Source organism: Rhinatrema bivittatum, chromosome 2 (genome assembly GCF_901001135.1).
Source record: "Rhinatrema bivittatum chromosome 2, aRhiBiv1.1, whole genome shotgun sequence".
Lineage (NCBI taxonomy): Eukaryota > Metazoa > Chordata > Amphibia > Gymnophiona > Rhinatrematidae > Rhinatrema > Rhinatrema bivittatum.
In genome coordinates, this window is record NC_042616.1 from 233302887 (window position 1) to 233447065 (window position 144179).

A 144179-nucleotide genomic window follows, 5' to 3' on the forward strand; every position below is an offset into this window, starting at 1 on the left:
GAAGTAACAGTTTTTCTTTTCCCCTGCTGTTGAAGCAGAGAACTATGCTGGATATGCATTGAAGTGAAGTATAAGAATGGAGTGATCAAGCTAGTTGAAAGGCATCAGGAATAGAGGAAGGTGGAGGTAGTAATTTGGATATTTGGTTTGGGGTAGTAACCGCCGTAACAAGCCAGCTACTCCCGTCTTTGTGAGTGCAAATCCTTTTTTCCACATTTCCTCTTGCTGTTGAAGCTTAGAGTGATGTTGGAGTCACAGTAACCATGTGTATGTTTATTGAATAAGGGTATTGTCTCCAGGCAGTAGCCATCATTCTGGCGAGTCACCCACTCTTCATTGGCGGCCTCTTGACTTTATGGATCCACAGTGTTTATCCCACGCCCCTTTGAAGTCCTTCACAGTTCTGGTCTTCACCACTTCCTCCGGAAGGGCATTCCAGGCATCCACCACCCTCTCCGTGAAGAAATACTTCCTGACATTGGTTCTGAATCTTCCTCCCTGGAGCTTCAAATCGTGACCCCTGGTTCTGCTGATTTTTTTCTTATGGTAAAGGTTTGTCGTTGCCTTTGGATCATTAAAACCTTTCAAGTATCTGAAAGTCTGTATCATATCACCTCTGCTCCTCCTTTCCTATCCATTCTGTGTCTGCTATCTGTGTCAGCCGATCGCAGTGGTTCCCCATGGGGCTCCTCCCCATGGGCGGAGTCATCTCCATTGCGACCAAGGGTCCACAATGCCTCAAACACAACAGATTGCTAACTCCAGCGGATTACAGAACTCCAGCGGATTACAGAACAACAAACGTCTTTGGAGAGCCTAGCTACTGCCTTCAATCAGTTACATGCTCAACTGAACTCTTCAGCTCCTCCTAGGAAGGAATTGCTGTTTCCAGTGGTAACCCTTAAGACCACTGTACCTTTATCCACACCTACCCGCTTCACGGGTGAAGCCAAGATGTGCAGAGGGTTCATTAATCACTGCAGCATGCATTTTGCATTACAGCCTACCCTCTTTCCCACTGAAGCTTCAAAGACCACCTACATCCTTTTATTCCTTGAAGGACGAGCCCTGGCCTGGGCTTCACCATTATGGGAATGTAAAGATCCTATCCTGAATGACCTCCCAGGATTTCTACAACTTTTAAGTCTGTGTTTGATGACCTGGCTCTCCAGACCATCGCTGGATCTGCCTTGCTTAACCTTCAGCAAGGTAACAAGCCACTTACAGACTTTGCTATTGAATTTAAGACTCTAGCATCCGAACTACATTGGGACACTGGATGCTTATGTACCATATTCATGGAGGGTCTCAACTCTCGCATAAAGGAAGAATTAGTGGCTCGCGACTTACCTGATTCCCTTGAGTCCCTGATGGAACTAGCAGGGAGAATTGACCACCATATCCGTGATCGTACTCAAGAGGCTAAGAGTCCACGAAAGTCTACAGTGGGGGCTAACGATCCTAAACCTGTGCCTATTGCTTCCAGTTTACCGTCTGCACCCCTAGAGGAGGAAGAGCCTATGCAACTAGGCCGAAGCCACTTGACCTCTAAGGAGAAACGTTATCGTAAGTGCATGGGGTTGTTCATTTACTGTGGCCAATCGGGTCATGCAGTCCAAACCTGTCCCATTTGTCCGGGAAACTGACGGGCCTGGGATCTGCAGGAGGACTTCTCCTGGGCCTCACCTCTCCTACTCCTCCATTATCATTACCAGTATCTCTGCTTTGTGGAGGTTTCGAGTTTCAGACTCTCGCTCTCATTGACTCTGGTGCCGAAGGTAATTTTATCCTGAAGCGCTTGGTCGAACATCTACAGATTCCTACCACACCAATAGCTAAGCCTCTGCTATTGTCATCCATCCATGGAGAACCACTTCCTGGAGAAGTTTCATTGACCACCTAGGCCATCGGCCTGCGCACTGGAGCTCTACACTCAGAATCAATTTATTTTCTAGTGTTGGAAAAAGCCATGCATCTGGTGGTATTGGGCCTGCCATGGCTTCAAGAGCATATGCCACAATTTAATTGGGCTACCTTGGAACTGTCCTGGTGGGGACCAGAATGTCATGGTCAGTGTCTTGCTGAAGTTTCACCGCTCATCTGCATGCCTACTACTCCATCATTACCTGGTTTACCTCCACAATACGCCTCCTTTCAGGATGTTTTCTCTAAGCAAGCAGCTGATGTTCTTCCGCCACATAGAGAGTTCGATTGTGCCATAAATCTGAAGCCAAATTCAGAACCTTCCAAAGGAAGAGTTTATCCTCTTTCAGTAGCTGAGACCAAAGCTATGTCTACCTACATTCAAGAAAATCTACAAAAGGGATTTATCAGACCTTCTAAATCTTATGTCTGATGCAGGCTTCTTTTTTTGTAGGAAAGAAGGATGGCACCTTATGCCCCTGCATTGACTACAGGGGTCTGAATGAGATTACCATCAAGGACAGGTACCCCCTGCCCTTAATATCTGAATTGTTTGATAGACTCCAAGGGGCCAAAATATTTTCCAAATTGGACCTAAAAGGAGCTTACAACTTGGTGCGTATTCGAGAAGGAGACGAATGGAAGACTGCTTTTAACACCTGTGATGGACACTTTGAATACCTAGTCATGCCCTTCGGTTTCAAAATATGATGATTGACATCTTAAGGGACTTACTGTGTCAATGTGTAGTAGTATATCTTGATGATATACTGATCTTTTCTCAGGATCTGCAAAGTCATCAGGAGGATGTTAAGAAAGTCCTAAGATGCCTGCGTGAGTACCACCTTTACGCAAAGCTTGAGAAGTGCGAATTTCACAAAGAAGCTGTACCCTTCCTGGGATACATTGTTTCTAAGAATGGTTTTCAAATGGACCCCAAGAAACTTGAGAGTATCTGGGACTGGCCTCAACCCACAGGCCTGAAGGCATTGTGTTGCTTCTTAGGATTCACCAATTACAACCGATCCTTTCTTAAAAACTACTCATCATTGACAGTCCCTCTAACCGCTATGACCAAGAAGGGAGCCAACCCTGCCAATTGGTCTCCAGAAGCCATCTCAGCCTTCATGATGCTCAAAGAGGCTTTTCAAAAGAAGTCGTGTCTCCGCCACCCTGACCCACACCGTCCTTTCATCATGGAGGTCGACGCATCAGACGTTGGTGTGGGGGCGGTTCTAAGTCAGTACAGCGAATCCAATGTGCTCCATCCTTGCTCCTTCTTTTCTAGGTGATTCTCGCCTGCTGAGAGAAACTATGGGATAGGAGACAAGGAGCTCCCCGTGATCAAGCTGGCTTTTGAAGAGTGGCGTCCCTGGCTAGAAGGTGCACAACACCAAATAGTAGTATACACCGATCACAAGAATCTAGAGTACCTTTGACATGCTCAACGACTCAACCACCGTCAAGCAAGATGGCCTCTGTTTTTCAACAGGTTTGACTTCCTTCTGAAATACCATCCAGGAGAGAAGAACACCTGGGCTGATCCCTATCACACTCCTTCTCACCACAGGATGTGCCAGATGAACCCCGTTATATCATCGATCCCGAAAGAGTGGTTCTCGCAGCCACCCACATGTTACCTGCCAGGAAGACGGTGGTGGCCAGAGGGTTAAGAAAAAGACTGTTGAAATGGGCACATGATTCCTGTCTGGCAGGCCATCCAGGACAGAGTCGTACCTTAGTAATGTTGCAAAGATACTATTGGTGGCCAACCATGAAGGACGGGGAAGCGTACATGGGTTCCTGTGCTGTCTGTGCAAAGCAAAAGCCACCACCCGGGCGTCCTTGGGGCTTATTACAGCCTCTACCATCACCGGATGAACCATGGACCCATATCGCTACTGATTTCATAGTGGACCTGCCATCATCCAACGGCAATAACACCATATGGTCTAACAGTCAGACTGAGAGGATCAATAGGACGCTGAAACAATTTCTGCGATCTTATGTCAACTCTAGACAGAACGACTGGGCTGAATTACTGCCTTGGGCAGAATTTGCCATCAATTCACATCCTGTTTCTTCAATGGAGTCTTCCCCTTTCCTGCTGTCTATGGGAGACAACCTTTACCTCCGCTGCCAATTTCATTGTCAGTAGCCTCTCCTGCTGTCCAGGCTACCGCAGCAGAATTATCCCAACTCTGGAGATAGACGAAGGAGCTCCTCATTAAAGCAGGACAAAAGGCAAAGAGAACCTATGATGCTCATCATCAAAAGGCACCCCAGTTTCAGCCGGGAGACAAGGTTTGGTTAAGCATCAAGTACCTCCGACTTAAGCTTCCTTCTGCAAGATTTGCTCCTCGCTTTGTGGGACCTTTTGCCATTCTTTGGTGATTAGGAAATCTAACATACAGTCTAAAACTGCTCCATCAATGAAGATACACAGTGCATTTCATGTATCTCGACTGAAGCCAGTGATACTCTCTGAGTTCTCCAGGAAAGAACCAGAGTCTACCAGCCTGAACACAGAATATGACATTGAATATGCCGTAGACAACATCCTTGATGTACGTAAAAGAGGCAAGACATGGGAGTACCTCATTTCTTGGAAGAACTATGGCCCAGAGGAAAACTCCTGGGAAGCACTGGCCAATATTACAGACAAGGAGATGGTATGTCAATTCCGCCTGGCACACCCACGCAAGCCAAGACCACCTGGAAGAGGTCTAGGAGGGGGCCCTTTGAAGAGAGGTACTGTTGCATCCGTCGGTCGCAAATGGCTGTGACCGCTCTGCCTTACCTCTTTTTCTCCTCTTTCACTCTCTTTGGGCAAGATGGCTGCCTCCGGTGCTGAGTGCCGAGGGCCTCGGCATTTCCAGACTAGCATGGGCGTCCCCATCCGCCATGCTCACTCCTGTGGCCTCCTAGGGCATGAACGCACACATCATGGCAGGAACCTTGGGGGTGGCCCCACCGCATGATGTCAGTACCTCTGGGTATATCTAGCTTCTACCTCTGCTACCACTTTGAGTTAGCAAAGACTTTGCTTCACTACCCTGACCGCTCTAAGCTGCATGCTTAGACGCCGCTTTCACGCTAAGGGCCTCGCTGCAGTAGAAGCTCTAGCCACCTGCTCCTCGGGGGTCTCTCACTTCCAACTTCCCTTCAGGGTTCCTCACTAACTAAGACAACCGCTCCTCGGGAGTCTTTCTCTCTGTTCTACTTTCAAGATATTGGACCATTGGGTACTCGCTCCTCGAGGGCCTATCTACCTTATATCCTGCACCATGGACCTTCGGTCCCACCATTCTACCACCAGGAAGAAGGCTTTCATTCTGTGAGAACCTCTACTATCCGGCACGCCAACTCCACCCACCAGCCGCAGCGTTTCCCGCACTGCGGGCTCCCGCTTATTGTGAACATCTGGGTGAGACTATACTTCTGAGCCTGTTTAGCATACTGGCACTTCGTGGATCAGTGCCTTACCTTCCTGCTTTCACCATCTATCTACAGCAGTACAATAAAGACTCTATCCATTCTGTGTCTGCTATCTGTGTCAGCCAATCGTAGTGGTTCCCCATAGGGCTCCTCCCCATGGGCGGAGTCATCTCCATTGCGACCAAGAGTCCACAAAGCCTCAAACACAACACCTGAATTCTCTCTGTCCCTACAAAGACTTCTGTTTTGCCACCCAGCTTCCTCAGGGGAAAATATTGTTCCTAAGTATTATTGCGTTGATACTATGGACTGTATTTAGTGACGAGATCTCGATCTCTTATTGTTGATTCTACTAGAGAGATGAAATGTTGTATACAATATTGGTATTGATGCCTGATTCTGGTAATTGTTGTATAAAAGATTTTCAAACCAATCTTTTTAAGCAAACATTTGTCTAACCTTTATATGTCGCTTTGTCATTTCAGTGTTTCAAGACTTCAGCTGTTGTTAATTAGCAGCTTGCTAAATGCAGCATAATATTCACAGATGATTATGTTAAAATTTATTTACCAGAACTATTGATTTTTGTGTGTCCATTGTGGACCACAAATTACATAAAACCCAATGAATCAGGTTACAAATTTAAAACATAATCATATACAATCAAAACATACACCATAATCAGACAAAACAATTCAATAACCACCAGCCAAAACCTCAAAAACAATTAAAATAGTACAACTGAAATAACATAAAAAATAATAAAAGATACTGAACAGAAATAAATGAAAAACAGTGAGGGGCGGATTTTAAAACCCCTGCACCGGCGCGCCTATTTTGCATAGGCCGCCGGCGCGCGCAGAGCCCCTGGACGTGCGTAAGTCCCGGGGCTTCCTGCCGGGGGCGTGGCGGGATGACGCGGTGTTTAGGGGGGGCGTTTTGGGGGCGGCAATGTGGGCGTGGTTTCGGCCCGGGGCGTTCTGGGGGCGTGGCCGCGGCCTCCGGAACAGCCCCTGGGACCGGACCACTGAGCGGGGCAGCCGGCCGATGCGCGCAAAGTTACGCCTGCTTTCAGCAGGCGTAACTTTGCCAACAAAGGTAAGGGGGGTGTTTAGATAGGGCCGTGGGGGTGGGTTAAGTAGGGGAAGGGAGGGGAAGGTGGGGGGAGGGCGAAGGAAAGTTCCCTCCGAGGCCGCTCCGAAATCGGAGCGGCCTCGGAGGGAACAGGCAGCGCGCGCTGGGCTCGGCACGCGCAGGTTGCACAAATGTGCACCTCCTTGCGCACGCCGACCCCGGATTTTATAAGATACGCGCGGCTACGCTCGTATCTTATAAAATCCAGCGTACTTTTGTTCGCGCCTGCTGCGCGAACAAAAGTACGTGCTCGCACAAGTATTTAAAATCTGCCCCTGAGTGTAAGACTTTTGTACTCCTGTACTTTATTAGTCTCAGGATGGTAGGGTTTTCCCCATTGACTTCTTAAGGGGCTGGGGTGAATACGTGTTTCAGTTTTAGGCACAGAACTGTTAGAGAAATAAAGACAAACAAAACATCTAAGAAAAATGCAGAAAACCAGCTCTATTGCGCTAGCAGTCACTGTAGAGCAAGGAACTAATAAAGCACTTCTTAAGAGGAGAATTATGTTTCCTGAGGAATCAATAGAACTAATACACAACAGTTAAGAACTCAAGCTCTTTGTTAAGGTTCTCACCACACTAAATATGTCTAAGACAATTAATAGATTTGAGCACATATCAGAATGCTGACTGTAGATAAAATGAACCTCAATACATTCTGTTTTTTTGTGATGCACTATGCAAAGGGCAGGGGAAACACTAAAATCAAGATTCTCACTTCCAGAGAAACCAAACAGACTTCGGGGAACTTGACCTCTAAATAATGGTCAATTTCTTGCAGCATCCAGGATGAGAGCCAACCCTTAGGTTTTAAGTAACAGGGGCATGATGAAAATCAAATATTATTGACAATCTATCCATCATGTACTGAAAAGGCTTGCAAGCCACACTTTTATCCTAGGCAAGTGGACGTTTTGAAGGAAGAAGTGGTCTCACATTTCATACAGTTCTATGGGGAGCGCTCCTGAATCATTGAAAAAGTTATTAAACAGCAGATATAGAGTCAAAATCATTCTGCTGTAAATAGTTTTGGAGTGGTATCCAGAGAAGTGGAGAAACTGAAACATTAGAGGAGAGATGTGAGAGCACAGATGGTTCATAAATTCTGCAGGAATCAGGAAGCTTTCCAGAGGCATTGGAGGAAGGGTGTCCACCCCTAGAGGAGCTGATTGCTGCATAAATAATCTATGAGGCAAGCATTCAGGGACCAGAAGACACCATGCAGTGTCAGCCTGGTAAGTACTATGTACTTACTATGCATGTAATTTAGCTCCACTATCACATACCTATGGGCAAAACTATGAGGGAATATTTCCATACAGACACTCCTCTCTAAGGGGCATATTTACTAAGCCATAAAATTGCAATAACATGTAGAACTGGCCAATACTGCAAGCTATTTCCCAAATAACATACGGAATTTGCTGATACCATGAGTCTTTTGCCAGTTTTGCAGCTTATCAAAAAACGAAATCACATGCAGTGCAAGTAAGATGTAATGAACTGCTTCACCTGCAAATGTATACGAAGCAACTCATTACTGTAGCAATGAAGAAGCGTGGCTTGTGAAAAATCTTCAGTCTTGGTACTGTGGGAAAGTAGCTAACTTCCTTTCAGAAGCATTGCCAGGCTGAGGTGCCTGTCCATGCTTCCGGTGCTTCCATCTTAAAGATGCTGCAAGTCTCTGTAAGACATCCTTCCCATCACACCTGGAAAAAGGCCCTGATGGTCTGTGGTGCTGTGGTGTCCTGTCACTCTTTGCCACTTCCTGGCTACTCAGCTCTTAATTACCCATGATTAATCCCTGCTCCCGGCCTGCAAACCTCACCCCCTATTAAAAGATTTCACCCTCTTCCAGAGGTTGACCCATCACCCCACAGAATGCCTCTTCAACCTTACCAGAGAGCCTTATGATTCCAAAAAGGCAGGAGTAATAACTACTCACTCCTGCCCCACTGGCGTCAAACACCAAATGGCACCAGCTGAACCTAGGCTTTTATTTGTCCTATGTTCCTGCCCAAAATATGCCCCTGAAAATGCCTCCTGTAATTGTAGCTAAAAGTATGCACATTGGGGCAAATTTTCAAAGGGTTATGCACGCCGGGCCTATTTTCAAAAGGCCCGACGGCGCGCGTAAAGCCCTGGGACGCGTGTAAGTCCCGCGGCTTGAAAAAATGGGCGGTCCGGGGGCATGGCGGGGGCTTCGCCAAAGGCCTCTGCAAGGCCGCTGGGCCAGGGGATCGCGTGCCAGCAGTCGGCTGGTGTGTGCAAGTTAAGGCAGGCGTAACTTGTGAGATAAAGGTATGGGAAGGGAGGGGAAGGTGTGTGTGTGTGTGTGTGTGTGGGGGGGGGAACGGGAAAAGCCAACTGGTTTCCCAAAGGCTGCCCGCGCATGTTATAAAATTGGGCATACATTTGTGCGCACCGGGTTGCGCGCACAAATGTATGCCGCGTGTGTACCTTTTAAAATCTGCCCCAAGGTGAGATAATTTTTCTTAATGCTGAAAATTTTACTTCACTACTGACCAGGAGTTAAGTTTTCTTAAATTTCTCGGTCTAGTGTTAGTCTATGGGGATGAATCTGGAGTTTGTGTTGTGGCGCTCCTGTACTCATGATTTATGTGCATAAACCATGATTTGTGCACATAACTTTTTCTGGGCAGAAAACATGGGATATGCATGTAAATCATGTTTTATGTGCATTAAGCATGTCTTTTTTTGTTTCATTGCACCTTTTATTTTTGAAACTCCCAGTGCATTAGCATTAGCTTACTGCATCAGGTGTTAACTTTTTCAGTGCGTGAATAAAGAAAATGTGCATCAAAGTAGCTACACAGTACCTGAATGTAGTCCATTTTGAAGTGGCTGAAAGGAGGAATATAAATCAAATAAGTAAAAATAAATAAGTTCAGTGCAAATTTTTTACTGATGTCTTATTACATTGGGCCCAGAAATTAGTAACTACTGTACTATGTGGTCCTCAGATATTTTATAAACTCGGACGGGAAAACATTACCTTTGCATTTGTTTCAGCAAGCAGGTTAAAAATAGCTTGATCAGAGCATTAAAAAGTGTTACATGAGTAGCATGAAAAAAGCCAAACAGAAAAGACAGATAAGAGATTCTCTGGTACAGGTATAGTGGCAAGCAGTACAGCAGTATTATTTGTATTAACTTCATTTCAGTTATAATAACATTTGTTCCTTTTCCTTTTTCAGTTTATATTGTTAGCTTCTCAAACCATACTACTTCAAATTCCCTGCTTCTAAACTTTTTTTTTCATTTTTATCTGGTTAAATTATTGCTATCCTCTTTCAAGTTCTTTATATAAGCTTCTACTCAATCACTTCTACCTGAACTGTCAAGTTAGCCTTCTACTGTTAGGACAATCAATAAACCATTTCTTGCTCTGGGTATTGAGCTGCTTTTGCTTTTTAGAAAGAAACTATAGTCTTCTTTTCCCTTTATTTTTCTATTTTTTTTTACATTAATAAAAATCAGAACATGGCGTTAACTCTTTCCTCTCCGATACGTTTTCTCTCAGAAAAGGCTGATTGGTACAGTACTCTTGTTATGTTAAAAGTCACACGCAAAGTAGAGGAGCAAATGAATGCACCAACCCATGAAAAATCACAAGGAAAGGAGGAGGGTGCAAATGTATATTTAGAATTATCCACAGTAGAGTATTAGAAGCAAAAATCTTTATCTAACTTATCACAACTTCAGAGAAGGGCATAAAAAATGATAAAGGGATGAAACAGCTCCCCTATGAAGAAAGACTAAACAGAAGAGGGCTCAACTGTGTAAAGATAAGATGATTGAGAGGATATAAAAGTTTTATAAAACCATGAGTGAGGTGGTTATTTACCCTTTCAAATAGTACTAAGACTATAGGAAACACCATGAAACTAATAGGTAGCAGATTTAAAACAAACTGGAGAAAGTATTTTTTCAGTCAATGCAAAATCATGCTGTAGAATTTGTTGCCAGAGGACATGATCAAGGCATTTACCACAGCTGGGTATAGGAGGGGTTTAGATCAATTCCTAGAAGAACATTCTATAAACCATTATTAGCCAGATAGATCTGAGAAAGCTACCACTTATCCCTGGCAGTGAGTAACAAGACATGTGTGGCACTCCCATGGGTTGGCCACTAGGTGTCACTAAGTCCCTATATAGAACCTTAATAACATGAGCTTTCCATCCCTCTCAGCCCCTCCATTATTGGAGGATATGGATTGGATGCCTCAATCCTATTTAGCCCAGCCATTTTAGTGTTCTTTGGAGTGAGTTTGATTTAGATGCAGAGAAGAGAGGCTGTAGCATTTCCACTTTCTGATGAGGCCTCCCTGCCTCATCAGGAACTTTATATTTTTAAGAAGTGCTTCTCTGTGCACACCCTGCCAGACAGTTGACATGTGTTTAGTTGCAATGAGATAGACTTTTGCCTTATTTCCTTTGTGGCAAAAGGGCTCTCAACCCAGAGATCTGAAGACCTGTGAGTCCGTTCTATTCCTTAGATGGGGCAAGCACCAGTGACCAATCTTTGATGGTCAAGATGTATCCTGACTTTTTTTCAAGAAGGGACTCCTGCTTAAATCTTGCACCCTTTGGAGAAGGCTCCCCCTGGCCACAAAGGACAAGGGCTAAAAACCTATGGGCCTTAATCTACACCCGAGATGGGGCAAGCACCAGTGATAGTGAAGAAGCAGTCACTGAGAGATTTTTCAGAGAGCATGTATTTGGATATTGTTTTGTGGGTAAGTTTATGGCTCACCCCTCCCCATAGGGTTGTAGTGTTGGCATAGCCTGATCCCATCCGATTTTTCCCCAAGAGAAGTCCACAGTAACAACAAGTAAAATTGAAGGAACAAGACCTGGAGACCCCAGTTGGATCTCCACTCATTGGACCAGGACGGGCTGGGGGTCCAGGAAGAATGTGGAGTAAGGTAGGACTGTTTTTGCTGTGAAATTGGGGACCCCTCCAATAGGATTCCCAGTTAGCCACTGGGTGAGCTTTGTTCAAGTAAAATTACCATGGGAGCTCTACCCAGATGCCTGAAATAAAAGGAGGAATAGCCTAGTGGCTAGAGCAGTGGACTATGAACCAGGAGACCAAAGTTCAAGTCCTGCTGTCGCTCCTTGTGATCTTGGGCAAGTCACTTTACCCTCCATTGCCTCAGGTACAAAACTTAGATTGTAAGTTTTGTACCTGGGGATAGAGAACAATCTACAAGTACCTGAATGTAAACCGATGTAATATCGGTATATAAAAAACAATAAATAAACTTCAACTTTATTGACAAATGGACTTTAATTATTACCAAATAGTAAACTTTATTTTAACACCCAAAGCCTGTACCTGTCTAATTTGCCCCAGCATCTCACCCCATGGGATGCACCTATAGTCTACACACACTGAAAACAAGACACCATGAACTGGGCCATAAGCAAGAGCTCCCTCCCATATAAAGTATCCCCCCAGGATTAAGAGTTAAGCATGAGAGTAAATTGATAACCAGAGCAGCCCCAAAGAGTGAAAATAAGTTTCTGTGCCCTTGGGAGAAAACCCTCACTAAGGAGATAATTTTCTAAGGAGTTCCGTGCGAAAATGTAACATACTATTGTACAATTTTCAAAAGCCATTTACTCGAGTAAAGTGCATTTATGTGAGTAAATCCTATGGACAATTCAATGGCATATATTGTAGCAATTTTCAAAAGCCCACTTACTCGATTAAGTGCATTTACTCTAGCAAAAAAACAGTTTTACGCAAATAAATGCTTTTAAAAATCAGGCTCTAAGGCTTACACATGGATCTACTCTTTGGGATCTGCTGGGTAACTTGTGACCTGGACTGGTTACTACCAGAGATAGGATGCTAGGCTGAATGGACCTTTGATCTGACTCAGCATAATTTATCTTATGTTCATATGTAAAATAAAACATACTTACAATCATTTTAACCAAGCCAAAAGTTAAGGTTTGTCAAATACATCAGAAATGTATGTGTCAGCTCTGTGGTTCTGTGTCAGTAGTGCTGAGGGACCTTAATTGGATTCCTGGCTCAGGCAATCCCCCTGGGTTAGCCAGGGCTGTGGATACTGTAGTATATTGCTGCAGATTCTGTGTGCGGAGAGGTTTTGAACCTGTGTTTACAGATATGTTGTTTTTACATCTACAACAAGGATTTATATAGATGATCTTTGTGCCTATATAAACAAGTGTGCTCTCTGATTGAGCAGCATGAACCAAAGACTCAGCTGAAGAATTATATGGACAAAGGCATATGAATTAAATTGTATCCACAGTTATTGTATTCACAGATTGGTTTTGGAAACCATTTCTTACCTTTACCAGTTATAAGTCTGCTTTCACCAACATATCTTGTTCTTTCTGATTAGGTGTACCAGTTGTCTAGATTTACTAAATATTAGGGATGTGCATCGTTTTTATGAGGAATTAAAATATCGTACGATATTTCCTAATTCGTCATGTATCGGTAAAAGTTCATAGAGCGCAGTAACACTGATTAGTGCGTGCTGTTTCGTGCCGTCACAGTGCGCAGAAATGTCCCATAGTGCGCACTGATGCAGACCATACTGTGCACTAACCGCTGTTAGTGCACACTAAGAGAAAATGATACTAATTTGACACCTTTTGGGCAATTTAGGAATGAATATGTATTCCTATTGACTGTCTTCTTGTTATTTATTCATGTTACCAAGGTTCCCACTGAGGTGGTGTTTTTATATATGGGGGATGGGAAATGGGAATGGGTGGTAGCTTGACATCAAGTAATGTCATCAGTCATGTGACTAGAACTTGTTTGTTTATTATTTTTGTTACCAGGCACTGGCACATGAAATGCTAGTGCAGTGCTTCTCAACCGGTGTGTCGCGACACAATAGTGTATCGCCAAACACCAGCAGGTGTGTTGTGTCTCCCAGTGTCCCACTGCCCGTTGCACTTCCCTTCTCCCTTTTTCTAGCCCCCACAGGCCATTTGGAAGCCTTCTTTCTTCCTACCCCCATTGCCCAATGGGAAGCCTCCTTCATTCTGCCTGCCCCCGCACAGGCCAATCGGAAACCTCCTCCCTTCTATCTACCAGTGGGAGTAGGAAGAAGGGAGGAAGCCTTTGATTGGCCGGTGAGGCAGGCATCGCCTAGCCCAGGGGTGGTATGGAAGAAACAGCAGTTTTGAACTCCGACGAAGCAAGGCCGCCACAGCCCGTGGTGGCGAAGAGGCAACCCGACCCCAACCGAGGCTACCATGGGAGCACATCTCTGTGGTGGCGAAGAGCCTGGGTGAGAGCTGGTGTGTGTGTGGGTGCCTGGTTGAGAGCTTGTGTGTTTGGGTGTGAATGGAAGCCTGGGTGAGAGCTGGTGTGTCTGTGTGAATGAGCACCTGGGTGAGTGCTGGTGAGAATGGGTGCTTGGGTGAGAGCTTGTGTGTGTGGGTGTGAATGGGTGCCAGGGTGAGAGCTGGTGTGAATGGGTGCTTGGGTGACAGCTTTAATGGAAGCCTGGGTGAGAGCTGGTGTGAATGGGTGCTTGGGTGAGAGCTTGTGTCTGTGGGTGTGAATGGGTGCCTAAGTGAGAGCTTGTGTCTGTGGGTGTGAATGGGTGCCAGGGTGAGAGCTGGTGTGAATGGGTGCTTGGGTGAGAGCTTGTGTGTGTGGGTGTGAATGGAAGCCTGGGTGAGAGCTTGTGTCTGTGGGTGTGAATGGATGCCTGGGTGAGAACTTGTGTCTGTGGGTGTGAATGAATGCATGTGTGAGAGCTTGTGTCTGTGGGTGTGAATGGAAGCCTGGGTGAGAGCTGGTGTGAATGGGTGCGAAAGCATTTGAGTGTGATCGAGAGCTTGTATATAAGAGATCATGAGTGACTGGTTGAGAGAGAGACTGGTCAGGAAGATGACTAGTGTGCATATGTGAGAGAGAGACTGGTCAGGAAGATGACTAGTGTAAGAGAGACCGAGACTGGTTGTGGGTTCTAATTGGGGGTGTGTGTGTGAGTGACTGGTTGTGGGGGCTAAGGAAGAGGACTGTGAGGACAGAGCTTCAGCAGCCATTGCTGCTTCTGGTGAGTGCTATTGGCCTGGAAGGGAAAGGAGTAGGAGAGTTGCTAGAGAGGGTAAGTAAAGGTGGCTTTTCAAATTTATTTTTCTTGATTGACTGCCATTTTAATTATTGGGTATTATGCGATGTCTGCTGTTTTGAAATATTTTATTGATATTTGGACATGTTTTAATAATTTTTATGAGTTTTTAATTGTTGGATATTATTCTGTTCAGCAGCTGTTTTGTAACATTTTTCGTATAGCTTTACAATTATTTCTATGTGAGGCTCTATAGCAGCTTGGCTTATTCTGTTTTCCTAATAGGAAATGTATTAGTGTTTAGGGCCTGGTTTAATAGTTGTATTTCTCAGATAGGATTATTACTTTATTTATTTATTCATTTATTTATTTAAAGGTTTTTTTTTACCGACATTTGTAGGTACATCTGTTTTAGTGTGTTCCATAATACAGGTGTAACTTTGTGCAGGTTAGTTTGTGTGCATTATTGCAAATCCTGAGAGTCTGTTAGGTGCTATATTTCTATTTCCATTTCTCCAGGTTCGCACTGCATGCAGAGAGGCTTTTTTGGTTTTCCATTCCAGTTTCTGTCTCCATATTTATAATTTGTGGTTTTTCTGTACTTGGTGAAGATCAGTTCTGGGTGTGTGACCGAGGTGAGGTATTTTACTAGCATGTAGGCATTTGTATCAATCTTATTTGTTGTGTTTTCTCAATAGAATATGCATTAGTGGTAAATTACTGTCTTTTCATAAGGAAGGCTATTTTGCCTGGTAGTAAAAGGAGTTTATTTTGCTATTACTGGGATGTCATCAGAACCAGAATATCTTTTTTGTATGGCGAGTTGTACAGGGTAATGCCCTAGATCTGCTCTGTACTCATTGCTGGGGGTTGAGGGGATTCCTGTGGATGCAGAGTGCATGTTTACATTTAGCCCCGTGATGGTCACATGTTCAGTGTGTCATATATGTGAGAACCATCTGTCAGGTGTGTCTCGGCCAAAAAAAGGTTGAGAACCACTGTGCTAGTGCATGTTTTGAATTTGCCAATCCCTGTGCATTTTAGAAAGGGGGTCCTGGAATTATATATGCATTATGCACACACTTCTAATTTTCCAATCCTGCTTCCTTTTATATGAGATGTATATAGTAATTGGTAAGTGTATTTTTGAATTGGCCAATATGTTTATTTTCCCTCCTACGTTTACTCACTAGCTAAGCTATATAATAAGGGGTTCTCTGCTTGTGTGTTGCTTTTGTTTGGTGGGGTTTGAGGAGAAACATCAGCTCTTTATTCAATCTACTAGATCTATTATATCAATCTACTCATTTATTATTGATTTATTATATCAGTCAATCAATATTTACTAGCTGGTGATTGATACTAAGTAAATATTAAATAATATCAGTCAGTCTTGGTCAGGGGAAGCTCCTAGCTATACAGCTACTAGCAGTAGTTAGCTTAGCTAGCTGCTACTCGTAGCTAGCTAGGCTAATAGCCTAGTGTCACTGGCTGGCTAGGCTACTACATTTAGCACTGCAGCATTATTCAAGCCTAGGTAGGCACCAGTCAGTGCTTTCTGTGCAGTGCAGCAGTAGTGTTTTAGTAGATTTTTATTTATATCAATCAATTAGTATTAACTGCAGCTGGTGATTGATACTAAAATATCAGTCTAACTAGTGTCTCACTCACTGCTGTGCCAGTGTGTTGGTGCTGGACTTGCACTTGCAGCTTGATTGAGCCTGACTGGCGGTTATAATTTATAAATCACTCAGTAGCGCTAGTATAATTTCTTATTAAAGGGTAGCTCACTCCTATAGTGCTAATACTACTAGCTAGCTAGCTAGTTATCTAACCTAGTGTCACAGTGGCTACTAGTGGCTAGTGGCTACTAGCCAGTGAGCCACTAGTCAGATCACTAGTCACTCAGTGATGTGTCACTAACTATATATCCTATCCTCTGTCCTGTGCTCTGGGGCTATTAGCTGCTTAAGTTTAAAAAGTAAAATACCACACTAGTTGTTACGGTTCTGACCACGAGTGCCGCGACCTGACCCTTACCTCCGTGCTCCTGGACCTGTTCCCGCTTCGGGTGGCCTGGTTCGCGCCCGGTTCGGCGGTGTCCCCGTGGGGCCCACGCCTCCGGGAAGCCTCCCATGGATGCCCTGCCTCTAGGCACGCGCGCGCGCCACTTGGGCACTTTTCTAGGCCATTTCCCGCCAGTGGTGACTCTGCCCAGTTCCTGACATCAGACGCCATGGCCTTGATAAGCCGGCCGCGGACACTCAGTCTTTGTCTTGCAACGGGCTTACCTACTGGTCCCCTGTTGCTCCGTGCCCCGGAGTGAGCTGCCTTGGAACTCGCTCCGTTCCTGCTTGCCTGCTACAGTACCTGCTTGGTTCCTGCCTGCCTGCTACAGAACCTGCTTGGTTCCTGCTTGCCTGCCACAGTTCCTGCCCAGTTCCAGTACCCAAGTCTTGCTCAGTTCCTGTCTACTGTCCTAGTCTGGTTCCAGTATCCGAGTCTTGCTACAGTTCCTGTCTACTGTCCTAGTCTGGTTCCAGTATCCGAGTCTTGCTACAGTTCCTATCTACTGTTCTAGTCTGGTTCCAGTTTCCAGTCCTGTTCATCAGCTTGCTCGTTCCAGTCTCAAGTTTATTTATTTATTTATTTATTTCGAGGCTTTTCTATACCGAAGTTTAGCGGGTTGCCTTCACTCCGGTTTACAAGATAACAACTTATACAAATTGGTAGTAATGGTAACTTATACAAATTATAGAACTTATACAACTTATACAAATTGGTAACAGATTGGTAACAAAATTGGTAACACTGGGGCACCCTAGCAGAGAGCTGAGTTAGGGTGAGGTTAAGGGGGAAACAACGAATACAAACTGGGTAGAGCACTGTATAACAACAGGTGACTTCAGGTAGCATGGGGGTGGAGGGTGGGATTCATGGGGGAGAGGGGTAATAGTGGGTAGGATGCTTTTGGGGGATGAAAGGAGGTGGGGCGGTGAGGGGGGAGAGGTAGGAAGGGGAGGAACGAGAGATAAGGGCGTGAGTAGGGAGGAAGGGGGGAGGGAAGCGAGGGGTTGTGGGTGGCTTAGCTGACTCCGTCACGGAAGGTAAGGTTGAAATACCAGGTTTTGAGTTCCTTTTTGAAAGATTTAATGTCACTGAGTGATCTTAGGTATTGAGGTAGGGTGTTCCATAATTTGGGTCCTGCAATGGAGAATGCTCTGTTCCTCGTGGTTGTCAGTTTGGCTATGCTGGGGGAAGGTATGTCAAGGGTCGTTTTGCCTGCTGTTCTGGTGGCACGTTGCGCTTTGTGAAGGTGAATCATGTCGTTGAGGGCGGGGGTGGCTTCGTTGTAGATTGAGTTGTGGATAGTTGTTAGAGTTTTGAATTCAATCCTTTGTGCTATGGGGAGCCAGTGGAGGCTTTTCAGAGCGGGGGTGATATGATCCGATTCATCAGCTCGCCTAAGTCCCAGCGGCCGGGCTCCTACAGGCTCCTCCCGGGGGGGGGGGGGGGGGGGGGGGGGGGGGGGGGCTTCGGCATCCAAGGGTGAAGCCTCTCCTAAGTCCCAGTGGCTGGGCTCCTACGGGCTCCTCCCCGGGGGAGCACCAGCTTCCAGGGTGAAGGGCACCACTACGTCCTTCCTGAACATCTGCCTCCCGGCCTGCGGTGTACCAGAATCATTGAACCCCTTTCCCAGTCTCCTGCAGGTCGGCCCAAGGGTCCACTAAACTGAGACTCCATAACAGATTGCAAGGCCATGGACTCGGCGGATGCCTCTGCTCCCTTGGACCTGCCTGGGATGTCCCAGCAGATGCTTCAGCACCAGAGCTGCATCGATACCCTGGCAGCTACGGTGGAACGGCTGTACTCTCGTCTGGATTCCTTGCCCCCTGCTGGCATGGTCCCCGAGGGACACAGCTCTTCTGTGACTCAGCTACCGGCACCCTCTCACTACGCTGGAGATTTTAGGACCTGCCGCGGCTTTCTGAACCAATGTTTCATACGGTTCTCCCTGTTGCTTCGGCAATTCCCCTTAGATGCGGTGATAGTAGCGTAAATCCTGTCCCTGCTGGAGGGAAGGCCTTGATATGGGCCTCGCCCCTTTGGGAACACAATGATCCCTCGCTAATGGACTTACAACAGTTCTTCTCGAACTTCCGACAGGTTTTGATGAGCTAGCCCGAGTAGCTACTGCTACATCTGAACTGCTACAGCTTCGTCAGGGGGCTCGTTCCTTGGCAGACTATACTATGGAATTCTGGACTTTAGCCCAAGAAGTAGGTTGGCAGGATGGTAGTCTTAAGGCCATCTTCTTGGAGGGCCTTTCCAGACGCATAAAGGATGAGATTGCTGCCTGAGATCTTCCGGAAGACCTCAATACCTTGATAGAGATGGCTGCCCGCATTGATCGCCGCCTACAACAAAGGGCCAAGGAGCAGCACTCTTCCCGCCACAGTCCTGTTTCTGTGTCGTCGAGATCCATATCTTCTCCTAATACTTCTCATCCAGACACTCCCACCTGCGAACCCATGCAGCTGGGATGGGCCCTGCTCTCTGGTGAAGAGAGGCAACGTCGCCGTACGTTGAAGTTGTGCTTGTATTGTGGCCAGAAGGACCATTTCCTGGCACACAGCCAGGAGCGTGCGGAAAACGCCAAAGCCTAGGAGGTCGGGAGGAGCTCCTCCTCAATGTACCGTGCCTGTTACCTTGGAATACCCTGGAGGATCCATCGAGACGATCGCATTCCTGGATTCTGGAGCTGGGGGTAATTTTATCCTGCAGGACTTAGTCTCCCAGTTGCGAATTCCTACGCATAGACGGGAGGTCCCGTTACGAATTACCTCCATCCAGGGGACGCTCCTTCCAGGACCCATTGTGATGTCCACGGCACCCATTACTGTCCGCACCGGGGCGATCCATTCGGAGGAGATAGCCTTCCTAGTGTTGGATAAGGCTGTCCATCCTGTGGTGCTAGGGTTGCCGTGGTTACAGAAGCACTCGCCCACGATTCAGTGGGATACCCTACAGATTGTCAAGTGGAGCCCTTTCTGCCTAGCCCATTGTATGAAGGTGCCTAAGGCTCCCGGACTTCCATTGATGCACTCTGCCCTAGGTCCTCCGGCACCCTATGAGGACTTCACGGATGTTTTTTCCAAGTCCAAGGCGGAAATCCTTCCGCAGCATCGCCCGTATGACTGTGCTATTGACCTGCTACCTGGAACTATGCCCCCCCGAGGAAGGGTATACCCCTTATAATTACCTGAAACCCGGGCCATGTCTGAGTATATCTCAGAGAATCTGGCCAAGGGGTTTATTCGCCCGTCCAAGTCGCCTGCAGGGACAGGCTTCTTCTTTGTCAGCAAGAAGGACGGCTCGCTGAGACCGTGTATAGACTATCAAGGCCTCAATTCTATTACCAAGCGGGATCGCTACCCACTACCGCTAATCCCGGAGCTTCTCGATAGGCTCCAGGGAGCAAAGATTTTCACGAAGTTGGACCTACGAGGTGCTTACAACTTAGTCAGAATTCGTCCCGGAGACAAGTGGAAAACTGCTTTTAATACCAGAGATGGGCATTACGAATATCTTGTGATGCCTTTCGGCTTATGTAATGTTCCAGCGGTGTTCCAGCACCTAATGAATGAGGTGTTACGGGACCTTCTGAACACCTGCGTAATCGTCTACCTCGACGATGTGTTAGTCTACTCCCAGGACCTGCCTTCACACCGTCAGTATGTCCGTCAAGTGCTCCAAATACTCAGGAAGCATAGTCTGTACGCGAAATTTGAAAAATGTAGTTTCGAGAAGATGTCCATGCTGTTTCTGGGCTATATAATCTCTGCAACAGGCTTCCAAATGGATCCTGAGAAAGTGGCGGCAATTAAGAATTGGCCCCGGCCGAGGGGTCTCAAAGGGTTGCAACGCTTCCTCGGCTTTTCCAATTTCTACTGTCACTTTATTCCTAATTACTCCCGTATTTTGGCCCTGTTGACTGCCCTTACCCGAAAGGGAGCCAACGTGGTGGATTGGCCTGTTCCTGCTTGCCAAACCTTCGAGGCCCTCAAGGAAGCATTCTTGTTGGACACCTGCCTTCATCATCCTGACCCCAGACGGCCCTTTGTGGTGGAAGTCGATGCCTCCAATGTGGCCGTGGGGGCCGTGCTGAGCCAGTACTCCGATTCTGGACAATTGCTACCCTGTTCTTATTTCTCGAAGAAATTCTCACCGGCAGAATGCAATTACTGTGTTGGTGATAAAGAGTTGCTAGCCGTGAAACTTGCCCTGGAGGAATGGAGACAGTGGTTGGAGGGGGCCAACCATCTGGTGACGATCTACACCGACCACAAAAACTTAGCATTTTTGAAGCAAGCCCAACGCCTAAATCCGAGGCAAGCCCGGTGGTCGCTCTTTTTTGATCATTTTAACTTTACTCTACGCTACCCACCTGGCTCTAAGAATGTTCGAGCCGATGCGCTCTTGCGCTCCTCTGAGGTTGAAGAGACTTCTGATACTCCCCAGTACATCTTGGATCCCGTGAAAGTGAGCCTCGCAGCAACCTTGGTGTCCTCCCAAGGAAAGACCGTCGTTCCACGTTGCTCTCAAAGAACGGTCCTCACGTGGGCCCATGACTTCCTCACTGGGGGCCATTCGGGCTGTAAAGGGACCTTGGACCTGCTGAATCGATTCTACTGGTGGCCGACAGTGAGACAGGACGTCCAAGCCTTTGTGGGCTCTTGCCCTACCTGCGCCGTACAGAAGCCGCTCATCGGGAGGCCCAGGGGCCTGTTACAACCATTACCCATCCCGGTGGAGCCCAGGACACACATCTCCACCGACTTTGTCGTGGACCTCCCCATCTCAGGAGGTAATTCGGTCATTTGGGTGACCGTAGACCGATTCTCCAAGATGGCGCACTTTGTCCCCTTGCCAAAGTTGCCTTCTGCACCTGACTTAGCCAATCTCTTCGCTCAACATATCTTCAGACTTCACGGTCTTCCACAGGATATAGTCTCAGATCGAGGACCACAGTTTACTGCTTGATATTGGAAAGCACTTTGCAAACGCTTCAGTGTGCAACTTAGTCTTTCATCTGCGTTCCATCCCCAGAGTAATGGGCAAACGGAATGGACTAACCGAACCTTAAAGACCTTTCTCCGTTCGTTCATGAATGAATGACAAGATAATTGGGCCAAGTTACTCCCGTGGGCGGAGTTTTCATATAATAATCATACGCATGCCGCTACTGGAATTTCACCGTTCCTCGTTGTCTATGGGAAGCAACTTCGACCGCCCTTGCCTTCGCCTGAACCTAGTGCACTCCTGGCAGTGCAATTTTCAGCCCGCCAGCTTCTTTCCTTATGGACTTCTATCCAGGGAAAGCTCCGTAAGGCCGCCCAGTCCGCCAAGAAATGCGCGGATAGGCATCGTCAGCCAGCGCCCGTCTTCCTTCCAGGAAACCGCGTCTGGCTTAGTACTAAAAATCTACAGCTACGAATCCCGTCTCGAAGACTAGCCCCGAGATTCTGTGGGCCTTTCCGAGTTGCCGAATGAGTGGGAGCAGTCTTGTACCGACTACGCCTACCCTCCTCCATGCGCATACATGACGTGTTCCATGTGTCATTGCTGAAACCTCTTGTTTTGTCTAGATACCACTCCCGGGCTCCTGAACCATCGGATCCTTCAGTACCGGACGATACTACGTATCAAGTATGTGAGATCCTGGATGTTCGGTTCCATCAACGACGTTGGGAGTACTTGCTTGCCTGGGAGGGTTGTGGTCCCGAGGATAATTCGTGGGAACCTGCCCGTAAGATCCTCGACAAGGACTTATTACGGCAGTTCCATCTGGATCACCCAAGTAAACCTGGACCGGCTAAGAGGGGGCGTAAGAGGGGAGGTACTGTTACGGTTCTGGCCGCGAGCGCAGCGACCAGACCCTTACATCCGTGCTCCTGGACCTGTTCCCGCTTCGGGTGGCCTGGTTCGGCGGCGTCCCCGCGGGGCCCACGCTGTCGGGAAGCCTCCTATGGACGCCCTGCCTCTAGGCATGCGCGCGCGCCACTTGGGCGCTTTTCTAGGCCATTTCACGCCAGTGGTGACTCCGCCCAGTTCCTGACGTCAGACGCCGCGGCCTTGATAAGCCGGCCGTGGACACTCAGTCTTTGCCTTGCAACGGGCTTACCTACTGGTCCCCTGTTGCTCCATGCCCCGGAGTGAGCTGCCTTGGAACTCGCTCCATTCCTGCTTGCCTGCTACAGTACCTGCTTGGTTCCTGCCTGCCTGCTACAGAACCTGCCTGGTTCCTGCTTGCCTGCCACAGTTCCTGTCCTAGTCTGGTTCCAGTACCCGAGTCTTGCTACAGTTCCTGTCTACTGTCCTAGTCTGGTTCCAGTACCCGAGTCTTGCTACAGTTCCTGTCTACTGTTCTAGTCTGGTTCCAGTATCCGAGTCTTGCTACAGTTCCTGTCTACTGTTCTAGTCTGGTTCCAGTATCCGAGTCTTGCTACAGTTCCTGTCTACTGTTCTAGTCTGGTTCCAGTTCCCAGTCCTGTTCATCAGCCTGCTCGTTCCAGTCTCAAGTTCATCAGTTCGCCTAAGTCCCAACGGCCGGGCTCCTATGGGCTCCTCCCGGGGTGGGGGGGGGGGGGCCTTCGGCTTCCAAGGGTGAAGCCTCACCTAAGTCCCAACGGCTGGGCTCCTATGGGCTCCTCCCGGGGGAGCAGGGCTTCCAGGGTGAAGGGCACCACTACATCCTGCCTGAACATCTGCCTCCTGGCCTGCGGTGTACCAGAGACATTGAACCCCTTTCCCAGTCTCCTGCAGATCGGCCCAAGGGTCCACTAAACTGAGACTCCATAACACTAGTGTCTCACTCATTGCTGTGCCAGCTTACTTGTTGATGCTGGACTTGTACTTGCAGCTTGACTGAGCCTGGCTGGTGGTTATAAATCACCAGTAGCGCTAGTATAATTTTTTGTTAAGAGGTATCTCACTCCTATAGTGCTACTACTACTAGCTAGCTAGCTACTAGATATCTAGCCTAGTGTCACAGTGGCTACTAGAGGCTAGTGGCTACTAGCCTGTGAGCCACTAGTCAAGTCACTAGTTAGTGACGTGTCCTATCCTATCCTTCCTCTGTCCTGTGCTCTGGGGCTATTAGCTGGCATAGCTATAAAGTTTTAAAATACCATACTAGTGTCTCATTCACTACTGGTGTGACAGCTTACTTGTTGTTGGTGCTGGACTTGCATTTGTAGCTTGACTGAGCCTGGCTGGTGGTTATAAATCAGTAGTGCTAGTATAATTTCTTATTAAGGGGTAGCTCACTCCTATAGTGCTACTACTACTAGTTAGCTAGCTACTAGTTATCTAGCCTAGTGTCACTGGCTACTAATGGCTGGTGGCTCCTAGCCAGTGAGCCACTACTCAGATCACTACTCACTCAGTGTTGAGTCACTCACTATATTTCCTATCCTCTATCCTGTGCTCTGGGGCTATTAGCTGCTAAATTTAAAAAAATACCACACAAGTGTCTCACTCACTGCTGTGCCAGTTTACTTGTTGTTGGTGGTGGTCTTGTACTTGCAGCTTGACTGAGCCTGGCTGGCGGTTATAAATCACTCAGTAGCACTAGTATAATTTCCTCTTAACGGGTAGCTCGCTCCTATAGTGCTACTACCAGTGAGCCACTAGTCAGATCACTAGTCAAGTAGTCAGTGATCACTCAGTATAATATATTATATAATATATAATATATATTCTATCCCCTGTCCTGTGCTCTGGGGCTATTATTAGCTGCTATAGCTACAAAGTTTTAAAATGTTTGGTGGTAAAAAGAGTACTGGTGGTATAAGTGCTAGTACTAGTTCTGCTACCAGAAAGAGAAGTCTGCCAGTCCTTAGAAAAAAACTGCAGTTTTTTGAGAAGAATGATACCCCTTCTAATGCATGTGAGGATGTAGAAGCGCAAGGTAACTTGCAGGACAAGGAAGGAGAAAAATCAGAGCAATGTGAGGGAAAAGTCAAATCTGTGCAGCATACTTCATTCTTAGATGAAAGAACAGTGCTAGAGAAAGTCTTGGATGACGAATCAGATTTTGATGATGAGGAGGAGGAAGGTGACGATGTTGATGATCAGGGTTTCTTGGCTAGTAAAAATTCTGAGGAGGAGAAGGAGGAGAACACCACCAAAGACAATGTACTGTCAGATGGTGGTAATGGTAATCCGACTGCAAAAACCACTGCCAGTGCCAGTATCAACCTTAAACCATTTGAACATCGGCAAGTGAATACAACTTCTTCTTCTACTTCTTCTACAACTACTTCTACTATGAAAATGACAATAAGTATCCAGCATAGAGTAAGGGACAGTAGGAAGACATCTAAGATTTGGAATAATTTTCATGTTGTGGCTGATCGGAGATTTGGCGAATGTATCCATTGTAAAAAGATGGTGAGCCATGGAAGAATTATTGGACATCTTACTAACAGCAACATGAAATATCACCATGAAAGAGAACATAGAGCACTGTTGCTTGCAGAAGAAGCTGGGAAAGCAACAGGGAATAGAGATGACTATCGGCGCCATTTTGAATACTGGCAGCCGATGGCCCAAGTGCAGGAGATTGCTCCAGGGCCCCCGCTGGACCACCAGGGACTTTTGAATACTGGCAGCCATGCCAGTGCCATTGGTCGGCCCCTGTGACATCGTAAGTGCAAAGGGCCATTGGTGCCATTTTGATTCATAGCAGGCCCGACAGCCCAATGGCCCGGAGGGAGAGATCGCTTGCAGGACCCCGCTGGACCACCAGGGCTTTTAGTAAGTCTAGGGAAGGGATCGGGATGGTGGTGGTGGGGGGGTTATAAGAAAGCAAAGTTGAAGGGTTGGGGGGGGGGGTTTCTGATTCATTTTTTTTTCCGATTTGTTTTTTTTCCCTGATTCGTTTTTTTTTCGATTTGTTTTCCCGATCCATGCCGACAAAAAATGATCCGCCGAAAAACAAAATTTTCGATGAAGTGCCTGAACCGAAATACATCCCGATACAAAAAAACGAAGCTCATCTCTAACAGGGAAGCCACAGAAGGAAAGTAGCTCAGAATATTGTGTGCATGTGAAGCAGAAGCAGTCTCCTCCTCCTCTTCCCTTGCAGCAGCAGCAAGCTACCATTGAGCAGATGGGGTGTGTCCTTCTGCAATTTCACAGACTAGGAAGCAAGTAATATCTAAAGTGTTGACATGACAAATTGCTGTATTGATGGCTGTGGATGATCAGCCACTGCAGATTGTAGAGCAGAGCTTTCCAAAGTATGTGTCGCGACAGTTTGGTGTGTCGCGCAAGCCCGGTGCACGTGACACACCGGCAAGTGGGAGCCAATGCAGCCGCCAGTGGAGCTCATCCCACTGGCGGCTGAGCAGTAAAATATCGCTGGCAGGAAGATCGGCAAGGCCGTGGTGGAGCTCACCTCACCACGGCCCGAAGAAGAAAAAGGTCACGTCGAGATGTGCAGGTGCTCCTCCTCCTTCCTGCCCATGCGGCCCCGGAAGAAAAATGTTGCCGGAGCCGCACGGGCAGAAAGGGGGAGGAGCGTCAGCCGCGTCCAGAAGAGGAGCAGCAGCGGGGAGAGAAGAGGAGGAGGCCCGGTAGCAGGGTCGCTGCCGCGATCGGCCCGAGAAGATCAGGGCCGCTGCAGAGCCCATCCTGCAGCGACCCGTGAAGAGGAGGCCCAGAGGTAAGAGAGCGGCTGAGGGCCCGTAGAGTGCGTGTATGAGGTGAGTTGAGCGATTGTGTGCGTCTGTGAGCTGAGTTGAGCGATTGTGTGCGTGAATGAGGTGAGTTGAGCGATTGTGTGCGTCTGTGAGCTGAGTTGAGCGATTGTGTGCGTCTGTGAGCTGAGTTGAGCGATTGTGTGCGTGAATGAGGTGAGTTGAGCGATTGTGTGCGTCTGTGAGCTGAGTTGAGAGATTGTGTGCGTGTATGAGGTGAGTTGAGAGATTGTGTGTGGGAGTGAGGACCTGAATGTTTGCAGAGACAGCATGTGAGAGAGCCTGTGTGTGTGTGTGTGTGTGTGTGTGTGAGAGAGAGAGACAGCATGTGACAGTGAGAGCCTGTGTGTATGAATGATTGTATGAGAGAGAGCATGTGACAGTGAGAGTCTGTGCTTGAGCAAGACAGCATGTGGGAGTGAGAGAGAGCCTGGGTGTGTGAGAGTCAGACAGCATGTGCAAGAGAGAGACTGTGTATGAATGATTGTATGAGAGAGAGCATGTGACAGTGAGAGCCTGTGCTTGAGCAAGACAACATGTGGGTGTGAGAGAGAGCCTGGGTGTGTGAGAGTCAGACAGCATGTGCAAGAGAGAGACTGTATGAATGATTGTATGAGAGAGAGCCTGTGAGTGTGTGAGAGAGAGAAAGTATGTGAGAATGAGAACCTGACTGAATGTTTGAGGGAAGAAGATAGATGGAGAGAAAAGAAATAGAAAAAAAGACAATATGAAAGGAATTGGCAAAAAAATAAGAAAGGGGAGGTGGAACAAAAAAGCCTGTGACCAACCGATTAGAAAACTAAGATCAGACAGCAAAGGTAAAAAAAAAAGAAATAAATTACTTTTTACTGATTGGCACATGTAATCTTTGGTAATGTGCAAGAGTAGCACTTTCTCTATGCTGATTTCACAATGTACGAGATCAACATGGGGGAAGTGGAAACCCACGGGTCCTGCACAGAGGAGGCAGCAGAATGGGCTTCAGTGCCAATAGCAGCAATCAGCGCCTCCCCAATAGCCATGCGGCAGCAGTGACAGTGGCAGCAGAGGAATGAGAGAGGCTCCGAGGTTGCTGGCAAAAGAAAGAGAGGGGGTTTGCCTTTAGTGTGTGCCTGCCTGAGGGTGTGTCTGTGTATGAGAATGTATGGGTGTCTTCCCGGGGTTTGTATGTGTGAGAATAGGTGCCGGCCTGTGTGTGGTGTATGTGTGTGTGAGAATGAATTGGTGCCTGCCTGGGGGTCTGTGTGTGTGAGAATGAATGTGTGCATGCCTGAGGGAGTGGTGTGAAATTTAATGGAAGCCTGCCTGGGGGTCAGTTTCAGTGTGTGAGAATGACTGGGAGCTTGCCTGGGTGTGTGTGTTTGTGTGTATGTGAGGGAGCCAGACAGAGTGTGTATGAGAAAATCCAGGGGAGTAAGAGTTTGTGTGGGTGTGTGTGTGTGGAGGGAGAGAGAGTGTCTTAGAGCTTGAGAGTGTGTCAGTGTCTGTGAGAGCGAGAGGTTATGGTGGGTATAAGAGCATGAATGTGTATGTATGTGACAGTATATGTGTGAGAGAGAATGGAAATGTGAGTATGTGTGTGAGAGAGAGAGGATAACCTCCTAATCCTTGACAATATCAGGGCGACTGGAAATCAAGAGCTCCCACGTATGGACAGCAGGGGCTTTTTAAAATCCTTATTAGTTTTAATTATTGGGTGTTATTTGATATATGTGCTGTTTTGAAATATTTTATTGGTGTTTAGGAAATTGTAAAAAAATGTATATGATTTTAATGAATAGAAATTCTATTTATCAGTAGTTTTAAAATATTCTTTTATTAGTATGGTTTTACTATTATAACTGATGCTTTATGTTTCTTGATTTTATTTGTTTTATGAGGAATGATGGTTCTGTTTTTCCATTATTAATACACAGAGTCTGGCTTCTTGGGGTTTCCATTTCAGTTTTTGTCTAATTTGTGCTCCTTTATTTTGTATTCTGTATTTGGTGAGGGTCTGTCTCTGCTCTGTGTGTGTGACCATGATGAGAAATTCGCTAGCATAGGGATCTATAGCAATTGTTTCCTCAGTAGGTGGTGTATTGGTATTCTAGGACCCAGTATAATATTTACCCTTGCTTTTTCACAGGTAGGGTTATTGTTGTTAGAGTCCTTGGTGTTATTACTGTTATGTTATGATGGGATTGCAGTATAGATTTTGAGTGTCTTTTTTTTTTGCGAGGTTTTATTTTTGTTCACAATGTGCCTGGCAGTGGAAGGTGTTTGTGCTGCTGTTACTGTGAGGTGACACCAGAATTTGAAAACATCTTTTAGTATGATGAGATGTAAGGGAAACATTCAAGCTCATTGTTTGGGGGAATTTCAGTGGATGCACAGAGTTACAGAACTGGAGGTGCAGGATTTATATTGACATTCTGTCCCTTCCTATAAATTCCAGTCTTCACTCTCATAGCCATATAGAATTAGTTGAATGAGGCTATCAAATAATTTTATAGTGTGAAACTGGCCAGCTTTTTAAAATTACGCAGAAGACCTTTGGACTTTCTTATTAACACCAAATATTCAAATCTGTGTTCATCCCATCAAGCTCATATATCTCATTAAAGAGGTAAATTGAATAACACAATAACTTTGTTTTATTATTGTTACTCATAAATTATAACAATAACATTAATCTTGGAATATTATATATTTTTAATATAAATGAAAGATTTTCACAAGATAGGTTGTGTCGTGAAACATTTTATTATGTATATATTTAAGGAAACATACATAAATTGTCTAAATACATTTTGTCCGTTTAACCTTTAACCTCTGGTTTGCTAGTAGACTGAATTACTGTGTCCCAAAATTATGTTTGTCTAAAATGTGTGTCACCAACATGAAAAGTTTGGAAAGCTCTGTTGTAGAGAATGATGGATTTAAGCAGCTGATCCATCTTTTAGCCCCTGACTACAAAATACCTTCAAGAACTACATTTAGCCATTGGGTGATTCCTTCCCTGTACACACAATGTCATGCTCAAATGCAGATTGTGATGGCAAGAGCAAAGGGGAGGAGCATATATCTCACCACAGATGTCTGGACTAGTATGAATGCAATGAGCTCTCCTAGTGATAAAATAAAATACCTCCAATGTAAACAGTAAAAGAAAGCAAAATGAAAGGCGAATCTTATAACTTTTTTTTTATTTCTGCACTGCTGATTTATGAAACCCAAATTAGCAAAGGTTACCCAAATGCCTGACAGTTGAAAGAAAAAGGAGACCATGTGTACCTTCTATAGCATCAATTCTTCTAATTCAGGCTTGCTGTTTTTCCATGTCTTCCAGAACTGTCCACAAAAAAAAAACAGAAAAGAGGCCACCAGCCATTGAAAAAGAGAACAGATGTTTGAAATTTTTACCATTTTGTTTATTTCACCGATACCAGTTCATACCAACTTTCGAAAAAAAAAAAAAGCATCCAGTGATAAAGCAATTTCAAGTGACACATATCTAAAATGGTGACGCATGCTACTGATTGAAACAAAATGGCCAAACCCAAGTATTCCATCCTCATGTGTATGAAGAAAAAAACCCCACGGTTGAGGTATTTATATAGAACCATTAAAAAGAAAGAAAAATATCCTCTTAGCTAATCAATGTAGTCAATAGGAGCTCGATTTGCAGAAATAGAGGTTGGCAATCATGCTAGTAATCTTCAGAAATCTACTCATTATGCCATTCAATGAGACACGAGCCAGAGTTCCCTTATGTCTCCGCTGCAATGTTTGCTGTCTGCAGAAATTTAAGTGCTTATTCTTTAGAGAGTAGAAAATGATTTTATCACCATGAAGTACTTTAAGCTTGGCTGGCGATTGAAGATTAAATGTTATACCCTTATGGTAAAGTTCAGTACATATCGAGGAAAAAGTTATGTTCTCTGACACCCTCACTGAATAATCATTTAATAGGAGAATTTGTGAATCATATTTCAATGGGCCAGTACTATATCTTTTTTGTTAAGCTGTAAGAAGCTTCATCTTATCTGCAAAACTGAAAATTTTTGCTAAGACTGGCCTTGGTCTTGAAATATTTTGAGATAGTTGCCGAACTCTATGCGCCCTTTGTACTATGATGGGCTCCATGGATAATGAGAGTCCAAATGATTCTGGCAGCCGTACCTGAACTAAGTGTATTAAATTGGAATCCTTAACTGTTTCTGGGAGCCCAATCTTTCTGAGTTTATTCCTTCTACTTCTATTTTCTTGGTCTTCCAGTTGCTCTAATAGGGTTGCATTTTCCTTTTTTTATAGTAGTAATCTCAGTCTCAAGATGATCAGCTACAATTTCCTGAGAAACAATATGATTCTCTAGACCATCAATCTGGTTTTTTTTTGGGTCTCCATGCTTTCTTTAAGCTCATCAATCAAGGATTGTAATTTGTTCAGCTTGTCCTCAAGAGCTGCTGAGACATTCTTTGAAATTTCATTGATCAACTCAGCTTTCATTTCCTGCATTGCTCTCTTGATCTCTGATGCCATTTGCAAATCAGATGGCTTGGTTTTGTCATGGGTTACCCTCGGTGTCTTCATCGTCATACCAACCCAGAAAGCCAAAATCTCAGGATAAAAGGTGGGACTCTGAGCAATATTTTTTCATGTTGAAGAACCAAATCTAGATATTTAAAGCAAAAGTTATGTATGCCGTAATACAGCCCTTCTTAAATGTGACTTCTCAGTCCTGTGACATCACTGGAAGTCCATTGATGTCTGTAAGTTAATCTTCAACCTATCAACCTATCAACATTTTAGTTTTTTCCACAATCAAGACCACTAGATCCAATGAGCACTTATTTAAAATTGCAATCCATTTAGCATTAAATTCAATATTATCCATGAATAGTTTGGGCTCTTTGTGAATTCTTAAACCCCTAGGTATCATATGTTGTTTTATATATTGTGAAAGTGTGACACTGAGTAGTTCTGATCTTATTAAGCATTTGTAGAAATTCGATAAGACTGGCCACGAAGCTAACGTGATCTCTCCGTTTGTATTATCCAACAAAGAAACATCTTTTAATGTAAGAGCTATTTGATCATCTGTATATCTGAAGGTATGTAATATACTACCAATTGCTAGTGCTTGTGCTAGGTTCATGCTGACATTGGTCTAAATATATCTTTCACAGGATGTCAAATGAAATGTAAAAATACCCAAACAATATATACCAAATAACACATTTAATTAAGACAGATCTCGAAAGGACCTCATAATAAGCACTCCTGGTAATGTTACCTTCATTGATTTATTTATAATCATTGGTTCCAAAAGTCCACCAATTTTTGTTATTTTTTTGCTTTTGCAAATAAAATTATTTCAGAAGTAGCTTATCTTGTCTGTTGTGGTTTATTATCAATATTATAATCCCAGAAAGTCCCGACGCGTGCCATGTTTCGAGATTTATCTCCACATCAGGGGGATTAGAGTTTTAAATGGATAACTATAAAAAGAACAAATAATATACAATTAAAATAGAACACCAGTGTATAGCACACCATGCAAAGCAATCACTCATACCATCTCTTCCGTCATTCAGTGTTTGGTGTTGATTATAAATAAAGCAATGAATGTAACATTACTGGGAGTGCTTAGTCCCCTATAGAGATTTGTCTTAATTAAATGTTTTATTTGGATATATTGTTTGTGTAAAACTGGCCATACATAATGTGAATTTAAGTGAAAACCTAATAGGTAGAACAGTTAAAAAGACAGGCAGATCATTTAAACATATTTCACCTTGATGTTTAACCCATTATTTCCCAGTGTCCTATTTAGAGGATAGCTTCTTAAAAAATTCGGGACACAATGGGTTAAGCCACCTTAATGAATGGGGCAGGGCAAGATCAACAATACTGATAATATGTTTGGGCATTCTTTGAAAGATGTCCTGTATGATAACCCCCCTCCCCATAACATAAGGAGGACAGCAGCAATTCCAGATATATTTATTTATTTAAAAGATTTTTATATACCGCATATACACACAAAGTGGATCTAAGCGGTTTACAAAAGATAAAACATACATAATTAATAAAAACAACAAGCATACATTAAGGACAGTGGAGGTCAAACAGGTTCACAAAAAGAAAGTTTAAAGGTGCACACACACGGGCGGATTTTCAGAGCCCTGCTCGCCGGTGAGCCTATTTTACATAGGCCTACCGGCGCGCGCAGAGCCCCGGGACTCGCGTAAGTCCCGGGGTTCTCCGAGGGGGGCGTGTCGGGGGCGGGCCCGGTCGTCGCGGCGTTTCGGGGGCGTGTCGGCAGCGTTTTGGGGGCGGGTACGGGGGCGTGGCTACGGCCCGGGGCGGTTGGGGGCGTGGCTGCGCCCTCCGTACCCGCCCCCAGGTCGCGGCCCGGCGCGCAGGAGGCCCGCTCGCGCGCGGGGATTTACTTCTCCCTCCAGGAGGCGTAAATCCCCGGAGAAAGGTAAGGGGGGGGTGTAGACAGGGCCGGGCGGGTGGGTTAGGTAGAGGAAGGGAGGGGAAGGTGAGGGGAGGGCGTTAGAGGATTCCCTCCAAGGCCGCTCCGATTTCGGAGCGGCCTTGGAGGGAACGGGGGTAGGCTGCGCGGCTCGGCGCGCACCGGCTATACAAAATCGATAGCCTTGCGCGCGCCGATCCAGGTTTTTAGCAGATACGCGCGGCTCCGCGCTTATCTACTAAAATCCAGCGTACTTTTGTTTGCGCCTGGAGCGCAAACAAAAGTAGGCCTATTCGCGGAGTCTGAAAATCCGCCCCACAGTGTTTGAGCCACTTTCTGCAAAGTCAATAATTAATCAACCTACACTCAGATTTTTCACAATAAATTTGTGTAGATGAAGCAGTCAATGCTGTTGCTTCATGTAGACCTGTTTACCATCCTGTAAAACAATTTAATATACCTGGCTGCATTGCTTTTCTGTTTCTGTTAATTTGAAATAGAATTCCAATGAATAAATTAGTAAATTTATCATTTTTCCTACAATAGTGTCACGCAGACAGTTTGATGAAAGAGCTCATTAGAGTCAATGAAGTGAAATATGAGTTCCATCAGCACATTTTCATCAGCATTATAAAAATTAGTTTGCTGTTATCAAAGGCTGTGGAATACAAACATAAAATTAAGTATTTTAAGATACAGTTTTATTCAGGGAGTGGCCTAAATGAATGAGATGACACTAACTATGTTACAAAGCAAATTATGAAGAAAAACATTGAAGCAATATACAGTATTTGCAAAAAACGCTTTGCAAACTGAAATGTTCTTAAAGGATAAACCATGTTTAAAATTTAAGACAGCTTATTCTCAAGCAAGGTGAAAGTGTGGCCTGAGATAGAGAATACATTTTAGACCTAAGCAGATTGTAAACTAATTTATCTTGAAAAGGGCTTCCATGTTGTTGCTTCTGGGATCATTCATAGTATATCAGCAACAGCAGGGCACTGACACCTCAAAGATCAAGGTGGCCTTGGATACACACAGAGGATACTTAATTGCAAAAAAGTGAAGTGATAACAGAAGGATTACTTAGCAGCTGGAACTGTCTGGCAGGTTGCAAGTATAGTAATAACTAGAAGTCCTAGCAGAAATACAGGTGCTCAAATAGCTGGGTCTGGCAGGCTATAAACACCTCGTGTTGACTAGATTGGCATGGGAAGAGTTTGGTGGTGGGAGACCATCTGGAAAAGCCAAGGAGATCCGGGAAGCTGGATGCTTGAATAATAGCTGCACTGCTGTTGGTGGTTGTATGGATTATTGTGGGATCTTTGTGGTTGGACAAGGAAGGGTAGGGATGCAGGATCTGAACTAAAAATGGGATTTGGTGTGCTCAGCTCCCCAGAAGGGTGAAATACAATGGAGGATCTTGGATAAGGAGTGGTCATGCTCTATAGCTGGCTTCTGAGATATGTCATTTGCAGTATGGGCAGGAATAACTGGGCAGACTGAATGGGTCAGTTGGTCTTTTTTTGCTATCATTATTACTATGTTACTTTCCCACTGTGGGGAAATAGAAGACTTTTTAGCATTAATTAATTTTTTGCTACTTCTAGCAGAAAATAGATATTGAAAATATAAAGGTTTGTCCGGGTAGTCAAGTTTGAATTTCCTCATCTTTGTGTATTCATATTATAGCTATTGAATGCCTGTGTTTTATGTGAGTGGTTTCAGGAATATGTACTTGGTTGTTTACATACTGTAGAACTGACAATATAGCTGAAACTGTACAATATATACACATAGAATGAATCTCTGACCAAGACTTTCTAGACTAAATTAGTACCTGGAGAACAGGAAGAGAAAATGACTTTTACAAGATCAAGTGTCTGTAGTAGAGTCAAAACTTGAAGTCAAGCATCCTGGTTCCAAGTCCAGCAATCTAAACAACCTGGTCATTCTCTTTTTTAAAACTTTATTTATAAAGGATAAGAATCATGAGCAAAGCAGGTCACTTCCTTACTTCATAATATTCTTATAATTCAAATTTTAGTAATGAATTTTCTGGCTTTTGTAAGTCTACGTAACTCAGTGTTTTTTGATTTGCATTTATGGGTTTTTTTGTTTGTTTTTTTAGTAGTACTGTTCTGTTATGAACATAGGCCTCAGGTTTTTTTTTAAACTCATCCGATTAATGCAGCAAAGTCTGCAGAATGATCCAGTTCTCTAAAAGGTCAAAATTAGTGTCAAAATCACTTTCCATGGTAGTAATAAAGCTCAACAAACAAGTTGTAGGAATTTGTTGACCTTTATTCCCATGTTATCTACTGTAAGTGGACTGACATGGCACCATGTTTAACTGCTGGGCTGGTGCCCCCCTCACAAGACACCAAGGACCATTCCTTTAACAAAATTTTAGCTATTACAGTCCTTTCCAGATATTAATTTACTCTGAGTGTCAAGAATTTTCTAATAGGGGAACATTATTCTTCTAGACCCTGTGCATAGTAAAAATTTTCAAACAAACATTAAAGTTAATTGTAAACATCAATAACAATCATGTTGGAGGCTGGTGCGGTTTACAACTTAAGGGATAGATTTTAGTTCGTGTACGCGCTTCCCGGCGTGCATGTTATAAAATTGTTGGGCCGCGCTCACATGTGTACCGGATTTTGTAATTCATGTGTGTATAGTGCATGCAAGGGGGGGGGGGGGTAGATTTCTGCAAGTTTTGCGCAGTGACGCATTCCGGCCTTCCCCAGTTCCCTCCCAGTCTGCTCCAATTAAGGAGTGGACTGGGAGGAAACTTCCCTACCACCTACCCTAACCTCCCTTCCTCTTCCCCTCTCCTCCCCTTTCCTCCCCACTAAACCCTTTCTCCTACCTGTTGATTTTTTTTATTTTGTTGCTCACGCTCTAATGGAGCATTAGCAACTTGCGTACACCTTCCGTCCCTTCTCCGGTACAGTGGCAAATGGCTGCTGTACCAGCTGCTTACAGCCCGCCCGGACCGTCCCTTCCCACCCCTCGGACTGCCCCTTTAACTAGGCCCAGCACTTTGGCACGTAACGGGGTTATGCGCATGGCTGGGCTTCTTTGAAGATGCGCGCAGTGCACGCATAGCCCGGCCGTGCACATAATCCCCGTTTTTTGCACGCATGGGGGATTTAAAATTTGACCAGAAGCTTTTACTGACAGGGAAAGTAACTTTCAAACTGGCACGTGTGTGCACAAACATCGGCCCATACCTAGAGATGCAGCCGTTTTATAACATACACATGCATATGCGCGCATGTTATAAAATAGCCTGGTTGCGTGCACATGTGCACCAAATTTTAAGTAGGCATGCAAATGCCACTTCTACCACATAAATCAGGGGATTTTAAAAGGGGTGCATTGAGATGCATGCAGTTTTACTAATTCATCCCCAGTTCACCCAGTTAAGAGAGAGGTTTTCTGAACCCCCCTAGTTTAATAGCCATAAGAACATAAGAACATAAGAAAATGCCATACTGGGTCAGACCAAGGGTCCATCAAGCCCAGCATCCTGTTTCCAACAGTGGCCAATCCAGGCCACAAGAACCTGGCAAGTACTCAAAAACTAAGTCTATTCCCTTTACTCCCTCAGTTATCCCTGAGCCTTAAAACCCTGCAGATCTGCCTATTTTTCTTTATTTTTTACACATCATCCATAGCAGAAGTAAAGTTACATGGCAGGGAGCCTTGGTGCATGCTGGGTCACATAAGTATTTACACGCATATCTCAGGTTCATGCAACGAACTGCCCATGCCCTGCCCAGACCACACCCAGACCACGCCCATTCCCCGTCCCTTTATGAAAACATCCAAGATGTGTGCGCTCCAGGAGATATGCACATATCTCGGTAGTTTTTAAAACTCGCTCAGCTCACACAAGCCCAACATATTCATGTAACCCCTAATTAATGCGCATTAGACTTTTAAAATTCACCTTTAAGAATGGAAATTTTGAGAAGTATGTTCTGAACAGCTCTTGATATTTACAGAGTCCTTGTTACAGTATCATATCTCCAAGAAATTTGGACCTTATGCTTCCAAGCAGTTTATCTGCTGGTACAAGCCAATTTCAATTATGAAATTTATTTCATGTCTTTTCCAAATAATGGGATAGGTTTTAAGCTTCCTCCCAATAGATGGGCCATAGGATGTTATCCCAATTAGATATGCTAGTTGAAGTATTGCAGTTACTCCATATTCTCCTCCTTTCTCCTGGTTTGCACCTCAGTGGTACTTTTATGCTGCTATGAACATAAGAACTTGTCATACTGCGGATCCATTAAGCCCAGTATCCTGTATCCAATAGTCCCAAACAGTAAATAGATCCCATGCTGCTATCAGACAGTGATAAGTAGTGGCTATTTTTTAAAGAGTCTACTTGGTTAATAACAGTTTATTGACTTTTTCTCCAGGAATTTGTCCAAACCTTTTTTAAACTCAGCTACACTAATTGCCTTAACCACTTCCTCCAGTAATAAATTCCACAGTGTAACTGTGCATTGAGTGAAAAATAATTTCTCACAGGACAAGCAGGATTGTAGTCCTGTCAGCTGCTAACGGACCTCGGCCTCAAATTCTACCTTTATGCCAACGATGTGCAAATCATCATTCCTATTCACGACTCCTTGTCCGACGCCCTGGCACACTGGAAAAAATGCCTCACCTCCATAAACAACTTCCTTACTAACCTTCACCTTGCCTTAAACACAACAAAAACAGAACTTCTACTCATTTTCCAACACCAACCCCCCAAACCGCTGATTTCCAATGACCCAGCCTTCAATGCCATATCCTCCCAGCCATGCGTAAGAGACCTGGTGGTCCTCCTGGACCAGCAACTAAATCTAAAAAAATACATCAATGCAATTCTCAAAGAAGGATTTTTTAAGCTCAACATCCTCAAGAAACTCAGACCCCTGCTCCATTATCACGACTTCCGGACTGTCATCCAAGCCACCCTCACCTCCAAGCTTGACTATTGCAACTCCCTGCTGCTTGAGCTCCCTTACTCTACCATAAAGCCCTTACAAATGCTCCAGAACGCAGTTGCCAGGGTCATTACCAACACACGGAAATCTGCCCACATCACCCCCATACTCAAAGACCTTGACTGGCTCCCCATCCGCTCATGCATTCTTTTCAAAACTCTTTCTATAATTCATAAATCATCTACTGCCACAACTCCAATTGGCTAGATGAACCCTTCCACCTTACACGCTCAAACCGGCCTACTAGGGCTAGCAATAAAGGAACCCTCCAAATACCCTCACTCAAAAAGGCTCATCTCTCTTCCACAAGGGATTGTGCAATTTCCATTGCAGGTCCCAAACTCTGGAACTCCCTACCTACATTACTCCACCTTGAACCCTGCACCTTCAAATTCAGAAAGAAATTAAAGAACTGGCTCTTTAGGCAAGCCTTCCCTGACTAGACACCACCCTCGGCTCAGTTTCCCAACTCCCTGTACTACTCTAGCCTCAATCACCTTAGTTTCAATTACCATAGATATCCCCCCCTTACACACTTTTATATAGTATACCCCTTATATATATTTAACGTCTTACCATCCCACTGTATATACGTTACTTACCATTATTCATTGCTACTCTATAGCATAAGAAGTTCATAGTTTTGCTCTATATCCCACTGTCCTTACTAGTTTCTGTTTTTTGCAATTTTATTATTTCCCTTCCCCCTTCCCCCTACCCCTGTTCTTTGTATTTTCTATCTGTCAGTTCAAATGTAAACCGGTATGATGTTGTACACTAATGTCGGTATATGAAAGTGGTAAATAAATAAATAAATAAATAAATAAATATGGGTGATATCACAGGATGGAGCCCTGTACAGAAAACTTTTCTGTCAAAGTTTCTACAAAACTTTAACACTGGCACACTGAGTGCACTGAGCATGCTCAGCCTGCAATTATCCCTGTGAGCCACAGGTGTCTCCCTTGCGCAGTCGCTAATGTCGGTACCCCCTTTGGACCGTCCTGGATTCTTAGATGCCATCGGTACCCCTTCCCCCGCAGTACTCTGATGCCATCGTCCCTGCATCGTTTCTATCAGTGCCATTCATGTTTTTTCATCCATGGCACTGATTTTTCCTTGGGTTTCATTGGTGCTATCATTGCCCGGATGGATGCCATCAATGTACACCTTGTCTTGTCGGTAACATCCATGCCTGGGTCAATGCCACCATTGCCCGGGGCACTTCCATCGATGCCAGGGTCATTTCTATTGATGCCATCCTTTATTTTATGGATGCCATCGATGCCCAGGATCTTTCCATTGATGCCCAGGTCCTTTCCATTGATGGGCTTCGATGCTAGGTCAATTCCATCAGTGGCCATCTGTGCCAACATCGAATCCATCAGTGCCCACGTCTGTGGCATCGATGCCCATGTCTGTGGCATCGATGCCCATGTCGAATCCATCGGTGCCCATACCCATAGCATCAATGCCCATGTCCATGGCATCGATTCCCGCATCCGAGGCATCAATGTCATGGACGCCATTGCTGCCCGAGTTGATCCAATCGATACCGTCGATGTCCGTGGTCATGCCGTCAATGCCCGTGGCCATGCCACGGATGCCCTCGGTGCTCGCCTCCATACATCGATGCCCTCGACACCCACGTCGTTTCTATCGGTGTCTTCAACGATCCTATCGATGCGGTCATCGCCTCCGTCGATGCCGTTATCATTTTTCCAATGCCAATGATGTTTTTACGATTATTCGATGTCACATCATTCCCATAGATACCTACGCCAATGCCATCAGTGCTCCGTCACTGTCATCATTACTCTGGCCGAGTCATCGATGTTTTTTCATATATATTTTTGATGATACCCTCGAGGCCACTTCGGCCACCATCGACACCGTCAACACTGACATAGCACTGCCACGTAATGCCCTCGCCTAAACACAGGGCTCCATGCTTTGGGTTCTTATTAAAGCCCTGTTTTAGCCTAAGATACTACATAGTGCCAGGAGCAGTGCAGGCATGCTGACAGTCCGTCATCAGTTGCCATCCACGACAGCGAGGGCATCCATCTCGGCATGGCATGCATCATCACCGACACAGTGACCGTCCGCCACCAATGCCATCCAGCACATTGATGCTATTCTTCTCAATGCTGGACAATGCTTGGGCCGAGCAACATCACCACTGCCATCGGCACTGTTCTGCACAGTTTTGGCAGTCCTCCAGAAACACCAGAATGAGTTCCGAAGAATTCTGCACTGGCATCATGAGACATCGAGCCGTTGCGATGAGGGCCGGGTTCACTAGCTCGTTAATCGGCTTCCCTGTTCCTGAGGCGTGCCTCACCAACATCGGTGGGGGATTGTGGCCCTCCACAAAATACTACCGTGGTTGCGCCAGCCATGCTTAGCCTGTCTCTTCTATACCTGCGCCACCATACCAGGCATCAGAGTTGAGATGGGCGTCTACTCCCTCGATGACTCCTGGAATCCACGGAGCCAGCAATCTTCACTGGCTCATCCTTCGGCGATCCACATCAGATGGTAAGTACTCACTTCTGCGGCATTCCCATTGAGATGTGTTCTCTAATTCGAGCCACATGGTTCGAAAAGTTCTAGGTCATGTACCTTCCAAGAACCATATTAGTGTCACATATTGCTATGCCAGCTATGTCAGCCACAATACCAAGAGAACCTCTCTATCATATCTTTAGGATTGCATCAGGGCTTCCTCCCTTTTTCAGCAACGAAGTTCTGTACTGCTAATGCTCTGGCTTCTGGTTCCTGCTTCAGAACCAAAGTTCCAGGTGCATTCGCTGATTTTTTAAACATGAGATCCAGCAAATACTGCCTCAAGTACAAGTCCACCTCGAAGCCTGACGATAGGTCTCGGTGTCTCTTTGTACAGCACACAGAAATGCAGGTAAGACTTTATCGCTCATGCTTCCTTGGGAGGTTACATGATATCCAGGTTACATCAGCCCCTCCAGTTGGACACCTCCTGGTCTCCCAACTGGCCGGATATCAGAGCGCCCACCCCACCTTGTACCAAACTTCCCAGTACACTCCCCCAGATGCTACAAAGTGCAGAGGGGGGGAAGGGGGGGTTGGGGAGTTTTAATTACATTATTCTTTCTTTCAACAGAAAGTAGTTACTCTCTGCCCATCCTGGACCTCAGATATACCAACTTTCTTCAGAAGGCTCAGGTAAAATGGTATCTCTCGTTACCATGCTTCCATATCGCAGTAAGTACATTACCTCTAATCTTTCTATGTGCTTCATGGAGAGTCAACAATATTACAATCCCAAGCTCTGCCGGTCGCACCAGCTTCGGCAACTGGGGTATTCATTGAATCACTATCGGTGAATGCTGTTTCTCTGCGTAGTGCAACATCATTCATGCTTTTCCTTGCATGGACAGCGGCATAACCACAGTCACTCCACGCAAGGAGCTCTCACTTCTTCATGACTCACTATACATTTACTAACTGGGATTACTGTCACTGCCATAAATTCCTTATACAACACTTCTGTCATAATGACCTTCCTGTCCAGCATATGCGCAGACATTCTAATAAATTCTTACATGTCCCTGAGCACATTTTTCCATAATCTCAGCCCCTCAATTCTTCATTGTCGGGCCATGGGGTTTTTTCACTATGCACTTTCCTCATAGATCCAAAACTGCTATGGGTTAGATTCAGTGAAATTCCATTATCAGTGGGTCTAAGCTGTTCAACCACTTTCGTCCCTCATCCATATTGCAGATATAGAACCAAAACCTAGTCTAATTCTGCTCATGCTCACATTTACTCAGGGTTGTAAAGTTTGAACTAAAAGCTTCTCAACCCAATATGCGTCTATTCCACTCCAGGCACAGTTTCACATGAACTTCCTGGAGCTTGTAGCCATGAGTTATACCCTTATGCCTTTCAATACTGCCTCTGCAACAAATCTTTGTGCATACAGACAGGAGGACAATGTGCTTTCCAACACACAAGCACGCACAACCTCTTTGCTGCTCTGCAAGGAAGCTGCGCAGCTCTACCCTTGGCCCTTGCTCACTTCATGCATCCTCGGGCCACTTATCTAAGAGATTTACTGAATGCACTAGCAGACCTTCTCCATGTAGGTTTCCATCCTCTCGAATGGTCTCGGACTACATGTGTAATGGGAAAAATCTTCTAACGCTGAGGTCAACTGAACTTGCCCTCTGCGTCCGAATTGAACCATACGGTGCTCAGATTCTATTCCCTACACATGTTTCCAATGCGTTCCCATAGACGCCTTTCTTCCATCAAGGGCCTCTTAAATTTATTTATTTATTTATTTAAAAACTTTTATATACCGGTATTAGTATGCATACATCATACCGGTTTACAATGTAACTTAAAAGGCAGAAATTACAATGAACAGGGAGGGCGAACAAGGAGGAGTATACAAAGAGCAGGAGGTGGAGGAATTAAAGCAATAAATAAAACTGCAACGGACTATTTACAGGAATATACAAGGCGTAGGCAAGATACTTGCGGAAGTCAGTGTGCTTAATCAGGGTAGGCTCTTCTGCTGCCTCTTCTTAGCCAGCACTCTTCTAATGTGTCTCTGTGTCTCTGTGTCTCTGTGTCTCTTCTGCTGCCTCTCTTAGCCAGCACTCTTCTAATGTTGAACCGGAACAGGGTTCACTGTTCCTCAGACCCACTTCCTGGCCGAGACCAGTATGCTTCCCATACTTCTCAATCTATCACACCAGTAACCAATTTGCCTTCTCACAAGTCAGTCTCAAATCGTAGACTCACTGATGTTCTCAGGTACTGGTAGTGTCACAAAACCTTCCACACATAAATCCTACCATTCAAAATGGCATGATTTACCACATGATGCATACAAAAGGGTATTACCCTTTTTTCTTTTTCTACACTACTCTTTTCTCTTGCTCCCTTGGATTCTGCTCCCCAGACATCCTCCACATAGGTACACCTCTGTTCCAATTGGTGTATTGTTTGGGAGTAGGGATACCCAATTTACGGTAAACCCCTTCTGAGTCTGCTTACCATGGATTATCCACTGATCAAGCCGCCTCTATTTTCACTAGTCATGGAATGGAACCTATATCTTATCCTTATAAGTCTCATACATTCTCCGTTCGAGCCTTTCCATTCCTGTCATTTCACAGTTTGATGTGGGAAATACTTTCCTCATAAATGTCATTTCTGCCAACAGGGTCAGTGAGTTACACACTTTGTTACATACTCATCCGACCCTGCGTTCCTCCGTCACCGAGTGGTTTTTATGCATTCAACTTCCTATCTTTCTTAAGGTAGACGCTGCATCTCACCTTACTCAGGATATACTCTGCCCATTTTTCTCAACACCTCTCTCTCACCGGAGCGAGAGGGTTTTTTCCACTTCTTGGACAGTAATAGTGCACTCGCATTCTATCTAGATTGCACTACATTCCATAGGAATTCCACCTAACTCTTTCCTTCTGTGGCAAGAGTCAAGCTGTGGGTTCCAGTGGGCAAACAGACCTATTCCTCCTAATTGACGGTCTGTATCTCTTTTCTACCAACAATCAGGCATTTCACTACAACACTGTGTGTAACCACACTCTGTTGCATCCATCCTAGCCTTAATAGCTTCCCCTCGGCCGCTGCTGCTTGTACATATTTATCAGGCTGCAACCTGGAGTTCTCTCCATACCTTCGCAGCCCATTATTGCTTAGATATGACTAGCCGGCATGCTCCATGTTTGGCCAGTCCGTCTAATCTTATTCTTTTCGGTTTAACTACCCAACATCCTTCCACCAACCTGTTAAGGGTTTCAGATGCCCTCCGTTCCAAATTCCACCCCCGTCATTGTGCCTTTCGCGTGTCTTGGGTGCATTCAGTGCACTCTTGGGCATCCTTAGCTCGGTACTCACCCATATGTGAGGACTACCATCCTGCTTGTCCTGTGAGACAGCAAGTGTTGCTTACCTGTAACAGGTGTTCTCGCAGGACAGCAGGATGTTAATTCTCACGAAACCCACCCGCCACCCCATGGAGTTCGGTCTGTACGTTTTTACTTTTATTTTAGTTTCGCTTGCGCTTTTAGCTATAAGACGAGACTGAGGGAGACACCTGTGGCTCACAGGGATAATTGCAGGCTGAGCATGCTCAGTGCACTCAGTGTGCCAGTGTCAGTTAAAGCTTTGCAGAAACTTTGACAGAAATGTTTTCCGTACAGGGCTTCATCTTGTGATGTCACCCATATGTGAGGACTAACATCCTGCTGTCCTGTGAGAACACCTGTTACAGGTAAGCAACACTTGCTTTTTTCCGATGTGTTTTGAATGTGCCCCCTAGTCTTTGTATTTTTTAAAAGAGCAAATAACCAATTTACATTTACCCATTCTATTTCACTCATGATTTTATAGACCTCAATCATATCTCCCCCCCCCCCCCCCCCTCAGATGTCTTTCTCGTAGGGAAGATGTTCCATCCCCTTTATCATTTTGGTTGCCCTTTTCTGTACCTTTTTCAATACAGCTATGTCTTTTTTGAGATGTGTTGACCAGAACTTCACAAGGTATTCCAGGTGCAGACTCACATTGGAGCGATATAGAGGCATTATGACATTTGCCATTTTATTCTCCATTCCTTTTCTAATAATTCCTAACATTGTGTTTGCTTTTTTTGACCATCATCACCATACACTGAACTGAGGATTTCAAAGCATTGTCCATTATGAGCCTTTTTCTGGGTGGTAACTCCTAACATGGAACCTAACATCGTATAACTACAGTGGGAGTTACTTTTCCCCATGTGCATGCCTTTACACTTGTTCACATTAAATTTATTCTGCCATTTAAATGCTCAGTCTTTCAGTCTCATAAGAGCCTCCTGCAATTTTTCACAATCCGCTGGCGATTTAACAACTTGGAATAATTTTGCATCATCTGCAAATTTGATCACTTCACATTGTTGTTCCCTTTTTCAGATCATTTATAAAGTACAGATCCCTGAAGTACTCCACTGTTTACCCTTCTCTGTTGAGAAAACTGACCATTATGTCCTACTCTCTGTTTCCTATCTTTTAACCAGTTTGCAATCCACAATAGGATATTGTCTCCTATTCCATGACTTTTTAATTTTCTTAGGACACTCTCATGGGGCACTTTGTCAAACACCTTCTAAAAATCTAAATATACTTCATCCACCGGCTCACCATTATCGTCATGTTTAATAATCCCTTCAAAATAATGTAGCAGATTGCTGAAGTTAGATTTCTCTTGTGTAAATCCATGCTGTCTGTATCCCTTTATACCATGCCTTTCTTTAAGTTCTGTGATTTTGTTCTTTAGAATAGTTTCCATAATTTTTCCTGACACTGAAGTCTTGATCTACCATTCTATAGTTTCCCAGATCACCCCTGGAGCCCTTTTTAAAGATCAGGGATATACTGGCCACCCTCTAGTTTTCAGGCATGATGGCCGATCCCAATGATGTTACAAATTACCAGTAACAGATATGCAATTTCATTTTTTAGTTCTTTCAGAACTCTGGAGTGTACACTATATCGTCTGGGTGATTTGCTACTCTTTAATTTGTCACTCTGCCTTACTACATCTTCCAGCTTCACAGTGATTTATATCAGTTCTTCTGAATCAGCACCATTGAAATAATTTTCGGCACTTGTATCTCTCCAACATCCTCTTCAGTAAACAATAAAGCAAATAATTAATTCAGTCTTTCCACGGTGGCCTTATCTTACCTAAGTGCCCCTGTAACCCCTTGATCATCTAATGGTTCAGCCAACTCCCTCACAACCTTCTGCTTCGGATATATTTAAAAAAGGTTTTATTATGAGTTTTTGCCTCTAAGGCCAGTTTCTATTCAAAATCTTTTTTATCCCACCTTATCACTATTATATATCTAACTTACCAATGCTTATGCTTTTTCCTATTATCCTCAGATGGATCCTGTTTCCAGCTTATGAAAGAAGTTCTTTTGGATAAAATAGCCTCTTTCGCCTCACCTTTTAACCATGCCAGCAATCGTTTGACTTTCTGTTTACTTTTTAATGCAGCTGGACTGGGCTTATAAAATGGTATTTTTAAACAATGACCACACCTGATGTAAACTCTTAATTATTGTACATAAGAACTTAAGAGCAAAAGAAATTGCCATACTGGGTCAGATCAAGGGTCCATCAAGCCCAGCATCCTGTTTCCAACAGAGGCCAAACCAGGCTACAAGAACTTGGCAAGTACCCAAACACTATGAAGATCCCATGCTACTGATGCCAGTAGTAGCAGAGACCATTCCCTAAGTCAACTTGATTAATAGTAGTTAATGGACTACTGCTCCAAGAACTTATATAAGCTTTTTTTTTAAACCCAGCTACAGTAACTGCACTAACCACATCATCTTGTAATACATTTCAGAGCTTAATTGTGCGTTGAGTGAAAAATAATTTTCTCCGTTTACTTTTAAATGTGCTACTTGCTAACTTCATGGAATGCCTCCTAGTCCTTCTATTATCTGAAAGTGTAAATAATCAATTTACATCTACCCATTCTAGACTTCTCATGATTTTAATGACCTCTAGCATATCCCCCCTCAGCCATCTCTTCTCCAAGCTGAACAGCCCTAACCTCTTTAGCCTTTCCTCATAGGGGAACTGTTCCATCCCCTTTATCATTTTGGTCACCCTTCTCTGTACTTTCTCCAGTGCAACTATATATTTTTTGAGATGCGGTGACCAGAACTGTACACAGTACTCAAAGTGCGGTCTCACCATGGAGCGTTACAGAGGCATTATGACATTTTACGTTTTATTCACAATTCCCTTCCTAATAATTCCTAACATTCTGTTTGCTTTTTTGTCTGCTATAGCACACTGAGCTGAAGATTTCAATGTATTACCTACTATGATGCGTGGATCTTTTTCCTGGGTGGTAGCTCCTAATATGGAACCTAACATCGTGTAACTTCTGCATGGGTTATTTTTCCCTATATGCAACACCTTGCACAAGTCCACATTAAATTTCATCTGCCCTTTGGATGCCCAATCTTCCAGTCTTGAAAGGTCCTCCTGTAATGTAGCACAAACCACTTGTGTTTTAACTATTCCGATTGAATCCTGCCCCCCTTTCCATCCCCGAAATAATTGCACGTTACACATTAATCTTGGTATGAATCGGCCGCAGCTTTTATTGACATAAGAGTTAATATGAACTCAATATTATAACAGTTCATCCACCCAGGCCAATTTTACGGTCTCACTGCTACTGGGACCATGCCACCTTTTTGCCGCCCGCCATGATTCTAGCAAGGTGATATCACTTCCGGCCCCCTGCCGCATTTACAAGCAAGGGGGCCCTGACTCCGGGCTGGTCCCCACCCCTTTTACAACCCGGCTTTTGTCAGCCCCGCGGCTGACCTATGGTCTAATAATTCTCTATTGGCCTGGGTACCCTCCACCAGCGCCAGGTAGTGTTTACACTTGTCTGGTGCCCCCTCAAATGAAACCTTAGCTACGGCCCCTTTACACCCATGTGAAGTTCCTTTCAAGTGCTTCCTGTATTTCGTTATTGAAAAGGTCATACCCTATATCAGATAGGTGTACCCTGTCCTGTAGGTAAAAAACTTCGCATTGTTCATTGGCCCATGCATGCCGTATCTGACAGCCCTCCCTGTGCACCAACCATCCTCCGACCTGTCTGTTTATCTTCTTCCGAGCTCTCCCCCATAACTTTTGTTTTGCAAATTTAATGCATGATATTATGTTGGACCAGCAAATAAGCACTCCCGGAAACCCTGATTGTATTTCCCGTAGGTCCCTCTTTACCTGCCATAACAGCTGTCTGCATGACATTGCCCTAAATCGTTACCACCCAGGTGTATTATTATGATGTCCGGTCTGGCCAACAAATCCCTCTTGACCTGTAGTATGGGCAGTAACTGCTCCCAGCGCATTCCACGCTTTCCCATCCAAGTGATGCGCACCCCCCGTCGTGCCAAGCCCAGATGGCGGGCTGTATTTGCGCTGCTGTGCCCTCTGTTCCACCCAATGCACGAATGAGTGCCCCACGATCCACACCTGTACCGACCTAGGACACGATTCTGCAATGAAATAACCAAATTAGTCGACCTGTTGTAATACGCCAGTACGATCCAGCCTGACGTAGGAATTTACTGCAGTAGAGTGCCATCTCCTTATCTGTTGTATGGCCTCCGTTGTGAATCCTGCCTGCGCTGCGCTAGTGGACGCTCCTGTTCTGAAAGAGTGTGTCCCAAAGTTATCTGCATTCTCACAGGACAAGCAGGATGGTAGTCCTCACATATGGGTGACATCATCAGGATGGAGCCCAATCACGGAAAACTTCTGTCAAAGTTTCCAGAACTTTGACTGGCCCCTACTGGGCATGCCTAGCATGGCACTAACCCTGCAGCCAGCAGGGGTCCCCCTTCAGTCTTCTTTTTTCCGCGCAGCAGTAGCCTTGCGGTTTAGGAGCTCTGAAGAGATTCCTGACAGGAATTTTCCTCACGGAGTTAATTAAACTTAAATTGCCCCACAGGGGTCCCTCCTCTAACTTTTCTCAGGCCGCGGTACTCCGGTAAGTTTTTTGACCGTCTTTCATCGATTACTGTCGAATTTGGCCCTCGCGGCCTACTGGCCGTCGACCATACCGCGGCTCGATTTTTTTCGATGGCCATGGCGTCGGGGTTTCGTCAGTGCCCAGACTGTACTCGTACCATGTCTATCACAGACCCTCATGGGGTCTGTGTAATGTGTTTAGGCCATGAGCATGATGTCCTGACTTGCACCAAATGTGCCCTCATGACACCAAGAGGTCGCAAAGCCAGAATGGAGAAGATGGGACTCCTCTTCTGTGCTCACACCCCGACGCCATCCATCGCATTGACGTCATCAGAAACGGTACCGTCGAAGTCGCACCAGCATCGACCACCGTCCGGTGACCATCCGCCATTGACGTCTTCATGGCCATCGACTCCCGTTTCTCCCCCTCAAGATCGAGGAGATCGTAGGGAGAAACATCACCATCAGCATCGTAAGTCTCGGACCGTCGAGGGAGCGAAATCATCGACCTCGCCACCGTCCGAGCCACCATCGAAGAAGCCCCGTCCAGGAATGGCACCGACCATTCCTGCGACCGGGACATCGAGGCCACCCTCACCCGATCAGGGTTTGGGAGTCGCGATTCCGCCTGTAAAGGTGTTCCCTCCGACTGTGCCTCCGCCTCCCTCTTCTGTCACGGAGCCGGGGCTGCTTGCTCCAGGTCTCCGGGAAGAACTGGACCGGCTGGTCCAGGAGGCCATCGACAAGGCGATGCAACAACTCCAGGTTCCTCCGGCACCGACACCGGCACCGAGAGTGGAACCAGTCACCGACCCGATGACAGCAGCGCTGGCACCGCTGCTATCCCGGATGGAGGCACTCATAACCGCCCTTCCACCAGTGATTCCCGGGTCTCCGATGGCTCCAGTGCGCTCCCCGTTGACAGCTTCATCTGGAGGAGAAACACCGTTCCGCATTCCTCCTTCGGGAGTACTGCCTCAGCCATCGATGCCAATTCGTCCCTCACCACCAATTCATTCATCGGGGGCGAAACGCACATTGATGCCTTCGATACCAGCACTGATGCCTTCCAGGCCATCCATGGTGCCCCCAGCAATTCCTTCGATTTCTCGGAGCCTCAGCCGGGGCCTTCGGGTATTCAACCCCCTTCTAGTCCTACAGGTCAGCCTGCTGATCCTTATGACACCTGGGGTGATGATACTTCCACAGACACCAATGACTTTCCTTCACCTCCCTCTTTTGCTGAAAGTAGAAAGTGTTCTCCTCCAGAGGACCTTTCTTTCATTAATTTTGTGAAGGAAATGTCTGAGTTGGTCACTTTTCAGCTTCAGACGGAGCAGGATAATAGGCACCAGATGATGGAGCTCCTCCAATTCCTGGATGCCCCTAAAATGATCACTTCTATTCCCATTCATCAAGTTCTTCTTGACCTCCTCAAAAAGAACTGGGAAAACCTTGGATCCGTAACTCCAGTTCATAGAAAAACTGACACTACCTATTTAGTACAATCAGCCCTCGGCTTTCAATAATCTCAGCTCGACCACCACTCAGTGGTGGTGGAATCGGCTCAAAAGAAAGCAAAAAGGACGAAGCCTCACTCATCTACCCCTCCTGTTAAGGAACAGAAGTTCCTAGACAATATTGGTCGACGAGTGTTCCAAGGGGCCATGCTCATCTCCAGAATTGCTGCTTACCAGCTGAATATGACCCAATACAATAGGGTCATTTTCAAGCAGATACAGGACTTCTCTGAAACCCTGCCTGACCAATTCCAACAACAGCTTCAAATCCTTGTCAACAAGGGGTTTGAGGCAGGAAAGCATGAGATAAGAATAGCTTACGATATCTTCAACACCTCTACTAGAGTGTCTGCAGCTGCCATTTCGGCAAGACGATGGGCCTGGCTCAAATCTTCTGACCTTCGCCCAGAAGTACAAGACAGGCTGTCTGACCTGCCATGTGTAGGAGACAATCTGTTCGGGGAACAGATCCAGCAAATAGTGGTTGAATTAAAGGACCATCATGAGACCCTTAAACAGCTCTCATCAATACCTTCCGACTTCCCCTCAAGACAGACCTTTAGGAAGGACTCTAAGAAGTCATTCTTCTGTCCAAGGACATACTATCCCCCACCAGCAAGGTCCCAAACTACGAGGGACCTTGCTGGTCCCTCATAGTTTGTTTTCGGGCCTCGCCAGGCCCGAAAACAAAAGCCACAAGCAGCTCCCCAGCCAGGGCCTGCTTCAGATTTTTGACTTTGAATTGGAGAGCAGCAGCCTGATTCCTCTGCCAGGCATACCAGTGGGAGTTTGATTGTGCAACTTTCACGGCATGTGGCAATCAATCACTACCGACCAATGGGTGCTAGCAATCATTGCTCAGGGTTACCACCTAAACTTTCTTGCTCTTCCACCGGACTCACCACCTCTGCAAGTATGGAGAATATCTGACCATTCTGTCCTTCTGGGGCAGGAGGTTTCACTTCTTCTCCAGTTAATAGCAATAGAACCCGTCCCTCTCTCGCAGCAAGGCCTAGGGTTCTATTCCTGATACTTTTTGATCCCCAAAAAATCCGGGGGAGTTCGTCCAATTCTGGACCTACGTGCTCTCAACAAGTACTTACAGCGAGAAAAGTTCAAAATGGTAACCTTGGGCTCGCTTCTACCTCTTCTGCAAAGAGGAGACTGGCTTTGCTCTCTGGACCTTCAGGAAGCATACACACACATTGCGATAACTCCAGCTCATTGCAAGTACCTCAGGTTTTTAGTAGGCCCAAAGCACTATCAATACCGCTTGCTTCCGTTTGGCCTAGCATCGGCACCACGAGTCTTTACCAAATGTCTCGTGGTTGTCGCAGCTTTTCTCAGGAAAGAAGGTGTTCACATCTACTCCTATCTCAACGACTGGTTAATCAGGGCTCCAACCCAGCAAGCCACTCGGTCGTCCCTCAGTTTGACCCTACACACTCTAATTTCTCTAGGATTTCTCATCAATTACGAGAAATCCTATTTAGTCCCATCTCAAACCTTGTCGTTCATTGGGGCAGACTTGGACACCTTACAGGCAAAAGCCTTTCTACCTCAACAACGAGTGCTAACTCTCGTGTTTCTTGCTCACCAGTTGCAGTCTCAGCATACAGCAACAGCTCGCCAATTCCTCGTCCTTTTAGGACACATGGCGTCCTCAGTCCATGTCACACCAATGGCCCGCCTGGCCATGAGGCTCGTGCATTGGACTCTGAGGTCACAATGGATTCAAGCTGTTCAGCCTCTGTTGACCATTGTCCACATCACCGACTCACTCCATCTGTCTCTCGCCTGGTGGAAAAATCACAACAATCTCCTCCAGGGATTGCCCTTTCAAGTGCCAGATTCTCAACTTATCCTCACCACTGACGCTTCCAACCTCGGGTGGGGAGCCCACGTAGACAATCTACAGACACAAGGGTCTTGGTCTCCAGAGGAAGTCAAACATCAAATAAACTTCCTAGAACTTCGAGCAATGCGATATGCTCTCAGGGCTTTTCAGGAACACCTTTCAAATCACGTCATCCTGATTCAGACGGACAACCAGGTGGCCATGTGGTACATCAACAAGCAGGGAGGCACAGGCTCCTTCTTTCTGTGTCAGGAAGCTGCGCAGATTTGGGCGGAAGCCCTGTCCCACTCGATGTACCTCAGGGCCACCTACTTGCCGGGAGTGGACAATGTCTTGGCAGACAAACTGAGTCGTGTCTTCCAACCACACGAGTGGTCTCTCAGCCCCTCGGTAGCGGACTTCATCTTACAACAATGGGGTTATCCCCAGACAGACCTCTTTGCGTCCCTCAGAACCACAAAGTCGACAATTTCTGCTCCCTCATTCGGAGCGAGCGCTCTCAGCCCAGAGATTCATTCTCCCTCTCGTGGGCAACCGGTCTGCTTTATGCATTCCCTCCACTTCCTCTTCTTTCAAAGACTCCTGTGAAGCTACATCAGGACAAGGGAACCATGATCTTGATAGCACCTCACTGGCCACGCCAAGTGTGGTTTCCCATACTCTAGGATCTCTCCATCCGCAGGCACATTCTCTTGGGAATGGATCCACATCTGATCACTCAAAACGATGGATGCCTACGCCATCCCAATCTTCAGGCCTTGTCCCTGATGGCATGGATGTTGAAAGGTTAATCCTTCAACCACTTAACCTTTCAGATTCGGTTTCTCGTGTCCTGATTGCTTCACGGAAGCCTTCCACAAGAAAATCTTATTCCTATAAATGGAAAAGGTACACATCATGGTGCACCTCGCAGTCCCTTGATCCCTTTTCCTGTCCAATCCCAAGGTTTTTGGACTATCTCTGGCATCTGTCAGAGTCAGGTCTAAAAACCTTTTCCATTAGAATGCATGTCAGTGCGGTAGCCGCCTTCCATAAAGGTGTCGGGGATGTCCCTATATCAGTACAACCCCCCGTAACACAATTTTTAAAGGGCTTGCTCCATATCAAGCCACCTTTACGTCCTCCGGCCCCTTCTTGGGACCTTATCCTGGTTCTTGGTCGGCTCATGAAACCACCATTCGAGCCTCTTCACTCCTGTGACCTAAAATATCTCACATGGAAAGTGATTTTCCTATTAGCTATCACTTCAGCTCGCAGGGTTAGTGAGTTACAGGCCCTAGTTACCTATCCGCCTTACACTAAACTCCTGCAGGACCGGGCGGTACTCCTCACTCACCCTAAGTTTTTATCCAAGGTAGTTTCAGAGTTTCACATTAATTAATCCATCATACTACCTACCTTTTTTCCCAGTCTCCATTCCAATCCAGGGGAACAGGCTCTGCATACCCTTGATTGTAAACGGGCTCTAGTTTTCTATCTAGACCGTACAGTTGCCACAGAAAGAGCACTCAGTTATTCGTCTCCTTCCATCCCAACAAATTAGGGCAACCTGTGGGTAAGCAGACTCTCTCCTCCTGGTTGGCGGACTGCATATCTCTTTGCTAGTATTAAGCAGGCATTCCTTTTCAAGACCGTTTTAAAGCACACTCTGTGAGGGCCATGGCGACTTCAGTAGCACACCTACGAATGGTGCCGCTTCCTGACATTTGCAGGGCTGCCACCTGGAGTTCTCTCCACACTTTCGCAGCCCACTATTGCTTGGACAAAGCCGGAAGACAAGATTCCATCTTCGGCAAGTCTGTCCTGTGTAACTTATTTCCAACGTGCTGTACCTACACCCTTCCGCCTGCCCGGTGGGATTCAGGATGCCCTCTGCAAAATTCTACCCCAGTTGTTGTGCTTGTTGTACGCCGTTGGATACATTTGGTGCATGTTCGGACATCCTCAGCTCGCTACTCACCCATATGTGAGGACTACCATCCTGCTTGTCCTGTGAGAAAGCAAGTGTTGCTTACCTGTAACAGGTGTTCTCACAGGACAGCAGGATGTTAGTCCTTACGAAACCCGCCCGCCACCCTGCGGTGTTGGGTTTGTAACGTTTTGTCATTTTATTTTTGGCACTGCCTGTAGCTTTCAAATAAGACTGAAGGGGGACCCCTGCTGGCTGCAGGGTTAGTGTCATGCTGGGTATGCCCAGTAGGGGTCTGTCAAAGTTCTGGAAACTTTGACAGAAGTTTTCCGTGATTGGGCTCCATCCTGATGATGTCACCCATATTTGAGGCTAACATCCTGCTGTCCTGTGAGAACACCGGTTACAGATAAGCAACATTTGCTTTCTCTCCATTTCATTTAAGGTTCGCTTGAATATCGCTGAAAACTGGTATCACGTTAAGGGGGCCCCATCCACATGTTTGACCGCACTTTTTCGACGCGCTAGCTTTACCCCTTATACAGTAAGGGGTAATAGCGCGTCGAAAACGTGCGGCCAACCCCCCCAAAACTAATAGCGCCCACAACATGCAAATGCATGTTGATGGCCCTATTAGTTATTCCCGCGCGATCCAGAAAGTAAAATGTGCAGTGAAGCCACACATTTTACTTTCAAAAATTAATGCCTGCCCAAAGGCTGGCGTTAATTTCTGCTGGCGCCGGGGAAAAAACTGCTTTTCTGTACACCCTCCGACTTAATATCATAGCGATATTAAGTCGAAGGCCCCAAAATTTAAAAACAATTTAAAATTAAAAAACAAAAAATTTAAAAGCTGTTATTGTTTGTAAGGTTTTGGGTGGACCCTTGAACACTGTGGCTGCTGACCTCGCCCATGGGGGGGAGTCCCGTGAGGGGCCACAGGTCAGGCTCAGCTTAGGACACACAACACAGATAGATCTTTTATTAACAGTATTGAGGAGCCACCAGAGGTGGCAGCAGTGAGAGGAGCAGAGATGAAGCCCAGCTGGGCTTGTAGTCCCTCAGGGCTCTGGAACAGGGATCCCTCAATGGCTGTGCTGTAGTGAAGAGAAACTGAGATAGTGAGTACAATGAATGATATGCAGGGTTCTGGAATAGAGCCTCGTTGGTTGAGTACTCACACAGCAGTTTCTCTCGGTAGGGAACACAAGAGCTGGAGGAGAGGCAGGCCCTCGAGGAGCGAGTACCTGGTTCCAGGGAACAGCTCTGAGAGAAGTAGATGGTAACTCACTGATGGTGTAGGCAGCGGTATCTTCCAGGCAGAAGTGAAGTCCAGGCAGCGAGTCAGGGAACATGGGCCCTCGAGGAGCGAGTACCAGTTCCAGACAGCAACCTGAAAGAGAAGAGAGAGGCCCCCGAGGGGCGGGTACCCCAAATAGAGTAAGTCCAATAATGGAGAGGCAGAGTAGCTAGGTACAGAGAGCGAATCCCATCCGTAAGGAGTTCACCAGTACGAATACCTGACCTTGCTAACTCGATTAGCTAGCAGTAGTGTAGGCTTTTTGTATCCGGGATGCGTGATGTCATCACAGGGGGACGCCCCTGAGGTTCACGCCAAAGAAAGTATTTGAAGCAGGGCCGCGCGGCGTGCGCGCCCTAAAGCAGCTGGACAGCATGGCGGGAGGCAGCGCCCAAGCCGGACCGGGGACACCGGAGAGGACGGCAGGCAGATGCCACAGCAGCCAAACGTCCGTCAACCATGGGAGGAGTCACCAGAGAGGTAAGGAGGGCGGAGTGGAGATGTCGGGCAGCGACAGCCGTAACAAAAATCGGCCTGCGGGTCGGAAGACGGACGCTCAGTTATGCCGGCGTCCGTTTTCCGAACCTGTGGCTGTAAGTGGGTTTGAGAACCGATGCCGGCAAAATTGAGCGTCGGTTGTCAAACTCGCTGACAGCCGCCACTCCTGTCAAAAAAGGCGCTAGGGTGTCCAGTACAGACAGTTACTCTCTCCTGTTGCTGCCTCTGGGATGACCTTGATCCTTCCATCGACAACGACTGACGGAGGCCCATCTAAGTCCAGCCGGCCCTGGCACCCAAAGGTTCAACCCGCAGAGAACAAGGGTTGGTATTGGTGAAGCGCCTGCCGGCCTCCATCCATCAGCCCTCTTCGACTGCTGACAGTGGGGACCCATAGGATCCCTCCAACAGGTTGCGTCAACCCCGCCTCGGCCCAAGGATCCACCTCCGGTGCAACAGGTTGCAAAGGCCATGGACTCAGCGGAGCTGAGTGCCCTCCAGCCTATTCCTGGCCTGCCCTCAAAGGTACAAGAACAGTAACAGTTTCTCAAGGCTCCGGCACAGCGGCTCCGGCCCTGCCCCCAAGGCCCTGGGTCTTACACGCATGACTGGACCTTTGAAAATTGACCCAGTGCGCTTAAGGCCGGTCAAGCACATAAATCTCCAGGATTTATGCGCATAACGCTTTGAAAATCTACCCCTGAATGATGTTTCTGAGCAAAGCTTGTTCTTTGTTAAAATAATGGAAATCTGAAAAAATAAAATAAAAAAAAGGGCCATGTAAAGGTTAAAAAATTGCTGCAGCAAAATGAAAAGTCGAGTGGGTGACAGGGCTGACCCCTGGCTCAACCCAGGACTGCCGCTCAAGGTGGCCCTAACTATTCAAATTTTAAAAAAGTGTCCCTGTTCCATTCACGCATGGCAATAGTCCCCTTGCCCCCCAAATGTTACAATAAACTGCTTTTGAGATCATAGTAACCCCTCACCCCATTATTAAAGTCTTTTGGGTATTGTGTCATGGGGTGATCATGGGGGTTTTGGGAGGATCTGGGTGAGGCAGGAGGATAGGACAAGGAGTTGCGGGTGGGAGATAGGAGGAGGCGCAGAGCCAGCTTGAAATTTTTTATATTGGGGAGGAGGCTTTTTTGAGGGGTCTCCAGTGTATGCACATATTTCTCATGCATATTCATTATGGATATCCTAAAAACTAGACTGGTTAGATATGCCTCCAGGAAAGGGTTGGGAAACACTGCTGTAGAGGAACATAGAGGGGCATGGGCCTGAATCGTGCAAGGAGTAAAATCAGTTTCTCAAATTCAAGAAGACAACTGAACCAAGGATCACCCAACTCCAATCCTCAAGAGCCACAGACAGACCAGGTTGTCAGCATATCCATAATGAATATGCATAAGATAGATTTGCATAATATGGAGGCAGTGCATGCAAATCTATCCCATGCATATTCATTCATGACTATCCTGAAAATCAGAAGTGTCTGTGGCTCCTGAGGACTGGACTTGGACCACTCTCTACTCAGTAGAGATGTGAATCGTTTTCCATATCGTCTTAACGATAGAAATCGTGTGGCAGGAGAAGAAAATCGTGTTTGGCACGATTATTTCGTTGAAAAATCGTTAAAAATCGTTTTTTCCGATTAGTGCGCACTAACTCGAGTTAGTGCGCACTAACTCCCCGTTAGTGCGCACTAACTCGAGTTAGTGCGCACTAACTCAAAATGATACAAATAGACACTTTCCAGGTCACTGAAGGTCAGTTAGGAATGAATATGTGTTCCTATTGGCTGGCAGCCCTCTTATCTATTGATGTTACCAAGGTTACCACTGAGGTGATGGTTGGGGGGATGGGAAATGGAACTGGAAACTCATGAACACCAACAGAAAATGAAACAAAGTGTTCACACTTCCCAGGTCAGTAAAGGTCACTTAGGAATGAATATGTATTCCTATTGGCTGGCTGTGCTCTTATCTATTGATGTTACCAAGGTTACCACTGAGGTAATGGTTGGGGGGATGTGAAATGGAAACAGTTGGAAGCTTGACAAAAAAAGTAATGTAATGATCAGCACTCACGTGACTAGAACTTGTTTGTTTATTATTTTTGTTAGCAGACACGTGCATGTTGAATTTGCCAATCACTGTGCATTTTAGAAAGGTGGTCCTGGCTGGAACTGTACACAGTTCAAATATATGTAATTGATTGTTGGTAAGTGTATTTTTTAAGTAGCCACACTGGCACAAGTATGTTTACTTTTCCTCCTACTTAACTCACTAGCTCAGCTTTGTAAGAAGGGCTTCTCTGCTTGAGTGAGGGTCAGGCAGCTCCCCCCTGTCTGTGAAGCCAGCCTCTCTCTAGTAATGCAGGGAGGGAGCTGTCTCAGACTTCACCATCCTCCCCCACCCCCTCACCCACACACCATTCACTAGCTGGGACATGGGGGAAGTCAGGAGTGAGGGTCAGGCAGCTCCCCCCTGTCTGTGAAGCCAGCCTCTCACTAGTAATGCAGGGAGGGAGCTGTCTCAGACTTCACCATCCTCCCCCCCCCCTCACCCCATTCACTAGCTGGGACATGGGGGAAGTCAGGAGTGAGGGTCAGACAGCTCCCCCCTGTCTGTGAAGCCAGCCTCTCACTAGTAATGCAGGGAGGGAGCTGTCTCAGACTTCACCATCCTCCTCCCCCCCCTCACCCACACACCATTCACTAGCTGGGACATGGGGAAGTCAGGAGTGAGGGTCAGGCAGCTCCCCCCTGTCTGTGAAGCCAGCCTCTCACTAGTAATGCAGGGAGGGAGCTGTCTCAGACTTCACCATCCTCCCCCCCCCCCTCACCCACACACCATTCACTAGCTGGGACATGGGGGAAGTCAGGAGTGAGGGTCAGGCAGCTCCCCCCTGTCTGTGAAGCCAGCCTCTCACTAGTAATGCAGGGAGGGAGCTGTCTCAGACTTCACCATCCTCCCCCCCCCTCACCCACACACCATTCACTAGCTGGGACATGGGGGAAGTCAGGAGTGAGGGTCAGGCAGCTCCCCCCTGTCTGTGAAGCCAGCCTCTCACTAGTAATGCAGGGAGGGAGCTGTCTCAGACTGGTATCAGGGTTAGGGCACTGTGTGCAGGAAGATCACAACACTCCTGGTATTAATAGGGATAGGGCACTGTAAGAGATGACTGTAGTAGATTGAATAAAGATCTGATGTTTCTGCTCTCCTCACACCAAACAAAAACAACACACAAGCAGAGAAGCCCTTCTTACAAAGCTGAGCTAGTGAGTTAAGTAGGAGGAAAAGTAAACATACTTGTGCCAGTGTGGCTACTTAAAAAATACACTTACCAACAATCAATTACATATATTTGAACTGTGTACAGTTCCAGCCAGGACCACCTTTCTAAAATGCACAGTGATTGGCAAATTCAACATGCACTAGCATTTCAGGTGCCTGCTAACTAAAATAATAAACAAACCAGTTCTAGTCACGTGAGTGCTGATCATTACATTACTTTTTTTGTCAAGCTTCCAACTGTTTCCATTTCACATCCCCCCAACCATTACCTCAGTGTTAGCCTTGGTAACATCAATAGATAAGAGCACAGCCAGCCAATAGGAATACATACATACATATTCATTCCTAAGTGACCTTTACTGACCTGGGAAGTGTGAACACTTTGTTTCATTTTCTGTTGGTGTTCGTTAGTTTCCAGTTCCATTTCCCATCCCCCCAACCATCACCTCAGTGGTAACCTTGGTAACATCAATAGATAAGAGGGCAGCCAGCCAATAGGAACACATATTCATTCCTAACTGACCTTCAGTGACCTGGAAAGTGTTTATTTGTATCATTTTCAGTTAGTGCGCACTAAATCGAGTTAGTGCGCACTAACGGGGAGTTAGTGGGCACTAACTCGATTTAGTGCGCACTAACACGATTTAACGATTTTTAACGATAAATCGTTAGAATTTCTATTGTATCGTGTTCTATAACGATTTAAGACGATATTAACATTATCGGACGATAATTTTAATCGTTGAAAAACGATTCACATCCCTACTACTCAGTTATTCCTCAGAAACATAAAAACTCAATTAAGTTCAATACAATCTTCATTAATCTTTTCCCTCAAATGAATATGAGTGAATATTTTAAACCCACAATTCAAACTCATTTGAAGGGAAACTTGTAAAGTTAAATGCAGGCTGAACTAGTAACATACCGTTGTTGTGTTTAAAATGGTTTTCCTGTTTACTTGTTTCAGAAGAACGTATCCCCTTGCAGAGTACTTTCCTATGTAGTAGCACTTCTTTAGATAGAGCATACATAGGCAAATCTGTATTTTATAAAGCATGGCAAAGAGAAATGCCTCTTTTTATTATTATTGCTCCATATTTATTTAACTTTCAGCATACCTGGAAACAGGTAGTCATCATTATTCATTGCATGCTTTGCAGAGTACAATCACTTTTGCAGCAACTCAAAAATAACTTTCCTAAAGATAGGGCTCTGAATTAATGACATTCGCAGTGTTTCTGTATCTATTATATTTCTCTCTTGCAAAACTACCAAAGAACATTGAGGCTGCCTTTGCTTTGTCTACTGCTCTGACAGCAAATCATTTCTGCTCTATTATGAGGTTGTCTATCTGGCAATTCTTGAACATTTCCTAACCCATAATTTAAAAACAATGTCATTATTTTTCCTTCTTGCCCTTCTTTATTATTTGAAATATTTATAGCCCTGTCTTGCTAATACTTTGTAACAAGAATTGCAGAAGCATGTAGTGAAAAGAGGCAGTCACTATTCAACAGGTCAGAAAGATGCAAGAAAGAATAAATATTAATGAAATCACCAACTACAGTCTTTGCAAACTGATGCTTGACAGCTTTTTAGGGAAATACCAGCTTTTCAAATTGTAATTTGATGCATTTCTTTTAGTCTCCCCCTCATAATGTTTAGGAATTACTGGCCTTCAAGAAGGGCTAGGACCAGTACACCTGAAAGTGCAGATGTAGGCAGCTGCTGAAGCTGGTGGCTAGGGTAGAGCCCAGAGCAAGAATTCACATTGCATCTGTAGTATTATTATTTCAAACACATGAGGGACCAGACTAAAAGCCCTAAAGAATGCAGGAGCCTAATGGAACATCTGAGCCTATTCCAGTCTGTTCTGCAATGATTCTGCTACCAGGAGGATCGAAAGAGTAGCAGGACAGTGTCCTGGATTATTATCTCCAGGAAAATAATCCTGGAGAAAAGACCCTATAACAGAGGGTCCTGAAAGACACCTGCTTTAACCAATAAGAAAAACAAGTCCTAAGATGCACTCTAGGGTACAAAGAACTTACTTATGTACTGAGAGAATCAGCACATGGGGAAATTCACGGTATCTAGTTCAGTTTAGTTTAGTTTATTTGCCTTTGATTAGCCACAATATCATATAAATATGTCAAAGCAGTTTCCATCCCAAAATCATAAAATAGGATGCAAATAAAACACATCAACATTCTGATAACATTCTAACTATAAAACATGTCATGAATTCAAAAACAAAAATTAAATTATACAGTACTAACAAAGCTCAAAGCATAGTAAGCCATCACAATATGGTAATCAGACAATAACAAATACAATTATATCAAGGAAATACTGAAACATTAAAAAAAAACAAATAATTCATAAAACTTCCCAAAATTATACATAAAATCAACTAAGATAAAAAAAAACCCCTAAAAAGGACACATAACATGCTACATATAATTGTGTAGATAAGGGTAAAATAATTAAATAAATACTTACCTAGTGGTTCTGAGGCCAAGGAAGCCCAGGAGAGATGACCCAGTGGCTGCCTGGGGCAAAAGAGGGCGCATTGAATGGTGCCCCAATTATTATTATTATTTTTTTTTGAAATGTGAGGCCCAGAGTAAGAGGCAGCCTCCTGCTGCTATTAACGGTGTTGTGCCATGTTAAAAAATGAAAGCAGTGCTGAGCTGCGAACATGAGGAGGTCCCGGATGCTCTCAGGATTCCACCCTCCCGACGTGGCAGAGCTGCAATTCAGAACTTAAAGCCGCGATCAGCCGCAAAGAGGGCAGAAGGGGCTGCGGGAACCTGGGGAGCTCCCGGTGGCCTGAAGCAGTGCTGCAACAAAGAGTTTTTTTAAAAAATAAATCTGTGCCATTCAATGCAGTTGGTGCCAGAGTGCAGCAGCAGCAGCGCTGGGAATGCTGCCGCTGCGATAATGAAGGGCAAGATACAGTCTGGGCTGTATGCAAAGCCTCGGTGCAATACTAGTGAAGGCTCAGGGTTTCTTGCACACTTCGGGGATGATGTCAGCAAGCGGCTGGCTAGAATAGTGCCTGAGAGCAAATTAAAAGTTTAAAAAATAAAACTAATGATTTAAAAAAATTAAAAAGGTGGCCTTTTTGGTGTGGAGTCATTGGAGAGATTCCCACAGTAAATTCAGCCTTTGGGAATCACCCTGGCAAACCCGGCAACAGTAAGTTCATTAAACTTTTTCAAATGAATAAAAATGAACATTTTGATAGTTTTGGTCTTGACTGGGGTTCCTGTGACCTGACCACATCCAAAGTTTGGGGTCAGAAGTGAATATTAATAGAGTTATCCCACCTGCTTTCCCAGGAGATTCCTGTGATTAAAAAGTGATTTAGAACTGTCAGAAACTGGGGTTTGGTGGTGGTGGTCACCAGATGGGATCATACAAACGCTGTTATGACCTTTGGTTTGGTGAAAAAATGTTTAATATGTAAGTTAAAAATGTAATTAACTTTAAAGGTGCTTCAAATGACTAATGTAGTTATGAAAACACACACGACATGTATTACATTTATGTGGAAGCTAACCTGAAAATTTGGTGTGGTTTGAAACTGTGTGAGTGGAGTTTTTGTTTGGTTTCACTTAACATTTTCCCTATTCATTTTGATGGGCAATGTTAAAACTGGTCAAAAATAAGATCTGTCCCGCTCTCAGGAAAAAAAACCCTTCTTAAGCCATCCCATAGATAATGTTGTGGCAATGCCATAGCAACACCAGACTGCCTCAGTGTCTATGCAAAACAGTTAAGTGATCAGGTCTGCGTAATAATACTAAATTAAGGCAAAATACATAAAGATTTAAAAAGTAAATTACATAAAAAGAATACTTTAAGCTTATTAAAAATTATTTTTAAAGCTGTTTTCCTTCTTTTAGACTCTCCCTCATAATGTTTCCTGAAGTAGATAAGTACTATCTCCCCCTCATAATGTTTCCTGAAGTAGATAAGTAATATATCCTAAAAATGACATCAGAGGAATAAGGATCTCTACTAAGGATTTTCAGAGTGCATGATGTGAGATTGCAAGGCAGAGCTCACCTGGAGCCTGAAGGGGAGAGACTAAGTTGCAGGTTCCTGTCACAGAGCCCTAGACTGAGTGGAAGAGCACCCAAACACCTTAGGAAACACTAGTTTTGTGTGTGACAGTGTGTGAAAGTGGTGTTTATTATCATTCTAATCCTATCTGAGTAGGTAAAACCACTGCATTCTGAGACTTCGTGTTTAAGATTGGTAGTCCATGTCCAGTTTGTGCCATCAAACAGAATAAGCTATTCCTCAATCACAAGCCACCAAAGCTTCACATCATTCCTGGGTCAGCGCTCTCTCTATCGAGCGTTCACAAACAGTGCTCTCAAAATTTATTACCCAGAAATAAATTAAAGATAAGTGCACACCAGCGAACTGTGACACAAATTTTGTAACTTATACTAGCACAAACACATATGGACAGACAAAAGGTAATAGTCAATCGTTGAGTTAAACCATGTTAAAGAGTAAACTGTTCATACTTACCTGAAGGGAAACCTGGAGGATTCCAGAAAATCTTTAGAGCCTTAATGATAAAAGGTTACCACAAAGAATCAGATTTCTTGATTTAAAATTAAGGATTCAACATTGTTCTCATTAAAAAGTAACTAACTGAAAAAAATATTTATGTGATAGTATCTTGAAGAGTAAACCTTGTACAGGAACCGGTTTCTATTCAAAACACTGTGTTAAGAATTATTATCCCAGGACAAGCAGGCTGCTAGTCCTCACATATGGGTTATATCATTGATGGAGCCCTATTGCGGAAAACTTTCCTTCAAAGTTCCTAGAAACTTTTGACTGGCACTCTGAGCCCACTGAGCATGCCCAGCATGCCATGATATTCTCAGTCACAGGGGTCTCCCTTCAGTCTCGTATGAAGCAATAAGCTACACCCCGCGGACCCAACTCCGCGGGGTGGCGGGTAGGTTTCGTGAGGATTACATCCTGCTGTTCTGGGATAACACCTATTACAAGGTAAGCAATTTTGCTTTATCCCAGGACAAGCAGGATGCTAGTCCTCACATATGGGTGATTAGCAAGCTAGAGGCTGAGCCATTTTGTAGTGAAGCAACATTGCAGTATTGTTGGTAAAAATGAGGCAGCCGAAGATCACAGCAGGTTGGATGTAGAAGGAGTTGGGGTTATACTGGAAACAAGTTCTTTAAAACAGATTGTCCGTAGGCTGAATCTTGTCATCCTTCTTTGTCCAAACAGTAATGAGCTGCAAAGGTGTGAAGAGAATTCCATGTTGCTGCTTTACATATGTCAAGCATTGGCACTAAACGATAGTGTGCTACTGAGGTTGACATTGCTCTTACTGAATGTGCCTTTACTCGCCCTTGGAGAGGAAGGCCTGCTTTTTCATAGCAGAACTGTATACAATCTGCTAGCCAGTTGGAGAGAGTGTTTGCCCACTGCTTTACCCAGTTTGTTTGGATCAAAAGAAACAAAGAGTTGAGTGGATTTCTTGTGGACTGCAGTGCGGTCTAAGTAATATGTTAGTGCACGTTTACAGTCCAAGGTATGTAAGGCCCATTTCCCTTGGTGAGAATGAGGTCTTGGGAAGAATGTGGGCAAAACTATGGATTGGTTCAGGTGGAATTCCGTAACTACTTTGGGGAGGAATTTTGGATGTGTATGGAGAACCACTCTGTCATGTAGGAATTTTGTATAGGGTGAGTATGTGACAAGTGCTTATAACTCACTAACCCTTCTAGCCGATGTAATGGCTATAAGGAAGATAGTCTTCCATGTGAGAAATTTAAGATCACAGGAAGTCAAAGTTTCAAAAGGAGAATGCATGAGCCTTGTTAAGACCAGATTCAGGTCTCATTCTGTGACAGTTGGCCGAATTGGTGGTTTAAGGTGAATTAAACCTCTCATAAATCTACTGACAAGAGGATGTATGGATATTGGTGCATCTCCCATCTTGTTATGGTAAGCTGAGATTGCACTTAAGTGTACTCTTACAGATAATGTCTGGAGACCAGAATCTGAAAGATGGCATAAGTAGTCTAGTAGAGAAGTTGTCGAGCAGGAGAAAGGGTCAATGTTCTTTGCCGTGTACCACAAGGTAAACCTTTTCCATTTCGAAGAATAGTTCTTTCATGTTGAAGGTTTACGTGAAGCTATAAGCACTTGAGAGACATTGGTTGAAAGATTGAGTGGTTGTAAGATCAAGCTTTCAACATCCATGCTATCAGAGATAGGGATTGAAGGTTGGGATGGCGCAACCTGCCCTGATCCTGAGTTATGAGAGTGGGAGCTATACCCAGGCGAATTGGTTCTCTGATTGAGAGGTCTAGAAGTATGGGAAACCATACTTGTCGAGGCCAATATGGGGCTATGAGTATTATGGACCCCTTGTCCTGTTGTAGCTTTACTAGAGTTTTGGTTATCAGCGGTATCGGAGGATACGCGGACAGAAGGCCTGAGTTCCAAGGGCGAGCTAAGGCGTCCTTGGCTGGCAAGCAATTTTGCTGAATGAGAGTCACATATGCAAAATTGTTTTGTGCATCAGAAGTGAATCATTTCTCATTGAAAATATTGACACTATTGAAATGTTTATTCTGTTCAATAATTACACTTGTTTCTAGAAGTGAAGAACCTGAAAAACTTATCCATTTGCCAGCAAAATAAAATTCTTTAATTTGATTCTAGAAGTGCCTCTGAAATCATTTTTCTATTTTAATTTATTTCATGGTGAAAATACTCTGGGTGTGCAGAATATTTCTATACCATCTTTAAAAGTGGAAACCCCAATAACCTTATCATCTGGCTATCCACGTGACAGTGCCTGAAATAGTTTTGTGCCCAAAGGTGTTTACAGTTGTCCACAATAAATATACCAGGATGTAGTATTGCCAACCTTTGTAATTTTTTGTACATATATTTTTAGTTCCAAATTTTGGAGTCAGTGGTGCAAGCTGCCTCTCAATGTGACTTTACTTCCAATATAGAGAGACCTTTTAGTCCATATTTGTGTGACAGAGCATAACTAAGATAGAAACAGAGAAACATGATGGCAGAAAAAGACTATTATGGCCTGTCTAGTCTGTTCATCCACACAAACTACTCATCTATACAATACTTATCACTCCTTCAGAGATCCACTGTGCTTATCTCATACTTTCTTGAATTCAGATAGTGTCCTTGTCTCCACCACCTCCATGGAGAGGATGCTCCATGCATATTACTTATATTACTCTTGACTCTACTCCCTTTCACCCTCATCCATGACCCCTTGTCATTAGTGACATTGTAGAAGGATTATCTGGAAAGGTTTGTCTTTTTCCGGATGATACAAAAATCTGAAACAGATTAGACAGCCAGGAAGGTGTGGAAAAAATGAGGACTGATCTAGTAAAGCTCAAGGAATGTTCTAGAGTCTGGCAGATAAGATTTAATGTTAAAAAAATGTAGAGTTATGCAATTAGGATGCAAAAAGCCAAGGGAGAGGTACAATATAGGTGGTGAAATTATAAACATGAAAGAAAAGTGAGATCTGGGGATGTTTGTGTCTGATGATCTTAAGGTGGCCAAACAAGTAGATCAAGTGACAGAAAAAGCCAGAAAATGCACTGGTACATGGTGAAAGGAATGGTCAGCAGAAAGGAGGAGATGATATTGCCTCTATTTAAGTTCTTATCTTATTTGGAATACTGTGTGCAATTCTGGAAACCTCATCTTCAAAAGGATATAAATCAGTTGGAGACAGTCCAGTAGCAAAAAACATTTTTCTAAAAAAGGACATTAGATAATTGGAACCCAAACGTTCCCTATTCCCTTACATTTCAGTTAAGTGTCTCCACAGGCAGCTGTCAGTGATATAGTGAAGAGGATGTAGTGATTCAGTAGACACTCTCCAACGGGAGATATCTTGCAGTAAGTACTGGTTTTATAAAATCAAGAAGGGACAGATTTCTTATTCGTTTTTACTACCTCCTATCTAGGAAAGTGGCTGGGGTTCAAAGGTGGAGTTCCCAGGCCTGCAGGTGTTGTGAGTCTTCTTGTTTTCCAGGAAAATCCTGAGAATGAGAGAACTAGAAGATGATTTGGTGTGGGGAGGGGACTTGGCTCCATACTTCTGTCAACATTTGAAATTAGCTTACTTACTTCAAGAAGTGGATTTATATTCTGAAATCAGAGTGAGGACAGTCAGGCTTGTGAAGCTGCTATAGAGCTGTTTCTTTCAGCAGATGCCCATCTGGAGTTTCAGAGGAGAGTTCCTTTCCTATTGTAGAAGAAATGTTCGGCTTTCCTACTTTTGGAGAGGACATCTGCAAATTAACCTTCTTCAGGTACCAATACAGGGAAAATCCTAGAGTGGGAGAATCTCTAAAGAGTAGGGGTGGGAGAGGAGAAAACCCGATCGTCTTCAGATAGTGTGACTGTAAAAACTCACTGTGCATTCATTTGTTTTATTTTCTTCAGTATGGCTTGCACTGTTTGTACTGGGAGGCACAGATAAGACCCAAAGTCTAAGGGTCCTGAAAAAGTGTTTGTTCCCCATCAGTAAGACCTTGTGGGATGTTTGATGGCCCCTCAGCTACTTGATGTACCTTCTTTGAATCTTCAAGAACAACAATTGGGGGGGGGGGGGGGGAGTTACAGTTAACAAATATGAGAGCTAAAATTGATCCTTGAGGGGGGCCCCATAAGAAGCTATGAATAAGAGCGAGCATCACCAAATGCTACATGCTGAATTTTTCCTTGAAGATAAGAAAAAAGCCAGTCCAACAAAGCATCCCCCACATCCATATCTGTTATATGGCCTATCAAAGTGTCATGGTTGATAATGCCAGAAACCATAGTTAAATCAAGTCATACCTATACAGTGGTTAGACCATGATACATTCCCGTCCTGAACTCATCCAAAACGGGAACAAATGCATTTCAGTTGAAAAACCCAGATTAAACACAGAATGTCATATATCTAAGCAGCTATTCTCATTCAGAAATATTTGCAGCTGAATAGCAACTGCTTGTTAATTATCTTGCTCAAAAAAGAGATATTGAATAGTGCGTCATAGTTTTCTAGGGTGGGCAGAGCAGTCAAAAGACATTGTATTCAAAGTGGGATGAATAATTGTTTTCTTCAAAGCAGGGGATAAATAACCTTCAGATAAACAGGAATGCACATTTATGCTAATTGCAGAATCAGCCCAACCTTAGTAGCTTTAATGAGCCAAGAGGGATGGAGGTCTAGACAGTATGTAGTAGATACTGCCTTCAGAAGCAGATGATTGATCTCATCATCATCAACAGCTTGGAAGAAATATTGTTATGATTCTGGCTGCTGTGCAGCCTCCTTACCACCAGAGGTCCCCCCCAAGCACTCTCCCCTGGCTGGCCCAACCTTCCTTGCCTGCCTGCCCTATGCCTAGACTCCAGTATTTAACCCTGCCTAGCCCATGCCTCGGTGCTTTGGCATAGAGTTCCTTTGGGCTCCCTGCTCTAGCCACCCATTTCTTGCCTCTGTAGTCTATGTGCCTTCTGGTTCCCCTCTTGCTTTGCTCTGTGGCCTGTGGCCCTCCTGGTTCCCTCCTTGCCTAGCTGCCCCCCCCCCCCCCCCCGAGGCCTTCTAGACCCCTTGCCCAACCTGAAACTTCCAGGTCTCTCCTGTGAGGCGAGGCCTCTTCTCTGTTCTAGCCCTTGCCTTTCACTTTGGGGCTTTGCTTACCTTGCTGCCTTCGGGCATTCTGTGTTCCATGTTCAGTGTAGTGTGAGCAAAGAAGGAGATAGATCAAAAGTCTTTAAAACGAGAAGCTTTATTATTACTGTAAAAGTTACCCAACAGTTGCCTGACTTTGGTCGAGTTTCACCCACATACATTGGGCTGCTTCAGGGGCTGTGTTTTTGATCATAGAAAGTATGATAAATGATGAACTTAGACACCTATATTATGTGCTTCAAACTTTTACACAAAGAAATGAGGTTGTAAAGTTATTATTGATTGTTGTCATCCGAAGGATCTTTAACTTGGCACCTGCAACTTCAGACCTGAAGTTGTGCTACTGTGACATGACTTGCAAACACGGCTTCAAAAAGAGGGCAGGAGCTGTAATAACACCACTCCTCTCCTTCCTGGAACTTTTGTCTTGCAGGTGCCAAGTTAAAGAACCTTTGGATGACAACAATCAATAATAACTTTATAACCTCATTTCTTTGTATAAGAATTTGAAGCACATAATATAGGTGTCTAAGTTCATCATTGCACCTGCATTCAGTACCATGTTTACTGGCATCCTGTTCCTGTGTTCCGGTGTTACCCATACCTGCATCCAGTTCTGGTGCTCCCATTCCACAATTACCCACACCCACTTGCATGCTTACCCACACTCTGTTCCAGTCTTCCTGAAGTTCACCCTTCCCTCCATGCATCTCAGTCTGCTCCAGAGACTCAGCCCAGCCTGCACCTCGCTCCAGAGACTCAGCCTAGCCTTTTCCTTGGTCCAGAGACTCAGCCCAGCCTCACCGGTTCAACTGCACTTGCTCCAGTCCTTCTGTCCTATGCCACTCCTTGAAGTGGTGTTCACCTCACCTTGCTACCACCCAAATTCCTAACTCTACTCCAAAGCCATCCACCTCCAGTTGCAGAGACAGGATTCTGCACTAGCCTGTCAGCTTTCAGATCAGGAGTCCTGGGCATGTGTGGGAAAAAAATGTTTTTGTTTATCAAGAGTGTTTGAACTGTGAAACCCCTAGGTTGGTGGAAATGTCCTTGTATCTCTAGCCTGCTACCCCCAGACAAGTCTTGCCCCTGTTGCACAGCTACCAGACCAGCTGTTTCTCAGGAAGCTGCCATTAGAGATAGTCACTCTGACTTAAGGTCTGGTTCTGCAAATCATGGCAGCACAGAACCATCAGTTACAGCCATTTTCCAAGACCAAAATACTGTTAAAGCTTGAACCGGGGCTAACGGGAGACTAATAAAGAACATTAGAATGCAGCCTACTCCAAAACCTTTCAGTACCCTAGCTCAAGAAATGACAGCCTAACTAACCTATATTCTGTATCTAACCATGTAAACTCTGTAATTACCACTGACAATACCTTTGTAAAAGATCATAAGAACATAAGAACATGCCATACTGGGTCAGACCATGCCATACTGGGTCAGACAAAGACCATCAAGCCCAGCATCCTGTTTCCAACGGTGGCCAATCCAGGCCATAAGAACCTGGCAAGTACCCAAAACTAAGTCTATTCCATGTTATTGTTGCTAGTAATAGCAGTGGCTATTTTTTAAGTCAACTTAATTAATAGCAGGTAATGGACTTCTCCTCCAAGAACATATCCAATCCTTTTTTAAACACAGCTATACTAACTGCACTAACCACATCCTCTGGCAACAAATTCCAGAGTTTAATTGTGCGTTGAGTGAAAAAGAACTTTCTTCGATTAGTTTTAAATGTGCCACATGCTAACTTCATTTCCTTTCTATTACCCAAAAGAGTAAATAACCGATTCACATCTACCTGTTCTGGACCTCTCATGATTCTAAACACCTCTATCATATCCCCCCTCAGCCGTCTTCTTCTCCAAGCTGAAAAGTCCTAACCTCTTTAGTCTTTCCTCATAGGGGAGTTGTTCCATTCCCCTTATCATTTTGGTAGCCCTTCTCTTCACAACTTCTCAGGGAACCTTAGAAAAAGCCTCTCAGAGAAAATTAAAATCTCCATCAGAAAAGTCTGGCACTCACCTGGTCAGTAATGTTCCTGTGGCTTCCTTGCTCTGACTTCAGAGCAAGTTCCTCTAGAGTAAAGAACACTAATTGAGCAAAACAGAGCTCTGCCTTTCACAGCTGCAGGTCAATCACAGCTGCTTCCCAAGAAGTCCCAGCGCAGTGTATGTTTTTGCTAATCTGCAACCCCACACACCAGAACCAGGGACCCAAGGTCAGAGGATCTTCAGCTTGGCTCTATCCACCATCTGCTCTATAGTCAGGTCTACAGCCTCCTTGGTCAATCATGGCCAGTTCAGTCATGGACCACCCTCCACCTTGTGACGAGTCAGCAGCAGGCTTCTACATCCAGCCAGCTGATTCTACATGAGATGCCTGCACACCAGCACAAGAACCAGCAGGAGGCGCATGCACTCAGCCTAGCCACTCAGCAGGAGATGCCTGCCATCAGAAAATTCTTCTAGCATAGAACATCTGCTCCCAGCTAGTCCACCAATAGGGGGTGCTTATTCCCAGACAGCCAGTCCGCCCAATAGGGGGTGCTTATTCTCAAGAAGTTAGGACTTTTCAGCTTGGAGAAGAGACGACTGAGGGGGGATATGATAGAGGTCTTTTAAGATCATGAGAGGTCTAGAACGGGTAGATGTGAATCGGTTATTTACTCTTTCGGATAGTAGAAAGACTAGGGGACACTCCATGAAGTTAGCATGGGGCACATTTAAAACTAATCGGAGAAAGTTCTTTTTTACTCAACGCACAATTAAACTCTGGAATTTGTTGCCAGAGAACGTGGTTCGTGCAGTTAGTATAGCTGTGTTTAAAAAAGGATTGGATAAGTTCTTGGAGGAGAAGTCCATTACCTGCTATTAAGTTCACTTAGAGAATAGCCACTGCCATTAGCAATGGTTACATGGAATAGACTTAGTTTTTGGGTACTTGCCAGGTTCTTATGGCCTGGATTGGCCACTGTTGGAAACAGGATGCTGGGCTTGATGGACCCTTGGTCTGACCCAGTATGGCATGTTCTTATGTTCTTATGTGCTTAATCAATAACTGGTCCAACACACAGAGCAGGTCACACCCTAGATCTCATCTTTACAATCTTATCCACACAGACACTCTCTCCTGCACCCCAGTACCCTGGTCTGACTATTCACTCATTAAAGCAAACTTTATAATAAAAAAAACCACAATCCCTGTCAAAAACACTAAAAAGAACACCATACACTTCAGAAAGACCTGAACCAGAGACGACCTTATCACAGCCCTTACCAATGACCTCGATAAACTGGATCTAACTGATGCAAATTCTGCACTCTCAATCTGGAATCACCTCACTAGCAACATTGCTGATAAACTCTGCCCGTTACATTCTAAAAAAATAAACCCCTCACTTAATACCAAAAAACCCTGGTACACTCCAGATTTAAAACGTTGAAACGCAACCTTAGAAATTTAGGGAATAGCCACTGCTATTAATTACATCAGTAGCATGGGATCTTCTTAGTGTTTGGGTAATTGCCAGGTTCTTGTGGCCTGATTTGGCCTCTGTTGGACAGGATTCTGGGCTTGATGGACCCTTGGTCTGACCCAGCATGGCAATTTCTTATGTTCTTATGATTTGGCGCAAGACCCCTCCCTTACACAACTTGCTAAATACAAATATGCCCTACACATCTACCGTGAGAATAGCCTTAAACCAAGCGAGACTTCACGCCCAATTAATCCATAACTTACATTTCAACCCCAAAGCCTTATTCGCTTACGTCTCAGACCTAACCATAACTTCCCCCACACCCATGCCCGACGAAGAAGCCACAACAAAATGCAAAGACCTAGCTCAATTTTTCCATGATAAAATAGCTAAATCATGACATGTTTTCCCATAACCTCAATACCCTCTAAAGCCCTCAAAAAAAACCCACATGCCTCCCTAAACTCTTTGAGACTATTGCTCACTCCGAAATCGAATCACTCCTAAAGAAAATGAAAACCCTCATCACACCCATCTGACACAATTCCCATTAATACCTCCTCTCCATCCCAAACACAATATCACAACCCTTAGCTGACATCATCAATCGGTCAATCACCCTTGGACATATTCCAACCTCACTAAAACAAGCTTTAGTCAAACCTAATCTAAAGAAACCTAAGCTCGACCCTACAGATCTGACCAACTACCGCCCAATTTCTAACCTACCTTTCCTATCAAAAATTCTGGAAAAGTAGTAAACCTACAACTAACTGACAATCTAGAAAGAAATCATATCCTTTTCCCATCACAATTTGGCTTCCATATTTCAGTACGGAAACCTTCCTCATCTCACTCACAGACTACCTCCTCAAAGGATTGGACAAAGGCCACTCGTACATACTTGCACTGCTAGACATATTCTCGGCCTTTGACACCATAACCCGTTCCAATAACACCCACAGAATAATGTTACCGTTAATTCACTAGTTAACCTCTACCTCCATATTCCACCCCCCAAATCATCTACACCTTCCCTCCAGCAATACATACCCCATGATATATGCCTACTGCCAACCAGCTATAGTTTACGCTGCAACAAACAATGAAGTCACCGAGCCCACTCCCATTTCAATCCCTGTATACCGAATTGAAATATAATTTATATATATATATATATATATATATATATATACCATCAACCAATTATATATGTTATCTTGTAATGTATAATAACTATACCTTAACCACTAGCTTAACTTTGTTTAAATGTTTTATACTTATGCTGTTATAATGTTCCCTGTATTGTTTAACATTATTATATTTATGCTGTTATACCATTCCCTGTATTAGACAAAGGAAACACCTAGTTCCCTGCACCACTCAGTTGTTTGTAAACTGCTGTGTTATGTGACAGTTGTCTAACTTTTATCTTTGAGCTGTTATAAACTGTTCCCTGTATTAGACAAAAGGAAAAGCCGGTTTCCTAAACCACTCAGTTGTATGTAAACAGTTGTGATATGTAAAATTGAACATCGGTATAGAAAAACAAATAAATAAATAAATAATAAGCCACAATATCCTACTCAATCGGCTCTCTGAAATTGGCATCTCAGGAACACCTCTCCACTGGTTCGAATCCAATCTAAAAAATAGACAATCTAAAGTTAGAATAGGTGACTATGACTCCAAAGCAATTGACCTATCACAAGGCGTTCCCCAAGGCTCCTCATTAACCTCTACCCTTTTCAACATCTACCTTCTGCCACTCTGCCACCTCCTCTCCGAGCTTGGTCTCACACACTTCATATATGTACAAATCATTATTCCTATCACTGACTCCCTACCTAAAGCTCTCAAAACCTGGGAAACCTCTCTCTCTGCAATCAACAACCTCCTCACTTACCTCAGCCTTGCACTCAACACATCCAAAATAGAATAGAGATGTGAATCGGAACCGGAATTGGTTCCGATTCACATCGTTAATTTTTTTTCGTGCGGCCCGATCACAGTTTTGTTTATCGGCTGCGCCCGAGCCGATAAACAAAAAACCCACCCCGACCCTTTAAAACTGATCCCTTAGCTTCCCCCACCATCCCGAACCCCCCCAAAACTTTTTACAAGTACCTGGTGGTCCAGTGGAAGTCCCGAGAGCGATCTCCCACTCTCAGGCCGTCGGCTGCCACTAATAAAAATGGCGCCGATGGCCCTTTGCCCTTACCATGTGACATGGTATCCGTGCCATTGGCCGGCCCCTGTCACATGGTAGGAGCACTGTATGGCCCGTGCCACTTTTAAAGATGGCGCCGGCCGTCCATTACTACACCGCAACACAACCCCTTCACCCCCTCCCAATACAACATCCTCCCTTCCACAATCTCCATCGCACAACATGCAAGAAACCTAGGCGTCATCATTGACAATCAACTCAACGTAAAAAAATGTATTAACACCACAATGAAAGAATGTTATTTCAAACTACAAACCCTAAAAAAACTAAAACCCCCTCCTCCACTTCAACGACTTCCGTACAGTACTCCAATCCACTATTTTCTCAAAAATAGATTACTGCAACACCCTACTTCTCGGCCTTCCCAAAAACACTATCACCCCCCTCCAAATGCTCCAGAATGTCGCCGCCCGTATTCTCACTAACACTCGCAGAAACGAGCATATCACCCCCATTCTCAAAGAACTACACTGGCTCCCAATCCCACATCGAATCCAATATAAAACTCTCACTATCATACACAAAACCAAAATATGCACTGGCTCAATAACTCCCTTACTTTCCGCAACACCAGCAGACCCATTCGATCCCGCTACTTAGCAACCCTACACACTCCCTCGCCTAACCCTTAGTGCCCAATGCCCACATTTGGGAGCATTGAAATTTCACATTAATATTTTTGTGATAAGTAAGATATTCCCATATTGACTCTAATTCTTTGTTTTTAAATAGTTTTTGCATCCGTTGGTATCATTTGAGGTATATTTAGTCACTCTGTGTTTGTGGCAGCCATCTTGAAAGTTGACCTTTTACAACAGCCATGTGTGTTTTTGATTAAAAAGTTCCTCTGCAGGTAAGAATTAAAATATTTTTTTATAAATTTTGCTGGAAAACTATACAAAAGTGTTTAGTTATCATTTTGATTTTATTTATTTTAAAATTGAAAATGTTTATAGATATGTAAATTGCATTGATTTAGTGATGTTCCCAAATATGAACAATGGGCACAACTGTGACTATGTTCCCATTTGGGAACATCCTTATATTTAAGTGATTTAATATTCAATATGCTGTTATATCTTTACAGAATGTCTAAGAAACGACTTTCCAGTGCAGAAGCATTAACATTCATTTTAGATGAGTATCAAAGTTGTGAAGATGGTGAATCCTTAGAAGAATATGAACGTTTAGCTGACGTTATTGATGAAGCTGTAGAAAGTGATGACATAAGAGACATAGTGTTGCTACCTCCAAATAAAGTTGATAATGTGTCTGATGAAGAAGTGATTGACGAAGATGATCTACTGCCTTCGGCTCTGCCAAATGAAGTGCCTGGAACTGTAGCTATACTAAAGGATGCGGCAGCCATTGGTTCCTCTGATAACTTCTTCACCTCATATGATCTTCTTCTGGCACTGCAAAAGCAAAACATCAAAGCCACTGGAACTGTTCGCGAAAATAGGTTGAAGCAGTGCTCATTGATGGAGACAAGCCAAATGAAAAAGAAGGAGAGAGGCTGCTTTGATGCCGTATGTGACGGACATGTCTTGGCTGTGAAATGGCACGACAACCAGTGTGTTATTGTAGCTTCAAACTACAACATAGAACCACTGGGAAAAGCAAGAAGGTGGAGCAAAGCCAGAAAGTGTCCAGTTGACCTTCCACAGCCAGCGGTAATTGGCTTATACAATACCCATATGGGAGGAGTGGACATACTGGACAGATTTATGGCAAACTACCGTCCAGTGTTTCGTTCAAAGAAATGGTGGTGGCCTCTATTTGTCAACAGCATCAACATGGCAGTTGTTGCAGCTTGGCATCTTCATGTTAAAGTAGGAGGTAAATTTGATCACCTGGAGTTTCGTCGGCACATTGTTCGCACCCTGCTTCAGCGTTCAGAACATCGCACACCATCAAAATCTGGACCTTCCAGTAGACCAGTCAGCGATGTGAGGTTTGATGGCTATAATCATCACCTTACTCCATCAGAGAAACAAGGAAGATGTAGGATGTGCAAGAAAAACTCCCGCCTGGTGTGCACCAAGTGCAGGGTTCCGCTTCATCTTCATTGCGAACAGCAGTATCATACCCAATGATCATTGGATCAAACAAACTCTGCTAATTAAATGGTTTTCTGTAGTTACTAGATAGTTTTCCGTCAAAACTGCTTAAAATACTTGAGTCTATGATTTTAATGTCATTAGTTAATAATTAAAACAGTGTTGTTCCCAAATGGGAACATAGTACCATATGTGCCCATTGTCACCAAATGGGAATGAAGCGCCATCTTGTGGACGCGACAAATATTAAAAAAAATTGTTCAGTCAAGTGATCCTCTCATGTCATGTGTTTCAAACTTTAAGCTAAACCAATATTGCTTCACTACGTAAGATTTGGGCATTAATGGGCTAAGCTTACTCACCACACCTCCACTAAAGAGCGTGCACTATCCATTGCAGGGCCTACATTATGGAACACTATGCCTACTGACCTACGCCAAGAACACTGTTTGCAGAAATTTACACAAAAGCTAAAAACCTGGCTCTTCATACAGGCATGCTCCTGACCCACTCTTACGCACACCCAGCATTAACCCTGCTACTTATCTTCCCTTCCCTGCACTGCTCCAGCCTTTCCCCCCATCCTCTTCCCCTTTCCTGCAAGGCCTCTTCAATTCCTCCGTAACCACATCATATCTCTGAGCAATTTTTCCCGCGCCTTGCTAATATGTAAATATTTTTTCTTCACCTATATACCTTGGTATTCATTTACTGTATTTATTCAACTATGTATGCAGTTCCTCCCTTATTTTAGTCAACCCTCCTCTTGTTGTTTTTTGTTTCAGCGCTGTTCATTGTAAAGCCTATACGCTGTAGTCATGTTATGTGTAAATCGATATGATGTTCCCAATGAATGTCGGTCTAGAAAAACTTTAAATAAATAAATACATACATACATAACCCTCTGCGCTCCCTCTATAAAATCAACTAGACTCATCTCTACAACAAACAGAGCCCTTTCACTTGCCGGCCCCACCCTCTGGATCTCCATGCCCCTTGACCTACGCATTGAAACCTCCACACCCAAATTCAAAAAGAAACTCAAAACATGGCTCTTCCTACAAGCCTACCCCTCCTCATCCTCTCTTGCTAACTCTTCTCCCCCTGTGACTTACCGCTAAAAAATCTCATTGCTTAATTTCAGGCCTCCCAAATTTTCCCATTCTCTTTCCCCCAAATAAGAATCAAAAATCTCAACGAACGTATTATTTGAACCCTGTACATAGCCTTTTCTTATTGTTCTTGTTGTTCATCCCCCTCCCCTAATTTATGTAACACCCAGTTGAATCCATCAACTAAATTATCTAGTTTTCTGTTTGTTATATGTTGATTGTTCATTGTTCTTTGTAAAGGCCATGCCTATATATATATTGGTTAGTAAGTTACATGTAAACCGACACGATGTGCAAACGGTTGTCAGTATATAAAACCTTTTAAATAAATAAATAAATAAATAAAATAAATAAACAGCCAGTCCTGAAAGGGACATCAGTTCTAGTTGTGCCCTGTCGCCCCAGGAGGGGTCCATTCCACCTACTAAGCTCCAGCATCAGTCCAGCAGCTAAAGGAGGGGCACTAGCCTGACTCACAGCCCCTGGAATGGGCCAAGCTTGCCATTCAGCCCCAGGGGGACCCCAACTCTGCTGTACCACCCCAGGAGGGGTTCAAGTCTGCTGTTCATGCCTGGAAGAGCTCAAGCTGGCCTTATAGACCCAGGAAAGGCTCAAGCCGGCTTTGCAGCCCCAGGAGCAGTTGTGATGCCCCAAAGGGAGTCAAGGCAACCTCACTCTGCGGTAGGCACCTGCTTTCAGCAAGTCTGCTCAACTAAAGGAATCCACCCACGCCAACCCACAGCATCCTCCTTCAGTCAGTACCCCTGAAGAGATGGGACCTAAGAGGAGGAGGTCTTGAACGGGGAGGGGGGGGGGGGGGGTACTGTTACAATTCTGGCTGCTGCGCAACCTTCTTACCAACAGAGGTCCTCCACAAGCACTCTCCCTTGGCTGGCCTAGCCGTCCTTACCTGCCTGACTGCCCTACGCCCAGACTCCAGTATTTAACCCTGCCTGGCCCATGCCTCAGTGCTTCGGCATAGAGTTCCTTTGGGTTCCCTGCTCTAGCGATCCATTTCTTGACTTGCTCTGTGGCCTACAGGCCTTCTGGTTCCCGTCTTGCCTTTGTAACCAGGAGTTAAAAAATACCATAAGAGAGAAAAGACATTTGTTCTTTCTGACCTGAGTTCTGAGGCTGTGGAAAGTATTGCTGGGATGTGGCTTTCTTTCTTTCCTCTGGGTGTTTGTATACCTGGGGGGGGGGGGGGGGGGGGAGGAATTTTTGTGGCTCAAAGTGAAGGTGTGTGACAAGTTTCTAAGTGACAAGCTGCAGAGTATGAAGGAACAAACAAACAGTATCTTGTTATCAGTGCTGGCAGGAATATAACACCTCCGGTGGATTTGAAGCTTTGGGGGAGTTGGAGAGAAGGTTTTTTTTTTCCCTGTCTTCATGTCCAGTTGCAGGAGGTGGGCAGGACTGAAGTAGAATGACCTCAGCAAGAAGAGCAGGACTGAAGATCTTGATTGTCAGCTGGCTATCGGGCCGATACAATAAGGAGCGGTAGGAAGAGCTGCGTTAGTGCCGGGCGCACCCGCGTTTGCCGCACACACAGTCCGGCTCACCTACCACTCGATACTGTATTTAAATAGCTTGCAAATGCAAGCCGCGTTCAAGAAGCGTCCGTGAGGCGTTAGGCCCGCGCAACCCATTTTACTGTATAGGCACTTTATACAGCGCCTATACAGTATCCTGGGTGTGCTGGTACCTGTCATTTCAAATGTCATTTCAAATGACATTTGAAATGACTGAGGCAGGGGGGCCGCGGTCCGTCTCCGGGGGAGGGCTGCGGGAAAAGTAAGTTTAACTTTGCGTGTTGGGTCACAAGGGGATCGCCGCCGGCTGCTTGTGCGCCCAAATTTCGCTTTTTTCGCTTTTCATTGCTTCGGGACGAGGGTAGAGAGGACTGGGCTGCCCCGGAGACCGGCACCCATGGACGCGGCCAGGGCAGGTGAGCGAGGGCTGGGGGAAAGTTTGCCGTCTACCCTTACTCCTGCCTCTAACGCAGGGGTAGGGGTAGGCGGTAAATTAGCAGGTTAAACGCGCGGCTAAACTGCAGGTTAAAAAGGCGATAGTCAGGGCGCGCGTTACTGAATGGGGGGGGGGGGGGGGAATAGCTAATCCGATCGTTTACATCTCATATACATGCTGCGGGCGGAAGGGGTTACTCGTTGATTTAAAGAGGCGGTAAGAATGGGTAAAAGGGGATAGTGAATCGCGGGTTGGACTAACGCGGCCAAATTGTGAGTAGAAGGCGGGTTAGAAGCAGGGTAACCGCGGCCGCACTTTACTGTATTGGCCTGTATGTCAGTCCTGCCAAAGCTAAGGTTTATGGGAACTCCATGCTGAGAGATATGCCAATGATTAGTCCCCACAAGCTAGAGAGGTTTTGCACTTGGAGAGATAGGACACAGAGAGAGAAGGGCAAACTGCTTCTGTTTTTTCTCCTTTATAGAGCCTCTTTGCTTGTCTGAAAGGTTGAAATTCAGAGGGAATTGTTATTAATATACTCAAAGTAGAGAGTGTGTGACTGAAAGGAAGGAATGAGATTGTAATTTAAAAATTTTGTTCATATTAGAGCAATCCAGGTAAGAATTGTGGCAGCATAAGTATAGTAACAGTCAGTTACTTTAAATTACAGCCAAGACGTGGATATTTTCATTGGCTTAGTTCAGTTACACTGTTGTGGTGAGAAAATTTACTGAGTATGAGAAATTGAGGTGTATGAAAATGCTGTGTTAATATTCTTTTTACTTGTTAACTGAAAAGTGTAAATGAACTTTTCAGACTGACCTCACTGAACTTTTGTTGCATAAATTGATAGAATCAGAGAGTTAATGGGCTTTTGAAGTTCTACAGCTCGAGTACTTAACTCAGATTCTAGTCTGAGAATGACTGTGCAATTTAAGTGACTATTCATTGTTTCATATGAAAAAGGAACTAGATGTTTCTGGGTCAAATTTAATTCAAAACCTCTGAGAACAGTAATATATCAGAGGAGAGGAACTATAAGTAAGTTTAAGCTGTTTTTCACTTAAGAGCTCTGGGTGTGCCAGTGTGTATGTGTGTGAAAAGACTTTTGAACCAACCTGAACCAAATCATTTTCCTTCTTTTACGGGCCGATACAGTAAAGCGCGGCCGCAGTTACCCCGTTTCTAACCCGCTGTTTACTCACAATTTGGCCGCGTAAGTCCAACCCGCGATTCACTATCTCTTTTAACCCATCCTTACCGCTTCTTTAAATCAATGGGTAACCCTTTCCGCCCACGGCATGTATATGATATGTAAACGATCGGGTTAGCTATTCCCTCCCATTCAGTAATGTGCGCCCTGACTATCGCCTTTTTAACCTGCAGTTTAGCCGCGTCTTTAACCTGCTAAATTACCGCCTACCCTTATCCCTGCGTTAGAGGCAGGGGTAAGGGTAGGCAGCAAACTTTCCCCCTGCCCCCGCTCACCTGCTCTGGCCGCCGGTCTCCGGGGCAGCCCCAGACTCTCTCCCCTCCTCGCGAAGTAAGGTGCAGGGCGAAAAGCGACTCGACATGCTATTAAAATATTGTAAATAAAGTGTAACAAAAGTTAACTTACTTTTTCTTACAGTCCTCTCTGCCCTCCTCCGGAGGCGCGCACCGCGGCTCCCCTGCCTCCTGGGGGCAGCCGGTGGCGAAAGCGGCTTCCAGCGGCCCCTGCCGGCGAAGATGGATGAACGCATGCCCGTAGTGCACGAGCGCTCATCAGCAAAGGCGCATGAACGGGAGTGCATGACGTCACGGCGTACGTTCATACGCTTTCCCTGACTTGGGCGCTCGTCAATTTGGGTATCCCCCATTCTACAGACCCAGAGACACAGGGTCAGTGGAATGGGGGATACCCAGAGAGGATACCTTCGTAGAGTTGGTAATGGTCCGCAGTGCGGGGTACACCGATGAGGTCTTTAGTAGAGATGGTAGTGGTCTGTAGAGATGTGAATCATGTGATCGATCGTCTTAACGATCAATTTTGGCTGGGAGGGGGAGGGAATCGGATCGTCGCAGTTTGGGTTTTTTAAATATCGTGTAAATCGTGTAAATCGAAAACCGGCACACTAAAACATCCCTAAAACCCACCCCGACCCTTTAAAATAAATCCCCCACCCTCCCGAACCCCCCCAAAATGCCTTAAATTACCTGGGGTCCAGTGGGGGGGGGGGAGGGGAAGGGGGAGGGCGGGAAAACTGGCACACTAAAACAACCCTAAAACCCACCTCGACCCTTTAAAATAAATCCCCCACCCTCCCGAACCCCCCCAAAATGCCTTAAATTATCTGGAGTCCAGAGGAAGGGTCCCGGTGTGATCTTTTACTCTCGGACCTCCGTGCGTTGTAGAAATGGCGTCGGCGCTACCTTTGACCTGTCATATGACAGGTCAAAGGTAGCGCCGGCGCCATTTTGTTTTTGTCCCCCGACGTCAGGAGCGTAGGAGATGGCTCCCGGACCCCCGCTGGACCCCCAGGGACTTTTGGCCAGCTTGGGGGGGGGGGCTCCTGACTCCCACAAGACTTGCCAAAAGTCCAGCGGGGGTCCGGGAGCGATCTCCTACCGCGAATCATTTTTCCGTACGGAAAAACGATTCGACTGCAGGAGGTCGTTCCGGACCCCCGCTGGACCCCCAGGGACTTTTGCCAGCTTGGGGGCATCCTGACCCCCACAAGACTTGCCAAAAGTCCAGCGGGGGTCTGGAACGACCTCCTGCAGTCGAATCGTGTTGCCATACGGCCGGCGCCATTTTGCGCAAAATGGCGCCGGCCGTACAGCAACACGATTCGACTGCAGGAGGTTGTTCCGGACCCCCGCTGGACTTTTGGCAAGTCTTGTGGGGGTCAGGAGGCCCCCCCAAGCTGGCCAAAAGTCCCTGGGGGTCCAGCGGGGGTCCGGGAGCGATCTCCTACGCTCCTGACGTCGGGGAACAAAAAAAACAAAATGGCGCCGGCGCTACCTTTGACCTGTCATTTGACAGGTCAAAGGTAGCGCCGGCGCCATTTCTACAACGCACGGAGGTCCGAGAGTAAAAGATCACACCGGGACCCTTCCTCTGGACCCCAGGTAATTTAAGGCATTTTGGGGGGGGGTTCGGGAGGGTGGGGGATTTATTTTAAAGGGTCGGGGTGGGTTTTAGGGTTGTTTTAGTGTGCCGGTTTTCCCGCCCTCCCCCTTCCTCCGATTTATGATTTTCTGACGATAAATCGGGGGAATTGTTATTGTATCGCGGCTCTAACGATTTTTGACGATTTAAAATATATCGGATGATATTTTAAATCATCAAAAAACGATTCACATCCCTAGTGGTCTGTGAAGCAAAGGGTTCTTCGGTAAGATGGTAGTGGCCTGCGGAGCAGGGTACACCGAAGAAGGTCCTCAGCAGAGACGGCTGTGGTCCGCAGAGCGGGGTACACTGATGAGGTCCTTAGTAGAGATGGTAATGGTCCGCGGAGTGGAATACTCTGGAAAGGGTTCAGTAGAGATGAAAGCAGTCCACAGAGCGAGGTACACCAATGAGGTCCTTAGTAGAGATGGTAAAGGCCCGCAGAGCGAGATACATCTGAGGGAGTCCTCCATAGAGATGGTAATGGTTCGCGGAGCGGGGTACACCAGAGAGGTCCTTGGTAGAGCAGGAAGTAGTCTTCAGAGCAGGGTACTCACAAAAAAAGTAGCGATGGTTCCAGGGAAGCCCCAAAAATGGGGCAGGCAGAAGTCCCAAGCGTCAGGCCCTCTGAGGAGTGGATAGCCAAGACGAGGAGAAGGCCCCCGAGGAGCGGGTACCCAAGACGTCTTATGCCAGGAAGCAGGAATGGGAATGCAGGGTCCTCCAGAGAGTGAGGCAGATCTAGCAAGGAGGGATCCCTTTGTCAAGTCGTCGGTAGGCAGGGCAAGCTGGCTTAAATGTCCTGGAGGGATGATGTCATCCGGAGGGGACACCCCCGAGGTTCCCACCATGACATGCATAAGACTGGCCCATGCGTGCATGCACATAAGGGCATCCGACGGCAAGATGGTAGTCAGCAACATCCGTGCCGCCCCGGGAAGCCTGGGAGTGGTAGGCAGGCTATCGGCAGCTGGCGGAGGCTGCCAGTCTACTCCATGGAGTCAGGGAAGTGAAGAAAAAGGCGAGCAACAATGGTTGCAGCCATCTGCGACCGACGGGCGGAACAGTTTTCTTCTGGCCTTGGGGTGTAGGAACCCCATGGGCTGTTCATCTTTCTTTGCTGCCACACCAGCCATAGGATTCTGTTTCTCCCTGAAGGATCTGGGATCCCCATAACAGTTCAACTTCCCACACCACACCACAGTGCCAGCTGCAGGATCCTTTTCCTGCCCATGGGTCCTGTGATCCCCATGGGCATGACATCTTCTCGGGCCACCATGGGACATCGTTATGTAGTGACAGCACCATCACTGAGGTCTTTTTTCTTCCTGTGGGGCCTGGGAATTTGGTGGGACGTTATAATTTAGTGATGGTGCTACCATTGAGGTCTTCTTTCTTTCTGAAGGCTGTGGGAACTCGGGGGCACATTATCATCTCACGTTGCTGGCATCTTAGGTTTGAATTCAAGTTAAGGTGGCTACTGTAGGGATGTTTTGGGGGACAATTGCTTCTGCTCCAAAATGTTGCCACCTGAGGCAGCCACCTCACCCTGGAAATTCTGAGCTTATATAGGAACAAGCAGCAACCACTGCAACAGCCTCACATGGGCGTGCTGTGGCATAGACTGCATGCTTGTCATAGTACTCTACCTATATGGCTTTTCTGAAAGCTACACTTTAGTAGGGAACCCGATGATGGGGGTTGTAGTTTCACCCTCATCCATTTTGACCTGCTTTGGAGGCTTTCTTCTACTGTTGTATTCTGATATTCTTTCTGGCTCACCAGGTCCCAGCTAAATGACATCTCCATCACAATAACTAAATGCAAACAATGAATGACATTCTAATAAACACAGCTTCTGCACTTGTCTTTACTGATTGGGAAATATACTTTTCCGTTTGAATCTTTGACAGTCTAATTGCTCTTCCAGCCTTCCTTTGTTTCTCTTGGTAATTTTGGTTTCCCTTCTACTTCTGTATCTGTGATACAATATATAAGTAGACTGTACTTTTTTTGGTAAGTGATTCAAATTTTTTGTGGAGCTGATATATAACTTTGGATCTTGGAAAATGTTGACTTATTTCATCTGAAGTATGAATTAAGAATTCTCTAGTATATAAGGCTGAGATGGAAATTTGAGTATTAGTTGTGCAGATATTTAACATTACTCCCTTTGTGTTTATTAGAATGTCATTCATTGTTTACATTTAGTCATTGTGAGTGAGATGTAACTATGCTGGGCTCAGTTGAGCCAGAGAGAATATCAAAATGCAACAATAGAAGAGAGCCTGCAGAGCAGGACAAAATGGATGAGGGTGAAACTATAACCCCCATCATGCATAGGAACTGGGAAGCCAAAGGGAGCTCTGGGGGTGGGACCTCAGGGAGATGCGTAGGCCTAGATCCCACGATATGGACACAGAGTACTAAAAGAGAGGAAGGAAATATGATTTCCTCCATTAGAGAGACCACAAAGGAAGGACTGGAGAGGAACAGGTCATCAGTTGGAACTTGAAAAGTTTCTAGAAGCTGAGACTATAAGAATTCCACGCTCTGAAAGAAAGGGGAGAAATGTATCTGTTGGTTAGGCTTCTGTAAAGGTGCACTAGCTGAGCCACAAACTTCACACTACAAGTAAGTAACTGTAAAACCAAAGAACTACAAACTAACTATAGAAGCTGGATGATCCCTCAGTGTGGGGGAGGGACACTGCAAATCACTAAAGATGTATTTTTATGTGAAAGCAACTGGCAAAAGTAAAAATGCGAAAATAATTAATGCTGCCACATGGAAGGTAGGGCAGCGCTGCCCAGGTTGGGCTTAGGCATTTGATAGACTATTTCATAGAATTGAGTTGAAATGTGAATGTTACCAGGAAAAGAGATACGAAGTCCAGGACTGTGTTGAAGGGCTTTTGGATTTGTACTGGAAGAGTGGGATGAAGCCAACACAGCTGCAGAACTTTAGCTTGGGTGATTCACTGTAGATATATGAGAATGGACTGAAAAGGTCTATATATTTTTTACCCTGAGCAATATCATATTTTGATATTAGGGTACTGAAGAGCTAATTGAGAAGGAAAAGTTGGAACTGTATTCTAAAGGGTTGGAATTGTTTTCTCCTGGCAATACAACATGTGAATACTAGGATACTTCAGATCTAACTGAGAAGAATAAGTTGGAACGGTGTTCTAAAGCAGTGGTTCTCAACCTTTTTTTGGCCGGGACACACCTGACAAATGGTTCTCACATGCGTGAGACACTGAACATGTGACCATCATGGGGCTAAATGTAAGCATGCACTCGGCATCCACAGGAATCCCCTCAACCCCCAGCATTGAGTGCAGAGCAGATCTAGGGCATTACCCTGAACAACTCGCCATACAAAAAAGATATTCTGGTTCTTATGACATCTCAGTAAAAGCAAAACAAACTCCCTTTACTACCAGGCACAATAGCCCTTCTTATGAAAAGACAGTAATTTACCACTAATGCATATCCTATTGAGAAAACACAACAAATAAGATTGATACAAATACCTACTTGCTAGTAAGTTACCTCACCTCGGTCACACACCCAGAACTGACCTTCACCAAGTACAGAAAAAACACAAATTATAAATATGAAGACAGAAACTGGAATGGAAAACCAAAAAAGCCACTCTGCATGCAGTGCGAACCTGGAGAAATGGAAAGAGAAATATAGCACCTAAAATACTCCCAGGATCTGCAGTAATGTATATAAACTAATCCACACAAAATGAAACCTGTATTATGGAACACACTCAAACAGTAACAACCCTATCTAAGAAACAAGAAATAAATTATTAAACCAGGCCCTAAACACTAATACATTTCCTATTGGGAAAACAGAATAAGCCAAGCTGCTACAGAGCCCCACACAGAAATAATTGTAAAGTTATACCAAAAATGTTACAAAACAGCTGCTGAACAGAATAATATTCAATTAAACACTCATAAAAATTATTAAAACATGTCCATATATCAATAAAATATTTCAAAACAGCAGACATCGCATAATACCCAATAATTAAAATGGCAGTCAATCAAGAAAAATAAATTTAAAAAGCCACTTTTACTTACCCTCTCCAGCAACTCTCCTACTCCTTTCCCTTCCAGGCTAATAGCACTCACCAGAAGCAGCAAGGGCTGATGAAGTTCTGTCCTCAATCTTCTTCCTTAGCGCCCACAACTAGTCACTCATAACACACACACACCCCAATTAGACCCCACGACCAGTCTTGGTCTCTTTCACACCAGTCATCTTCCTGACCAGTCTCGCTCTCTCAATCACACACCAAAGCTCTCACCCAAGCACCCATTCACACCCCCACACACAAGCTCTCACCCAGGCTTCCATTCACACCTACAGACACAAGCTCTCACCCAGGCTTCCATTCACACCTACAGACACAAGCTCTCACCTAGGCTTCCATTCACAACTACAGACGCAAGCTCTCACCCAGGCTTCCATTCACACCCACACACACAAGCTCTCACCCAGGCAACCATTCACATCAGCTCTCATTCAGACTTCCATTCACACCCACACAAGCTCTCATCCATTCACACCGACAGACACAAGCTCTCACTCAGGCACCCATTCACACCAACTCTCATCCAGGCTTCCATTCACACTTACACACTAGCTCTCACCCAAGCACCCATTCACACCCACAAGCTCTCACCCAGGCTTCCATTCACATCAGCTATCATCCAGGCTTCCATTCACACCCACACACACAAGCTCTCACCCATTCACACCCACAGACACAAGCTCTCACCCATGCATCCATCACACTCAGAGACATAAGCACTCACTTAGGCACCCATTCACAACCTCAGACACAAGCTCTCACCCATGCATCCATTCACACCCACAGACTAAAGCTCTCACCCATTCATCCATTCACACACAGACACACCAGCTCTCACCAAAAACAACTTCTTCCTTCACTGCAGGGATGGGCTCCAGTTCCGCCGCGGCTTTAATCCGGCGGACCTTCTTTTTTCAGCGCCACAGGAATGGGCGCCTCAGTTGGGGGTCGGGTTTCCTCTTCGCCAATAGGGGTCGGATTTTCCTCCACCGCTACGGGGATGGGCTCCCGTAGCGGCCTTGCATTGTCAGGGTTGGGTTTTCCTCTTCACCGCTATGGGGATGGGCTCCCGTAGCGGCCTTGCACCTTCGGGGTCGGGTTTTCCTCTTCACCGCTACGGGGATGGGCTCCCTTAGCGGGCTTGCACCGTCGGGTTTTCTCTTTCACCGCTACGGGGATGGGCTCCCGTAGCGGCCTTGCACCCCTTTCACTGTCGGGGTCGGGTTTTCCTCTTCACCGCTACGGGGATGGGCTCCCGTAGCGGCCTTGCACCCCTTTCACCATCGGGGTCGGGTTTTCCTCTTTACCGCTACGGGGATGGGCTCCCATAGCGGCCTTGCACTGTCGGGGTCGGGTTTTCCTCTTCACCACTACAGGGATGGGCTCCCGTAGCGGCCTTGCACCGTCGGGGTCGGGTTTTCCTCTTCACCGCTACGGGGATGGGCTCCCGTAGCGGCCTTGCACCCCTTTCACCATCGGGGTCGGGTTTTCCTCTTTACCGCTACGGGGATGGGCTCCCATAGCGGCCTTGCACTGTCGGGGTCGGGTTTTCCTCTTCACCACTACAGGGATGGGCTCCCGTAGCGGCCTTGCACCGTCGGGGTCGGGTTTTCCTCTTCACCGCTACGGGGATGGGCTCCCGTAGCGGCCTTGCACCCCTTTCACCATCGGGGTCGGGTTTTCCTCTTTACCGCTACGGGGATGGGCTCCCATAGCGGCCTTGCACTGTCGGGGTCGGGTTTTCCTCTTCACCACTACAGGGATGGGCTCCCGTAGCGGCCTTGCACCGTCGGGGTCGGGTTTTCCTCTTCACCGCTACGGGGATGGGCTCCCGTAGCGGCCTTGCACCCCTTTCACCATCGGGGTCGGGTTTTCCTCTTTACCGCTACGGGGATGGGCTCCCATAGCGGCCTTGCACTGTCGGGGTCGGGTTTTCCTCTTCACCACTACAGGGATGGGCTCCCGTAGCGGCCTTGCACCGTCGGGGTCGGGTTTTCCTCTTCACCACTATGGGGATGGGCTCCCGTAGCGGCCTTGCACCCCTTTCACCGTCGGGGTCGGGTTTTCCTCTTTACCGCTATGGGGATGGGCTCCCATAGCGGCCTTGCACTGTCGGGGTCGGGTTTTCCTCTTCACCACTACAGGGATGGGCTCCCGTAGCGGCCTTGCACCGTCGGGGTCGGGTTTTCCTCTTCACCACTACGGGGATGGGCTCCCGTAGCGGCCTTGCACCCCTTTCACCATCGGGGTCGGGTTTTCCTCTTTACCGCTACGGGGATGGGCTCCCATAGCGGCCTTGCACTGTCGGGGTCGGGTTTTCCTCTTCACCACTACGGGGATGGGCTCCCGTAGCGGCCTTGCACCGTCGGGGTCGGGTTTTCCTCTTCACTGCTACGGGGATGGGCTCCCGTAGCAGCCTTGCTTCATTGAGGTTCTACACTGCCATTCCTCCCACCCCACTCCCGGGCTATGCCGTGCCTGCCTCACTGGCCAATCAAAGGCTTCCTCCCTTCTTTCTACTCCCACTGGCAGGTAGAAGGGAGGAGGCTTCCAACTGGCCTGCGCAGGGGAAGGCAGAATGAAGGAGGCTTCCCATTGGGCAGTGGGGGTTGGAAGAAAGGAGGCTTTCAATTAGGGATGTGAATCGTTTTTCAACGATTAAAATTATCGTCCGATAATGTTTATATCGTCTTAAATCGTTATAGAACACGATACAATAGAAATTCTAACGATTTATCGTTAAAAATCGTTAAATCGTGTTAGTGCGCACTAACTCGAGTTAGCGCACTAACTCGATTTAGTGCGCACTAACTGAAAATGATACAAATAAACACTTTCCAGGTCACTGAAGGTCAGTTAGGAATGAATATGTGTTCCTATTGGCTGGCTGCCCTCTTATCTATTGATGTTACCAAGGTTACCACTGAGGTGATGGTTGGGGGGATGGGAAATGGAACTGGAAACTAACGAACACCAACAGAAAATGAAACAAAGTGTTCACACTTCCCAGGTCAGTAAAGGTCACTTAGGAATGAATATGTATGTATGTATTCCTATTGGCTGGCTGTGCTCTTATCTATTGATGTTACCAAGGCTAATACTGAGGTAATGGTTGGGGGGATGTGAAATGGAAACAGTTGGAAGCTTGACAAAAAAGTAATGTAATGATCAGCACTCACGTGACTAGAACTTGTTTGTTTATTATTTTTGTTAGCAGGCACCTGAAATGCTAGTGCATGTTGAATTTGCCAATCACTGTGCATTTTAGAAAGGTGGTCCTGGCTGGAACTGTACACAGTTCAAATATATGTAATTGATTGTTGGTAAGTGTATTTTTTAAGTAGCCACACTGGCACAAGTATGTTTACTTTTCCTCCTACTTAACTCACTAGCTCAGCTTTGTAAGAAGGGCTTCTCTGCTTGTGTGTTGTTTTTGTTTGGTGTGAGGAGAGCAGAAACATCAGATCTTTATTCAATCTACTACAGTCATCTCTTACAGTGCCCTATCCCTATTAATACCAGGAGTGTTGTGATCTTCCTGCACACAGTGCCCTAACCCTGATACCAGTCTGAGACAGCTCCCTCCCTGCATTACTAGTGAGAGGCTGGCTTCACAGACAGGGGGGAGCTGCCTGACCCTCACTCCTGACTCCCCCCATGTCCCAGCTAGTGAATGGTGTGTGGGTGAGGGGGGGGGGAGGATGGTGAAGTCTGAGACAGCTCCCTCCCTGTATTACTAGTGAGAGGCTGGCTTCACAGACAGGGGGGAGCTGCCTGACCCTCACTCCTGACTTCCCCCATGTCCCAGCTAGTGAATGGTGTGTGGGTGAGGGGGGGGGGGGGGAGGATGGTGAAGTCTGAGACAGCTCCCTCCCTGCATTACTAGTGAGAGGCTGGCTTCACAGACAGGGGGGAGCTGCCTGACCCTCACTCCTGACTTCCCCCATGTCCCAGCTAGTGAATGGTGTGTGGGTGAGGGGGGGGGGGGGGGAGGATGGTGAAGTCTGAGACAGCTCCCTCCCTGCATTACTAGTGAGAGGCTGGCTTCACAGACAGGGGGGAGCTGCCTGACCCTCACTCCTGACTTCCCCCATGTCCCAGCTAGTGAATGGTGTGTGGGTGAGGGGGGGGGGGGGGGGGAGGATGGTGAAGTCTGAGACAGCTCCCTCCCTGCATTACTAGTGAGAGGCTGGCTTCACAGACAGGGGGGAGCTGCCTGACCCTCACTCCTGACTTCCCCCATGTCCCAGCTAGTGAATGGTGTGTGGGTGAGGGGGGGGGGGGGAGGATGGTGAAATCTGAGACAGCTCCCTCCCTGCATTACTAGTGAGAGGCTGGCTTCACAGACAGGGGGGAGCTGCCTGACCCTCACTCCTGACTTCCCCCATGTCCCAGCTAGTGAATGGTGTGTGGGTGAGGGGGGGGGGGGAGGATGGTGAAGTCTGAGACAGCTCCCTCCCTGCATTACTAGTGAGAGGCTGGCTTCACAGACAGGGGGGAGCTGCCTGACCCTCACTCCTGACTTCCCCCATGTCCCAGCTAGTGAATGGAGTGTGGGTGAGGGGGGGGGGGAGGATGGTGAAGTCTGAGACAGCTCCCTCCCTGCATTACTAGTGAGAGGCTGGCTTCACAGACAGGGGGGAGCTGCCTGACCCTCACTCCTGACTTCCCCCATGTCCCAGCTAGTGAATGGTGTGTGGGTGGGGGGGGGGGGGGGGAGGATGGTGAAGTCTGAGACAGCTCCCTCCCTGCATTACTAGTGAGAGGCTGGCTTCACAGACAGGGGGGAGCTGCCTGACCCTCACTCCTGACTTCCCCCATGTCCCAGCTAGTGAATGGTGTGTGGGTGAGGGGGGGGGGGGGGAGGATGGTGAAGTCTGAGACAGCTCCCTCCCTGCATTACTAGTGAGAGGCTGGCTTCACAGACAGGGGGGAGCTGCCTGACCCTCACTCCTGACTTCCCCCATGTCCCAGCTAGTGAATGGTGTGTGGGTGAGGGGGGGGGGGAGGATGGTGAAGTCTGAGACAGCTCCCTCCCTGCATTACTAGTGAGAGGCTGGCTTCACAGACAGGGGGGAGCTGCCTGACCCTCACTCCTCCGGGGTATTGTGATCTTCCTGCACACAGTGCCCTATCCCTGATACCAGGGGTGTTGTGATCTTCCTGCATGCAGTGCCCTATCCCTATTAATACCAGGAGTGTTGTGATCTTCCTGCATGCAGTGCCCTATCCCTATTAATACCAGGAGTGTTGTGATCTTCCTGCATGCAGTGCCCTATCCCTGATACCGGGATGTGTGCAAGAAGATCACAACACCCCCGGTATCAGGAATAGGGCACTGTGTGCAGGAAGATCACAACACCCCCAGTATCAGGAATAGGGCACTGTGTGCAGGAAGATCACAACACTCCTGGTATTAATAGGGATAGGGCACTGTGTGCAGGAAGATCACAACACTCCTGGTATTAATAGGGATAGGGCACTGTGTGCAGGAAGATCACAATACCCCTGGTATCAGGGTTAGGGCACAAGTTCTAGTCACATTGACTGATCACATTACTTGTTTTGTCAAGCTACCAACTGTTTCCATTTCCCATCCCCCATATACTGTCAGTAGGAAACTTGGTAACATGAATAAATAAGAGGGCAGCCAATAGGAATACATATTCATTCCTAAACTGACCTTAACTGACCTGAAAAGTGTCAAATTGTATCATTTTCAGTTAGTGCGCACTAACTCCCGTTAGTGCGCACTAACTCGAGTTAGTGCGCACTAATCGGAAAAAACGATTTTTAACGATTTTTTAACTAAAAAATCGTGCCTAAGACGATTTTCTTGCCCTGCCACACGATTTCTATCGTTAAGACGATATGGAAAACGATTCACATCCCTACTTTCAATTGGCCCGCGGGGGCTGGAAAAAGGGAGAAGGAAAGTACAACGGGGCAGTGGGACACCGGGAGACGCGACACACCTGCTGGTGTTTGGTGACACATGGGGTTGTTGCGACACACCTGTTGAGAAGCGCTGTTCTAAAGGGTTGGAATTGTTTTCTCCTGAGCAATGCAACATGTGAATACTAGGATACTTCAGATCTAACTGAGAAGAATAAGTTGGAACTGTGTTCTAAAGATTTGGAACCTGGCTGAAGGCAATGAACTTCATATTATTTAATTGTAACTTACATTATAAAACCTCTTCTCTAGCCAGGGTTCTGGGTGAGTATGTAACATGCAACAGATAATACAAAGCATGACACAAAACTACATAAACAGATAATACTATCAATCATTAAAAACACTAAAAAATAAAAAAGCCAAAATAAAATATCCCAGTTCATAATAGTAGGACATTGTGGCAGAGATAAGCTGGAAGCTGAGGATTGGATACTGGAGTAGGCTGGATGATGCTAGTCGTGAGGGTTAGACACTGGGCACAGGCTAGGACTAGATACAGACACATGCTGGGCAGGATACTGAACAGCGAATGGGGCTGGACACAGACAGAGGCTGGGCAGGATATTGAGCAGGGGCTGGAACTGGATACAGCTACAGATACGGACTGGGCAGGATATTGAACAGAGACTGGGACTAGATACAGGTACAAGCTGGGGACTGGAACTGGATACAGATTGGGGTAAGTGTGGCCAGGTCAGAGTGCCAAGGGTGACTCCAAGAAGAGGCATGAATTGACTGGACAGGATGACTTAAGTAGTGCAGGAATTGCTGAGTCAGGTGGTCAGTGAGGAGGCAGCTCAGATAGCTGGGAACAGAGCTCATTGGAGGACTCTGTTGGTGGGGAGGCATCATAGGAGGCAGAATCGGGGCATGGTGAGGCTGCACAGCAGGTGAAACCATGACAAAGTGCTAAAAGAGATGTTTTAGTACTAAAGTATTTTCTAAAACCAGACTGTGTTCAATCTAGAAAATTGTCTTCTTCCTGCTCTACAACTTTGCTCAAAAATGATAGATTGAGGATAGGATGATAATCCATTAACTGAATATCCAGTTTTGTTTTGTTTGTTTTTTCAGCAGAGGGTGATTCACTATTTTTTGCAAATTATCAGGAAAAATATCCATCTTCAAAAAAGAATTAATAATATATTGAAGTGGAGGTATAAAAGTAATCACCCTATCTTTTATCAGTATAAGGGTTACAGGGATCAAGTTCACAATATCCTGCTTTAGACTTGGTTAAAATTTCCTGGGTTTCTTTAATAGAAACTAGCTCAAATGGATCCCTTAAGAAATGTGAAGTAGGAGATTCAGGAATCATAAGAACAACTACAGGAGTCATTATATTCAGATTGTGGTGAATCTCTTCAATCTTCTGAGAAAAATACATAGCAAATACCTTGGCCCTAATAGGTTTGTAAAGGGGTTAAAACACCAGCCTGAATTGGTGGATTTTTAAGACTTTTAATCAATTTTAACAAAGTTTTAGGGCATCTGTGTGCCTGATCAATTTGTTCTTAAAAAAAATCAATTTTTGCTGCTTTATTCTTAATATTTTAGGTTTTTAAATGTTAAGGATAATTAATCCTATCAGATGACTGTAGACTGAGCTGCCAAATTTTCTTAAGTTTCATACCCAGCTTTTTCATCTGACATAAATCTGGAGAAAATCAGGGAGAGGATATCTTAGAGAACAGAATTTATTCAAAGGTGTTATGGAATATAGATAATCCCTCGTTCCATTGATCTACTGATAGATGAAGAAGAATTTCTTCTGAAAAGTGACAAAAGTCCCCCACAACAGATATAAGGCTAAGAACAGTCATATTATCTTTATTCCTTAATGTATTTGAATCTTTCTATACTTGATGGGCAGCAATCACTTTGAATAGAGAAAGAGACCAGATGGTGATCAGATTAGCATTGAGGAATAATTTCCACACTATTTGCACTGCAATACATTAGATAAAAAGATAAGTTTAAAATATTGTCCATATGCAACCTCTGGGTTGGAAAACCCATATACTGGACCCAAAGGCTCACATCTCAAAGTTTAGATGCAAATTGCATAGTTCCCTTCACCTAAACATCACTCAGACAGTCCAGGATTCCCTGTGGGAAGAAGCTTATCCTCAAGATCCTTTTGCATTGTTTACCCCCAATCCCTCCTTCAGCCTCTTGTAAACAGCACTGATGATCTCCCACATGCTGGAGACTGGCAGTTCCAATTCAATTTTACTGATAGGTTGTAAAAGTGAATTGAAAATAATAGCCAATAGATTGTTACAAGATGATCTTTAAATACATTTGTGACCCTACTTCTCCAGCAACCAGTTCTCCAATTACTTCTTCCAATTCCTTCAGCATTTTGCCCCTTTACTTCTCCTCACTTTGGGGCAGGGTTTAAAAGGGTTACGTGCGTAACCCTTAAACCCCCCCCACATGCGCCGAGCCTATTTTGCATAGGCTCGGCGGTGGGTGCAAGCCCCCGTTGTGGGGGCGTGCCAGGGGCGTGGCTACGGTCCGGGGGCGGTCCGGGGGCATGGCCGAGTGCCCCGACACAGCGGCCTGTGTCGGGGCCTGGCCAGCCGGTGCGCGCAAGTTACACCTGCCATCGAACTCCATCGAACAAGGTGGGGGGGGGGGATTTAGGTAGGGCCTTGGGGTGGGTTAGATAGGGGAAGGAAGGGAAAGGTGGGGGGGATCCAAAAAAAAGTTTCCTCCAAGGCCGCTCCGATTTCGGAGCGGCCTTGGAGGGAACAGAGAAAGCCATCGGGGCTCCCCTTGGGCTCGGCGCCCGTAAGGTGCACACGTGTGCACCCCCTTGCGCACTCCGACCCCAGATTTTATAACATGCCCGTGGCAGCGCGCGCATGTTATAAAATCAGGTGTACATTTGTGCACGCCGGGTAGCGCGCACAAATGTACCCTACGAGCGCAAAATTTAAAATTGGTCCCTTTGCCAGTTAATTTCCAGATCCTCCCATGGGAACTGGAAGGGAAGATGTTTTTCCCAATTTACTCCCAGCATATAAGAAAGACCCTACTCTTATACATTTTGAGTTACCTCCACTATTCTTCGCTTGTGGCACTTAATGGGCACCTTCTTACAACTTCCTACTCTGAAGGTTCTCTCTGAGGTCCATAAGAAACTCTTATACCATATCTTACACTTCTTCTCATGGAAATGGATATGAGCTCATCCCTATTTGCTGACACCACTTCTTCTTCAGTCCTTTCTAGGAGAAAGGCATTGTGTCTTCAAGAACAGCAGCAGCAGCTCAGTTCCTGAGCCCTAGAGTGTTCAGTAACATAAAAAGGAAAACTCTTATTCAAAAGGGCAACCCAAATAAGAAGCAGGAAGAGTGGAAAGAACGCAGTTACCAAAACATGGACTAAACACAGAGATAAGAATCTCTGCCTCTTTTCTTGTCCCAGTCTCTGTTAAGCAAGACCCCAGAGGCCAAATGCAGGAAAATAATGCACTAAGTACAGCATAGCACATGCTGCCCTTTTGTAAGGAAATTCAACTCAAAAATTCAGGCTTTGAGATGGGTACGGGTTCATAAAGGCTTTGAACAAATCATCTGCTTCTCCCACATGGGGGAGCAAAACACAAAGCTCCAGCTGACTAGTCTCTCTACCTCTCCAGGATTTTGGTTCAATCTTTTTTGGTAAGGAATCCAAGAGTTCCTTACACATACAATCAGTGGAAGTGTTTACAATTTGTTTACATCCATTATTAAACATGAACATCCAAAATAGGGCCTGTAGTAAATGGATGCTAAAATCTCCCATGTTAATAAGATTATTCAACTCAAGACTAATACTAGCTAAAAATTGGCCCTCTCCCTCTCCCTTCATTTCTATTCTGGGAAAAATCTAAAAAAAACAGATGGACAAGATTGAGATCAAACCATACTTTCATGATCTATTAGCAAAATTTGGGTAAATATATAGAGGCTGATATTCAGCCACTATCCAGTTGAGCAAGTTCACTGGATAAAATTAGTCAAGGTATTTAATGGTGCGGCTATGCCTCAGAATATGTTCAACTATCTAATAAACTTACCTGGCTAATTTTAGATTAGCAAAATAGTAGGTCTAATTCATCCAGATAACTTAGCTGGATAAGGCTGAATATAGGCACTTATCCAACTAAGGACAGGATTCATCATTCTGTCCGGAATGAAGAACCCTGCGCTACAGGGGGTCAGGAGGGGCGAAGCAGGGGGCGGTCGGGCAATAGCCTGCAGCTGTCCGCACCACAGTAGTGCAATTATCGCCTGCTGTGGTGCGACCGACTGCAGGCTATTGTGGCATAGTGCCACCGTAAAAGGTGGTTCTATTCCCTGCACTCCTGTCGATGATAATGTTCGAAACATCGCTGGCAGTGATGCCACCGCCAATTTCCATAATTCCCACCCTAACTCCGCCCCGACTCCTCCCCTCCCCCTAATTTAAATCTTACCATTGTGATAAGGGCCTATCGTGGCTTGGAAAATAACCCCTAAGTTAGTCGGTTAAGTAGCTCTCCCCTAGAACACCCCTGACTCACCAAATAAAACATTTTTTTGTTAATTGGCAGTCACGGATTGCAGTCAAATATTGAAACAGTGCCACTTAGCCTGATAAGTCCAAACTTATCTGGCTAAGTGGAGCTGAATATCGATCACAAAATATCAAATTGTAAATCTACCATTAGGTCATATTATTATTTTATTTCTTGTTATACCTCCTTTCTGGTTAAAATCAAAGTGGTTTACAAAATAAAATACATCAAATTAATAAAAAAACAATAAAAATATATATTATATACATCAAATGAATATAACATAAATCAAGTCAATAAAAATCATATTACATACAATAAAATAATAAAATATTAGAAATAAAACATTGTGGTCCAATTGATTAACACATAAAACATGCACTCATGATATTACCCCCATTACTAGAAGTTATGAATCATCTCCCATCATTAATTAGCAGATACAGGACAGAAAACATCAATAATGATGACCCATGTGTTGTAGCAGTTTTTGAACGTAACGAGCAAACGTTAATTAAGCCAATTTTCAAACCCACTGATTCCCTCTGACTCTGGACAGAACCTAGAGATGGGAAAAGTGGGACTAAAATAGGTTTCTACTCATTTATTTATTTATTTATTTATTTATTTATTTAAAGACTTTTATATACCGGTATTAGTGGGGAACATCATACCGGTTTACATTTGAACATTTAAGCTTGGAAAATACATATTAACAGGGAGAAGGAACTTGGAGGGGGATAACAAGTTGCAGTATGGAATTATAGATTAAAACAAAAACAAGAAACCTTAACATAAGGCATGGGGGGCGTGGCGCGGGTGACGCGACGTTTCGGGGGCGGTGTAAATAGTTATTAAACTGTGCAAAGACTTTTTTGCAAATTGGTTGACAAATTTATTGAAGCAAAATGTATTTAGGATGGTCTGGTGTTACAAAATATACAGTTTATGTGGGATCTTGAATTAAGCATTCAGCTCATGTAAACAATTTGCACAGCTTTAGACATCTTAATTAGAATATACTATTATATTAATATAATTACCTAGCAATCATTTCTTCTTCTTGAATATGGCTAATGTGGAGCAACAGTCATATGTCTATTTTTAATTTACAGTAGTTACCCAATCCAGTGCTTTGATGTATAATAAGTCTATTTCATTCTACCATCAAATTTGTACTAGAGACAATAACTTGTAATGCATGCTTTTGTTTTCATAGAATTTCCACAGTCAGAGATAAGAGAGATTTGGATGTGCCATAATTGAATCAGTGGTTCAGTGGCTGTGCTGCACAAAACTTGGCTTTGATTCCTTGGTCAAGTCTGGCTGGGGCTAGGGATGCTGTGCCTGAGACTTAAGGTCAATGTTTGCAGGGCTCTGGAAGGAGTCCTGGTGCACGGTTGTCAGCTAGGCTTGTTGCTGCAATAGCTGGGCTAAATGAGTTGGGAGGGGATTATAAAAATAGGGGGAAAAGCCTGGTTAGTTGCAAATGAAGGCTCAGGACACCGTAGCCCCAGTTTTTCAAGATTTAATTGGCAGGATCCAATCTTCTGATTGCTGGGCCCAGAAAAGTTCCAACTTGGTTGCTTTGTATGTTGAATTATTGGTTGGGAGACTTTTGCTAAGTGTTCGGTTACCGTTTTGATGACATTAGTTGTGACATAACTTGTCATGTAACAGTCTGGGCTATGAAAAGGTTATATCTTCCACCCCCATTGAATAAGCTGAGGCATTGGAAGTAAGGTGAATGGCCCAAGGCAGAATTAGTAGCAGAATCAAGATTCAGAACAAAGCATTTCTGGTTCATAGTCCAAAGCTTGGACCTCTCCATTGGTGACACAACTCAGGACCTACATGGTTTAAAAATACTAGTTTGGCTTATCTGGCAATTTTGAGCAGTAATTCATGATTCATTTCAGATTGTGGTTGTTCAATCTATCTTTGACCAAAAATGTACAGAAAAAAGAAACACCCTGGCACCATTCATACTTCTGGTAAACCTACTGAGACAAGGACTGGTAACAACTTTCTTTGGCAGAAGGTGTAACCTATGAAACCTTCCTTGTCTGGGAATTATAATAGCAGCACTTTAGAAACTACATGGAAAAATGTAAATTAGAAGAAGAGTACAAAAATGTTATGGACCATATTCAATAATTATTTTTTTTCCCATAGATACGAAAGGGTTACAAGACTTGGGTCTTGTATACAGCAGTATTAAATGGAATTTGCCTCCCTCCCATATTCTTGGCTCCCTCCCATATTCTATGGAATATAGTACTTTATCTTCGTTCTCCCTCTCTTTTTTTCCTACTCCCAGTTAAGGCATCCTTGTTAAAATGTAACTTTATGCTCCTTTTAAATTGTCTCTTGTTGAGTGGTTGGTTTATAGTTACTGCTTAGTTCGATGTAAACCGAGTTGATTTGATTTGTATCAAGAAAGTCGGTATATAAAAGCCTTTAATAAATAAATAAATTTGTTTTCTTTGTGTTACATTAAAGGCTTCTTATCTGCTGTGAATGATCCCACCTGAGCTCTAGCTGAATTCCAATACTGATTTGCTCTTGGCTGTTTAACCTTCTGCTTAAAGGCTTCAAAAACCCTTTCAAAGAGAAGCACCGGACAGACAGGAATTCAGGACTTGTGCAGTCTCCAAATGGCTAAAAATATTAAACATACAGGGAATACGTCTTTACCTTTTCTGTTTTTTTCTTTTTTATCTTTTAAAGTGATTAGCTCTTTAGAGTCTGTAGATTCTTAGTTCACAGCGTTGATTAGGCAGCAGTTTTGCCAATGTGAACATTTTAACTCTAATCCTTTACCAAATAGTTTTTGTGTGTGTGACCACAAAAGGATATTGTTAGTTTTCAGTTTATAGTTATAAAGGGTTGTGGATTTGTCAGTAATTCATAACACACAGAAGCTTCGGATCTTAATTTTGATATATATTTTTAGCTGACTTGCGCATTTAAAATATAATATTAGCTTACAACTGCAGAAAGACAGAATGAGCCTGACAGAGTGGCATTAAGCAGTGGGTTGCTGATCACATGCACACAATCCAGATGACTTTATTTGCAAAGACAACTGAAAAAGTATTTTCTTGATACATCTCCAGTCTGATTCTAAAACCTGGGATGCCATCCAAACCCTTATTTGTAGGATTATGAAACCTCTTTAAAGACACCCTTGAGTTCCTTTTCTTTCACTGTTGATTTAGGCATGAAACTGATTTAGAAACACAGCTGTATGTTTTTAGGAAATGTTAAACAACCTCCTAGTACTGCATTACCACTCAGTGGGTAAAATATGGGCATTATTTTTTTAATGGAAAACTTTATTCTTCTTATTGATGCTGCTTCAGAAACATCTTTTGGAGGACGCCTAGGCAATACATTTTTTTTTTTTTTTGGAACTATAGCGCACTTTATTCTAGAGAGATCTGATTTTGACAGCACCCTGTAAATATTACAAGTTACAAATGTTGAAACAATTTAGTAGTTAATCTAACGCTGCAGTGCAGTTAAGTTACCATATATGATTTAAAAATTATAAAGAAGGATAATAATGCGGATCTTGCGTAAGACAAATATGTTACTAAAAAAAGCCCCACATAATTCTCCTTATATAGAAAAAAATAATAATTTGGGGGGCATGGTTTAAAAGTGTGTTACTGTGTCTTTAAATCTTGTCATCTGTTGTATGCCCTGTGTGGAGGAAGTGATATCTCTAGTGAGAAGAGGGAGAGTCTAAAAAGAGAGTCTGTGAAAAAGACTGTGGAGTGAAGGTTGTAAATCAGGTGGCTGTTGAGCTGGCAGTCCAGTAGTTTCACCTGATTCAGCTTGTATGAATATCAGGTGCCAGAAGCATGTCTGGGAGCTCAGGAGGCCTGCATGTAGGAATGGTGTATAAATGCCTTTTTGTCTTCTTCTGTTACAAGAGGGAAATGTGTAGAGAATAGTGAAAAAAAAATACCTTCTTGTTTAAAATATAATCTTTGCGCAGTTAGGGGCAGATTTTAAAACCTTGCGCGAGCGCGTACTTTTGTTCGCGCAGCAGGCGCGAACAAAAGTACGCTGAATTTTATAAGATACGCGCGTAGCCGCGCGTATCTTATAAAATCCGGGGTCGGTGCGCGCAAGGGGGTGCACATTTGTGCAACCTGCACGTGCCGAGCCCAGCGCGCGCTGCCTGTTCCCTTCCCCTACCTAACCCACCCCCCCGGCCCTATCTAACCCCCCCCCCTTACCTTTGTCGGCAAAGTTACGCCTGCGTCGCCGGCAGCCCCGCTCCGTCCTCCGGTCCCAGGGGCGTGGTCCGGAGGCCTCGATCATGCCCCCGGGCCGGTGCCACGCCCCCGGGCCCACCCCGAAACGCTGGGGCACGCCCCCGAAACGCCCCCTCCCGCCCCTTTTCAAAAGCCCCGGGACTTACGCGCGTCCCGGGGCTTTACGCGCGCTGGCGGCCTATGCAAAATAGGCGCGCTGGCGCGCAAGGGCCCTGCACGCGTAAATCCTGAAGGATTTACGCGCGCGGCCCTTTTAAAATCCGCCCCTAAGATTATATTTACTAGAGATGTGTACGTGTGATCGATCGTCTTAACGATCGATTTCGGCTGGGGGGGGAGGGAATTGGATCGTCGCGGTTTTGTGTTTTTAAATATCGTGTAAATCGTAAATCGGGGGAGGGCGGGAAAACTGGCACACTAAAACATCCCTAAAACCCACCCCGACCCTTTAAAATAAATCCCCCACCCTCCCGAACCCCCCCAAAATGTCTTAAATTACCTGGGGTCCAGTGGGGGGGTCCCGTTGTGATCTTCCACTCTCGGGCGTCGGGCGCGTTGATAGAAAATGGCGCCGGCGCTACCTTTGCCCTGTCACAGGGCAAAGGTAGCGCCGGCGCCGGGGGATTTATTTTAAAGGGTCGGGGTGGGTTTTAGGGATGTTTTAGTGTGCCAGTTTTCCCGCCCTCCCCCTTCCCCCGATTTACGATTTTTGACGATAAATCGGGGGAATTCCTATTAAATATCGCCTCTAACGATTTAAAATATATCGGACGATATTTTAAATCGTCAAAAAACTATTCACATCCCTAATATTTACTCTAACTCCTTGCCCACATATTCTTCAGTAGAAATAACTAAAATGCAGAAGCTGCATGTGGTAATTTTATTTAGTTCTATAAGGAAATGTCACGTGCAGTTTGACTGTTGACCTCATTTCTATGTATTTAAGTGGACTAACATAAAGTAAATGTTGGTAGATAAAGACCAGAATTTTCCATCCAGTCTGCTGAGCAAGGTGTTTAGGGTTGCAAATGTCGCTCTGTGCAAGTTACCCTAAGGGTAAGGAGGCCCCATCCAAACTGAAAAAGCTGGTAATGGCTAGACCTCCCCCTCCCAAATGTATTTATTCATTCCTTCTTGCAGTGCACAAAGAGCTTGCCTTGGCAATTGAAGCACAAAAGTGGACTGTCCCTGACCTACCACCATCACGTGTAAACTTGATCAAACTTGGTTGAAGTAATGTAAACAGCCAGATTGCTAAACCATGCACTAAGTGTATGATATGCCCTGATGGATCCCTTGAATGCACCATTGGCTTGTTGAAACTTCCACTCCATGCAGGTTACCCCCATGCAGAAATGTTCCATCAAAAGTTACTGTAGGATACTTTGGTGCTTCATTTCCATCTTTTAGCCACTAGGGATCCTGTGTATTTATTCCATTCCCTTTTGAATTCTGTTACCATTCTATTCTTCTGGGAGGGTATTCAAGGCATCCACCTGTTGCGTATGGCAGTCCACAGGTTAACGCCGTGAACTGCCACCCTTACCTCCAGGCCCAGGCCAGCTGTGCCGCCACCCCCCTCCCCGATGCCGCAAAACTCTTCCAACTTGCCACGTGGCAGAATACCACTCCCCGATATGCCGTAATGCCACCAGCAAACCATGTTCAGGATGCCGCTGGCAGCAATGCACTGAGCCTCTCCTTAGGCATGCGTGCACACAACTTCCCTTCATATAAAGGGACCGTGTTGGAAAGTTCAAACGGCCCCTAGTGATGATGTCACTAAAGCTGCCCTATATAAGGGCAGCTCTCCAGAAGCAAATTGCTTCAGCAACAGGTCCAGCTACTGCGTGTAGTGCATGTTGCTTCTTCAACCTTGTTCTAGTCTTCATCTTCACCCCTGTTCCAGTCTTCGTCTTCAGCCTTGTTCCATTCATAGTCTCAGCTTGTTTCAGTCCTCGCCTGACCTACCTGACTTGCTTGCCTATTTCAGCCCTATTCGTCCCTCCTCCTCTTCCTTGGGTGGAATCTGTGCTTGACCTTTGCCTGGACTCTGGATATGCCTGATTGCCGCCTGCCCTTGACTTTCACCTGGATGCTGGATATGCCTGATTGCCGCTTGCCCATGATGCTCCCCTGGACCCTTGACATGTCTGTTCGCTGCTGGCCTATGACCTTAGCTTTGCCTTGGGCTACCTCGTCAGTCATCAGCGAAGACCCTAGCCTAAGTCCCTTCCGCCCCTGGCACCCAAAGGCTCAACCCAAGGGGAGTGTGGGCTGAGCTGATAAAGGTGAAACGCCTGACCGGTCTCTGCTTCACCTGGGTCTGCCTGCTGACAATGAGAACCTGTAGGACTCCTCCCTGCAGGTAGAGGCAATCTTGCCTCAGCCCAAGTGTCTACAAACATAACAGGTTGCTGAGGCTATGGACTTGATGGTCCTGACCTCACTCCAAGTTATCCCTGGTATAGCTTGCAGACTACAAGACCATCAGAGGGCCTTGGACTCCTGGCCGCAGCAATGAACTGCCTCACCACTCACTTGGACGCCCTCACCATACCTGCTGCAATATCTCCACCCGTGCTGGTGCTGCCACCGTTAGTGCCCAGCCGGTCAGCTTCCTCAGCTGCCAGCTCCACCCCAGTATGCTGGGGATCCTAAACGGTGTTGGGGATTTCTCAGTCAGTACAGAATCTACTTTCAGCTACAGGCTTCACTGTTCCCTGCTGACCAAGCCAAGACAATGTATATTCTGTCACTGCTGGATGGAACAGCGCTGTCCTGGGCTTCTCCCCTCTATGAATGTGGGGATCCCATTCTACTGGTTCTCCAGCAGTTCATGAAGCAATTCCATTACATCTTTGAGGAGCCAGGTTGTTGGCTAAAATGGCCTCAGATCTACTCCATCTGTTCCAGGGCTCCCAAACATTGGGTGTGTAAGATATAGAATTTAAAACCCTGGCCTCTGAACTAAACTGGTGGGAGGACAGCTTAATTGCCATCTTCTTGGTAGGCATCTTTTGGAAAATTAAGGTTGAGTTCGCTACTGGGAACTTCCCACTTCGCTGGAGGCCCTCAATGGCCTATTCGGTAAAATAGATTGGCGCTTACAGCAAAGGATCCGAGAGACTTATCCGGCACAGAGAAGTGTCTCCCTGGCATCCTGCTTCATGCCCGCTCTTGCCTGTGGCTGCCACACCCTCAGCCTCTCCCTATCCTCCTGAAGAACTGATGTGGTTGGGCTGCTACTGCTTGGCCTCCAAAGAAAGGCTGCATTGTAGGCAACAGGGCCTCTGCCTCTACTGTGCAGTTCGAGGCCACCTGCTGGCCCAATATCCTGAGAAGTTGGAAAACTTAAAACACCTAGTTCTTACTAATCCAGCTTTCCAAATTCTCCTCCCTGTCATACTAGAACTAGGTCCCATGTGTTTCTCCACCCAGGCCTTTGTAGACTCTGGCTCTAGGGGAAACTTCATTTTGCAAGTTCTGGTCAACTAACTCCAGATACCCATGTTCCAAATGACTCCATTGCTGGTGATTTCCTCCATCTATGGGGACCCTCTTCTGGGTTAGGTGATCTGGACCACGGTGCCTTTTACCTTATGCACAGGCCTCTTGCATGTAGAAACAATCAGCTTCCATGTGATCCCCAGAGCTGTTAACCCCATTATACTTGGCCTGCCGTGGCTCCAACACCAACGTCTCTTTGATTGGTCTGCCTTGAAACATATCCACTGGGGTCATGGATCCTCCTTGTCTGGTGACTGTGGCTTCTGCACTTCTGGGACTTCCCCCTCAATATATAGATTACAAAGATGTCTTTTTTAAGGAGAATGCTGAAGTCTTGCCTCCTCATCACACATATGACTGCAGCATAGAGATCATTCTCAGAGCTATGCCCCTGAGGGCCAGGTTTATCCCAATCTCTGCCTGAGATGCAGGCCATGTCAGCCTACATCCAAGAGAATTTGACCCATGGATTCATCTAGCCTTTCTCTTCTCCAACAGGAGCTGGTTTGTTCTTCATCACAAAGAAAGACGGATCTCTCAGGCCATGCATAGACATAAGAACATAAGAAATTGCCATGCTGGGTCAGACCAAGGGTCCATCAAGCCCAGCATCCTGTTTCCAACAGAGGCCAAACCAGGCCACAAGAATTTGGCAATTATCCAAACACTAAGACTACTTCAGTCAGAATGCTATTATTAAGAAAGACCGTTATCCAGTCCCTTTAATAGCTAAGTTCTTTGATCATCTATAGGGGGCTAAGATATTCATGAAACTGGACCTCAGAGGTGCATACAACTTAATTCGTGTCAAGGCTGGCAATGAATTGAAGACCGCCTTCAACACCTGTGACCGGCACTACAATTATTTGGTCATGCCCTTTATGCTTTGCAATGCCCTGCAATTTTTCCAGAAAATAGTCAATGAGATCTTTTATGATCTGCTGTACACCTACATGGTCGAATACATTTATTTATTTATTTATCGTTGTTCGGTTTCACCATCACAACGATTTACAAAGTTTCGATGTTTAACAGAGTGTTCAAAAATTCAAACGCTTGTTAACATAGTTATCGAAGGCATTATAAACGTAGTTCGGTTGTCAAACTGTATTGGTTATATTACTTGCTTGCGTTGGTTCTACATGTTTCTATGGGCCGGTAGGGAGGGAAATTATAACAGAGTCATTGGGTGTTTTGGTAGGCTTTGGTGAACATCCAAGTTTTTAGTTCTTTTTTGAACGTTTTTAAACTTTACTGTGTTCTCAGTTCGGTTGGGAGGGTGTTCCAGAGTTCAGGACTTCCTAGGGATATGGCTCTCTTCTGAGTTGAGGTGAGTTGTTTGGGACGAGCAGGTAGAACTTTTAATAGACCTTTGTTAGCTGAACGGAGGTTTCGGTTTGGTGAGTGGAGTTTTATGGATGCACTTAGCCAGTTTGTTTGTTTTTCATATATTATTTTGGTATTATGGATAGTATTTTATAATCTATCTGGTATTTTATTGGGAGCCAGTGTAGTGATATGAGTGTTGGAGTAATGTGATCGTATTTTTTAGCTCCTGGTGGCTATATTCTGAAGGATTTGGAGTGGTCGGATGGTGGTGAGAGGTGAGTTGAATAGCAGGGAGCTGCAGTAGTCCAGGTTGGAGAAGATGAGGAGTTGAAGGACTGTTCTGAAGTCGTTGGGAGACAGGAAAGGTTTTAGATGTCGTAGGGTTAGGAGTTTGTGATATCCGTCTTTGATTTTTGCAGTGATGTGGTTCTTGAAGGATAGTTCCTTGTCAATTATGTCTCCTAGGTTGCAGGCATGAGTGACAGGGGAGATTGCCGCCTTTTGGTTCATTATGTTGAGTGGTGGTAGGTGCAGAGGGATGTTCTTTCTATCCAGCATGATTATTTCTGTCTTATCAATGTTTAGGATGAGTCTTATGTTGGTTAATAGTTGCTTTATTTTGGTGAGGTTTTTTTTGTAGGTATCTTCCAGAGTGTTGTGCATTTGGATTAGTATTTGGATGTCATCGGCATTTATGAAGTATATATACATGGATGAAATATTGATTTTCTCCCAGACCTTGAGCTCCCACCATAAAAATGTCTGCACCAACTTTTAGCAACTTTGGAAGAACAGCATCTATACCAAACTTGAAAAATGTCTCTTTGAGCAAAAGTAACTCCCCTTCCTTGGATAAATCACCTCACGAGATAGATTTCAGATGGCTCCATCCGAGGTAAAATCCATCATGGACTGGCCTAGCCCAGTGGGGCTCTGAGTCTTACAAAGATTTCTGGGGTTTGCAAATTATTACCGCCAGTTTATGCTTAGTTACTCCTTTGTGGCAGCGTCCCTTACCACTTTTCCCTGCAAGGGCACTAACACCAAAGACTGGCAATCAGAGGCTATTGAGGCTTTTCAGAAATTAAAGGATGCCTTTGCTGATGAACCTTGCCTATGCCACTCGGATCCCACCCCTACTGTGGGTAGGGGCTGTCCTTTGCCAAAGCAGCCCTGAAGAATGCTTCAGCTGTGTTTCTTCTTTTCCAAGAAGTTCTCTTCATCCGAGTGCAACACTAGCATGGGGGATTGGGAGCTCTTGGTAGTCAAGTTGGGATAGGAGGCGATGTCCTTTTGTGGATTACAAGCTGGTTAAAAGACAGGAAACAAAGAGTAGGATTAAATGGTCAATTTTCTCAGTGGAAAAGGGTAAACAGTGGAGTGCCTCAGGGATCTGTAGTTGGACCGGTGCTTTTCAATATATATATATAAATGATCTGGAAAGGAATACAATGAGTGAGGTTATCAAATTTGCGGATGATACAAAATTATTCAGAGTAGTTAAATCACAAGCAGACTGTGATACATTGCAGGAGGACCTTGCAAGACTTGAAGATTGGGCATCCAAATGGCAGATGAAATTTAATGTGGACAAGTGCAAGGTGTTGCATATAGGGAAAAATAACCGTTGCTGTAGTTACATGATGTTAGGTTCCATATTAGGAGCTACCTCCCAGGAAAAAGATCTAGGCATTATAGTGATAATACTTTAAAATCATCAGCTCAGTGTGCTGCAGCAGTCAAAAAAGCAAATAGAATGTTAGGAATTATTAGGAAGGGAATGGTTAATAGATCGGAAAATGTCATAATGCCTCCATATCGCTCCATGGTGAGACCACACCTTGAATACTGTGTACAATTCTGGTCGCCGCATCTCAAAAAAGATATAGTTGCGATGGAGAAGGTACAGAGAAGGGCAACCAGAATGATAGAGGGGATGGAACAGCTTCCCTATGAGGAAAGGCTGAAGAGGTTAGGTCTGTTCAGCTTGGAGAAGAGATGACTGAGGGGGGATATGCTAGAGGTCTTTAAGATCATGAGAGGTCTTGAACAAGTAGATGTGACTCAGTTATTTTCACTTTCGAATAATAGAAGGACTAGGGGGCATTCCATGAAGTTAGCAAGTAGCACATTTAGGACTAATCAGAGAAAATTCTTTTTCACTCATCGCACAATAAAGCTCTGGAATTTGTTGCCAGAGGATGTGGTTAGTGCAGTTAGTGTAGCTGGGTTAAAAAAAGGTTTGGATAAGTTCTTGGAGGAGAAGTCCATTAATGGCTATTAATCAATTTTACTTAGGGAATAGCCACTGCTATTAATTGCATCAGTAGCATGGGATCTTCTTAGTGTTTGGGTATTTGCCAGGTTCTTGTGGCCTGCTTTGGCCTCTGTTGGAAACAGGATGCTGGGCTTGATGGACCCTTGGTCTGACCCAGCTTGGCAATTTCTTATGTTCTTATGTTCTCGAGGGAGCCCAACATTGCATCACTATATATACTGACCACAAGGACCTCAAACATCTACACCAGGCTCAGCAACTCAATACCAGACAGGCCCACTGGTCCTTGTTCTTTACTCGCTTTGATTTTGAGTTGCAATACCACCTGGTGTTCAAGAAGCAATGGGCAGATGCTCTCTCTCATTCTTTCCAGACCTAGGATATTTTGGAACCTTCTAGGCACATCATAGATCCTGCTAAAATTCTCATGGCCACCACGATACCCGTCTCTCCAAGGAAGATGGTAGTGCCTTCCAGATTGTGCCAGAACGTGTGGAAATGGGCCCATGAGTACCCTATAGCAGGACACCCTGGACAGATATGATCCCTTGAACTTCTCAACAGCATTACTAGTGGCCCCAAATGAAGTAGATCATCAGGGCCTATGTTGACTCATGTCCCACCTGTGAAAAGCAAAAAGCATTGCAGGGCAGACCCTCAGGGTTGTTACAACTGTTGCCAGCCCCCCCGGGAGCTTTGGTCTCACATGTCCATAGACTTTATCGTGGATCTCCCTGTCTCTAATGGTGCCACCCTAATATGGGTGATAATTGATCAATTTTACAAAACGGCACACTTTATCCCATTGCCTGGCCTTCTTTCTGCTCCAGAGCTGGCACTTCTATTCACTCTCCATGTCTTCCACTTATATGGTTTACCCAAGCACATACTATTGGATAGATGAGTTCAGTTCACTGCATGAGTCTAATGCTTGCTTTGCAGAATGTTTGGTATCACACTTGACTATACAACGGCCTTCCATTGGCAGGGCAATCGGCAAGTGGAGTGTACTAACCAAACCCTCAAGACAATCTTCCGCTCTTTGTCAATGAACGATAGGACAACTGGTTTGCCCCCCTGCCTTGGACCGAATTCTCCCATAACAATCACATCAATGCAGCCACCAACTCTTCTCCTTTACATTTGGTTTTTGGGAAACAACCTCTGCCTCCACTAACACTACCCATAACATTTCCTTTCCCTATGGTTCAACGTTCATCCCAAGAATTGCATGAACTATGGGAACCAACTAATAGGTTGATTGAGAAGGCTGCCACCCAAGTCAAGAAGATGGCAAATGCCTGAAGGAAACCCGCACCTCAATTCAACATGGGTGAAAAGATCTAGTTGAGTATCCCACATCAACACCTGTAGATTTCCTCCATGTATTTGGCACCACACTTTATCTGGCCTTTTCCAGTATTACGTCAGGTAGGTCTTATCATGTACCAGCTAAAGCTGCTGCCTACATTAAAAATCCACGAGTTTCATGTTTCTGCTCAAGCCAGTAGTGCTATCTTAGTTTTTCAGAGTGCCGCCTGAACCTCTGGAGGTTGTTGCTGTCTCCAAATGCTTCGCAGAATGAATGTTTGCCTACAATGTCATGAATTCCAAGTCTTCCTGTGTCTAGATGATTGACTTGTGATGCCCAGTGCCTGAGAGCAAGTATTGCTCTTCCTGAACAAGGCAGTTCAGCTTCTGTAGAAGCTGGGGTTCTTAGTGAATTTTGAAAAGTTGAACCCTTATTGACAACCATTCAGCAGAATGTAAATATTTCTGGTGTTTCGGTTAGTACCAGTGTGTCAAGGTCGCAACTTTTATGGATGATCTTTTAGTGCATCTTAGTATTCCAGTGGAGTCTTCGCCTGCATTGATGGAGGAATTTACTCTTTTTGGGGCCTTCTTGGGCTTTAAATTAAATATGAGTAAATCTGAAGCTGTTGCTTCCCCTGCCAATTACCAGGTCGACTGGGAAAAGAAATTTCCTTTTTGTTAGGAGGGGGAGTCCTTTCGTTATTTGGGAATACAGCTGTTGACCTCTCTGGCCAAAATCTATGATTTAAACAACCTTCCTCTTTTAAAGGCCCTAAAGACTCAGGGGCGGATTTTAAGAGCCCTGCTCGCCTAAATTCGCCCAAATCCGGGCGGATTTAGGCGAGCAGGGCCCTGCGCACCGGTGAGCCTATTTTACATAGGCTCACTGGCGCGCGCAGACCCCGGGACTCACGTAAGTCCCGGGGTTCTCCGAGGGGGGCGTGTCGGGGACGGGCCCGGTCGTCGCGGCGTTTAGGGGGCGTGTTGGCAGCGTTTTGGGGGCGGGTCTGGGGGCGTGGTTATGGCCCGGGGCGGTTCGGGGGCGTGGCCGCACCCTCCGTACCCGCCCCCAGGTCGCGGCGCGCTAGCGGCCCGCTGGCACGCGGGGATTTACGTCTCCCTCCGGGAGGCGTAAATCCCCCAACAAAGGTAAGGGGGGGGTTTAGACAGGGCCGGGGGGTGGGTTAGGTAGAGGAAGGGAGGGGAAGGTGAGGGGAGGGCGTTAGAGGATTCCCTCCGAGGCCGCTCCGATTTCGGAGCGGCCTTGTAGGGAACGGGGGTAGGCTGCGCGGCTCGGCGCGCGCCGGCTATACGTAATTGATAGCCTTGCGCGCGCCGATCCAGGATTTTAGCGGATACGCGCGGCTCCGCGCGTATCTACTAAAATCCCACGTACTTTTGTTTGCGCCTGGAGCGCCAACAAAAGTACGCCAACGCGCCTTGTTTGAAAATCTACCCCTCAATTTTTAGAATGGAAAGATTTATCCCTGTCGGTAATGGGCAGGGTGAATTTATTTAAAATGCTTATTTGGCTTCAATGGTTATATATTTTGCAAACTGTTCTCTTGCTACTCCAGAAGAGAGGTATTACATTAATTTATGCCTTGTTGTCTCGCTTTGTTTGGTGTGGGAAATGGTCACGGATTTCCATAGCTCACCTGGTGGGATTGTGGTGACAGGGAAGCTAGAGGTTCCTAATTTAGAGGATAATAACATAGCCTGTTTATTGCAACATGTGACAGATTGGCTGTTTACTTCTTTGCATTTTATACCTCTGGACCTGGAGAAGGAATTAATTAATTAAGCCATTGAATCCCTCTTATGTGTGTCATGCATGCAAGGCCCATTTACCCTTATCTATTCGTAGCAATTTTACTGTTATATCTTTGCGCAAGGCATGGGTATATCTCTGCTCGAAATTGGGCCAAAACCTGCAGGTATCAGTGTATTTGCCTATTAAGGGTAATTTAGATTTTTTTCCCAGGTATGTAGGTCTTGTACTTTTCTCATTGGGAAGCGCAGGGAGTGGTCTCCTTAATGCAGGTGATGGACTCCGAAGGAGATATGCTGACCTATCAAGATCTATCAACAGAGTTTCTGCTCTCCCCTAAGTCCTTCTTTGCCTATCTTCAATTGCGTTACTATGTCCTCTCTCTGCACAAATCTCATCTTTGCGGTGTCTTAGTGGATCAGCTTGAGGAACGTTTTCAGGTAGATAGGTGGGGTCAGATGGGGATTTCCTGTATATGTAAGTCTCTTATTCGTTTAAAGTCTGAGGTCACCCATATAGAGTTACATGCTAAGTGGAAGGCAGAAATACTCTCCTTAGCTGATTTCTCTTTCCTCCATGCCATTAAACGCATGGAGGATGCAATTTTGCAGGAGATGCAATATAAACTCTTAACACAGGGCGTATTTGCCTCCCTCCTGCCTGCATAGAGTGGCTTATTTAGAATCCGAGCTGTGCATTAAATGTCAGACAGGTATCTTAGGACATTGTTTTTGGGCCTGATCCATCATCCAAACTTTTTGGGGTAAAGTTCGACGGTATCTGTTTTGTTTGGTAGGCCAACCTGTGGTTTTTACTCCCGAGGGTGTTCTTTTTGATGTAGCTTCCTTTTTTTCAGATTTGGGGGAGAGAAAAGTGTCTTTTGCTTCAGAAGGCATGTCTAATTGCGAAGAGGGCTATTCTCCTGCAGTGGCGTGAACAGGACCCTCCTAGTTTTTGGCTTTGGAGGAATTAACTGTGTGCTCTAATGCAAATGAAAAATCAAACTACTGCACGATCGTTTAAAAGTAAATGTACATTTATCAATATTTGGCATCATTACTTGCAAAGATTATTTCCTAGGGCTAGAAGTGAGCTAATCAACTATCCCTGAGTGTGTAAGTTTTTGTTGCATGGACTCTCATTATGCATCATATTTTACTGTTGGATTCATTTGGGAGGATGGGGGTTGGTTTTTCTTTAGGGCGGGTTTCTATATAAAAGTTTGTCTTCGAACAAATGACTGTACACAGTTGATGATTTAATATGCTTCAGAGTCATGTATGTCAAAAGTTTGTGCTGTTTTCTCTAATAAATAGTTTTACACAAAAAAAAATCAGCAGGCCTTGAGGAGCCTGCAGGCAACATTCAGTTGTGAAGCTTACTACCCTCGTGGGATAAGTACAGTGTGGGAACTAGAAAGGTGGTTGGGGTGGGGATAGGGGGTTGAGGGTGTATTTTTGGGGGGTCTTTTGGGGATGGGGGAAGGTATGGGGTCTTTAGAGGATGCCTAGCCTAGCAGGAGGACAGAGGTAAGTTCATTAAATGCTCATCAGGAAGATGTCAACATAGCCTATTTCTTGTTTCCATCACAGGTCCCAATATTGCCTTGCTACTCTATAAGACCCTGTCTTTGCCTAGAAATGTAAGAAAACCTCATGCACAGTCACTTTGTTCATGGCAATTCTCTGGGTCACATGCAGCACTATCATAAAGCACAACTTGTAATGCACTCATAGGCTAACTACTGAAATCAAGAGGGAGTTAGAACCTACTCCTAAAATCCGCACCAGGGAATGTCAAGACCTCCTATCCAACAAAACCTCATTGACTTGTGGCTGCATCATGGCTATTGACAGCTTTGAATCTAGGGCACAATCCAGAATATACCACCCAGGTACTGAGGCCACCCTGGAGCCCCTATTACTAGCTAGGTACCATGCTGTAAAGGACAGCTGTACAGAAGCCTGTATATTTCTGGGAACCTCTGTATGGCCTTGCTACCCCCTATAGTACATGGGTATCCCACTGCTAGGAGCACTTTCCATTACCTCCATCTCTCCCAGAAATGCAATGCTCTATAATTGTTGTATGATTCTGCACATCGCACCCTGGAGCACATCAGCTGATGATTTGAAACACTTTTTGCTCTATTCACAGATACCACCAGCTTAGAGAAAGACGAGCAGGAGGAGGAGGAGAAGGAGTAAGATCACCAGCCCCTCTTACTGCTGCAACAGCCATACCTGCTGTGTGGGAGCAGCAGCCACCACCACCACAAGAGCTACCACAGGTGGACCCTGAAGTGGAACAGCAGCCATTTCCTCCACCATGGGGCTGCTCTGCCCACCCATCTCTCTTTCTTTTCTGGTAGGGTTTCTTCCCTGTTGTGCCCCGGGACTTCTGGAAGTAGGTCCTAAGGTTTCACAGCCATTACTGAGTGAGGGAGGCAACCAGCTCACTAGAGACCTTCCCCCTGATTCTTAACTGCACTCCTTGTCTGCAGATGTGGCTTCAGTGGCTGGAGCACCCATTCCAGGCCCAGAGGCCTGATCTCTAGCGGCTATCAGCCAGGCAGTCCAGAGGATAAGGGAAGAATTTAGTAGGGTGCAAGCTGACTTTAGGAGGCTGGTGGAGGTAAGGGCCCTCACCCATGCTCAAGAGGACTTCATAGCTGCTCTTGAGTTGATGGGCATGAGACAACTGCCACAGTCCCCAGCTATCTAAGCCAATCAGGACTTTGCCTCCCAATATTCCTGGGCCTTTTATTTGATGTAGTTAATAACCTAGTTTTTCACTCCCCGTCCCCTTTTTATTTTAATATTTGTATATTGTTTTAAAGTTTTTTATAATCTTTTAAAAGTTATTTTAAAATTTCTATTCTGTGCATGTGTCATTTTATTATGCATGCAAAGGCCCATGTCCACCTAGAGTTAAGCCCCTTTCAGGACAGCCTACTCTAATCACTCTCTCACTCACACACTGCCATGCATGTAGCTTGCCATGTAGCTCTGTCATGTAATCTCTGTCCTCTATCCTTCAGTCATCTACTCTTATAGCTGCCTATGTATAACTCCTGCTAATTTGGGTATGTATTCTATACCTTTCTCCCCTAATAATCTTGCTGTAATGGCACAACACTTCTGCCACTTACCTCTTACCTCCAGGGCCGGTGCAAGGGGATTGGACGCCCTAGGCACCTTCAACCTCGTGCCGCCCCCCTGTTGTGCCGCCCCTAGTTGGAGCCCCGACTCCTCCCCCCAAAAGAAAACTTACAAAATACCTGGTGGTCCAGGTGGGGGCCCGGGAGCGATCTGCTGCTCCCGGGGCCTTGGCTGCCACTAACCAAAATGGCGCCAGTGGCCTTTAGCCCCTACCATGTGACAGGGGCTACCGGTGCCATTGGTTGGCCCCTGTCACATGGTAGGGGCTAAAGGCCACCAGTGCCATTTTGCTTAGTGGCAGCCAATGCCTCGGGAGCGGCAGATCGCTCCCAGGCCCTCCGCTGGACCACAAGGGGGGGCGTCGGGAGAGTGGCACGGTGAGGCGGGGGCTGACAGAATTTTGAAAGGGCACTTTTTGCCCTTTCAAAATTCTGCCACCTGCCGCTGCGCCCCCTAAATCGTGGCGTCCTAGGCACAGGCCTAGCTCGCCTATTGGTTCCTCCGGCCCTGCTTACCTCCATGTAGGCAAAAGGAGTTTTAGAGGGTTCTCATTTTAAAGCTTCCAGCTGTGAGCTATCAGGGATTCCTTGATGTTTGCAATTACCTCATTCTCTCTCCCATCTACACCACCTGTAATGGGGAAGGACTCTGACACAGCAAGCCTTCAGAGCTTGGCTATCTCCTGAAGAATTTCCTTCAGCTTCTTCCCATCCAGACATCAGTTACACTACATGGAGTTTGTAGGGTAGATGGAGCAAATGAGACCCAGTAGAAACTAAAATCCTGATGTCTTCTAAGACACAGGACATATACATTTACCAAAAATATTGTTAGTTGCTGACTGAAGGTTCTCTTCCTTAATGATTAAATACCGGGTATAAGGAATAAAAGCAAAGACAAAAAAATAAGTTCAAAGCTTCAGATGATAAGTTCATTCACCACTCAGGCCTTACTTTCCTTACAAAAAGGAAGGCGATCAAGAAAAGCCGTGAGGAACAAAAAAGAAAGTGACCGGAGGTCCTTCAGGGGTTCTTTATTAGTTGCCCGACTCTAGGCCTGAGTTTCGCCTAAAAAGGCTGCTTCAGGGGCTACAATAATAAAATACAATAAATATTATGCAAACAATCAAATAACAAACATACATATTTAAGAAGATTAAAAAATCAGATTAATAAATTTAAAAACATGAATAAAACAGACGCATAAAAAGTACTAAACATACATAAAACTGTGCACTCCTAATTAATTAAAATTGCAGTGATGAGGAAAGGCAGAGGAGGGACCGAGAACAAGAATATTAAACACAAATGGTCGTAAAACAGGTGTTTAAAAAGCTAATTAAGCATAAAGTCATACCTAAACAAACTTGAAATAAATTAAGAAGCATGATCAATTGGGTGATATCACAGGCGAAATTTAAAAAGAGCAATAAATATGAACTGCTATTGAAATTATAAAAATTCTTATCTTAATAAATTACATTTACCTTCTTTAAATATCTCCAAAGAATTTAGAGATATATTCTCTAATACAAGCAGATGTTATTAATCCTTCCATCAATCGGGATTTCCTCGATTGTGGTCAAGTGCAGTTTAAAATTCAACTGAAAAAAGGTTTATAAAAAATATCTTTAATACAAAAATCTCTTCATTTGTGCACCTAAAATCTAATATGTCTTCAAAATCAGTGAAAAAACAAACTATTAAAAGCATATGTAATTAAGAGAAAAGAGTGATGAATTTGCTGCAAGCATGTGTCAATTAAAAATCAAGTGAAACAATTAAATAGTGTACAGATGTGATTTATCTAATATATTCTTCTTGATTATAATTACGCATGTGGAATATTTGTGATGATTATTTGTGCATAAATAGTAAGTATTTCTTATTAGTTAAATTATAACGGAACACAAGGCAAAAAGTATACGCACATATCTCCATATTTTATAATTAATCTAAAATATTAATCAATTACCTTTAAAAATTAAATTAAGTGGCAAAATTGAAAAGAAAATAATTTCGAATCAACTTAGTAATCATGATTATAATATGTGACCGCAGTTAATCGTGACGAGTCAAATGAAATATTACCTTTGAGGGACAAATGAATGTGTTTCTGAAACATTATAATTATAAATATTTAGATACTGCCTTAGAAAGGCAAACACACACTGTTGGTTGTACCAAAAAAATGGGGACATTTAAATACCAAAAATTGAAAATTGATAATTAATATATTCAGCGCCAAAATATCAAACACAGAATAGACAAACAACAAACATAAAACACATTAAATATAGTTAAAAAAGATAACAAAAAATTGTTAAGCTCATATCGGCATAGTTAACCTATAATACAAATCAACTCATTAGACCGTAGTTTTTGAATTGTAGAAAATTTAAGAAAAATTTTTTGCCTGCCATATTCTTTTCTTTTAATGCTCGCAAAATATCTTTAGTTAGTTATCAGAACTATTACTGCATTACTCATGCGTTGCTAAATGCCCAACAAATCCTTTCCTTTATGTGCTATGTAGTCGCAGAGTCTCTTAGCAATTTAACTCGTGCATTGCTTTGGTTAGTTATCGAGACTACTGCGGCAACATACACAAAGGAGCCATCAAAAAAACGCGGACTAATGAATGCATACTTAAAAAAATATGGAAATACCCAATTAAATAATGTGCACGAAGAAAACTTACGTCGTACTTGTTGCGCATCTGAAGTCACACAAAATTAAACCAAACCTCGGGAGCATTCAAACAAGAAAGCTTATATATTTGTATTTGGCGCCAAAAAAGCTGTCAATCAACTGAAAGGGGAGTGGGCAGACGGCGAACATGAAAACAAAAATTTTAATTAAGAATGTGGACACAAATATGATTAAACAAAAAATAATTAAAGTAAATGTGCCAAATTGTATTAAGAAAAACTAAAAAATGTGTTAATCTTTGGAAAAGATAAGTAAATTCGTGTGGGCGTGGTTAACCAAAACTGTCAATCACCTCATGTGGGCGTGGTTCACAAAAAATGTGTAACGCCTGTCGTGTTCTTAACCAACTAGCAGGCTTGTCATCTTTGTGCTATACAAACACAGTGTGTATTAGTGATTAGACTTAAGTATTATTTCATTAGTGATTAGAAATGCTGCTGCAGCAAAATGCATGAATGAGTGAATACATAATCAAAAAAAAAAAAAAAAAAAACCAACCCAATTCTATATATTAAAACAAATACACCGTGATTACTATATATCTAGGATCACAAAAAATAAACTAAAATAAAAAACCAAAAAATAACAATCAACTAAAATGAGCGGCAAACTATAAATATATTAATTTTGTAAAGTGTAAATCTATTAATTATATTAATGACACAAAAAAGGGGGAAAAAAAGGAAGAAAAAGAGCAATATTTGTACAAAAACAAAAAATGTATACAAAAGATTTTTGATAGATAGACTCTAATGTTTAAAATGACGTCTCCTACAATATTGGATAATAATCAAATCTTAAAACGACCCCAATGTGATCGACTAAATAATTAAGTCCAATAATGTGTAACATGCATCGGAATAATGTAAATAACAATGAACCTTTCATCGAGAAAAAAAAAAAAAAATTTTTTGCGGAATCACACCTTAAAAAGTAAATATTCTTTCAAATAGCAGAAAAATATAACTGCTTAATTAAAATGAGTAAAATTGTAGCCTGTGATATACACCAAAAGATACACGATAAAAAAATCAGATGAATATTCTTTAAAGTGAATAAAAGTATATAAAACACCTGTCGTACAATAAAGACCACCTATTATTATAAAAATACAGAGTAATCAATGTCTAAATTTAGACCATGTGGGGACATTGTATTAAAATCAAAAATGAGTTTTTGTTCTTGCTGCAAAAGTATTTTATCTAGGTCACCTCCTCTCCAATGCAATGAGGGTTGCAACAGGACGCAAAATTTGTAATCGTTGAATTTGTGATTTGCTTCTAATGAGTGATCAACTAGTGGTTTAGATACAATTTTTTTATTAATATTGCTTTTGTGCTCTATAATTCTTTTTCTAAACTCTCTCACTGTTTTCCCAATGTACATCTTATTACAGGGGTAAATGACTGCATAAATGACACCTTTGCTCCTACAGTTTGTGAATTGCTTTAATAAAAAAATTTTTCCGGTACCAGGAATGACGACATTGTTTGTCTTAAAATTAACATTACATACAGAACATGTCCTGGTGATACCCATCTTGAAAGCATAGAGATAAACCTTGGATTTGCTCAGCCTGTCCCTAATGACATGGAGCTTGTAGATAACCCAATTATGGACAAGCTCTATACACACATGAGGAAAATGCATGAATGAGTGAATACATAATCAAAAAAAACAACCCAATTCTATATATTAAAACAAATACACCGTGATTACTATATATCTAGGATCACAAAAAATAAACTAAAATAAAAAACCAAAAAATAACAATCAACTAAAATGAGCGGCAAACCATGGAAGGACGTTTTAAGCTACGACGATGGACAATTGAATGAGCTTTTATCATCAGAACCCTTCTTCAAAAATGATGAAGTTTTTGTGGATTTATTAAAAAAATGGGAAGACACTATTAATTTAAGTAAAAGCCTGGTAAGAAGCAATTTACATGCATCGACGTTATTGGACTATTGTCGCTACAAGCGAATACCAAGAGGATTGAGAGTCAACAAGCCGCCTAGTATGTTTCGAGAGGATGCCGCTTTTATGAACTCATGGGAGGCAATACTTAATAAATGCTCCCTGGATTTAATGATCTTGATTATTAAAACATCTAAAACAAGAGAATGTCAAATTAAGGGTGAACTGGATGAAAATCTTGATTTTCTTAAAAAGAATGACCTCTGTTTTGATATTATTTACAACGATTATAAAAAAAATTTAGATAGCTTCACGAAAGAATTAAAATCACAAAAATATGAGAAGTTCAGAAGAGATGAAGCAGATTACAAAAATCACAAGATTTATCAGTGGCATGGTTTTAATAAACCTTACCATAAATCTTTTTACAAGAATGATAAAACAACAAGATATACTGAAGACAGACATGATGACGCTTTCAGTCCCAATAGAGACAGAGATAAGAATAGAATTAACATAGACAGACAAGAGCATATATCAAGTCCCAACAGAGATAGAAACGCCAAGAGAATACGCAGCACTACCGATGATGAAATAGACCCCTCAGCACCCCTGTTTAGTTCGGAAGTTGATTGTAATAGACAAAACAGAGGTGATACACGGGTATCACAAGTTAATAGAATTTGGAGGAAGAATTCAGAACAAGATATGAATCAAAATAAAAAATTGGATACCCCTTTTTTCAGAGGAAGAGGGGGGTGGAGAGGAAGAGGGAGAGGGAGAGGTTTTCATCATCAGGCATACAATCAGTTCCAGCCTTACAACCAGGGACACAATCAGTTCCAGCCTTACAATCAGGGACATTACCAGTTCCAAAACCAGTTTCGGAATTATCGAGAATAGTCAATATTTCCTCTCGAACATTGAATCAAGATGAAGAGAAAGTATTAAACAAAGGTTTATCATTCGTCCCCACGGCCAAATATGATCCTTTCAAAACTCGCGTCGATTTATTTAAATTTACCAGAAAACTTAAGGTACAAGAATTTTTTTCTAATACTGTTAATGTCAACACCGATACCTCAATTGTAAAACGCCCTAGCAAATGGGTACCCCCTGGTGGAGTTCATCCGATCATACAGACGTATGAGACCTTAGTTTTAAATGATCTTGCGAAAGAAGAACGAAAAGATATGAATCAGCATTATAAAAATTTGACAAAAAGAGAAATGGATGCCATCACAGATTTAAGAAATGATGACAGTATCGTAATAAAGGCTGCAGACAAGGGAGGATCCATAGTTATTATGGACCGAACAAAATATATAGCAGAGATTCAAAGACAACTATCGGACCAAACATTTTATTGTAAATTATTAAGTGATCCTACAATGAAATTAAAAAATCAGATAGACACCTTACTTGTTACAGCAAAAGAAGGGAATTTTATTACACATAAGGAATTTGAATTTTTGACTGTAAACCATCCAGTTCTCCCAACAATATACGTCCTACCCAAAATTCATAAATCGCTTAGTGAACCACCAGGAAGGCCCATCATTTCAGCAATTGGCTCATTACTTGAACCTTTGTCCACTTTTATAGACACATTTTTGAAAAAACAAGTCCCTTCCATCCCGTCGTATATTAAAGATTCGTCCGATTTTATTACGATGTTAGAAAAATTTCCACAAGTGAAAGAAGAGGCTCTTATGGTTACCATGGATATTGAATCCCTTTATACAAATATTCCGCAGATGTCAGCGGTAGAGATTGTCACTGAACAACTTTTAGAACATAATGTACACAGACGCATACCCAATCAATTTGTCATAGAACTAGCCGAAATTGCCTTAACCAAAAATTTTTTTAAATTTGATAAAGAATTTTTTCTTCAAATCAAGGGAGTTGCTATAGGGTCTGCTATGGCCCCTTCCATAGCAAACTTATATGTAGCCAAATTTGAAGGAAGATTTCTAAAAGAACACAGATGGTCTACTAATATTATTGTATGGAAAAGATACATAGACGATATATTTCTGCTATGGAATGGGAATCAGAGAGATTTAGAAGAGTTTCACGAATGGCTCAATACATTAGATTTTAATCTCAAGTTTACAGTGCAATCTCACAACAAAACTATTTCCTTTTTAGATATTCAAATTACCATAAAGGAAGGCAGATTCCATACTGACATTTACAGAAAACCTACAGATTCTAATAAACTTTTACATTTTAACAGTTGCCATAACAGGTCTCTAATGAATAATTTACCGTATTCCCAGTTTTTAAGACTTAGAAGACTTTGTGATGATGATGCAACATTTAAGTTTAGAGCTGGTCAAATGAAGCAGAGATTTCTTGATAGAGAATACCCTGAGAAGCATGTAGTAAGTGGTCTTAATAGAGTACTTAAACAAAAAAGGTCTGATCTTCTTCAGCCCAAAATTAAGATGCCAAATGTCAAGATCACTTGTCCGCTGATGTACACTCACATGTCACATAATATTATCAAAATTCTGAAACGACATTGGCCAATGATTCAATTAATTGATGGTTTTGAGAATAAAGAGATACTAATAGCAAACAAAAGATCTAAAAATATTAAAGATTACATTTCTCCGTCAGCTCTCCCACAGAAACAACCAAGAGACATTAGACCAGCTGGACACAGACCATGTAACGCATGTTCTGTATGTAATGTTAATTTTAAGACAAACAATGTCGTCATTCCTGGTACCGGAAAAATTTTTTTATTAAAGCAATTCACAAACTGTAGGAGCAAAGGTGTCATTTATGCAGTCATTTGCCCCTGTAATAAGATGTACATTGGGAAAACAGTGAGAGAGTTTAGAAAAAGAATTATAGAGCACAAAAGCAATATTAATAGAAAAATTGTATCTAAACCACTAGTTGATCACTCATTAGAAGCAAATCACAAATTCAACGATTACAAATTTTGCGTCCTGTTGCAACCCTCATTGCATTGGAGAGGAGGTGACCTAGATAAAATACTTTTGCAGCAAGAACAAAAACTCATTTTTGATTTTAATACAATGTCCCCACATGGTCTAAATTTAGACATTGATTACTCTGTATTTTTATAATAATAGGTGGTCTTTATTGTACGACAGGTGTTTTATATACTTTTATTCACTTTAAAGAATATTCATCTGATTTTTTTATCGTGTATCTTTTGGTGTATATCACAGGCTACAATTTTACTCATTTTAATTAAGCAGTTATATTTTTCTGCTATTTGAAAGAATATTTACTTTTTAAGGTGTGATTCCGCAAAAATTTTTTTTTTTTTTTTCTCGATGAAAGGTTCATTGTTATTTACATTATTCCGATGCATGTTACACATTATTGGACTTAATTATTTAGTCGATCACATTGGGGTCGTTTTAAGATTTGATTATTATCCAATATTGTAGGAGACGTCATTTTAAACATTAGAGTCTATCTATCAAAAATCTTTTGTATACATTTTTTGTTTTTGTACAAATATTGCTCTTTTTCTTCCTTTTTTTCCCCCTTTTTGTGTCATTAATATAATTAATAGATTTACACTTTACAAAATTAATATATTTATAGTTTGCCGCTCATTTTAGTTGATTGTTATTTTTTGGTTTTTTATTTTAGTTTATTTTTTGTGATCCTAGATATATAGTAATCACGGTGTATTTGTTTTAATATATAGAATTGGGTTGGTTTTTTTTTTTTTTTTTTTTTGATTATGTATTCACTCATTCATGCATTTTGCTGCAGCAGCATTTCTAATCACTAATGAAATAATACTTAAGTCTAATCACTAATACACACTGTGTTTGTATAGCACAAAGATGACAAGCCTGCTAGTTGGTTAAGAACACGACAGGCGTTACACATTTTTTGTGAACCACGCCCACATGAGGTGATTGACAGTTTTGGTTAACCACGCCCACACGAATTTACTTATCTTTTCCAAAGATTAACACATTTTTTAGTTTTTCTTAATACAATTTGGCACATTTACTTTAATTATTTTTTGTTTAATCATATTTGTGTCCACATTCTTAATTAAAATTTTTGTTTTCATGTTCGCCGTCTGCCCACTCCCCTTTCAGTTGATTGACAGCTTTTTTGGCGCCAAATACAAATATATAAGCTTTCTTGTTTGAATGCTCCCGAGGTTTGGTTTAATTTTGTGTGACTTCAGATGCGCAACAAGTACGACGTAAGTTTTCTTCGTGCACATTATTTAATTGGGTATTTCCATATTTTTTTAAGTATGCATTCATTAGTCCGCGTTTTTTTTGATGGCTCCTTTGTGTATGTTGCCGCAGTAGTCTCGATAACTAACCAAAGCAATGCACGAGTTAAATTGCTAAGAGACTCTGCGACTACATAGCACATAAAGGAAAGGATTTGTTGGGCATTTAGCAACGCATGAGTAATGCAGTAATAGTTCTGATAACTAACTAAAGATATTTTGCGAGCATTAAAAGAAAAGAATATGGCAGGCAAAAAATGTTTCTTAAATTTTCTACAATTCAAAAACTACGGTCTAATGAGTTGATTTGTATTATAGGTTAACTATGCCGATATGAGCTTAACAATTTTTTGTTATCTTTTTTAACTATATTTAATGTGTTTTATGTTTGTTGTTTGTCTATTCTGTGTTTGATATTTTGGCGCTGAATATATTAATTATCAATTTTCAATTTTTGGTATTTAAATGTCCCCATTTTTTTGGTACAACCAACAGTATGTGTTTGCCTTTCTAAGGCAGTATCTAAATATTTATAATTATAATGTTTCAGAAACACATTCATTTGTCCCTCAAAGGTAATATTTCATTTGACTCGTCACGATTAACTGCGGTCACATATTATAATCATGATTACTAAGTTGATTCGAAATTATTTTCTTTTCAATTTTGCCACTTAATTTAATTTTTAAAGGTAATTGATTAATATTTTAGATTAATTATAAAATATGGAGATGTGTGCGTATACTTTTTGCCTTGTGTTCCGTTATAATTTAATTAATAAGAAATACTTACTATTTATGCACAAATAATCATCACAAATATTCCACATGCGTAATTATAATCAAGAAGAATATATTAGATAAATCACATCTGTACACTATTTAATTGTTTCACTTGATTTTTAATTGACACATGCTTGCAGCAAATTCATCACTCTTTTCTCTTAATTACATATGCTTTTAATAGTTTGTTTTTTCACTGATTTTGAAGACATATTAGATTTTAGGTGCACAAATGAAGAGATTTTTGTATTAAAGATATTTTTTATAAACCTTTTTTCAGTTGAATTTTAAACTGCACTTGACCACAATCGAGGAAATCCCGATTGATGGAAGGATTAATAACATCTGCTTGTATTAGAGAATATATCTCTAAATTCTTTGGAGATATTTAAAGAAGGTAAATGTAATTTATTAAGATAAGAATTTTTATAATTTCAATAGCAGTTCATATTTATTGCTCTTTTTAAATTTCGCCTGTGATATCACCCAATTGATCATGCTTCTTAATTTATTTCAAGTTTGTTTAGGTATGACTTTATGCTTAATTAGCTTTTTAAACACCTGTTTTACGACCATTTGTGTTTAATATTCTTGTTCTCGGTCCCTCCTCTGCCTTTCCTCATCACTGCAATTTTAATTAATTAGGAGTGCACAGTTTTATGTATGTTTAGTACTTTTTATGCGTCTGTTTTATTCATGTTTTTAAATTTATTAATCTGATTTTTTAATCTTCTTAAATATGTATGTTTGTTATTTGATTGTTTGCATAATATTTATTGTATTTTATTATTGTAGCCCCTGAAGCAGCCTTTTTAGGCGAAACTCAGGCCTAGAGTCGGGCAACTAATAAAGAACCCCTGAAGGACCTCCGGTCACTTTCTTTTTTGTTCCTCACGGCTTACTTTCCTTACACCCACTATATAGCTTATGGATGAGGGTTAGCTGCAGGCTGCAAGTCATCAGGGGCAGGCAAAACCTGTCCTGGTGATACCCACCTTGAAAGCATAGAGATAAACCTTGGATTTGCTCAGCCTGTCCCTAATGACATGGAGCTTGTAGATAACCCAATTATGGACAAGCTCTATACACACATGAGGAAAATATATGTGTAAACTACTACTTTACAAAGAATGAAAGCGCATATATGCTGTAAATGTTCCCGAATATAACTTACACATGCACTTTTGCTATTTTATAAAATTTCACATGTAAATTATAAACCTTCCCCATTGTACACATATTCATGTGCCTTTTATGTGCAAATGTATGTATATAAGAGCAAGCCTTATAGCCTGCCTTTCTAACAGCACCATGTTTGGAAGAAGTAGCCCTGCTTAGGAAGCCCAACTTCCAGCCACGGGAGGAGGACCTTCTGGTGGTAATGAAGGTCCAGAACATCTTATATGGGAAAGAGTCATGCAAGGTGGGATCCTACTGGAAAGAATGGACCTGGGAGGTAATCTGCCACTGACGCAATAACAGGCGTGTGCAAGACCCGTGTCACAAGTGGTAAGACCTCTGATGCCAGGTCAAGAAGAAACAGGCCAGGATGAGGGAAAAGGGACCTGCAAACCAAATTATTTTCACCCAGGCAGAATGTATGGTCCTTAGCACCATTTTCTGAGGCTGCTATGAGAGGTGTGGGAGATTTGGACACCTCCTATCCTCAAGGTTGCCAAGGTGAACTGTGTTTGTAAGAAAGGCATTTACAAAGCTTGAATGTCATGACTAATATTGTGTAAAATAATACATATAAATACATATGTGCCTTTGTTGAAATATCCAGTGTTTTATTTATTTGTTTATTTTATAATATTTCTAAATAAATTGCAGTGGTTTACAGAATAAAATACATAATAAAAAGTTAAGTAGCTAAGATATTGGCTAGGTTTTTTAGTATCTGGCTTTGTGTGGCCAGATAACTTCCTACTTAACCGGCTATCTTCAAAAGATATCTGGTTAAGTAGTACTGTAAATTAATAAAAACATAAGTAGTAAAGGGCCCATGGCCCAATTTTCAGCCTTCCCCAAAAACTTCCCATAATGCTCAGGCAGACCTTGTACCCACTAAACACTACCCCCAATCCCCTATTAAATTTAGTAAAATATGTGCTGTGATCCATGGGTACTACCCTCCCTCAGTCCCCCCTCCAGATCTATCACAATTGTAAAATATTGTTGCTGCTGCTCCTGTCTCCCACCTTGCAGTCTAAGGATGTGGCACGTCACCCCCCCAGACCCTTCTCCCATCCCTCTGAGCCACAGAAATCCCTTCTGGGAGTGGGATATGTATTTAGCTACTCCCAGAACGCTACAGTGCAGCTTCTGACAAAAGATGGACTGGCAGCGTAAACTACACACAGTTTATGCTTCCAGTCTTGAAGTGTAGTTAACTTTCAATCAATAAAGTGGCATGTAAAGTTTAATGTGAGCCTAACTATTTGTACCTCAATGAGCTGTTTTGCATGCAATGCACAGGGATTAGGGGCGGGAAATAACGTGTGTAACATGCAAATTTCACCTGTTATTTCCATTTTTGCGTCAGTTTTACCACACAATAAATGCAGTTTGCCATTCTCAAATGCATTAGCATAACTTAGTAAATAGGCCCTTTAGAGATTTAGGTGCCTAAATTGACTCCTTTGAAAATGTAATTGTGTATCAAGGGTCTCTGGTGCCCAGGGACAAATTCATTTGTGTACCTCTCTAGTGTCCCCCTTCCTTCTTGTACTAATTTATTTATTTATTTATTTATTTATTTATAGATTTTTCTATACCGGGGTACGTAAAAAACATCACCTCGGTTTACATTCAAACAGTAATACAGCATTGCGCTTTACAATTTAACATGGTAACTGAACAAATACAATACAGTATATAACTATGTATTAAAAGAATATAAGCAATATATGAGAGATTGTGGCGGATAGGAAGAGTAGTTGAGGATACAGATCATTGATAGTAGGCTTTTTTAAATAGCCAGGTTTTAAGGTTTTGTTTAAATTTTTTGTGGCAGAGTTCCTGGCGTAATTCAGAGGGCATGGTGTTCCATATAGTTGATCCAGCAATGATGAAAGATCGTTCTTTTGTACTAGAGAGTTTAGTCAGATTGGGTGCTGGGATATTTAGTTTGGCTAAATTCTGGAATCTCGTTGGGCGGGAAGACATTTTGAATTGCAGTTGATCTGTGAACCAGAGCATTTCTCTGTTTTGAATGGCTTTGTGTATCAGCGACATAGATTTATAAATTATCCTGTAAGCCACGGGTAGCCAGTGCAAAGACTGAAGAGCTGGAGTGATGTGATCATGGCGGCTTGTGTCAGTGATAATGCGGGCAGCTGCATTTTGCAGCATTTGCAAAGGTTGAATGGTGGCTTTAGGTAGACCCAGTAATAGAGCATTGCAGTAATCAATTTTTGACAAAATAGTTGCTTGTAAGACTGTGCGGAAATCATATTGGTATAATAGAGATTTAATACGTTTAAGAGTGTATAGCTTAAAGAAACCATTTTTTACCGTGTCCGCGATTAATTTTTTAAACGTGAGATTGCTGTCAATGATGATACCAAGGCTGCGTACTTGTGAAATAGAGGAGTTGTTTTGAGAAATGTCAGAGTTGATCAGAATTGTATTTTTTGGAGGTGAGATTATGATAAGTTCAGTTTTATTGGTATTTATAGCCAATTGGTTGTCTGTGAGGATTGTTTTAATTTCTAATAAAGCTACCTTCCAGGTACTCAGTGCATTTGTGATTGTGCTGGTTATAGGTATGAGTATTTGAACATCATCTGCGTAGATGAAGTGTTGAAGACCCAATTTAGAGAGTAACCGGCATAGCGGTGTAAGGTAAACATTGAACAAAGTGGAGAAGAGAGAAGATCCTTGGGGGACTCCTTGAGAGAGGTTTCTTGGCTTGGATTCACTTCGTCCACATCTAACGCTGTATGTTCTATTGCTCAGGAATGACTGAAACCATAGTAAAGCCGATCCCGAGATACCTATTTCAGATAGACGGGTAATAAGGGTGTTGTGGTTTACCGTGTCGAAAGCAGCTGATATATCAAGAAGGGCGATGAGGTATGATTTGCCAGCATCTAAAGCTTTTAGTAGCACCTCAGAAAGTGATATCAAAAGCGTTTCCGTGCTGTGGTACTTTCTGAACCCATATTGGGATGGGAAGAGTATTTGATGATCATCTAAATAATCAGATAGTTGTTTGTTGATGACTCTTTCCATAATCTTTGAGAGGAAGGGTAGGTTTGATACTGGTCGAAAGTTTGCTGGATCAGATGAATCTAGGTTAGATTTTTTTATCATAGGGGTAATGATAGCATGTTTAAGTATAGAAGGAACTATGCCTGTGGTGATGGATTTGTTAAGAATCTTTGCAATAGGTTTTGCTATTGTAGAACGTATTGTAAGAAGAGTCTTAGTAGGTAAGATGTCTGTGGGGTGGAAAGCTGGTTTCATTTTCTTTAGAATTGACTCAACTTCAATACCAGTAGTAATCTCAAGATTAGATAGCTTTGTTTCAAATTTATCTTGAGCGGCTGATGTAGCTTGGTTGGTGTGAAAAGGAGCAGGAGATGAATTAAATCTCTTTAAAATAGAATGTATTTTGTTATAAAAGAATGTAGCTAGTTCCTCACATTTTGAATCATCATTGTTGTTTAGATTGTTGTGAGTTGGAGCAGTAACAAGGCTTTTGACATATTGGAAAAGTGCTTGAGGGTTGAATTGATATTGATGAATTCTGGAAGCATAGAAATCTTTTTTTGTTTTGTCGGTGGTTTGGCGATATTTGTGTAGTAATGATTTGAATTTTAATAAAGTCGTGGAATTTTGGTTTCTGTGCCATTCTTTTTCTGTCTTACGTAGCTCCATTTTCATAGCTTTAAGCTCGGGAGTATACCAAGGTTTTTTCCTTATTATTTTTTCGGAATTGATTTCCTTGGATTGAATAGGACAGAGTTTCTCTGCTATGTTACTAGTAATTTTAAACCAAGAAGAGGTAGCTGTTTCAGCGTCTGTGAGATCTAAATTTTTGAGATCTTCTGATATCACATTATTAATTTCATCTGTTTGACCTTGTTTTCGGAAGTAGATGGTTTTTTTGCTGTGAACATTAGATGGTAATTGTTTTATTGTACAGCAGGTGTCGATCCGAAAGTGGTCCGACCAAGGAATTGGAGTGCAGAGGGGAGGTTTTGTATCAATATGGGAGTTAGTAAAAATGACATCAAGGGTATGACCAGCTTTATGAGTCGGGTTAGTCACAGCTTGTTGAAAGCCTAGAGCATTAAGAGAGGTTAGTAAAGATTCACAGGCTGGGGTTAGAGGGATGCGATCAAAGTGTAGGTTCAAATCCCCCAAAATAATTGTTGGGAGGTGAATATCAAGGTGCTTAATGCTTAAGGTCACAGAAAATCAGTAGCATCTCTAGACAGAATAATTTTTTGGGGGTGGCAAAGCCAAAATAACATTTTTACACATCACACCCACCTCCATAGCATGGCCCCCTGCTTTAAAATTGGCTATAAAATAAAGTCTCAATAAGAAAGTCCCAAGGGTCTTCTGCATAATTTTAAAAAGCTGGTTAGTTTCACCCTTCTAGTAAAACTATTAAAATTATTTGATAACCTCATTCAACTAATTCTATATGGCTATGAGAGTGAAATCTGGAATGTACACAGGAAGGAAAACAATGTCTATAAATCCGCACCTCCAGTTCTATAACACACTGTGCAGCCACAGAAATGTCCCCAACAATGGAGCTTGGATGTTTCCCTTACAACTCATCATACAAAAAAATATTTTCAAATTCTGGTGCCACCTCACAGTAGTAGCAGCACAAACACCTTCCACTGCCAGATACATTTTGAACTGACACAAAACCCTACAAAAAAAATCTATATAGCAAAGCTATTACAGCGTAACAATAGTAATACCAAGGATTCAAACAAGAACCCTACCTGTGAAAAAGGAGCACTGTAAATATTACACTGGCTCCCAAAATACACCACCTACTGAGGAAATGAAACAAACCCGATTGCTATAGATTACTACATAGACACCATACGCTAGCAGAATCTCTCACCTTGGTCACATGCACAGAGCAGATACATATCCTCACCAATAAAGGATCACAAATTAAAACCAACAATATGCAGACAAAAAATGAAATGGAAACCCAAGAAGCCAAACTCTGTCTTCAGTGTAAAAATGGAAAAACAGAATCATAAAACATCAATTATAATAGTAAAACCATACTAATAAAAGAATAAATATTTCAAAACTACTGATGAATAGAATAACATCTATTAATTAAAAACATATAGGGCTGGATTTTAAAAGCCCTATGCGTGTAAATCAAGAGGATTTACGCACTCCGGGCCTATTTTAAAAAGGCCCAGCGACACGCATAAAGCCCCGGGATGAGTATAAGTCCCAGGGCTTGCAAAAAGGGCGGTCTGGGGGCGGGGTGGTCAGGGGGTGGAGCCAGAGGCCTCCGACACAGCGGCCATTGCTGCTGGGTTGGAGGATCGCGTGCCGGCAGGCTGCCGGCGCATGCAACTTGCGCCTGCCCGAAGGCAGACTCAAAGGGTAAGACAAAGGTCAGGGGGGTTAGAGTAGGGCTGGGGGGGGGGGGGGGAAAGATTAGGAGAAGGGGTGGGAAGGTCAAGCTAGGGGGGAAAGAATGGGGAAAGGCAGTGTGGCTCAGCGCGCACAAGGTACACAAGTGTGCACCCCCTTGTGTGCACCAACCCCTGATTTTATAACTTGCACACCCCTGCGCGCAAATTATAAAATCGGGCATACATGTGTGCGTACCGGGTAGTGCCCGCTCGCACCCTTTTAACATCTACCCCATACAGTACATTTTTTAAAATTTCCCAAGCACCAATAAAATATCTCAGAACAGCAGACACATAAAATAACACGCAATAATTAAAACTAATAAAGATTTAAAAAAAAACAAAAAACCCTGCTGTACATACTTAGGAACTCTTGATTTCCAGTTACCCTGAGATTGTTGAGGATTAGGGGGCTAGGGGGGCACACAAACTTTATCCTCTCTCTCTCATATACACTCATATGTCCATTCTCTCTCACACATACACTGTCACATACACAAACATACTTTTTTTTATTTTTTTATATTCCGTTTTTCGCACTTTTTTTTTTAGCACTTCAAAGTGGATTACATTTAGGTACTGAAGGTACCTGAATGTAATCCACATTGTGTATGAGAGCATGTAATCCATACACATGCTCTCATACACACCCACAACCTCTCTCTCTCACAGATACACACACATACACTCTCATACAAAGGTTCTAAGACCCTCTTTCTTCTCCAATCCCTACCACACAGACACAAGCTCTTAGGCCCCCAGATTCCCTCATATACATAAATGCTTTCACTCTCACTGGCTCCCTCACACACATGCATTCTCTCACTGGCTCTCTCATACACACACATGCACTCTGTCATTGGCACTCTCTCACACACACACATGAATTCACTCTCACTGGCTCCTTCACATACACACACACATATACACACATATGAATTCACTCTCACTGGCTCCTTCACATACACATGCACTATCTTGCTTGCTCCCTCATGCACACACACACACATGCACTTAGTCTCACTGGCTCCCTCAAACACACACACATACTCACTCTCACTGGCTACCTCACATACATACCCAGGCAAGCTCCCATTCATTCTCACACACACATACAGACCCCAGGCATATATCCATTGATTCTCACATACACACAGGCCCAGGCAGGCATCAATTCATTGTCACATACACACACACAGACCCCCAGGAAGGCATCCATTTATTCTCTCTCTCTCTCACCCACACACACACAAACACATGAATTCACTCTCATTTACTCTCTCTCTCTCTCACACTTACACATACACACACACACACGTACTCACTCTCACTGGCTACCTCACACACTTACTCAGGCAAGCTCCTATTCATTCACACACACACTCATACCCAGACAAGCTCCCATTCATTTTCACACACAAACAAATCCATAGGCAGGTATCCATTCTTTATCATATACATACACAGACCCCAGGCAGGCACCCATTCATTCTCTCAATCACACACAAACCCCCAGCAGGCATCCATTTATTCTCTCACACACATACACAGACCCTAGGCTGGCATGCATTCATTCTCACATACACACACACAGACCTCCAGGAAGGCACCCATTTATTCTCTCTCTTTTCCTCTCACACACACACACACACACACACACACACACACACACACACACACCCACCCACCCCTAGGCAGGCACCCATTCATTCTCACACATACATGGGCAAAAGCACTAGGTGGGTAATACGATGGCTTGGATTACCAGAAGTAGGTGGAGTGGCAGAGTACCCTGTAAGGGCGGCAGTTTTGAAAAGATGGACGGGATGACATGTGGCATGGACAGAGGTGGAGGACATTTTCCATTTTTGGGTATGCATTTCTTTGAGGAGGTGGGGTCTTTTGTTGTGTGGAGAGAGAGAGAAAGAGAGATCACATGATGATATCGCTGCCTAGGGCAGCTGGACACCCACTGGCACTGGATGTACATAGCCTTCTTTGTGTAAAAACAGCATGAAGGTCTTACTACATGCAATGTATTACAGAATGCCCACTGAGAGCTTGCTCAAAGTGTGGTCTTCTCCCTATAATATTACTGGGAAAATAAAGATAGCGGCATTGTACTGAAATGGAATCCTATCCACTTGAAAGTGAGCCAAGAGGGACTTATCTCAGCCCCCTCAGGATTAATCCCCATTCAGAACTGAATCCTGCCTGAGAATTGACTTCTTTAATGAGAGTGAACTGAATAAATGAATACTAAGTGACGGAAAGCTCTCTGGCTCCAAGTGCTTAATATTCAGCTGAGCAGGAGGTGGTAAGACCATGTCCTCTTCCTGCTTGACTTGGAGAAGCCTTTTTTGGTTCTGGGGTGGTGAAGTTGAGAAGTGGGGATAGATTTAGTTTTTTTGGATAATGCAAGGAGGGGGATAAGTAAGGTGCTTTTGAACCATTGCCACTTTTTTTTTTTAACATACCAACAAGGAGTTTGGGAGGGGATTGAGAGGGAATGGACTTGGGGGGTGGGGGATGGGGAGGAAGGAAGTCACATATGTTTTTACATGCAGGCAGGGATATCAGGAAATAGGGAGAGGGCTGAGCCTTTAACCATTTGTTTTTTTTTAAGTGCTAACCTGCTAAGCTTAGTCTTGGGGAATATAGCTGCACTAAATCTAATTGGTAAAATTGTGAGTTACTAGATTTAGGTACATTTTCAGCTGAAAACCTAGTCAGTTATCTTGAGCAGAATATTTGCCTAAAGATATCTGGCTACAAATAGGCTGAGATCACAGTGAAAATAGAAGCAGAGATGAAAACAAATTATACTGTGAAAGAAAAGTGAAAACAAGAGCATTGCACACAAAGGGGAAATACAGAAGCAGACAGATTGGATGCTAGGAATCTCTTGTGAATACAAGGTGAAAATAATTCTCAGCAAGCAAGCAGGAGTTGAATGCAATAGGCAGCAAAAGAGAAAGAGAACCTAGGAGAGAAAAGGAATGAGTAGAGGTGTTTGTGTGAAAGGGTGGGAATAGAAGTTGCCAAGAATGATTAAGGGAAGTTGGATACTATACGAGGGCCTCATCTTCCTCACAGAAAGCTTTGGGTGAGTCAGGAAGATGATTGATGACAGAGACTGGAAAGAGTGACTAGTTAATGTTTAAAGAAAGAAGGAAGGAATCTGGCAGTCAACAGGGCTCTGGAGGAAGTCCAGATGGATGGCTCAAGTGTCTCCCATTTTCACCTCATTCCAGAACTCAAGAGTATATTAGAAATTAAGAGTTATGAGTATCTAAGGCATCACAGCTGAAGCCAGGGTTCTCTCAGCCTATCAGAAGATGGAAGGCAGTAGAAAGAAATAAGTAATTAGTGAAGGAGCAAAGTAACTACAAAGTAGCACTACTAGGTAATAATAAGAGGGGATGGCAATGATATTGCACATAGATTCACAGTTAAGAACTGGTGGGATTTGTATGAGAACTGGTGGATGATAGGGCTTTTATGTTGTAACATGTGGTGGTAGAGGTGAGTCAATCATAGTTCTTGGGAACTGAGCAAGATAAAATTAAGGATGGAGGAAAGAAAGGTGACAAGCAAGGAAGGTGACAAGCAAGAAAGGTAGCGGTGGAAGCTTCCATTGTTGGTAAATTTATTTATTTTATTTAACAGCTTTTGTATACCGGCATTAGTCAGAGACATCATGCTGGTTCACATTTTAACAAAAAGGCGTGGAAAATACATTATAACAAGGGATAGAGGGAAAAAACAGGATAACAATAACCAAAGAAAGGCAATGAAAGGACAGATCTCAAAACTGAATTAGTAACAAGTTCAACCATTGATTAGATAACAAATTCCACAAGTCAACATTCTAGAGATTACACTTTGTAATTACACTTTGTAAGATTCTAGAGATTACACTTTGTAACATTCTAGAGATTACAATTTGTAAATGTATTACTTTTTGTTGTTTACCACCTTGAGCAATCCATTGGAAAGGTGGTTCTATAAATCTAAGAAAGCAATAAAGACCAGATCCATGAAGGAATCAATAGCAACAGACAAAGTATCAAAAGCAATGATATCATTCTTTAAAGCTAGACAATATCATCAGCATTCATTCTTATTTAATTGATTTTAAATGATGAGTTACGAAGTACGGAGAAAGTATAAGGTAGATGGGGGATAGCAAAGTTGGTGTCTGACTGTAGCTGCTTTTCCCCAAGCTCCATATTTCTTCCCTGAAACCTTGTTTCCCGTAAATTTGCATTTTGTTTTACTTTATTACCTCATCATAGCAAACAGGACTAGGTATCTCCCCCACTGCCGCTTCCGTCCTCGCGGCCTGAAGGCCGTTACTGAACCAGCTGCCCTTTGCGGCCTGGAGGTTGCCGCCAGTTTCACTGCTCCCCACAGCAGGGAGCCGCAGCTGTCCAGGCCTCCTCATGGTCTTGGAGTCCGCCGCTGATGCCGCTGCTATTCCTCTTCGCGGCCAGGATGCCACCACCAAAGTTGCTGTGCTTCATGGCCTGGAGGCCGCCGCTGACTCTGCCGCCTTCCTTGTGGCCTGAGCGCTGCCACCTCCTGCTTCTTCGCTGCTAGGCTGTCGCCAACATTCCTCTTCTGTGGCCTGGAGGCCGCCACTGACTCCGCTGTTTCTTCGCGGCCTGGAGGCTGCCTCCAAAGTCCTCTTCCGTGGCCAGGAGGCCGCTCTGGAGCTCCTCTTCATGTGACCTGGAAGCCGCCATCATCTTTGTTCTTCGCGGCAGGGAGCCACCGTTGTCAAGGCCTTCTTCCTTCTTCTCAGCAGGACGTTGCACTCCAAGGTCCTGTCTCTTCTATAGACACGTGGCCGCGCCCCCCTGCGCCAGTTAAAGGGCCAGTGGTGGGCTGTCCTTCTGGGCTCCTCCTGCTGATGTTCCAAGGCGTTTTCTCTTCAGCCCTATAAAGAGGGCCTTCCTTCATTCCATCGTTGCCTTCGCAAGGAGTTGGTCATAGAGTTGGACTGCTCCTGGATCTTCAGTTCCAGCTCTTTTTTCCCAGGAGTCCTCCATGATCCTTCTTCACTTCTTCAAGGCACTCTGTTCTTCGTTGGTACTCCTTGTCTTCGTCCATGGTTCCTGAACCTTCGTCCTCATCTTCGTTCCATGTTCTGGTCTCTCGTCGGATCTCGTCCTCTCGTCTCCAGATGTCCAGACGTTTCTTTCTCTCCAGATGTCCAGATGTCCCCTTGTCTCCAGATGTCCAGATGTCCCCTTGTCTTCAGATGTCTTCATCTGTCATGTTCCAGACGTCCTTGAGGCGCTCCTCTCTAAAGGTCCCTGATGTCCAGATGCCATAGATGTCCAGGCGCCTAGATGTCCTGATGTCCCGAGGTACCAGTGTCCTTTTATATCTGATGTCCTTTGTTCCAGCCCTGATTATCCGAGTCCTGATCCTGAAGTACGATCAGTCTGTAGCTCCGGGTTCAGCTTTACCTTGCCCCGGACCTCGTCTCCAGCTGACCTTCTTGGGAGTAAATCCGTATCTATCCGGTGTCTGAGTTTGGTGGCTGGAGCCCTCTTCCGGTTGGATCTGTCTTCGAGCACTGCCCGGATTCCTCCTTCGTCCTGAGCCTCAGTCCTACGCATGTCCTGCTCTCCGCATAGTCCGACCAGCCTCTTCAGGTTGTGTAGGGCACTCAGTGGGATAGGGTGGTCCGTGGTCAGCCCACATCGGCTCTGTAGGGTGCCCTGAGGGGCAGTGCATGTGTAAGTCTCCAAGTATCCTGAGTCCTTCCAAGTTCCAAGTCCTCGTCTGAGTCCTTCCGAGTTCCAAGAGTCCTTGTCTGAGTAACCGGAATCCTCTCCTCAGTCTACGTCTGATTTCCTTCCATGTCTGAGCATCTTGCATCTGAGTTCCAAGTATCCTCGTCTCGTCTGAGTTCCAAGTTCCAAGCATCCTCGTCTTATCTGAGTTCCAAGTTCCAAGTAACCTCGTCTTGTTCAAGTCTTCGAGCTTGATCCAAGTCTGAGGTCCCGTCTTGTTCCTAGTTCCAGGACCATCGTCTGTCCTCGACCTCTGTCTGTCCTGCCGCATCTGCCGCTCCCTAGTGGCAGGTCTGAAAGGGCTATCAAGTGGCCGGAGGGCTACCCCAGAGTCCAGCATTGCATTGCTGGGTCTCTACCGGTGCGTGCAGGTTTGGCAGAGGTTAGGGCTCCAGTGGTCAGCCTGTTCCACCCATGCTTGGACATGTCTTGCCTGCGGCAGCGCTTCCACAGAGCTCCTCTCTGCAGTCGCGTCGTGGTCCAAGGGCACACATCTCCCTGGAATCGGCATCACTCCCTTGCGCTCCCTCAACACTGATTACTTTTACTGGTTTTAGATAAATATTTTCTGATCAACAACAGCTTAGGAATTTTATTACATTTTTATTAATAAAAATACTTCTCTTGATTTTATGGGAAGATTTTAATTTAAGGTGTTGTGGTTTTGAACCTGCTCTAAATTTTGGGTGGAATGAGCACTTGCTAATGTACTGTATATGCTTCAATCATGTATGCTTTTTCTTTCTGTTTTCATACTTTTTGAAAGCTTCTGAATTTGTGTATTGAAACTTCCTTTATATGATAGGCTATAGGAAGGACCAGGTTAAATACATTAATTTTATTTTTCTTGTCTTTTTTTCCCATTTTATGAATCTTATTATTTCTTTATCTGTACACTTGATTTATTTTTCAAGCATATCATAAATATATAAATAATGCAATAATAATAATAATCAAATAAAGAGTAGGGCATTGCTTCAATGAGTCACTAGTATTTATAGAGCTGTAACCTTCTTTCACAGGCCACTCCCTGTAAAAGGCAAGGGGTCATCCTCAGATGTTGCAGAGCCCATGCAAAACCTGTTAAAGACCAAGGACCAAGTTCTTCAGTTGGAGGTGGGAGTGAGGGGGGTCACTTGTTCCTAGGCCCAAGAGGATCAGGCACAGTGACTCACAAAATAGTCTCACAAAAGGAATTGCTATTAAAAAAAAAAAAAAAAAGAGTTGGCTTTGCTGAGGAAAAAAATTAAATGAAAAACTGGTACAGTTTTGCAAAACACTGAAAAAACAGTTCTCCAAAAGTTCAATATACAAAACAAAACTACAGCTCTTTAAAGTACAGAAGCAGGAACTGGGACTTCCAAATAGGTCTCTTTATCCCTTAGACACTTGGTCAGAACTTGGCAAATCCTCTTTCACTTTTAATTTCCCTGGTTGATGAACACATTCTCCTGGACAAGCCTCTATCCCCATGTCCTGGGAATAGCAACCATCCGAGGCACTGAGTGCAGATGACTCTCTCCTGGAAAACACTCCAACTTTTTCACAGTCTGAGAGAGTTATCATCTCTCTCCCAGGGGAGAGAAAAGGCAATCTGAGCTGTCTTCTCTCCTCTCCTGGAACAAAGAAGAGCCACAGCCCATAGCTGCCTTTGTCTTGCTCCTTTACATTGCTGTGAGCACATATGGTATTTGGAAACGCGATGCCTCCGTGGGGATGGGCCAGTGACAGGAACACACGCTCACTGTTATACCTCATAACTGGAAACTTCCACTTTATTTGTTATGTTGAATGCTTAGTAAGTCTTACAGAGAGATGGTGCTTTGGAGAAGGAAAAAAAAAAAAGATCTTACATGGTTTACCAGACAGAGACATCCAGCTATTCAATTCAATTATAACTTTTGGAAGATAAAAGCATCCATGTGGTGCAACTAAATGTGAATGTGAGACAGTTTTTTCATAACTTAAAATTGTACTAGTACAACAATTTTTAAAGGAATAATGCATTTTTTTTTAGAATCAAATTATTCTATCTGCTTACCTTTATAGATTTTTGTAAAGAAAAAAAGTACCTCCAAATTGAAGCCTCAAATGTATCTGAAGGAAAGGATTAACATAAGGGTGAAAGAAACATTAACCAAGATGGGAAGATGGAATCTGGTTCCTTTAGGCAGTCAGAAGGCAAGGAAAATATCTAGTGTAAAGTAATATGGGCAGGACAGCTTCAAGTTCAAGTGTAACAAGTTCAGGAATATTTGCACTTGCCTATAAATGACCATCACTAGGCTAATCGGTTCCTCAGGTGTGCTGAAGCAGGGGTAAGCAGCTCCAGTCCTCAAGGGCCTCGAACTAATGGGGCTTTCTCAGTATCCTTAATGAATATGAAGGACATAGATTTGTATGCACACCTTCCTCAATAGTATGCTCATCTGTTTCATGCATATTCATTAGGGTTATTCTGAAAACCCCACTGGTTAAAAACCCTCCGATTTTGTGACCAGCTGGAGGGGAGGGGAAAGTATCATTTCTGTCTCTTCTCCCATCTTCTAATCCCCATGCATCTCTTCTTGCCAGTGCCGGTACCTCTGCTCTTCCTGCTGGGTCTACGGGATTCACTGATCAGCTCTTTGAAAAATGTGGTGCTCTGCATCTACTGAGCCTGGCATAGTTCAAATACTTAATGTGTGAGCTGCATTGGCCTCTGGAGGAAGAAAAGAGATGCATCAGTGGTAAAGGGGCACCACATTTGTCTCACAGCGTCCCTCCCTCCTCAGCTTGGCAGTACCTGGTGTACCTGCTCATTATGACAGCCCTATGCTCTTAAGTCATTGACTAAGTTGCTGCTGCTTTGAAATGCTACATGGGAGAGGAGGATGTATTAAATATGGGTGCATGCTAGTAATGTCAGACCTGCACAACAGAATGGAATCACGGGAGATGTTACAGTTAGGGAAAACTGGTGACAACAGGGTAGAAGCAGAAAGATACAGGAGGTGCAAGTTTAGTCAGTGTAACCCTCTCTTCCCAATTCCCAGGGCACTCCCTGCGGCAGGCAAGGGGGCCTCCTACAGATACTGCAGAGCACTGACCAACTCAGTGCAGCTCCTGAATCAAGATCTTCAGTCGGGGGTAGTATATTACTGCAAGACATAATGGGATCCCTCACAAAATCTTTCAATAAAAGTCTACAGAGTGGGATTGTGTTCCAAAATAAAAAATACTTTTACTGAAGGCAAAATCCCAAAAACGTTTAAGTATTACAAAAAAAAATATATATATAAAAAACAACTGTTGTGGAATTAAACAATACAAAAATATAAAAGTTTAGTGTCTCAGATTGCTAGGTAGATTAGTAGGATTACTGGGATCTCTACTGGTTCTGTACAACCCTAGATTGAATTAAAAGCTCCTCTTCTCCCACTCATAAGGATAGGTTATCATTTTATCTTGTTGGTGAAAACAGTAGCAAGGACAATTATCCTGTCCCTTCGACCTGGGAATATTCATCCCTCATAACTTGCTCTCCCAAAAGGAAAAGGAAGACAAATTGCCATTCGTCCTCTAGGAGCCTGGAGAGCAACTCTCCCTAGCATTGGCTCCCCCTAGTGCAGAGTCGGCGAACTCTAGTCCTCGAGTGCCACAAACAGACCAGCTTTTAGGATATCCACAATGAATATGCATGAGATAGATTTGCATACAGTGGAGGCTGTGCATGCAAATCTTTCTCATGCATATTCATTGTAGATATCCAGAAAATCTGGCCTGTTTGTGGCACTCGAGGACTGGAGTTCGAAATCCCTACAGTGACTTGTGGACACAGACCCATCCTGTAGGGGTGTGCATTCGGATTGACCGCATTAGTAAAACGCAACTCATATTTTTTTTTTACTTAAAAAATTGATTCGACATAAACGATCGGATTTCCCACATATCGAACATAGATATGTTCGATATGTGGGAAATCGCGATTGTTGAGCCAAAATAAAAATATAAACCCCCTCACCCTCCTTAATCCCCCCCCCCCCGACTTACCACAACTCCCTGGTGATGGAGCGAGGAGTGAGGACGCCATTTCTGCAATCCTTGGCGAGAAGCATGTGACGTCGGCGGCACGTCGAGTGACGCCGGCGTCACGTGATTCCCGGCTCGTTCGCGCCGGACGGCTCGTTCGGCCCAAAAAGAACTTTTGGCCAGCTTGGGGGGGCCTCCTGACCCCCCCAAGCTGGCCAAAAGTTCTTTTTGGGCCGAACGAGCCGTCCGGCGCAAACGAGCCGGGAATCACGTGGCGCCGCGTCACTCAGACGCGACGTCACGTGATTCCCGGCAAGTTCGCGCCGGACGGCTCGTTCGGCGCGAACGAGCCGGGAATCACGTGACGCCGACGTCACGTGATTCCCGGCAAGTTCGCGCCGGACGGCTCGTTCGGCCCAAAAAGAACTTTTGGCCAGCTTGAGGGGGTCAGGAGGCCCCCCCAAGCTGGCCAAAAGTTCTTTTTGGGCCGAACGAGCCGTCCGGCGCGAACTTGCCGGGAATCACGTGACGTCGCGTCTGAGTGATGCGGCGCCACGTGATTCCCGGCTCGTTCGCGCCGGACGGCTTGTTCGGCCCAAAAAGAACTTTTGGCCAGCTTGGGGGGGTCAGGAGGCCCCCCCAAGCTGGCCAAAAGTTCTTTTTGGGCCGAACGAGCCGTCCGGCGCGAACGAGCCGGGAATCACGTGGCGCCGCGTCACTCGACGTGCCACCGACGTCACATGCTTCTCGCCAAGGATTGCAGAAATGACGTCCTCACTCCTCGCTCGATCACCAGGGAGTTGTGGTAAGTCTGGGGGGGGGATTAAGGAGGGTGAGGGGGTTTAATTTTTTTTTTGCACATATGTACATATACCCAACTCATTGGATTTTTTTTATGTCCATATTGGCCGCAAGTGGGACCCCCTTTCGGACATAAAAAATATGAACATAAAATTTTGCTCTGCACATCCCTACCATCCTGTAGGGGATGGACCAGTAAATCAATCAAAATTTATTTCAGTCCCATGAAATCTCATTGCCAGAAGTTTCTACAGCCTAGGGTACTCTACATCAGCATAGGCAAGTGAGCTCAGGGTGAAGGTACAGACTCAGGGAAAGCTCATCTGTAATCTTCCCTAGGGATGGATGAACTTCTTTAGAGGAGGTTACCAAACTCATTTTTCTAATGCACAGAAAATCTACAGCTGTGTCGAATTGATCCATAAACTTTTGACTGATTGTAACTAGTAATTTTCTTTTTCTTACAGTAAGATGATTCTGTTATCATCTGAGGAAGATATTTTCAGTTCCCGAAAGTTAGTCAAGAAATGTCTTAAGTTAGTTCAATAAAAAAATATCACCTTATTTTTTTTTTTTCGGGTTTGTTTGTTAACCTTTATTTTCGTGCGCTCAATTTCAGATAATTGGTGTTTGGTAAAAGAGAAGTATAAGTTAACTGGTTTGAAAATGAAATGATTTTCTCCCCTTTGCTTAGTCTCCTGAGTGGTCTGCTTTATCCCATCAGTAAATGAACGAAGGTGTAACGCACCTTTAGTAAGAAGACAATGACACTATCAAAAGATGATCCCTTGTGACACTGAAGGACTGCCAATTGGGTGCTGTCTCTTTAAGGGCTGTAAACACACTGGAGAGCTGTAGTCAGAGGGAGTTCTCTGCTATGCTCAGCCCTGAAACCAAAGAAATTCTGTTTTAATTAAGGGGAAAACCCATTAATATCTGCAGTCATGTGAATTGTGCTGGAGTTAGCTATTTTTAAAAACAATAAATATGGAATACTAGATATTCTCCACTGACTCATTGAAAGTCATGATTGCTTTCAAGTCTTTCACTCAGTTCACAGTGTACATTGTCTCTTGTAGGCGCTGGCTACATAATCAACACAGGCACTCTCTCATACACACACACACACACACACACATCCCTTCACACAGGCTCCTTCTCTCACAAACAAGCATCCTCACTCCCTCATATATACACACACACTCCCTTTTTCATGCAGACCAGCTCCCAGTTTCTCATACATATACACATTCCTTCACAATCTCCTCACATAGATTCCCTTTCTCTGGCACACACCCATACCCTCACTCATGCTCTCTCACACATACACACCCCTTCACACAGCCTCGCAGTCTCTCACACAAACAACCTCTACACACAGACTCACTCTCACTGGGGCCTGCTCCATCTTCTCCGCGAGCGAGATGGGCTCTGTTTGTGGAATGCCGGGACTTGCACCATCTTCACCGTGAGTAGAATGTGCTCCTCTTGCAGCTCGCTGGGACCTTCTCCCTCTTTACCGCAACACAGAACAGGGCCTTCTCCCTGTTTGCCGCAACTTGGCACACCATGACCTGTTCTTTATTCTTCACCACACCGCAGCACGCCAGAGCCTGCTCCAAATTCTGCGCAGAAAATGGAAATTATGTGCAGGAGGGGAATTCTGCACAGAATTCCCCCAGAGGTATTCATTATTTCATTTATATGTGTATGAAGAAAAGGACACTAGCAGATGAAATATGGTGGCATAAGGACATTTAGCAGTGCCTGAGATGGATCTGTATAAATATTTCTTATTCTTAATTTAATGTTTGGAGGATTTGGAGCCAGAAATGTTTTTGTACTATATTTATAAGTATAAAACTTTAATGGCACTTAAGTCATCTACTAAAATAATAGAGAGCACACTTCAGTAAGAAATGTAAATTAAGCCTGATTCATGGCTTAGCTAAGCAGTTTGAATTCAAAGGATTCTGCTTTATCTCATTTTCTTTGTTCTCATTGTATATCCAGGAGCCTCCTCAGACTATTCATCTGTTGATTACAGGCCTGTGAGTGTTATGTCCCCATTAATTCCATATAAAGATGAATGTGCATACTCATGTCAGCACTTTCCGAGTTTGACAAACACCATAGATAAATATCTTTTCTTAACAGCTGCTTCTGAGTAAGGATAGGTGAACTGACTGTGATTCAGTTTGGATCCCTAAGGATAATTGACAGAACCTTATCAGAATTGCTAAAAAAAAAAAATAATAAAAAATTCAGATCTTTATGGACTGTCTTCCAGCACTAACCGAGTTCTTGAATTTGCTAGAATTTGTTTAGATATGACCTTCAATCCAGATGCCTCTCAAAAATTTGAAAGAAACCTCAGATTCTGATGTTGTTTCTGCTGCGTTATAAAGGCACCAG